This window comes from Pseudorca crassidens, chromosome 5 (genome assembly GCF_039906515.1).
Source record: "Pseudorca crassidens isolate mPseCra1 chromosome 5, mPseCra1.hap1, whole genome shotgun sequence".
Lineage (NCBI taxonomy): Eukaryota > Metazoa > Chordata > Mammalia > Artiodactyla > Delphinidae > Pseudorca > Pseudorca crassidens.
Genome location: NC_090300.1, coordinates 75,739,765 through 75,882,611, shown reverse-complemented (window position 1 = coordinate 75,882,611; position 142,847 = coordinate 75,739,765). Strand labels below are relative to the sequence as shown.

Below are 142,847 nucleotides of genomic sequence, written 5' to 3'. Positions count from 1 at the left end.
AGGGAGTCTTAAAAGACTGGAAGTTCTTGGCTGTATGTTATAGCCAGCCTCGGAACAGAAAGCCCCGGTACCGTCTCAGTCTCTCCCACCCCTTTCCTCCTTCCCCTTCTTCTCTTTCTCTTTCTCCCTTTCCCCCTACACCCATACACAAGATCATTCAGTCAGTGGAGGGACTTTGGGAGAAGAGAGAGGGAGAAGAGAGATAAGCCAGCAGACTTTTAGGTGCCTTTTCCATTCCCCTTTCAGTGAACTGAAGTAAAACAGCTGTCTTCCTCGGCATGTGGCCCAGAGAGTCACCTGCTGATTCTGCGGATCTAGCCGCGGTTCTTTAGTTAATGCCAATTGCGGAGAGGCTACAAGGAGCAGGAAATCTGTATTCCCACAGAGATGGATCACTTGGTAATACACTGAGTTTCCATCTGGAAAACAGAGGAGATGAACACTTAAAACCTGAAGTGTTCTTTTCATAAAATTTTTTCTCTTTATAAAATAATAACAAAACAAAAAATTAAGAGCTATGCCCTAAAAGCATCAGTGAATTTCAAAACAACACAAATCCTTTCAACGTCTTTCAAAAATCCTAAAAGTAACAGTCCACAGATACGTTTACCCCGCCCACCAGCTACCTGGAAATCTTATCAACAAAGAAGCTGAAGTAGGGTCGGTCAAAGAAGATACAGGGGGCCAGTCAGAGGCTAAAACAAACCCCACGGCTACGTGGTACTATCCACGCTGCCATCTCCAATCCCCTCAACACCCACATTCTCCCTGAACTGCTCTCCCTCCCCCACCCAACTCTTTCTTAACTCAGTCGATTATTTAAGCTGATTTCAGTAAGCAAAAAAAAAAGCCTCTCTCTTTCCAAGGTGGAGGGTAAGGGAGACTTGTCCTCACAAATACAGGATTCACTTTGTTAGTTTGTGGTGGTTGTGATAAGACTACGAACATTCCCAGATGAATGATTTAAAGCAACAAGAAAACAACAACAAAAACCTTAATCAAAGGGAGGTATCAATTGGGAAACGAGCATTGCATTTCTTTTGTGCATCTGCGCATCAACTCAGCCAACAAGAACAGAACACCACTACTGTGCAGGCCCACAGTGAAGCCCCAGTTCATTCATTTAATGGTTGCCCTTAGGTAGGTTACTTCATCTTTCTAAACATCTGTCTCCTCATCTGTAAAATGGGGATAATAACAGTTCTTACCTTAAAATGTCACTGGGAGGACTAAATGCAATCATTCATGGCACAATGTAAGTACCTAATACATGTTGATGATTATCATTTATCTTCTTCTTATCTTTGAGCTATCATACAGGATATGGGACAGGAACAGGAAGTGGATGTCTATAAAGATTCTTGCGATAATGAAGACCACGTTCCAGCTCCTTTGAAATGGGTTCAATTAGTTTCTGAACATCAAGCTTCACTGTCCTACGGGCTTCTGGGGAGAGCTAAGGGAGCAAGAGTTCACCCCCTCCGTAGCTTTCAAAGAGAGATGTTCATCCTCACAAGGACTGTCAGCACTCCCTTACAGGGAAAGGGGAGCTACATTAAGCGCATGCCTGTTGAGTTGCCTTCTTTTAGTCACATGGTCCGTGATAGAAAACTGGACTATCTAGACTTGGGAGGAGCCCTAGGGCCTGAGGGAAAGAAAATGTTTCCCTGCACCCGAGTAGCAATAGCTTCATAAGAAGGTGTCCACTCCTCTGTCTCCCAAGGAATTACAAGCAAATCTCCAATCCCACCTCTGCCATGTCCTGTGGAAACGTGAGCGAGGTATTCATCTCCTCTGAGCGCATTTGCCCATCTGAAAAGCAGAGTTGATACTACCCGTCTTGAAGGGTTGTTGTAAGGACTAGAGATAATATATAATTTAAACATATGACACCATGTGCCCAGCACTTTACAGATACTTAATAAACAAGAGTGTTTGTTAGGCAAATTGCAATGGCGTGTGATCATTCCTGGGTCAGAGAGGAGAGTTCCCCCATGTGAATACTAAGAGGTATTTGATTAACACGAGTCTTGATTCATACTGGCCCAGAAATGAGGAGACCTGGGGCAAGTCACACAGCCTGAGTCTCAGGCTTCTCATATGAAAAAGAAGGGGCTGGACAAACCATCTCAGAGGCCATAGACTGCAGAGACTCAGACTGTGTGGTTCCAGGGTCTAGAACTCTGCTCCCTGGGCTTGCTGAGTAACGAGAATATGACCAAAAGCATATATAGCACTTGGATATATGACCCAGCCATCCCACTCTCAGGTAAATATCCAGCAGAAAAGTGTACATGTGTTCAATAATGTGTGCAAGAACATTCATGGCAGGCCTACTTGTAAAAGCTAGAAATGGTCCAAATGTCCAGTAACAGTAGAATGGATCAATAATTGTGGTATATTCAAACAATGGCATACTATACAGCCATGCGAATGAACAATGACTGCTACACACACACAGTGAATGGGTCACAGAAGTAAACTGTTGCGTAAAAGAAGTCTGACATAGAAGAGTACATACTGTTTGATTCCATTTACATGAAGTTCAAAAACAGGTAAAATGAATCCATGATGCTACAAGTCAAGACAGTGGTTACCTTTGAGTAATGAGAAGGTATGAGGGAAGTTTCTGGAGTGCTGGTAAGGCTCTGTTTATTGATGAAGGTATGTCTACTTTGAAAACACATTTGTGTGTGTGTGTGCACACACGTGTGTGTGTGTATATACACACACATATATAATAGTTCAAGAAAAAGTTTACATTAAAAATATGCATAGGGCTTCTCTGGTGGCGCAGTGGTTGAGAGTCCGCCTGCCGATGCAGGGGACACGGGTGCGTGACCCGGTCTGGGAGGATCCCACGTGCCGCGGAGCGGCTGGGCCCGTGAGCCATGGCCGCTGAGCCTGCGCATCCAGAGCCTGTGTTCTGCAACGGGAGAGGCCACAACAGTGAGAGGCCCGCGTACCGCAAAAAAAAAATAATAATAAAATAAAATAAAACAATGACCTCCACACTGCTATACCCGGTGGTCAGTTCTCCAGTCGTCACCTTACTTGGCTCATCAGCAGCGTGTGACCTAGTTAATGATGACTCTTCCTCCTTGAAACCCTTTCTTTACTTGGCTACCAGGGCACTCTGCTGGCTTTCTTCCTACTTTACACCCTGCTCTTTCTCAGAGCAGGAATCTTTGCAGGTTCCTCATCTCTGGACCTCTTTACCTTGAAGTTACCCCAAAGCTCGGTCTTTCTGAACTTATTAGGTTCTGAACTATCTGAACTTCACTATCTGATCTCATTCAGCTCCATGTTTTTAAATTCCATCGATAAGCTGATGACTCCCAGATATATATCTGTGGCCCGCATTTCCCCCTCTGGATTTTCAGACACATCTGTCCAACTGCCCACTTGGATATTTAATAGGCATCCCAAATTTCACCTATCCAGAACTGATCTCATGATCTGTCCCTAAAACCTGCTCCTCCCACAACCATCCTCATCTCCAGAATGGCAACTCCAGTTCCTCAGGTCAGATGTTCATCCTGACTCTTCTCTCATACAGTGAAGTCAAACTGTGAGAATCATGGTGCTGAATGGTGGGAAATAAGAGGGGATGGGGTAGTAATGTCACGTGCAGCTTTTTAAAGGACTGCTGAGTACAAGCCTGAACATCAAGGTTGGACATTGACCATTGTTCTTTGAAGCAGAGTGTGGCCTCTTGCACTATATTCTTAAACACCTCACAAACAGCAAAGTTCTTTTTTAATGAATGAATGAAAATAGAATAAGTGGTAGTAGAGAGCAATTGTTCAGCCTTAAATGGAAAGCACTGTGCAGACCTTAGTTGGTCTCAAACAAAATGCTTCACCTTATTAGGGAACTTCTCAACTGGGACTCTTAGCCAAAGTTCACCCAGCTTTACACCACACACTGAATTTCCAATGTGGGCATATAGTTGCTTAGAAAATAAGGAGGACTTCCTGTGGCTGGTGTAAGGCCTATTTGCTCTTGTCTTTCCAAAAAAGGGTCTAAGATAATCATAGCAAATGCTTGGCATTCATGCTTCCTCTCCCCCCTCTTGCATTCTCTAAGACATTGCTAATCAGTCTTGGTACTCTTTCCCTCTGACCGTGGATTTGGCTTCAGAACAATTTTTAACCCAGTAGCCCAAGCAGTCACTACCAATGGATCTATCACTTTTGGCAAACAAGTTTAAGCCTAATTGGCCTCTCTTGTCTGGTCCTTGCTAAGTGTTTGTATAGTCACATATACATGCTCAAAACCAAAAAGAGATGACAGCAGTGGTGCTATGCCATGAAAGCTAGATTCAAACCCATCCACCTCCAGGGAGTTGAGTATTTCCACCCCACCATCATCCCTCCCTTAAATATCCACATAGCACCTACTAGTTCATGTGAGGATGGGCAATTCCCACCTTTTACCAAGGTATACTCTTGAAAATCATGTTATAAATGGATTATGTTTTCTTATAACAATAGAATAAATGGAGGTTGTGTTTCTAATTAAGAACTTGGCAGCAAATAAATCACAAAGATGATCAACAATGTCATACAAAATTATCAAACTATAGCCTCCTATGATTGATTCAAGTGTGAAACTTTAAAGTCCCTTAAAATGGGCCTAAGTATGTATGTCGATTAGTCAGTGTTTATAACGTGCTCAAATACCACGTAAGAACACCTAACTCTCCTGAATCATCCGTTTAACCCACCTAAAATGAATATAGAAGCTTCAGTAAATGGTAATTAACTTTTTAACTGAAAGAATTGGGTTTGCCTTCTTAATAATTAAGAAGCCTTTGAGGGGTAATTCGGATGATCTAGATTTCTTTGGAGGAGAAGAGAAGCTACCAAGGGAAATCTGAACCATGGCTTTCTATTTTTCTTAAAGAGACGCCACTGGCCAATGTTTCTTGAAGCCTGCTCTGTGCTAGGTATTGTGCTGAAGGCGCCAATAAACAAAATGATTCAAACTCATTTCATTGACCTCAGAGCTGCACTTGTGGGAGAGACCATTCTTTACAAAATAGCTGCTGCATTGTTTAAATATTTGAGGACCTTACTATAGAGTCTGATTGCATCCTGGATGTTGACTTTTTGTTTATCTTAGTCTCTCTCTTCATTATATATTTTAATGTTTTTACTAATTTTTCTTAATTTACTGTGACCATTGGAAAATGTCACCCAATGGCTGGAATCTACAGGTACTTATGCCACTACTTCTCAACCCTAACTGCACTTCGGAATCATCCAGGGGAACTTTTAGAAATGTTGATGCCCAGTGGCACCCTAGACTAGTTAAATCAGAATCTCTGGGATGAGACCCAGTCATCAGTACTTTTTAAAGTTTCTGGGCTCTTCCAATGTGCCCAGTCAAACACCATGTCAGGCTTTCTTCCCTAAATAGAAGTAGGCAGGTATCCCTCATTGCCACTCAATAAATATGTGTCCATGCCTGAAGCAGGACTCTCAATGCTATTGGATTTAGTCAGCTCAGTGCTCTGGGAAGAGCATTTGTTTCTCTAAAATAAAAGTGGATTCTGGTCTCCAGTTTTCAGTTTTTATGGTGATCAGGTAGCTAGAGAAAAGCCTTCATAAATGTTGCCTATTCTTGACTTCCAGAAACTGTCATACACCGTTTGGGTTTCTTTTTCTCACCACTTGATGAAATGGGAGGGAGACCGTCTGGAGAACACTTAACCCACATCAAGACCTCAATCTAAGGGTCTCTGAGAAAGAAAGTTTGGAATGAATGTCCGTCCAAATTCCATCTCAAATTCCATTATTTATTACGTTTAAAGGGCTGCTGTAACAAAGTACCATAAACTAGGTAGCTTAAACCAACAGAAATTTATTCTTTCACAGTTGTGGAGGTTAGAAGTCCAAAATCAAGGGATCAGCAGGAACATGCTTTCCCTGAAGGCTCTAGGGAAGAATCCTTCTTGCCTCTTCCTCCCTTATGGTTGCTGGCAATCCTTGGCATTCGTTGGCTTACATCTACACAACCCCAGTCTCTGCCTCTGCTATCACATGGCCTTCTCCCTGTGTCTCCGTGTGTCTCTCTCCTTCTAAGGACACCAGCCATTGAATGTATAACCCACCTTCATCCAGTATGACCTCAACTTAACTTGATTACATCTGCAAAGACCCTATTTCCAAATAAGATCACATTCACAGGTTCCAGGAGGACACAAATTGCGGGGGGGGGGGGACATATAGAACCCAGAACAGCTCATATACTACTTGTGGGTATTCTTGTTCTTCATTCTTAAGATGCAGGTGGTAGAAACATTTATCACATTCTACCTGTAAGTCTAGTTAGATACTTAATCTTTCTCTGGAGTTTTAGAAAGAAAGCCATCTGCCCATAGTTAAAGGAAAACAATTTGGCTAATTAGGTTGGCCTTTTACGTGTTATCAATACAGAGGGATGAAAAAGGCAGGTATTATGCTTTTGTTTTTTTAGACTTTATTCCACATTTTTAGCCATTTTTCTGGTTCCATACGTGTTCAAAAATAGGAAATATGTAATATTTAAAGTGTAATGAATTCATTTTTTTTCCTAATGAAGCTTGACAGTCTATATAACAAACACACACAAAGGAACTGAACTGCGAACTCCTTTTATTGTTCAAATTTAATGTAACTATTCAATGAGATGGCCCCAGGAAGCTCAAAGGGGAGCCCAGGCTGATAGTGAGACTGTAGGGATTCCTATGAGATAATCATTTAACACCAGTTGCTTCTACTTCATCAGCAACTTTCTTTTACAAAACCTGAGGCAGGTTTTAGCCAGATCTATTGCTTATATTGCTCTTCAGCCCCACACTCCAGGTGTGTTTGCAAAATTAAACTGTGTTAGACTTTGAGTATGAGAAGAGGCATTTAGAAAACCTCCAAAGTCCCCAAGGTTCCTGGGCTGACGTAGAGGTCTGGGTTTGGGAATTCACTATTCCCTCTCCCATTTCTTCCTGTCATTTGAGCTGTCACCTTGGAGATGTCACAGCCCATACATGCTTCCTTCTGTGCAATGAGGCTCATGATCATTGGCTATGAAACATCAGGGGAGTTGGCAGAGCAGCCAGGAGATGTTAACTTATTTTCACCCACAAGTTGCACCAGCTCTGTGCTCAGAAAGGCAGACACGACAGCAGCTCAGGGTTGGAAACTAGATAGCAGTAAAGAGTAAACGAACAAGGATGCAAGCTCTGGAGTTGGACTGGCTGGGTTCAAGTCTTAGAACCATTGTAGGGGTGGGGGTAAGATACTTAACTTCTCTAAGACTGTTTACTCATCTGTAAAAAGAGGATAATGACAGTGCCTGCTTCCTGGAGTTATACGGAAGTAATGTGATAGTGAATGAAGCATGGTGCCCAGCACATAGTAAGTGCTTATCTACTTCTAGCTCTTATTAACTTGAGTACAAATTCCACTGAATGTTCATGGTTGCCTAGATCAGAATCTTGAGAGGTCATGTTCGGGCTTAATGGGAAGGAATGGCTGATAGATTTGTGATGTCTACCCGGGATGTAGAAAGGAGAGTGGGTCTGCTGGAGCCAAACATCTGCCATTCCTGTAGGGACATATCGAATCCATCTCTGTCTTTCCATGAGCCCTGTCCAGGACCATCCACATGAAAGGTACTCAGCATATATGCAGAGAAATAATTAATTGGCTAGTGCTTCTTGCCATAGTGGTATAAGGCAGGAGGAGAGGGCATGGGAACTAAAAGGGGTTCAGAACATAAGACAAAACCTCTCTCCCCAACACAGTTTTTGATGTCTCCCTTTTGTGAGTCAGATGATCACCTGGACTACATAGAGTCTTACCAGCAGGTAAATCCTTGCTTTGAAATGGACTGGGCTGCTGTGCGATGGTGAAGTAGAAACCTGGAAAGCTGATGGGCTAATGCTGAAAAACGGGAGGAAGAATGCTGTAGAGGAAGGAGCCATGGCCTTTCCCAGCTCCTCTGACAACCCAGCCCACACCTCTCTGCTCCTCAGCTCCCTTATCTGTAAAACAATGATAATCTCAACCAGTGGTGTTGTGAGGCTGAGATGGCGTAAGCCGTCAAATGGCATAAGCATGCAAGTTGTTTTACAGGAGTAGGGGAGTACAGTATGAAATTCCACCTACCCATCAAGAGCCTAACCAAATATCAAAAAATATATAGTCAGGTATATTCAACCTGTTGGTGTTTTCCCCAAATTTCAGCCAACCTTCCTTGGTACTCCTGTCTCTCTCGGTCTAACCGCATCCTGATATGACTGTTAAAGTATAAGTGAGCCTCCCCCTCACCTTTCACAGCAAGTTCTAAGCCAAGGCCTGTGGAACCTCCCAGGGGGTCACCACCTCATTTAGCCAGAAGATAGACTTTAGCCACGCTGCTCATTCAAAGCTAAATGTTGCTGACCTAAGTACGCGGCTCCAGATGCAACATCCCAACACTAGGCCCTGGACGTGAAGGAAGCAAAGCCAAGAAGTCCAAGCACTGGCCCACCAACCACATCATTTTTAGTTGCTGTGGGTAAGCCACTTCTACTCTCCAGGCTTCAGATCCTCCGTTAGCCTGGGTCTGTGCTTGGAGTTGGAGAAGCAGCCTCAGAGAGAACCAGAACCTCCCAGTCTTGCTGTGTCATACACATCTGGGAAGTCTAATAGCTAGGAGGAGCCATAGATGGGAGGACATGGGCTAATGTAGAAGATTTCAGAAGGATCCTCAAGCCCACAATGCCTGCAAGGGCCAAGAACACCAGGGCTGCTCAGAGGTGTCAGCCACGGTGGAACATCTGTGTCTCAGGAGTAGACGAGCCAAAAATAAGCAGGAAACATTACCTGAAGACAGAGTCTTCACAGTGGGCTTGATCTAGCTGGGTTCCATGTTTATTCCAGATCTGTGGCAAAGGAAAAGTGAGCCCTATGTGCAGACTGGTAGCTGGTCCCAGGGCAAGCCAAACAGAAGTACATATCGGCTCTGGAAGGAAAACCCAATTCACCCTTCAGGGCAGCCTGGAGGTTATTTCTGTTCTGTCTACCATACAAGTTATCCAAGGGCAAAGTTAAGGGAAAACTTCAGGAAGAACCTGTAAATTATTAAATGTTTCTCAAAAAAGAGTTCGGGAAATGGAAAAATGAAGATATGGTGGGTTTCCCCATTGTTACGATAATAGGGGAGCATGCCAAGGAGGGAAGGGGCCCAAGAGGAAGTTGTAGTGCTTTCAGGGATAAGAGTCTTCAAATAGACCTGAGGATCACCTGCCCCAGTAGGGGTGGGTAGTAAAAGAAAATACAGTGCCTGCCCCCTACCCCCGCTTCAGACCAAGTGAATCATATTCTCCAGGGGGTGGGGCTGGGGGTTGGATGGGAGACTGTTGTTGTTGTGCTGTTTTGGAGTTTGGTGCTTTAGTAGCTCCTTAGGTGAGTCTAAGGTTCTACAAGGTTGAGAATCACTGTTGGAAAGTCTTATCCAGAGCTGGAGGCTGGGGTTCAGGCTGTTCTATAGGAGCCTGATCACTCAGAGGTAACATAGGGAAAGGGAGATGGGAGAAGAGAGGGGCAGAGGAAGGAAGAGGGGGAAGTAACTTGGTGGGAAGAAAGAAACGATCAGAACCTGAAAGGCCTGCCGACATTAATTGCTAAATTTGTCCCTAGGAAAAGTTAAATTAATGTGTTGTGTCTTGTGCAGGCACTGTGCTTGGAGCCTTGACAAGTGAGACATTATGCAATCATGACATCATGCCAACCTGGTGAGGTCCATGACCCACTTACCAGGGGAAGAAAGGGAGGTCCAGAGAGGAGACACGGTTTGCTGGCTGAGCTGGGATTCCAGAGCAGGTAGGTCTCCAGATTCCAAGACCAGATGAGGAGGCCCAGACTGGATTTTCTTGGAATGTTGGCACTGACCTGGACCCAACCCATTCTTATGAAGAATAAAGAAGATGAGGTAGACAGATTAATAAGTGCCTGAAACCAGGACATCGGAGAACCATGCACTATGTGAGCACCTGGGAAAGCCTGAGGGAAATAAATCAGGATCTCCAAGCCTCCAAGATTCCCCTGTCCTTTGGCAGGAGGTGGATGTGAACTTGTGCTCTTCTTATACAGCCCCAGGAGTGTAAAGGCTGGAGCCAGCCAAGGAGGCGCACGCGGGCAGGCAGTTCACCAGTGCAACAGTAGTCAGGGGCTTGACCTTGGTGCTGAGACGTGCGATTCCCAGCAGACAGCAGATCAGAGAGGAGCCACCAGATCAGACATGAAAACAGGAAGGGGAAAGAGGCACCGCACGTGTTGGTGAGCAGAGCTGAGACTGCACCATGCAGGGAGGCATCCAGGGCCCTCGAGCCTGGTGTTGCCACATCCAGACTTGCACCCCGAGTGCATGCCAGCCCGTCTCTCCCCTGGTCATCTCCACCTGTCTCATGCTCAGAACATCCTGGTTGGTGCCCTACTTTATTTTTGTTACTATATATGTTTTTATTATGAAATACTTCTAAAAGGAAAGAGAATAGAAAATGATATAATTTGTGCACATCACCAGGCTTTGTCAAATCCTAACGTTCTTCTCCATATTTGTTTCAGATATATATTTTTAAAGACAAAACTTCACAGATGCCTTTGACGCCTCCATAGGCTGATTTCTTTTTCTTTTTTCTATTCCCAGGGGAAACCACTCTCTGGAATTTGATGTTTACTATTCCCAGGCATGACTTTACTTTCGCTGTGAGTGGACATCCATAAATAATGTTGTTTTCACATATTTTAACTTAATCTTAATGGAATCATAAATGTAAACCATATAAATTAATATAGTATTAATAAATTATATTTTATATAATATAATAAATAATATACGAAATATGATAAACAAATAAATATGATATTAGTATAGATGGAATCCAGCTGCTACTTGCTCTGTTTTTCACTGATATTCTTGATCAGGGATTCATCTATATTAATGTTAATTCATTTAATTTCATGCTGAGTAGTATTTCATTGTATGAAAATGTATGATTTATATATTCATTCTCCTTTTGATGGAAGGCAATGTGTCCACTTTTTTCCCAGTGTTCCAATTTTTTACTATTGCAAACAATGGCATAATGAGTTTTCATGAATATGCGTGGGTTTGTCCAGGCTGTGTACCCAGGAGTGGAGTTGCTGGGCTGGGGGAATGCATATCCTTCATCTATGCCTCAGTCTCTTTTAAGCCTCTTTGCCCAAACCTTGCTATCATGGGTATTTCAGAGGCACTCCTGGCGCCAAGGGTAAGATCAGGAAACGTTAACCATGGAAACAGAAACCGCTGGACATATGCTCTCAGTACATGCATGAGTGTCCACTCTGAGCTGGGCTGAGTGTGCTTGTCAGTGAATCGGGGCCTCTGGTCCAGATGCTCTCCAGGAACTGAGAAAATCAACCTGCTCAACTGAGACCTGAAGCCTGCAGTGACCTCACCAGCTATGTTTTGGGGCCCAACCTCAAACATACAGCTGCTCTGTCTTTATTTTTTCTTTTTAAATATTTAACTTGATGACTAATAAGAACCTGCAGTATAAACAAACAAACAAAACAACTAATACTAAACTTTCTTTGGGTTATTTGTATGGAAATATGTTAATATAAATGTTTCAGACATTACATGAAATTTCTAAAACTCTTATGTGTTCTGGTATAATGTTATAAGTCATATCTAGTTATTACTTTAAAATGTATATCTCAGAAATAACTAAATTTCCTTGTCAATTGCATTATTATGAACTTTCATCAAATCTTTAACCATGGTCATTTTTAACTCTTCTGTCATTTACAGACAGTTCTGGGTGTACTCTGATGCTTTTGCAAATATGCTCCTATAAAAGGGTTTCTTTCATCTTCAAGGAATTCATGGAAAAGACTCTGACAAGTACAGGTTTCTGGTCACTGACTATACTGCTGAACTGAATGAATAAGCATTTTCAGAACTCTAATGGAAAACTGATGAACTCATAAAACTGCTAACAAAAGATCAAGATGAAAAAAAAATTAATTACATGGGACTGAGTGAACTGATGAGGATGATTTTAATTTTTGTGACTTTCTGTTTGAATAAAAAAAAATTAACTTTATTTCCCCTGACTATCAAAGTAATATGTACTCCTTTTTTTATTTTATTGAGTATAGTTGATTTACAATCTGTAATATGTATTCTTAACAGAAATTTTAGACAAATATGTTTTATGTTAATCATTTAAAATATCACTCCTGGGACTTCCCTGGTGGTGCAATGGTTAGAAATCCGCCTGCCAATGCAGCGGACACAGGTTTGAGCCCTGATCCGGGAAGATCCCACACGCCACGGAGCAACTAAGCCCATGTGCCACATCTACTGAGCCTGCGCTCTAGAGCCTGTGAGCCACAACTACTGAAGCCCACGCACCTAGAGCCCATGCTCCACAACAAGAGAAGCCACCGCAATGAGAAGCCTGCATACCGCAGTGAGGAGTAGCCCCCACTCGCCGCAACTAGAGAAAGCCCACGCACAGCAAAGAAGACCCAACGCAGCCAAAAATAAATAAATAACATGTTTTTTAAAAAAAATAAAATATCACTCCTCAGAAACAGTCACTACTAGCATTTTAGCCTAAATATCTTCAGTCTTTTTTCTTAGCATTTTCCCCTTACATATATATTCTATTGCATTCTGATTTTTAACCTAACATTATATAATTTTCCATATTGTTGGAAACTCTGTAAACATAATTTTAATGGATTCAGATTATTCTTTTACTCATTTTCTATTATCTACTTAATTAGATACTCAGTTATCTACTTAATCCTCCTCAGTAACCATAAGGGATTGGTTCCACGAGCCCCTTCATATACCAAAATCCTGGGATGCTCAAGTCCCTTATGAAAGTCCACCTTATAAAATGGTAGAGTACAATGAATACAGCTGGCCCTCCATATCTGCAGATGCAAAGTCCATGAATAAGGAGATCCAACTGTATATTTATTGAAAAAAATGCAGTCCACAGGTTTGGACCCTGTGTTCATTGTTCAAGGGTCAACTGTGTATTGGATATTTAGGTTATTCTTAATTTCTGTTTTTACAATTACAACGCAGTGGCCATCTTTGGGGATAAATCTTTGATGATCTTTCAGATCCTTAAGAGAGGATCTTAGAAGTATAATTCTCAGAAGGGGAAAGAGCATTTTTAAAGCTTTAGATATTATAAAACTGTTTTAGAAAGACACCCATATTACGAGTCCACCAACAAAGTGTTCAGAATGCCCAGCGGGCCCACCTTCACTGAAGCTAATTGTGAGAGCTTGTTACACTGGGGCTCAGATGTGAAAAGAAAGGGAACCTTTAAATGCCGTTGTGCCCAGTCACAGACTGTCCGGTTTGGTGGCATAGAATGTCTGGTGTCCTCCCAAGCGGTATGTACTAACCTGCTTTCCCTCCATGAGAACTAACAAGACAGCAAAATGGATGAATCATACCGTGGGAAAGTCGGACTCCAGAACCAGGTCTCTTACATATAGTAGACACTTGAAATAAGCCACTGGGACAGTAGAAGATGTGTTATTTAAATTTCCTTAGGTTGAAAGTAACAACAGCAAAAAGACTCTGGCTAATTTAAGTAAAACAAAAAGGAATTTGTTGGAAGGATACTGAGATCAAAGGACTGTGTCAACTGTTGGGCCAGTTGTACACTGTACACCTCAGGCAGGGTGGAATCATTCACGTTGCCACCTATATGATCTGCACTTCCTAGAGTTGTGCAGTGCACTACCTACACAACCGTATATAGCAGCCTTGCTAGAATATCTCATGACCAGTGTTTCTCAAACTATCTGTGCTGAAGGCCCAGGAGTTTTTTTTCTTTATTTTCTTTATTTATTTTTGGCTGCATTGGGTCTTCATTGTTGCATGTGGGCTTTCTCTAGTTGCGGCAAGTGGGGGCTACTCTTTGTTGCCGTGCATGGGCTTCTCATTGTGGCAGCTTCTCTTGTTGCAGAGCACAGGCTCTAGGTGCGCGGGTTTCAGTAGTTGTGGCACGCGGGCTAAGTAGTTGTGGCGCACGGGCTTATTTTCTCCGCAGCATGTGGAATCTTCCCGGACCAGGGCTCGAACCCGCATCCCCTGCCTTGGCAAGCAGGTTCCTAACCACTGCGCCACAAGGGAAGCCCCAAGGCCCAGGTTTTATTATTATTATTATCCATTGTAGATCAGTACTTTGGTAAATTACATCAATATGAATTACTAGAAAAATAAAATGCCTCTTAATTTACTAAACACTCACTTTCTGAATTTACCTCACTACAGACAAATAATGCACAGTTTGGGAAACAGCACTGGTCCACAAACACACCTGAGTACACTTTGAGTAGTACCGACATAGCTTAACCAAACTGCACAAAAGTGGGAATGGAATGAGAAGTCCAGAGCCAGAACCAAGGAGTCAAATACATCTGGTCTCTCCATCTCCCGTGTTTTTCCCTCTGCCTATTAGTACTATTAAACACCATCACAGAACAGCTTTCTCCGGATACAAGAAAACATAACAACTAACAGTTCTTCACATTTTATGTCTTACAGGCTCAGCCACCAGGGAAAGAATCATTGGTCCCAAATCCAAAGATTTCAGAAAAGGGACTGAGTGGCCCAGCCCAGGTCTGGTGCTCACTCCTATGGCTAGGAGGTGTGTTGCTTGTGGTCAAGAAAATGCCAGCTCCCCTGGGGACCACATGAATGCGGCTGGGAACAGTTCTCAAGAGAGGGGTATGGTGTTACCAGAAATAATCGAATGTGGATATGGCACGCAGATGAACCGGTAGGTTTGCAATTATTAGGTCTATGTTTTCCTATATCTATTTTCCGCTGAATACTTTTTCTGAAATATATCCCGCCTCCCAAAATGGTTTACGATCAAATAAATGTAGGAAAAACTTTAGATTGTATCACCCTCATAGAGATTCATAAGGAATATTAGTATATTAAAGGCTCTGAGAAGTCCTGTAAAAAGGAAGCTTGTTTAACTATGTTTAATCCAGTGTTTCCTGACCTCATTTGATCACTGAAACTTTTTTAATGTAACATCCAGTAACACCCCATGGGATTAGTGTTCCAAGAACACGTTTTGGGAAAACCTAGGTGATAGATGTTCTCCAGAAAGATGTGCCTCAAATCCTTTAAAAAAGAAAATAAAAAATATTTAAACAAACCAGAGAGCTGGGTATTTACAGAAACTGGTAAATTATTTGCAAAGAGTCGTTTTATAACATAAGTTATAACACCGTCAAAACTACCAGTTTCTAGACTCAGAGTTTTGTATGTTCAATATTATTAACATGAGATACATCTCTGCAACTGCAAATCTTCCTGCTCTGGAACATTCCTTTCCTAGGGCAATTTTACAGGTTGTTCGGAACCCTTTTCATGTGATGTCTGGTACCCTGCCCCCTTCGAGGTGAGATGTATCTTTATGCCATTATGTAGTTGGCCACTGCGATTTGCAAAACCAACTTAATAGCACGGGGCATCTTCTCTGCCCTGTGTGCTCATGTAATAAAGAGGCCCACTGGGGTGAGCAACACCCTGGAGAGCAGTGTTAGCAGAACCTACATTTGGGGAAGCTTGGAAGTGGGGTCAACATTAACAAGTATAATGAGGGCCTTCTCCTCTCTAACGAAAGATTAGGATCTTATACCAGATCAGCCAACTGGATTACAGGCACAACCAAAGGACAGAGTAAACTGCCTGGACAGTCAGGATCAGAGGCCATAATAGAGGTTGGCCACCAAGTCTAGCAACACAGGCCAATATATAATAAATGGTTTATGAATATCACATTATAACACGTGATAAAATAATATGTAGGGCTTCCCTGGTGGCGCAGTGGTTGGGAGTCCGCCTGCCGATGCAGGGGACACGGGTTAGTGCCCTGGTCTGGGAGGATCCCACGTGCCGCGGAATGGCTGGGCCCGTGAGCCATGGCTGCTGGGCCTGCGCGTCCGGAGCATGTGCTCCGTGGCGGGAGAGGCCACAGCAGTGAGAGGCCCGTGAACCGCAAAAAAAAAAAATAATAATAATAATATAATAATAATATGTATGTTTCCAGACTTTGTGGCCACTCTGGAGCCAAAGCTAGGATTTATATCAAGCAGTCACTGAATGTCAGGAGGCACTGTTCTTAATGTTTCACCTGAATTAGCTAATTTAATTTTCACAACATCCCTATGAAGCAGGTACTGTCATCATTCCCACGGAAATATGTGCAGAGACTGTGGCACAGAGGAATTGAGTATCTGGCCCCGGGTCACACCGTTGGTGAGTGGTGGAGCTGAGTTGTGAGCCCAGGAAGCCTCACTCTAGAGCGCATCCTTGTACCCACCGCACTGCAGCCGCCTCCCCTGGAGGCCTGAATCCCTATGCTTTGCTGAATAGCCATCAATAAGCAAGGACGTAGGGTTCTCTCTCTTGCATTTTTTTTTAAACGAAGGTGGCTTAGGAATAATCACTGGAACTAACATCTGTACTGTTCTTTGCAGTTTGGTCCTCATCACGACTCGTTATGGCAAACCAGGCAGGACCAGTTGTCCCACTTTAGAGGTAAAGGAAGTTGAGTCTTTAACAGGATACCTACCTACCAAATGGCAGACCACGTCCTCTGACGTCAAGAGTCTCCCGGTTTTAACTCACTTGCTGTATTGGGCTCTGTGGTAACCAACGTCCAATCTGGTCCCCAGTGATCCCTGACTCTTGTATTATCCCCTCCCACACTGAGTAAGACTCACTCGTGTGACCACTAGGATATTGTGGAAATGATGATGATGACTTCTGAAGCTAAGTCATAAAAGACTTTGGAGCTTCTGCCTTGATCTCTCTGGATTACTCACTCAGGAGGAAACAGCTGCCCTGCTGTGAGGATGCCAGCAGCCTACAGAGGCCCCTGTGAGGACCTACAGCCTCCTGCCCACACCAGCACGAATATGCCAGCCACGTGGGCGAGCCCCCGTGAGAGCTGATCCTCTAACCCGTCAGATGATGGCGGCCCCAGCAGACGTCCCTACCGCAATTTCACGAGAGACCCCATGATGTTTAATTTCCTGTGTCAATTTGACTGGCCATGGGGTGTCCAGATTAAACATGATTTCTGGGTGTGTCTGTGTGGGTGTTTCTGGATGAGAAACAGTAAAGTTGATGGCCCTCCCCAGTGTGGATGGGCATCATACAATCCGAAGGGCCTGAATAGGACAAATGGTGGAGGAAGGAGGAAGTCATCCCTCTTCTTCCTGCTTCACTGCTTCAGCTGGGACTTCTCATCTCATATTCTCCTGCCCTCAGACTTGGATTTACACCATTGGCTCCCCCAATTCTCAGGCCTTCAGACTCAGACTGAATTACAACACCAGTTTTCCTGGGCATCATGTTGTAGACAACAGATAATGGGGCTTTGTAACATCCACATTGTGTGAGCCAATTTCTCATAATAAATTATATATACATAATATATATATATAGGTTATATATAGTTATATAGGTTATATATAACATATAAATTTTATATAATATACAATAGTTTAGATATTTTATATATATAAAAGCCAAATCCACCCAACTAAGTCACTCTTGAATTCCTGACTCTTGAATTCCTGACTCACAAAAACTCTGAGATAATAAATGTTTATTGTTGTTTTAAGCCAGTTTTTTAACTGTTTTTTTTTAAAGTTGGGAGGAATTGTGCTTTGCAGTTATAGGTAACTATTACAACTTCTACCTCCAAAGTGTTGATCCTGGGGAAGGTCACTAATTAGCTGTGACCCTGAGAAAGTCTTTGGAGCCCTCTCTGGCGCTCCGCTGCTAAAAATAACCTAGGAAAATTTCTGAGTCATTCTTAAGGTAATTAATTAACCATTACAGCTGGATTCAGGGAATGCTCTGTGTAAAGATGAACTCCTGGCACAAATGGACTAGTTCATGGTAAACATGCATCACGTACCTGTAAGTATTTAAAGAACATTTCATTGGTGCATCTGATCTACTTGAAGATTCTGCTAGCAGTAGCCAACGAACGGTCACCAAGAGTCTCTTAAGTTCCATTCTCTGTGCCGAGATACCCCAGAGGAAGGTAGGCCTTTGCTCACACTGAGCGTTCACTAAAAATGTCTTCCCTTACCCCCTACCAACCACAAACTTATCGCTTGCCCAAGGCTCATCTCAAATGCCTCTGAAATCTCCGGAGGCCACTGCCTCTGATGCCTCCGTCTGCACCACCCACAGCAGGAGAAGCTCAGCAAAGGTGTGTTGGTAAATATTTAACAACCGGCTCTCTGAGGAGAAAAGGTCCTGATTTGCAGACTATTTTTAATTTCTGTGGTGTTAATGCTACTCCCACGGCTGCTTTAAAGGCGCCAACATGATGTTCCTGAGTGCAGAGTTAGGAAAAGATGTACACAGTCCGTCTCCCGAGCAGTGCCCGCCGGCTCCAGCACACCCCTGCATTTTGGACACCTCACTCTCCCTTATTCTTGTCCTCCTGATGATTTTGAAATGTCCCTGGGACCTGTCCCCCTTCCCCATGCCCAGCATCTCTCCCTCAGCCCAGGTCTTCATCATCTCCTGCCTGGACTATTGCAAGAGCCTCTTCCCTGTTCTCCCTGCCTCCGGGCCCTCCCTCCTCACTGCCCCCCTCCTCCCCGCCGTCAGGAGTGAGCGTTCCTACACCAGCCGGCCGTCTCACGGCACCATGCTGCCCATCCTTCAAATCCTTCAAACCCACGGTTTTCAACGGAAAGGTCAGAGTTGTCGAGTGTGCAGGCTCTTTATGATCTGACCCCCATCCACCAATCCATCTTCACACACACACGCACACACACGCACTGAGCCCCAAGGCATTTCTCTGATGAACCATGATACTCTTCCTGTCCCCCCTTGACGTTCCTACAGCCTAAAATGCCCTGTCTCCAGTCACAGCCCCACTCCTCCCTCTGGGCTTATCAGTATTGTCCGTTTCCTCCAGCCCCTCTTGTCCCACATTCCCACGCGTTTTATGGAAAACTCTGTGGGGGAACTTGCTACGGGGAACCATGGCTGCTTCTGTGTGCCTCCACCTTTCTCTCCCCCCACCAAAGCCACAAGGTCCTTGAGGGCAGGAGCCTAGAGTGAGTCTCCTACTCTTCAGTGCCCGGCACCGTGTCCTGCGTGATGGGAGAGCCTGTCTGGCTCTGGAGAGGGAGGGTGGCGCTACGAGGTCAATGGGGTGAGGCAGTGGGAATGTGCCCAGCCAAGCACCTCTCCCACCCCAAAGCCTCGGAGCTCCCGGCAGACAGAGGTACAGGTTGCTGAGGGAGGTGGGGGAGTGTGCGGGAGGGGAGTGAGGACCAGGAACCCTTCCAGAATGGTCTATGGTGGCTGAGGCTCCCAGGATCCCTCCCCCAACTGTTTCCTTCTTCTGGGACTGAATGCCCCACTCTGCAGAGTTAAAACCCGTCTCTTACGTTCTATGTCTGTTACATTGCATTAAATTGGTAATTACGGGCTCAAAACAACCACTGGGCCACATGTTAAAGGCTCTGGTCCAGGCTCTGATCCTAAGGCTGGAGGGCAGCCACCCCCCTTTCCCCAAACACATTCAAACTTAAGTCCCAGATCAAATGGACAATGTCTTGGATTTCAGGTACTTTCCTTAAAATAATTGTGAGAAAACACCCTTGGCAAGTTATCTCTGCTCCAATTACTAAGAGACTCGGCAAGTCTCTTCCCTCCAGCTGGTTTTTCCATCTGAAAAAGAAAGTCAGTGACCAGCTGATCACTAATATCTCTGCTGCTACGATTCTAAGCCGGTTCCTGCTCGTCGTGCCTTAATCTCCTCATCTATAAAATGGTCATAATATCTACCCATCTCAGAGGGCTAGTGAAAATCAAAAGAGATAATGGACGTAAAAATACTCTTGTATGCTATAACTATATTAGTTATTATTATTTTTGAAATTTAATGAGGGCACTAAAGTCTTCTATAAACATTCCTGGGTGATTTAAATAGATTTTAACATGATGGTAGTCATCATGGTGACTGTGAATTTAGGAGAAAAGTGAGAGTACATTAAAGGCAAGACTTCCTAAATGGGGACTCTTCACATAATTGGGCAAACTCATAGGTCAGACATCTCCCAGGTGAACTATGGACAGTTACAGGCCAGGCCTGTATCAGTAGTTTTCATTATGGCTTTTCTTATTCCACAGGATCTACACAAAGGACTGGCCATTACAGTCTGTGCATGCCGGGTTATACTAAGGCTTGATTTGAATGTTCAGTCAGTCTTTTAACAGATGAGCTGAAGAGAATTAAAGTAACTCCTGCCTGTTCGCCTTTCCCAGGTGGAGTGTAGCTAGGTCACTATAGTATTTCAAAACGTCTTCATTCCATCTTTTTTATTATCATTATTATGATTCAGCCCTTCAAAACCAAGGTCAAGATTCAGAAGTAAGCCATGTCTTACTCTGATCTTCAAGATCATGGGCACACTCTGCTCAGCAGCCTACATACCCGTGTCTCCAAGCACAGTAAAAGCCTAATTAGGAAATCTTTATATAGTGTCCTTGAGAATTGGGACTCCGGAGGTGATTGAGGCCAGGGACAGCAAGAGGAGTCCACGTCACTCCACAGCTTTTGCTTGAAAATGATGGCTGACCACTCTTCCAAGCCCCCAACCAAAGAATGACACTCTTCTTTTGCTCGGTAGATTAGTAGAGAAGTACTTGTTGGTAAACACCTGTGAGTGAATAGCCATTGACCCAGGCCTCCCTGCGGTCCTCCTGTTTGTGTCACCCTGGCCACCCTGGCCACCCAGGCCCTCCCTCTGTACCCCGCACCACACACGTGATATTGGGAGTGTAGTTTCTGTTCAGTGGTTCCAACTGATGCTTAGAATAAAAGGTTGACTCCTAAGCAACCCACTTTTTCATCAATATACAGTTATCTGATCTACAAAGGTGGACAGATACAGGTGGCCTACCCACAGGTGACCATCTATCTTGCAACAATGTAAATGTATCTTACTGATGGAAGACACTGAGGAAGAAAGAAAAACTTACTCTCCCCACCACCCTAAAAGCAAGAGTTAACCAAGGCTCCCAGTCCACTGACCAGCCAATCAGAAACATCCTCTTGGGACTTCCCTGGTGGCGCAGTGGATAAGAATCCATCAGCCAATGCAGGGGACACAGGTTCGAGCCCTGGTCCGGGAAGATCCCATGTGCCGCGGAGCAACTAAGCCCATGCGCCACAACTACTGAGCCTGTGCTCTAGAGCCCACAAGCCACAACTACTGAGTCCACATGCCACAACTACTGAAGCCCCCGTGCCTAGAACCCGTGCTCCTCCACAAGTGAAGCCACCGCAATGAGAAACCCGTGCACCAAAAAGAAAAGTAGACCCCGCTTATCGCAACTAGAGGAAGAGTGCACGCAACAACAAAGACCCAACACAGCCAAAAATAAATAAATTAGTTAATTTTTTAAAAAAAGAAAGTGAAATTCAAACATAATTATTGTTCTTTATTAAAAAAAAAAAAAGAAAAGAAAAGAAACAACTTCTTGGTATCTGAAAGGCAGCCCATTAGAAAATAGGCATGAAAGCAAAGTCCAATAGTGCTATTATGAAGGGACTAAATGTCATCATTTTATTATTAATAAAATATTATTATTATTATAAAATATTTGATACTCATAAATTACTTTACAGATTAAAAAAGTACTTTTCTCATGATTGATATTCTGCTAGTACAGTCATATTGATTGGTAAAACACTGAATTATTTCCATATCTATTGGTAAATAGCCCCTGACCCAAGCCTCCATGCAGTAGTGTTTCTTGGGTCACCCTGACCACCGGGCCCTTCCTCTGGACCCCCTCCCCCACCCCAACACACACACACACACACACACACACACACACACACACACACCTGTCCAAGATCCAGCAATCAAAGAGTTAGCACCTGGCCAAACAGAGGTCCCTAAGACCCGCACTAGGCCAGTGCTACAGCCAGTGTCCATTCAGTTGGGTAGGTGACCATGCCGCGCTGGTCGTTGCCTATTTTAATTCCTCCCTGCCTAGCTGCACTGAGGACTTTAGGATGGAACACCTGCAGGTTTCCTGTACTCTGCACCCCACACTCTGCTCTCTGGCTCTGTGGCAGCCCCATTGTGGGAACACAAGTCAGGTGGCTTCAGAAAGCCACAGGGCAAACGCTGAGTGCCTAGGCAGGCCCTTCCTTAACTGTGAGGGAGGAGAGAGAAACGTCCTCAGTGACTAGCACTTAAATGTAGCCTCCTTCCCTTTGGCTGTACCCCAGAGCCCCAGGTTAGGTGCCTCTTAAAAACCAGAAATAATAACACATAACAGTCACATGGGCAAGTCCCCAACCTGCCATCTGCATCAATTTCCCTCTGTTCAGTCCAATGGAGAGAGATAATAACCTATCTTAGGCTTAATTAACATCTGGGCTCTGCTGCTGTATCTGCATGTCTCCCTGTAATTGCAAACCTTTATTTATTTGGGCATTTTGATGACAGCCACATAATGGGAACTATGGCCCAGACCCCATCCATAGCCTCATACCTGCCAGCAGCTGCCAACCTCCCCTCCGCACCCCGACCTGCCCCTCTCTATTACTCTCCTGCCTGTCTACCCAGCCATCTCCCAGTATTCCTTGCTCATAATCCCCCTGCCTTGTGCCATTCCGTGCTTGTAGAGCACTTGGAATCTGGAAGCCTGGACCGCAGTACCAGATCTGCCCGTTACTTACTCCACCACCATGAGATGCATGCACTTGAAGCGCCCAGCGCTTTGCCTTGCATACAGTAGGTGCTAAACACTTGCGGTGGCTTTCCTTTCTACTCCATTCCATTCTTTAAACCCCTAGGTCTCTCACCTGAAACCTGAGTTATTTATGCTGCCCAGCCTGCCTCCCTTGAGTGGTTATGAGCATCAGAAGAGAAAATGGCTAAGAGCATCCTTTGTAAAGTATGCTACACAGAAGGGTGGTCTCCTCAGATGGAGGCAGGGTTGGAGTGCCAGAGGGATCACTGACCAGAAGAACCTCCCAGCGGGGAGAGTCCCTTGGACAGACCCCAATCTAGGATCTATCCTTTAGTAATGCAGGTCTCTAGGAAATAGGTATCCATCCTCAAGAAGTTTTCGGGGAAGTGGAACTCCCAGGAAGCAGCTAGAGAAGGATGGAGCAGGCTTGGCCACCACATGGCCAGAATCTCTCCAGGGCATGCTTCCCGATCCGCCTGAGACCCAACTGTCAGCAAGGAAAATTCTCACATTTGTGTCATGCTTTTCCATAAGAGGTGGCTTATATATGTGATTTCCTTTGAATTGCACAATGCCATAAGGAAGCATAATGACCCTGTTTACAAATTTAGCAGACCTAGGAGAAATGCACCTCTTTCTGCAACATCACACAGGGAGCCTTGTAGAATGGGGTGCAAACCCAGGTCTCTGAGTTAGAATCCTGTGCTTCTCCCCCTGTGGTGGTTACCTCTGGAAGAGGCACAGCTTGTTGCCTTTGTTTTCTTTTTTTTCCCCTCCCTTCCTTCCTTTCTTCTTTTTTTTTTTCTCGATAATGATGCATTTATTTAAACTATTTGCTAGTTTATCTCTAAACTTATCAAAGAATAATGATGAATAAAGTAATGCCATATTCCATTAACACCCACACCAGTACATTTCCCAGTTAATCCTGTTAGGTACCCTAAGCCTTTTAAAAAATACTATTCTGAATTAAAATATTTCTAAAATGCACTATACAATGTTTTTTTAAAATTAGATTAGTTTATTATAAATGTAGCATGCTAATAAAATAAAAATTCAGCCAATCTAGTATCATATAAAGTATAAAGTCCCTCTCTCCTGCCCTCCCCCGGGTCAGTATGCAGATTGAGCATTTAGTAGAGGCATTTCTTTTTATATATATATAAATTTATTTATTTTATTTATTTATATTTGGCTGTGTTGGGTCTTCGTTGCTGTGCACGGGCTTTTTCTAGTTGCAGCGAGTGGGGGCTACTCTTTGTTGTGGTGCGCTGGCTTCTCATTGCAATGGCTTCTCTTGTTGCGGAGCACGGGCTCTAGGCGCGCAGGCTTCAGTAGTTGTGGCACGAGGGCTCAGTAGTTGTGGCTCATGGGCTTAGTTAATCCATGGCATGTGGGATCTTCCTGGACCAGCGCTCGAGCCCGTGTCCGCTGCATTGGCAGGCAGATTCTTAACCACTGCACCACGAGAAAAGCCCAGTAGAGGCATTTCTGACATGGGACAGTGGGACCTCTCTCAGACCTCTGGGGGACAGTGCAATTCACTTAGGGCCTTCCCAGAACTTTCAGTGACCACTCACGCATCTATCCAGGTCTCCCTTTCACTGGAAAAGCAGAGCCGTCCTCTCCCCAGGTGTCTGGGTCCCTGGTGGGAGAAGCTGAGGCCTTTCTAGGAGAGAAGAACCCAGGCATCTCCCTGCAGGCGGCTGGGTCTGACCAAGGAAGAAGTCGCTGACTTGTTCTCTGCAGCCTCACAGGGCAGTGTGACAAATCTTAGAAGAACTTTTCAAGAATCAGAACTGTCATCCAGGGGCTGGGTTGTCTCAGGAGAAAGAGAGATCTGCTCCCAAAGGCCGTAGGAATTCACAGAGCCCCCAGAGAGGGGACAGTTTCCCTCAAAAATCCTTCTAGTGTTGGGCTAATGTTTGCAGCAACTGTTTCTGAAAAGTTACTGGAACTCTGGGTCCTGAGCTCTTCAAAGCAGCCCTTAGGACCAAGTGCAGACTGAATGATGACTGTCTTCACAAATTTTTTTTTTTTTTTTTTTTTGCGGTACGTGGGCCTCTCACTGTTGTGGCCTCTCCCGTTGCAGAACACAGGCTCTGGATGCGCAGGCTCAGCGGCCATGGCTCACGGGCTCAGCCGCTCTGCGGCATGTGGGATCTTCCCGGACTGGGGCACGAACCCGTGTCCCCTGCATCGGCAGGAGGACTCTCAACCACTGCGCCACCAGGGAAGCCCCCACAAACTTTTATAAATAACAGTTTTTCTCTGATCCTCCTAAAGTCTCAGCTCATCTAAACCTGGGCCTGTGGTCATAAGATGAAGAGTTTCTGTTGCAGAGACTATGTATCTCTTCCCCAAGTCCATTTCCATTTCCTTATGAGCATACTGTTGGACTACATTTCCCAGCTGGCCTTGCAGTTACATGTAACCACAAACTGAATTCTGGCCAATGGAACATGGTGAGAAGTTGTGTGTGTCACTTCTAAGCCTGCCCATTAAAACCTCCAAATGATCATGCACACTTTTTCTCTGTCCACTGGAAGACATTCTCTGGCTGGAAGCAGGTGACCCAGAGAGAATTTTGAGGTACTAGGATAGAGGTCAACAAATTTTTTCTTTAAAGGACCAGATGGCAAACATTTTAGGCTTGTGGGCTATACAGACTGTTGCAATTACTCAAGTCTGTTGCCATAGTGCAAAGCAGTCATAGACAATGTGTGAATGGATAAGCATGACTGTGTTCCAATTAAACTTCAAATACAAAAAACAACCAGCAAGTCCAACTTGGCCCATGTCTCCTGCTCTAGAAGATGGTGGAGCCACAATGTAGAAGGAACCTGGGTCCCTAAATGACTGCTTGACAACCACAAGTATTCACACTGAATATTGCATAGGTGAGAAATAAGCTCTCCTTATGTTAATCCAGTAAGATTATGGAATTTGTTAAAGCAGTTAACATTCTTTACCCTATTTAATTATACCCAACATATTCTATTCCTTCTGGTTGCCAAGTTCATGGATCAGGAAATGGACCAATGAGGAAGAAAACCCAAATATTCTTCTAAAATGGCCTTTAGAAGTACAGGGCTGGAGAGAGGTTGCAGGTAGGAAATTTTCAAAAGCATCCTCCAATCTCACCCTTTAAAAAAAAAAAAAAATGTTCTGGAGGATTACACTTCCCCCAGAACCTAGATGAGGCAAAGTTTTAACTCAGTCAGAGTCTTTGAGAAGACCATCTTGATGGTTGAAAAGGATAACTATCTCTTTTGTGAAGCCCTCTATGGTCATCCCTCCCTCACTTGGCTGGGTAGCGGTGGGTTGGCTGCTTGTCCTGTGTTCCCTCAATACTTTACACACTGACTGCCCATACTTCTTTTTAGGTTGTACAGGTATTACATGTTTTGGTCTCTTCCACTGGATTACAAGCTCCATTAGGGCAGGGATGTCTTCTTGTTTCCCTAGGTGCACCCCATCCCCCAGCTCAGACTAACCCACCTCACCCCACAGCCAGCACAGTGCTTGGCACACAGTAGGTGCATTATAAATGTTTCTCCAGTGAAGAAGAGAACTGGAATGCATGGATAAAGACATGCACAGATTAAGTCAAAATTGTCTAGGTAATAGGTAGGGAAACATGTAATTTATCATCCAAACTAGGACCCTTTTGAGAGTGAAATGTGGCTCTACTATAATTATGTGAGGACATCAGGCATAAATGGGGACTGTCCTGAGCAAACCAGGATCTGTGGTCATCCTAGCAGAGGCCCCTGTGGATCGTGGTCTCCCACGATATAGAGCATTCCTCAAGGAAATTGGTGATTTCTATTAGTTTCAGGATCCTTTACGATTAAAAACAAGCCAAAAAGAAGACTCAGAGTACAATGGAAAGGAAAGGGTGACGTGATTTGAAGTTTTTCTTGGCCGAAATCTCGGAGGAACAGCATAGCTCTCTCACTGCGCTGTGAGTTTTCACTGATCATTTCACACTAATGCCAAGCACAACATCTTGAGTTTACAGTACAGCTCAGCTGCGTCCTAGAGCACAGTCCCAGGCACACCCACAGGAACCTGCACATGTGTGCGCGCACACACACAAGAGCACAGTCCCAGGCACACCCACAGGAACCTGCACATGTGCGCGCGCGCGCACACACACACACACGCACCAGTTCCATCAGAACAAGAGGATCCTAATTATTCCTGTGTGTACTCTACCTACATAGCATGTCTCCAAGGAACACCTCAGAACTTCCACATTTCTAGAAAATAGTCTAAAGAATCACTCTAAGAGAACCGTGTCCATTTCAGGGACATCCATTTGAGAAGTAAATGAAATCATGATTGTGAATATTTGTGGAAAGTTTCGGGAAGTAGTGCGTGTGTGTGTGTGTGTCTGTCAGTCTGAGTGTAGAACAGTAATCACACTAGAAATACTGATCTGGCTGATCATCAAATTACAGAGAACAAATAAAACTCTAGCCAGAGAACACAGGCAGTTGCTCTCCCGCCGCAGCCGATGGAAGAGATTGGGCTGGAGGTGGAGCCGCATAGCTCAGGTGGCTATCTAGAGCTTCAGATGGAAAATTGGCCCATAATCTTTCCACATAAAGCATGCCATTTGAACGCCCACCTACTGTTTCCTATTCTTAATAGATTACTTCCTTGTGTTTGCCTGTTTTCCCTCCTTGGGTCCCTGGAATATGTTTCATGGAAAATGTCCCTGCCCAGCTATACATTCCCTCCGTGGAGGAGCCCCACTGAGGCTCACTCAGCCGACTGTGTTATTTCAATCTGAATATTCCAGCAGCCACCACTCCTTTCCTGGACTACTCTTTACCGAGAGCACTGACTTATCCAACGTTTAGATTTTGAGCCTCAAAGCAACCTGAGCGATCGTTTGGTTAGCTATTACTACCTCCATTTCACAAAAAGAAACTTGCCCAAGGTCAAAGAGCTGATATACGGGAAAACCAAGGCTAGAACCAGGTCTCAAGTCCAATTCTCTTTTGGCTCTACCCACAGTCTCATCCCCCACCCCACCCCAGCCCCCCAGTTATTTCAGTTGTCAGTTAATATTGGACATTTGCTAAGACCTGCGTCCAAGAAATGAAGTGGCAGAGATATTACGTAACTAAAACCTCTTTGGACTTCATCAACGTGAACACCTCCTAAAGGGTGTGACCAGCCATGGGCTCTGTGAGCTTCCTTCATCAGCAACAACTGCTACAGATATGAGAGGAAGGGTCCCACACACCTTGGTGTGGCTCCGCATCCCCTTCGGGTAAGTAGTGTGGTTTGGTGTGGGCACAAACAGGACCACCTGATCTCATGGTGCTCCTTTAAAGAGATGAGCTTCTCTACTGGAAATCAGGTAGTGTGAGCATTTTCCCTGGGAATTGAGGACATAGAGGATGAGTTAGCCTGCAAAGGCTAAGACAGGTTTACCTGCAGAGGAAGCCTTGGTGGAGGACAGACAGCAGCTGTGGACAAGGAACTGCTGATGGTTTTGTAGATCTTTAGATGGTGCCTGGGAATCATTTGCAAGCCCTGATCTGGCACACAGAACTGATAGTAGGACCCAGTGGCCCTACCCACCCTCCCTCCTTGAACTCACGAGACCTTGGAAACATCACTTTCTCTGTGTATGAGTTCAGCTGCAAGAGTGTGACCTTTAGGAACGTGGCTTATGACGCTAGAACATCGGTAATGTTAGGAGAGGTATTCCTTGCACTAAAACATTTTTTCCTGCCTACTCTGGCCGCCTACATCATGGCGCCTGAAATTCTCTTATTATGGGGTTTTATATCTCAAAGGCTTTTAATATCCAAGAATACCCTATTAAAATGTCAGTTCCCTGAAAAGACCACTTAGGTAAGAGTTTGGGACGCACTGTAGGCTTTAGGAACAATAGCTTGAGGATGCAAAAGTGTGAACATTACCACTTAGGGAAGGGAGGGAGGCAGGCCCTGTGCTTCACACACACACACTTGGCACATGTCACCAAGGCAGGGAGGCGAGAAATGAGAAGCCTGAGTTCTAATCGTTGCTCCACTGTAAGCTCCCTGCAACACCTGAACGAGTCCTTTCCCTTCTCTGAGCTTAGTGTCCTCATCTAGAAAAGGAAGGGACTGGTCTGGAAGTGCGCTGAGGTTCTGTCTGGCTCTCAGGCTCTCAGGGAGAGTAGATGATCTTGGAGTGAGCTGGTGACCTCTTGAGCCATTCATTGTTGGCCAATCCTGGAACAGAGGGGAGGGAGAATCCCTGACAGGCAGCAAAGACTAAATTCCCCTAGGAGAGGGATCCAGGATTGAGATGGGTTCTGGAGTAGGGAGGAGCAAGAGGGTGGGGAAGATGCCCCGGGATGCCTACTCCCTCTTTTTTTTGCAGTACGCGGGCCTCTCACCGTTGCGGCCTCTCCCGTTGCGGAGCACAGGCTCCGGACGCGCAGGCTCAGCGGCCATGGCTCACGGGCCCAGCCGCTCCGCGGCATGTGGGATCTTCCCAGACCGGGGCACGAACCCGTGTCCCCTGCATCGGCAGGCAGACTCTCAACCACTGCGCCACCAGGGAAGCCCCCTGCTCCCTCTTACTCCCAGACTTGTTGCCGGTGGGTCCTGGTCTCCCTTATTAGGAAAACAAAACACCGTGCTACCAGGTGCCCTTATGGTCTTTGATCAGATGCCTGGGCTCTGCCAAGTCTCCTTGGAGAGTGGCTGGGTTGCTTTCAAACTACCTTATCCCAACCAAAAAAATACAGAGAAAAAGAGGGTAGGACTTGGAGTTAGGAGACCTGACTTCGAGCCCCAACTTTCCGAGTGATCTTAGGGCAAGTTATTTAATGTTTCCTAACCTGGCCCTTAGATACAGTATCAGTCTGCATTTTAGGACACAGCATGGCCTCCAGGTTTTGAGGTAGTGAAAGGGATGTCTAGCAGGCAACTCCTGCTCTGGCTTGGCCAAGAGAATATCACCTCCAAATTAGACTCTGGTGAGGGTCCAGGCCACAGTGAGTCCTAAAGATGTCCCCAGAGCCCCAGACAGTTTCTAGCCACAGTCAGAGGTTTCTTCTATTCTCATCCACTAGGGGATGGAGGAAGGCAGAAACACACTTGACCTTAACCTTTGCTCCTTCTTTGATTCAGAACTCTAGTTTTGCTATTATCTAATGCAACCCATCCATTTTACCTATGAGGATCCCAAGGGTAGAGAGGGGAAGTGACTTGACTGGGTCAGTGCAGACAGAGTCCGGATCACTTCAAGGCCTGGATTCAAGGCTCTTCCTTCAGGCTTCTGCCATGCCACATTTTGTGAGCCTTCATTTGGCTCAAATTACAGGGAGGGATATGGGCAATAACTTTGGTGACTACAATTCCATTAAAGCTAATTCCAAGTAAACCATCCTTCTCCAAACCAGAACCATCCCTTCCCTAAGAAGGTCGGGGAAGTTCCAAGGAAAATCTTGAGAACTGAATCTACCTGATGTGGAGTGGAGGAGTCAATTGAATCCCAGTCTTCCCTCCCTTCCAAACATAATATCCTTAAAACCTTGGCTCCTCCATCTGGGTGATGACCTTGAACTTTGTCAGCCCTATTCTCATAGCATGAAGTGGAATCACCCCCTTTACTTACTCCCTCCTTAGCATTTCCTGAGCACCTACTAGGTGTTGGGCTCTATGCTAAGTTTGGTGAATCAGAGATGCCTAAAGTCACATGCCTGTCCTGGGAGAACTCAGCCAACCAGGAGGGATACCGATGATTAATAAATATGGTGCAAGGGAAAGAGCTCCCCCACGCTCAAACTACACCTGCTCTTCTAGGGCAAGAACTTGCCAGACCAGACCTCAGGGGTGGGAATAAGAGGAGACCAAGTTTCTCTGGGGGTGGCCACCCCACCCACCAGCAGCATCCTTGCCAGGAAGACAGACACCTGGCCCCTCTACCTGTGGCATCATGCAGCTAGTAGACACTCATGTGCACTTGTTGGTGGGAGTGGCACGTTGAAGAATGGCACACAAGTTTATCATCCAGCATCTACCATGTGTAAAATGTAGGGGTACATAAGAAAGGGGGAAACAGGGCTTCCCTGGTGGCGCAGTGCTTGAGAGTCCGCCTGCCGATGCAGGGGACATGGGTTCGTGCCCCGGTCTGGGAGGATCCCACGTGCGGTGGAGCGGCTGGGCCCGTGAGCCATGGCCACTGAGCCTGCGCGTCCGGAGCCTGTGCTCCGCAACAGGAGAGGCCACAACAGTGAGAGGCCCACGTACCGGAAAAAAAAAAAAAAAAAAAAAAAGGAGGGAAACAAAGAACAATTCAACTGCCAGGTTCTGCCATCCCAAAGCTAAACATCTAGTTATAAGCCATAAAAACTTGAGGAATATGAAAAGAGCATGGGTTTAGGAGTTTGAACCCCTGGGTCTTGGTGTCTCCTTGTATAACTTTGGGCAGGACATCACCCCTCTGTACCTCATTTGTTCATTGCTAAGTGGGGGGTGGGCAGGGCCAAAGCATGCCCTGGAGTTGCAGGATTGGTGCTGATGGATGACTGTGTGCTTGGTTTGTTTTTCCTTTAAAGTTTGGGCTTTCTTTTCTTCCATGTGATTAAAGTCTGAACTAGGTTTGTGGGAAGAAGGAAAAATGAAGCCAGGATCAGGTGGGAAGCTGGGTAATAGGAGAAGCCCAAGGGGAACGATGTGTTACAGGAGGAAGTGGGGTGGGAGATAGATGAAGAAGAGAACCAGGAAAGGAGGTGGTTGGAAGGGCTGCTCTCCCTCGGAGTTAGAAATAAGGGCCTTTGCTGGTGCCACTGAACAGCCCTAGAGCGGTGAAGGAATTAGTGTCAAGCTGCAGGGCCACCTAGCCATTCAAACCACCAAAATGGTGGTTAGTCAAGGCTGTTCAGATTGGGTCACTCCAGAGCTGGTGGGGGGGGGGGGGCGAGGGCCGGAAGTGGGGCTGGGCCCAGGCACATTGTGAACATGGATGAGCTAGCAGGAGCAGGAAAGGCCCCAGCTAACCATAAAGCCAGATCCAGATGGGGCCGAGCACATGGAACATTCTCCAGGGTAGATCACATGCTGGGTCACAAAGCAAGCCTCAGTAGATTTCAGAAAACTGAAATCATAACAAGCATCTTTTGCAACTACAACACTATGAGGCTAGAAATCAACTATAAGAAAAAAACTGAAAGAAACACAAACATGTGGAAGCTAAACAATATGCTACTAAACAACCAATGGATCACAAAAAATACCTAGAGACAGATGTGGCCAAGTACAGAAAAACCTGGTGGCAAGAGTATAGAGCGCCCTGGCCCTAGGGGTCTCCTGCCCGCCTGGAGCCCTGAATAGTTTCCCACGTGTTAGGCGAGGCTCCTAGCACCAACAGTCTACGCACATTGCTAGCTCTGTCACGCATCACTTACCAGCAGATGCTCAGGCTACGGTTGCATACCACACAGAGAAAGAGTTCTTCTTATTACATTACTAAACCCTTTAGAAATGAGGGCAACGAGCTCCTAATAGAATTGTTACGTTTCTCATGGTTCTTGGTGACTCCCATGCGGTTTTCTAATCTCCAGTGTGGTGCTAGGGGTGGACTTCACCAGCCATTTCTTTCTCCTTTCACAAGCAGAACCCTTAAAAGCAACTCTGTCCCTGGGAGAGCATTGTGCTTTCTCAGTATAACAGAGCCTTTCTAATTTGTTTAAAATCTACTCTTCTGCTGACTGCGGGGCACTGAGGGGGAAGGTTTTCTTTAGGAGGGGAGCATGTGTGTGTGCAGAGTGGGTGTTGTCTGACACCCACTGACTGTAATAGTTGAGAGGCTATGTAATACCATTGTTTATTTTACTCTGCCCTACTCCTCTCTCCTTCTGCCTCAACACACACAAAAATTGTACAAACAGGGGATGTTTGTGCCCAGAGAGGTGGAGAAACACCTCCTCCGTGGACGCATGCGGCCACCCCTGCAACCATCTCTCTTTCAGCCGTAAGTCACTCCGTGTTTCGTGCAGTCAAGGCTGCAGTGCTGGACACCGAGGATTACTTAGGCTGGGGAAGACTGTGGCAAGAGTCTCACTGCATTTAAAGTACCATCGGGTAGTAAAGGAGAAACGTGAGCCTCACCTTGCGAGACGGAAAAGCTAAATTTGATGAATAAACCAGACCTCAGGTGCTTTCTGGAACGTGTATTTCCACTACTTCGCTGTGCTTTTGTCACACCACGCTTTTCCTTCTGAGCGTCAAGAGTAAATCGGTTTTCCGGTTTTATTTTGTTTTTTCATTTAAAACATCTCTCCTTACGCTAGTGATGTCATCCCTGGAAGACTGAGATGTAAGAAGAGGTGAATCATGTATCACCTTCGCATCTCTTCTAGAATTACATCAGCCAGAGCCCTGGGGTGCAGTGGGGATAAAAGCCAAAAAGTAGAGGGGAGGAAAGAGGGAAAGGGAGGGTGCCGGTGGGGGGAGGGAAAGAGAGAGCCGGTTCTTTTGCAGTCTGCTTATTTTCTTCTTTCTCCTTCCTCAACCCCTAAACACCCCTTCCCTATTTATAAATCAGATAACAGGAAAAATCAGACTTTAAAGAGACAGTTGCCTTATATTTATTGATGGTGTTGGTGTAAATGTCACTTGTCTGAACTTTCTGACCAATCACCATACCCCCATCAGTCACAGATGAAAGCCACCTTGGCATTCTCATTGGACACATCAATTGGATTAAGAAGGAAGACATGAAGACCCTGCCCCACCCCCAAGTATTCATCAAATGATCTTCACGGTGATTAATGTTCTCATCAGTTTCAAACAGCAAAGAAACTGGCAGTGCATGGAAATAACCTGAAATATGAAATTACTGAAATGTGAAATCTAACCATGCAAACTAGCGATGACCCACAGCTGACCTTCCTGCCCTCTCTCTACCTGAGGGTTTGAAAACATCATCCAATAATGTGTAGCTGAGGTATTCAGCAAAAGGGATAGGGACTCTCAACCAAACCAAAATATAACAGAAGAGAAATATAAGCTAGGCCTTGTTCTAATGCCCTCAGAAAGTGACTCTGAATATTTTTCAATTTCCCACCCACCCACCCACCCTTTGCTTTTCTAAAGATCATCTTATGCCTGAACCACTCCTGTTAATTAGGGAGAAAATCTACCACCCCCCTTCCTCTATGGCTCCAGTGAATTCCAGACTCCCTAGGATCACTGGGTCTAGCTGCTCCGAACACATTTATGATGCAAACAAAACCAAGGGCCTCAGGACTCTACACGAGGGAAGGCCAGGAGAGCGATCAATTTCTGCAACATAGGAAAAGGGGCCCATAGGGGCAAAGGGAAAAAATAGTTTGCAGAATGCACAGTTTGGGCAGAATCTTATTACAGCTTCCAGCTGATCGGGTGTAGCCAAACTAGAGACATCTGTTTGGAGTTTACAACAGAAACAAACACACGGAAAGCATGAAAACGCTAAGACACACACACAGACCAAGCTCTAGCAGTTCTTCTCCGCCTTGACCTCCAAACCATTCTCCCACTGGGTCATGCTGGGTTGCAGAAGGAAAGGAAATAGGCTCTTCCACCTGCCCCTGCCGCGACCCCACCCCACGTGCACCATGACTCATTCAAGCCATGACTGGAACCTCTCCACTTTCCTCTCTCCTTGACTTTCCTCCCAGGAAAAACAGAGATGCTCCCACTCCTGAGAGCATCGTGGGGACTTTCCTTAGTTCTCTAATTCACACCTTTAAAGCTCCTTGAGCTGTCTGGAAAGGAAAAGGTGAACCACAGAAGAAGGTGGTAAAACCTCAGAAGACCTTGAAAGTCACCCCTCCCTAAATAACCTCACAGGTCTGGCAATGAGGAACAGAACTCAACCGGCATCTCCAAGAACTGCCTCAAAGAAGTCAGAAAAATCCTACGCTCACACAACTAATAATAAGTGAAGAACACGGCCCTAGCTGCAGCACACAGAGTTGCAGAGGACCAGAAAGGCCCCAGGCTACGCATAAAGTGGGTTCCCCTTCCCTAATTACCTCCAAGCCCCGCAAAGGACAATGACTGTCCTCCCACTCCATCCCAGCCATGGTCACACCCTCTGCCGGCCAGCCCCACGGCCAAGCATTTTCTGAAGCAGGTCTAGACACTCACCTGTTCTGTTAAATTTTCCTCTTTATTCTCTCCCCACTGGCGGGCAAACAGAACCAGAGCAGTGCTACTCTTTAAAAATAACAAAATGTTTTATACACATTTCTGTATATACAACTGAACAACATTTTACATGTCCCTTTTGCACAGCAAAAGATATAAACATTGGACTCTGACAACAGTTATGTACAAAAAAAAATGTCAAAAATACTTCACAACAGTGCAAAAATATTTTACACAGTATCATGGAGTGAGATCTTTTGAGCAGAAGCAAGGTGTGTGTGTTTCTAAAGGAAAACTCCTTTTTTAGATATTAGATGTCTTTAACTGTAAACAAAATGCAACTTTCTTTCTCCCCCCCTCCCTTCCCCACCAGTTATTTGAGGAATTTGGCAGAATTTCAAGGGTCTGAGTCTGAGGTAAACAACCCAAGCTCTCGCACCAAAAAGACTGGGGGCAAGGAGGTGGCACTAAAGCCTCAAACGTTGAGAGCAAATCTTTTTTTTTTTTTAATGACATGTCAGTGACAGCGCCAGGCCGCTCCCAGCTGGGGGCTGGTGGAGGAAGTTAACCCCTCCTCCTCAGGCCCCAGCTGCCCACAAACAGGAAACTGGCCAGCAGGCACCTCACGCCTGCGGGGCTTTGCTAACACCAGCTGCCCTTCCCCTCCCCAGACCCCAGAGGGCTGCCTCTCTCCCCTTCCTTGTAGGGTTTCCCTCCCCCATATCTCCACGTGCAATCTGAGCCCTGCTTCAAACAGAGCCAAACGTATGGGGGTGGGGGAGGGTCTGGGCCTCAAGTGTCCCCTTTCCCCTTTCTTGGGGGGGGGGTCGGGAAGGTAAGCAAGTGGTGGAGAGACGGGGGTGGGGTGTCACGATGCGGCAACAGGGGCGCGCACAGGACATTGCTGGGAGCTCAGCCCGAGTGGGGCTCGTCTGGTCTGGCGCAGTCGGCGGGGTCCGACTGGTCCCCGGCGGTGGTAGTGGTAGCTTCCGTGCCCCCTCCTTCGATGGAGCTCTCGCTACCCGTGCTCTCACCCGACAGCAGGCGCGTCACCCGCAAGTCGGCCTGCAGGCTGCGCACGTCGTTGCCGAAGCTGAGCTCTCCCAGATCATTAATAAGCTGGGACAGCTCGGCCTTCATGTCGGAGGTGCTGCCCAGCAGCAGAGACGGCGACCCAGCCTCAGGGCCCGGCGAGACCCCGCCGCCCCCCAGCACCTCTTCGCGGCCACTCTCCAGCGTGTCCAGCAAGTCCCCGCATTCGAAGTGCATGGCCACCACCAGCGCCCGCTGCGCCTCGGCCTCTTGCTCTGCCGGGTCGCCCTCCCCGGCTCGGTCCTCCTCCTCATCCCCCTCCTCCTCCTCCTCCGGGCAGCCCTCCGTGTGCACCCCTCTCTCTTCCTCCTGCAGCTCCTGCTCCTGCTGTTCGCCGAGCAGATCCTCGGTGATGGAGCCGAGCTTGGGCGCGCTGCGGCTGCGCTCCACCGGCGGCTTGTAGCAGCAGGGTCCGTGCAGGAGCAGCTTGCGCAGGGGCACCAGCGGGATGGTGTGCGCGCCCACCAGCTCCTGCTGTTGGTGACGCGCGTCGTCCCGCCGCTTGAGCCGTTTAAATTCCGCCAGAGCGTTGGCTGACGTCTGGTAGAGCAGCAGGGCCATGGCCTGCGCCTTCTCGGGCTTGGACACCAGCACCGCGTGGCAGCGCAGCATTACCGCCTTGTGTTTGAGCTCGTGCCGGTAAACCCAGGCGAAGACCTTGGGCAGTCGCGCGTCCGCCACGCAGTAGGTAACGCGGTGCAGCAAGTAGAGGTGGCCCGGGCGGCGCAGCGCACGCTCCTCGGCGTGCACCATGCGGATACCCTGCGCACTCACAGTCAGCTTCATCTTGGTGCCCTGACGGCCCGCCTCGCTCTTGCTCCAGATCTTGCCCACCGCTAGGTCGGTGCAGCCGTCGCCGCGCGCCTGGATGGTGGTGGCATTGCCCAAGTAGAGCACGGTGTAAGTTGGGTCCTCGCTGGTGATGTGCAGCTTCTTGCGCTTGGAGCGGAACATGCTGCCCACCCGGCTGAGCGCGCCTTCGGGGCACGCCCGTGCCAGAGAGCTGAGCGCCGAGTAGTGCAGGCTCACCGCGTAGCCCTTGGGTTTGGACGCCTGCCGTGGCGGCGCCTCGGCCAGCAGCTCGAACTTGTGCTTCTTCCACGGCAGCATCTCCGGAGGGCGCCCCAGCGCAGCTGGGCGGCGGCGGCGGCGGAGCGCCGATTGAGAGCCCGGCTGAGCCACCCGCCCCGGCCGGGCTCGGCCGGGGCAAGACCGAAAAATAAAACTCTGCTGGGAGTGGCCCAGTCGGAGGGAGTGGGGGCGGGGGAGATGTTCGAGAACCCCGCCGAAAGAGGTAGGGGTAGAATTTTTTAAAGAGGATTTAACTGCAAGGAGAGGGAGTGGGTAGGAGCACACAGATTTACCCCAGCCTGGGCAGGACCAGGGCAAAGAGTCTTGGGCAAGCAAAATGAGAGAAAGCACGAGAGTGGAGCAGAAAATGTCTTTAGAAAAAAGGGATGCGTGCGTGCAGCAAAAGCAGCCGGGATGGTGCGAGAATACGCAGGAACTCCTCGGCGAAGGTGAAAAGGGGCCCCCTCGCACACACACACAATCCGCAGGGCTAGGTCCAGAAACCGCGGAAACTCAACCGCGAGTGTGCCCAGGGGTCGGTGCTCCCCACCCCCAAGGGGTGCTGTAGGCAGAGAGCCCCTCGATTGAGCGGGTCCCAGAATCAGCTGCTTGCCCCGAGTGCGCTCAGATGGTGGGTCCAGCTGGCCGCGGCGGGCCCAGCGCAGCAGTCCCGCCGTGGCTCACTGCATTTTCTCTCCCGCAGGACGCCGGGGACTCTGGCTTCGCCGGCTCACTGTCCGGGCTGGCTCCGCCAGGGCAGCGCCGGCCTCCGAGGGCGGGGCGTGCGCATGGTCGGCTCCGGGGATGGTCGCTACCTCATTTCTTCTCTCCGGAGGGTGTCCGACTGCGCTCCCGGGATCCCCTGGCTCGGCTGCCCGCCTTTGCAGCGCGCCCCCTCCGGTGTCGCGAGCCGTAGCTGCCTCGCCAGCCTCATATCCTTGCCGTCTGGGAGGAAGATCTCGGGTAAATATAGGCCGGCGCGAACCATTCGTCGCGCGGGGACAGGGGAGGAGCAGAGAAGAGGATCTGTTTCGGGCTTGGAAGGCCGGCGGGTTCCTGGTCTCTTAAAGGGACCTGGTTGCAGCCATTGGTTGAGGGAAAGGGGAGAACGGTCCAACCTGGCAATTAAATCCCAAGTTTACCAGCAGAAATTCTGTAGAATTTATCTACAAAAATCGCCAAGACCTTTGGTTACCCCGCAAGAAAAGCAACTTGAATTCTGACACTCCACCCCCCAGCCTGAATTGCAACTCACTGATGTGTGTCTCCATCGGAACTTCTGGGGGAGGTGGTGGAGGGTGGGATTTACACTATAAAATACAAAAAGGTTGGGGAAATAGTGATTCTTTCCGTGTGTAATAGCTTTCTGAAATTGACTGGGTGCTGTTTAATTTTTTTTTTCCAAAATTTTATTCTATTAAAGAAAATAAAGAGGGGCAAAGAAAACGCTGAGACTTATCTTTCACTATCTTGGAGCCCTTTCTCCACAGGCAAAGAGCAGATAGTGAAAAGAGAGATGAGTGGTAATGGGATGATTAGCGTGAACACTATAGTATGTGTTTGGTAAATAAGGTGCTTCCAGCTTCTAACCCCCAGCAGTGCCCCCTCCTTCTGTCAGGCCTCAGAGTAGAGCAGTTTTCTGAGATATATTCAATTTCTAAGTGATGCTTGTGTGTGGTTAGAACTCAGTTTATAATTTGGCAGGCCAGTCATTCAGTTTTATTACATCATTGTCACATTATGGATGAGAATTCCTAGTAAAAATTCAAATGATGTTTTTTATTTGTGTCAAATAATGCCCGGCCACCCTCCACAGAGAATGATTAACATTAATCATTCTTTTCTCTTGTGCCAGCTGGATAATGTCACTTTAATCATCTGGCCGGCTTGACCCTTGGCTAGTAACTCATTTCTGGGCCCTCGAAACAACGGGCTTGCCTCTACGGTCTGCTCAATCAAAGCAAAACCACTTCTAGCTGGAATGTGCACGTGACCCTGCGTCAAACTCCCAAGCTCATCCCAGAGGAGGAGAGTAGGCCCTCCCACTCCCCAGGCCCAGTCTACTGGGGATCTAGATGTCTCTGGCTTCCATACCAGGTTCTGATTTCAAAACAACTGTAACTTCTCATGGAAATTCTCTGACCCTCTACCTTTACTAACTTTTAACCTTTCTTTGAACTCTAACCCAATTTTCTAGAGTCACTGGCGCTGCGCTTCAATTTAACTAACTTTCCTGAGTACCTTTTGGTACCAGGCCCTGAGCTGGGAACAGACCTAATTCCTGTCTCCAAGAAGCTCCCAGTCCAATGAAGGATGTAAACTTCACCCACCTCTGGGCTTCTTCTGGAATGTAAGTTCTGTGAGAGCACCCTATCTCCCTCCAGTGCCTGACACTACTTAATTGTTGAATGAATGAATGACGTATGCATGTAAACAAGAAGACAGAGGGAACTAAATGCCCTGAGACAAGACCCGAAGTACTCTGAGAAGCTGGAAGAAAAGGTTCTTTGTGACTAGGAAAATCAGAAAAGGTTCCATGGAGGTGGTGAAGTGTGAAATATGGACAGGATTTTGCCACGGAGGGAAGAATTAAAGGGCTTTCCAGATATAGAGAACAGCAAAATTATAGAACATAAAAATGCGTGCACATGTGTAGTTGAGGATGGCATTTGACAATTGTGACAATGAAAGAAGAAAATTTCCCGATCAAACAAGGATGTCTCCTGATCATGCCCTCCTAGTCTCTGAGGGAAGGAATGGCATTTTCATGGCTGGCTGGTCCCAGAATGTCATTAGACCAAAGCTCTAATGCCTTACTCCTCAGCTGCACTGATGGGTTAATGGAGCTACGGTGTTGGAATGAGCTGGTTAGGACTATAAGAAGCCATTTAAACCGAGGTTAATTCCTCTTCTGCTCACGTTTCTGGAATATCTTGCAGTGGCAATGGAGTAGATGGTATGTGCTCCCAACAAAAAATTCCGATAAAAAACCCACCAAATTAACCTGTGCTAAGTGACCTTTAGCTGGTCCATAATCTCGAAGTCTAGACTCTACAAAAGCAGGCATCATATTCAAGCAGTTAACATTTCCAAATTACTCAGAGGTCCAGGGACCAGAAGTGTTTGAGCAGGAAGAGAAGGGACCAGTGGTGGGAGCTAAGGCTGGTCTCAGCCTCCGCGAGAGGCACCTCTTTGGGCTTCATGCGGTGGCAGGGAAACCAGTGGACCACAGCAGCAGGGAGGACTCCACTGGCGGGCCAGGCTTTCCAGTGGAGCCAGAGTGTCAGACCCAGATGCACAGGCCCACAGAGCTGCTCCTGGGCTGTCTTCTTAATAAGCCTGTTTTCAACCTGGGGAGGACAGAGAAATTCTAGGCAAATGTCAACACTCTGACATGTGAGTCCCGCTCTGTGCAGATTTGAGACACAGAGCAGTTCCAGAAGAGACCTCAGCAAAGTCAGCCGGAAACGGCTTAGAAACTGCATAGGACCGCAGACCGCACTTGTTTTTTATGACACTGCCCCATCTACTGGTGCCAGGCAGAAGTGACACTTGATGAGATGGTTTCTCACAGAACTGGATAAGCCAGTGGTTGAATCAATACACAGCCAAGTCACAGCTGGAAAGAAACCCAGCCTCTAACGTAACATGTAAGAGTCAGCCTTTTAGCGCGCAGGAAGCTTTCAGGCTGGTTTTCTCCCACCTTATTTCTTGCATAACGCTCCTGCCTCTTGGTCCCCCTCCCGCTACACCCCACTGAATGAACACCCCGCTTCAGAGACGATAAATGACGTACCTGGGATCTTCAAAGTCATTCAACAAATATTTGTGGATGTGATTTGTGGATATACTGTGGATGTGATGTTGTTGCTGGGGATACTGCCCCAAAGCAGACAGACGGGTCTCTGCCCTCATGGGATTTATATCCTATGGGGAGGCAGATAATCAGCAAACAAATAACTAATAAAGTATCAGTTAGTGATAAGTTTCCGAGGAAAAGAAAACAGTGTTAGGAGTAGGAAGTAGCTGGCTTAGACAGCAGAGCCAGGGAAGGCATCTCTGGGCAGAGACCTGATGGGATAGAGCCAGCCAGGCAAAGATATGGAGGGAGAACATTCCAACCCGTGTTGGCCAAAGTGGTAGTCACTGGCCACGTGTGGCTAATGAACACTTGACATGTACTTGGTCCAAATTGAGATGTGATGCCAACATGAAATACACTCTGGATTTTAAAGACTTAGTAAGATAAGAAGGATGTAAATTATCTCAATAATTTGATAGTAATTATATATCGAATGATAAAATTTTGGCTATTTTGAGTTAATAGAATATACTATTAAAGTTAATTTTGCTGTTTCCTTTTACTTCTTTAATGTGGCTGCTAGAACATTTAAAACTATACATATGGACAGCTTTGTGCTAGGCAAAGGGCACACCCAGTACGAAGTCCCCAAGGTGGGAATGATTCCAGTGGGTTCAAGGACTCTCTGGCTTCAAAATCCCACTGTGTGATCACAGCCTCTTACCCTTCCAGCCCTCTTCATTCCTCACTCTATCACATCAGTTCTTTAACCTTCTCAGGACCTCCAGGGTCTACATCGGCATGCCTCACAAGTAGACTCACCCACTGGCTGCATCAGAATTCCCTGGGACAAGTCCTGGATCCCACCCTTAAATGGGAATTTCTGGAGTTAGGGGCCTGTATTAAACTCCTCCACGATAGAACAGTTACTCAAGTTTAGTGAGCCCTGTCCTAGCCCACTTCATTTTTCCCACTATCAACTCCTTCCTAACCTCTTATCCTTGCCTTCCTCCCCATCCAAGACCTTCCGGATGAGCATCGGGTCCACAGTTTCTGTGCACTGCATCCACCCCATCCCTGGACCACTGCCACAATCTCTATGCTCTGCTTCTGGAGCTATAATGCTGAGTAGAATCCCTCAGCTGTTTGGGCAGTGCCTCAAGCCATTCTGACCCCTCCTATGGTAGGCAGAATAATGACCCCCCCCCAAAGATGTCTATGTCCTAATCTCCAGAACTTGTGAATATGTTACAGTACATGGCAAAGGGGAAGGAAGATTCTACAATTAAGGTAGAATAGGTAGGTAGAAAGGTAGATAGAATTAAGGTTGCTAACTAGCTGACCTTAAAAAGGGAGAATAATCTGAATTATGCAGATGGGCTCAATGTAATCACCAGGGTCCTTAAAAGTGAAAGTGGAGACCTCAAAAACATTATGCTAAAGTGAAAGAAGACACAAAAGGTCACATACTGGGCTTCCCTGGTGGCGCAGTGGTTGAGAGTCCACCTGTCGATGCAGGGGATGCGGGTTCGTGCCCCGGTCCGGGAAGATCCCGCGTGCCGCAGAGCGGCTGGGCCCGTGAGCCATGGCCGCTGAGCCTGCACGTCCGGAGCCTGTGCTCCGCAACGGGAGAGGCCACAACAGTGAGAGGCCCGCGTACTGAAAAAAAAAAAAAAGAGAGAGATAAGGACATACTGTATAGCACAGGGAATTACAACCATTATCTTGTAATAACCTAAAATGGAGTATAATCTACAAAAACACTGAATCACTAGGCTGTACACCTGAAATTAATGTAATATTGTAAATCAACTATACTTGAATTAAAAAAAAAAGAAAAGAAACCTGCCAAAGATTTCCAAAGCCTATGCTCTTTTTATTTTAAAATTTATTTTATTCTAGTAGAGTTGATTTACAATGTCGTGTTAGTTTCTGCTGTACAGCAAAGTGATTCAGTTATACATATATATATATGCATTCTTTTTTATATTTTTTCCATTACGGTTTATCACAGGATATTGAATATAGTTCCCTGTGCCATATAGTAGGACTTTGTTGTTTATACATTCTATATATACTAGTTTGCATCTGCTAATCCCAAACTCCCAAGCCATCCCTCCTCCATCCCTCCTCCCCCTTGGCAACCACGTCTGTTCTCTATATCTTTGAGTCTGTTTCTGTTTCATAGATAAGTTTATTTGTGTCATATTTTAGATTCCACATACAAGGGATGTCATATGATATTTGTCTTTCTCTTTCTGACTTACTTCACTTAGTATGATAATCTCTAGGTCCATCCATGTTGCTGCAAATGGCATTATTTCATTCTTTTTCATGACTGAGTAGTATTCCATTGTATATATGTACCACATCTTCTTTATCCATTCATCTGTTGATTGTTTCCATGTCTTGGCTATTGTGAATAGTGATGCTATGAACATAAGAGTACGTGTATCTTTCGGAATTATAGTTTTGTCTGGATATACGCACAGGAGTAGGATTGCTGGATCATATGGTAATTCTATTTTTAGTTTTTTGAGGCTCCTCCATACTGTTTTCCAGAGTGGCTGCACCAATTTACATTCCCACCAACAGTGTAGGAGGGTTCCCTTTTCTCCACACCCTCTCCAGCATTTGTTATTTGTAAACTTTTTAATGACGGACATTCTGACCAGTGTGAGGTGGTACCTCATTATAGTTTTTTTTTTTTTTTTTCCGGTATGCAGGCCTCTCACTGTTGTGGCCTCTCCCGCTGCGGAGCACAGGCTCCGGACGCGCAGGCTCAGTGGCCATGGCTCACGGGCCCAGCCGCTCCGCGGCATGTGGGATCCTCCCAAACCGGGACACGAACCCGTGTCCCCCGCATTGGCAGGCGGACTCTCAACCACTGCGCCACCAGGGAAGCCCTCATTGTAGTTTTGATTTGCATTTCTCTAATAATTAGCTATGTTGAGCATCTTCTCATGTGCCTGTTGGCCATCTGTATGTCTTCTTTGGAGAAATGTCTATTTAGGTCTTCTGTCCATTTTTCAATTGGGTTGTTTGGTTTTTTGTTATTGAGTTTTATGAGCTGCTTGTATATTTTGGAAATTAAGCTCTTGTCAGTTACATCATTTGCAAGTCTTTTCTCCCAGTCCATACAAAGCCTATGCTCTTTGTGTTGAGTCAAGTCAGGCCTGACTCTGGAGGACCTTGAATAGCAGGTGGAGGTATCTCACAAACTGGGTGAGTCATTGGAGGCATTTGAGTAGGGACGTGCCTTGATCAGAGCCGGAGCTCAGACACCCACATCCCAGCTCCCACTCAGTGAGGGTTCCAGAGTAAGATGTTGCCCCTTTCTGGCCCTCACCTTCCTGCTTGTGAGCTGAGCGAACTCCCCTCTGGTTCTAAGATCATAGGAGGCTGTGTTGGTTTTCTAGGGCTGCCATAACAAATTACCATAAACAGGGTGGCTTCAGACAATAGACGTTTTTTCTCTCCCAGGTCCTGAGGCTGGAAGAGGAAAGCATCCTTCCTTGCCTCTTCCTGTTTCCACAATCCTTGGCGTTCCTTGGCTTGTAGACATATCGTTCCAATCTCTATCTCCATCCTCTGATGGTCTTCACCCCCTGTGTCTTTTCTGTGTGTGCCCAAATTTGTGTCTTCTTATAAGGACATCATTACAGTAGGGCCCACTCTAATCACATATGACCTCGTCTTCACTTGATTACATCTACAAAGATCTTATTTCCAAATAACATCACATCCAGGTTAAGAGTGGAAGCTCTCTTTTTTTTTTTTTTTTTTTGGAACCTCTGTTTTTGAGAGACACCATTCAACTCAAAGCAGAGGCCATGATAGGAAATTGAAGGGGTGAGAGAAGAAAATAGACAAGTTAGATGTCTATAAACTCTGAAGGTCACCCTGTGTCTGAAGCCCCCAGAGATGTTCTCACCATGACCTTGTTTGCCCTGAAGCCCCTCCTTTCATGCGCTGCTTGCTTGGAATATTTACCACCTGGACAAGAGCCAGGCAGAAATGCAAAGGCATAAGGAGGCAATCGAGAAGAACGATGAGCCTTGCAAGTGAGCCTTTCTCATCAGTGCCACCAGAGGCGAGGAAGGCCAAGTTTGTCCCCTCCAAAAGCAGAGGGCAGCGAAATTGCTATGCCTGCCTGGTTCCCTTTAAAACTGAAACCTTGTATCTTCACTTTTCCGTTTGTGCTAACAGTACTTTAACTAATGATGACCGCATTTGCTAGATGGTTGGTTCATGGTGCCCTCAACCCTCACATGACAAAGAGGGTGCAATGTTGTCTTTTCCCTGGGTTATATGGTGAAGGAACCGCCCTGCTATTGACAGACTGGGCACCTTTTCTGAGACCATCATTGTGCCCCTGTTATTTCAGAGACTGGGGTGAAACAAAGGGTAGCGTGAAGCAGAAGGGAACCCATTGAGGTAAGGAGTCTGTTAAGCACCTTAGTGATTATGTATTCCAACACCCACTTTGAAGTATGAACCTACTTGAGAACATCCTGATGCCTGGTTATTTAGCCTTTGCTTAAACACCTCCAGTGGCAGAGAGCTCACTCCCTTTCAAAGCTATCCATTCCATCTTTGAACCATTCCAGTTGTAAGTAGGTGGAAACAGATGGCAGTGGCAACTCTGTAGCTTCGCCCTATTTGTTCTAGTTCTGCTTGCCTCATGTCTACTCAGAGCACTCTTCTCTCCTGTCCTAGGGTAGTCCTTCACATAAATAGAAATAGCCCATTATACCTTCTCCTGAGACTAGCCATACTTCCTCCACCTTTTCCTCATTCCCTCACCATGCAAGTGTACCTGCTAACGTTATCAATGTATCTATTAACCTGTTAAAGTGACTTAGGGGAGGGCCCACAGTTAGACACAAAAAGTAAAATCCCAGTAGTCAGAAGACTTTCCCAGTGGATTAGGGTCTACCTGGTGGTATAGTTCGTGGCTCCACCAGCGACTTGAGCTATTTAACCTTGGATGAGTCCCTCTGTCAGGCTGATCACCACTAAAATACAAGCTCATAGGGGCAAGGAGTTTGTCCAATGCTGAATCCCCAGAGCCTAGAGATGAATGAATGAATGAATGAACAAGAGAAACCTGGCACTTTCCATCTGCAGATTTTAGAGTTGGTGATTCTTTTTCTTTCTTTTTTTTTCTTTTTTTTTTTGCGGTACGTGGGCCTCTCACTGTTGTGGCCTCTCCCGTTAAGGAGCACAGGCTCCGGACGCGCAGGCTCAGCGGCCATGGCTCACGGGCCCAGCCGCTCCGCGGCATGCAGGATCTTGCCTGACCGGGACACGAACCCGTGTCCCCTGCATCGGCAGGCGGGCTCTTAACCACTGCACCACCAGGGAAGCCCTAGAGTTGGTGATTATTCATTCTACTTGGAGCCTTCTTTACTTTGTATTACTTCACTGAACTTTACTGGGTCTCAATTTCTACAACTAAAAGTTCAGAAAAACAACAGTGCCCTTTCTCACCTGACTGTTGTGAGGGAAAAAAGAATGACAAAGTCATCTGTGAATAAAAGACCCCAGAAATTCCACATGTAACTACAAAGTTGGGAAAAAAATCCACAGGTTCAAATACAGTACACGTAGTATCTTGTAGCCTGCACACCAAAACAAGAGGTCATTTACACGTTTCGTTGCACACACAATGACTTGCACAAGCAGGAAATCGATGTTTGAAGTGACTCAAATTAATCATTTATAATAACCACAAAGGGTTGCTGAACTACTGAAACTTGATAATGTGTAAGAATCCACTCATTTTCAACAGGGATAAATTGAGAATCGCAGATAACCGAAGGGAGTTTCCCTACTGATTCAGTGACTCTGCAGAGACTGCCAGACTTCTATTTTCACAACTCTCAGCCTTATGCAAACTGCTTTAATGTCCTTGTGGAAGTAGTTGGTGTAGAGAATGGGAGAGAGGGAGGGGCAGGGTTGCAAGCTTGCCTGGGAACAATTTTTCTACCAGTGACACATTGTTGGCCAAGGGGTGAAAAGAAAACCAAAACAGAAACCCACCTACTCACCCCTCCATTCCCAGAGAGAGGTGGAGCCCAGAGGCAGAACAGTGCAGAGTTGGAGAGCAGAAAGCTACTCCCAAGGTTTGTTCCTGGGTGTGGGTTTGCGGGGTTTGGAACTACATTTGTTGAATCACAGTAAATCAAGTAGTATGCAACATCATGAATGAGGAACACTCCGTATTGCTATTTGGAAAATGGATACGAGGCTTCCAGTCTCAAAATCAATGCAACTTTCTCCAAGGGTCAGCTATTCAGAAAGTCTTGGCTTCAACGGAAAGTCTAAGCTATATGGGCATTCAGGAGGATCTGACCAGTCTTCCAGACAGAAACATTTCCACTGTCGTGACAAAGGGATGAGGGCAGTTTGGCTGGGTTGTGTTGTTCCCTGAAGTGTGTGGGTGGAATGGCTTCTGTAGTTAGAGGGCAGGGACCGGGCTGATTCATCTTTGCAACCCCCACACTCGGAAGCAGCAGCCAACACCTTCCCCACCCTTCACCACCACCATCATCACTCTCTCCTCATCTCACTTGGTTTCTCTGAATCTGGATCCCATAATCATGTCTCATCAGCATCCTCAGGTCCCCTCCCTCCTTGCCCTTCTCACTGAACTAGCCTCATAATCCCACAACATGGACCAATTATACATCTGGATTCTCACCTGCATTGTCCACTTCTGGGGAAAAAGTTGTTCAGTTGTGAAAATGGGTACCCCACAAAATACCAGGCAATGAACCTGCAGCATTATCTCATTTGCTACCTCTGCCGGACAGGAATTATTATTATCCCCATGAACCACATAAGAAAACTGAGGCTCGGTTAGTTCTTTTTCAATGGTAGATTTGAGGAGCATCTTGGGGCGATAGAATTATTTTTATTTTTGACTTACTTATTGGTCAGCCAGGAATAGTTGCTGCTGTTTTAATTTGATAATGTCAGTGTCTTTTTGATGCCCCACCCATCTTGATTAAATTATCACTTTATTTGGTCAAGATTTTTTGGAGCCCATAAGAGGAATGACAATAGAAACCAAAAGTGTTTGTTTTCCTTAAATCTCTGAAGGTGACAAAATCTGGAAGAGGAAATGAGGGTGAAGTCCCAAGTTTCTGATTGAACTCTAGGAATGAGGTGGCAGGTTTCTTTATATCGTCTATTATTATTTTTAATATCTTTATTAGAGTATAATTGCTTTACAATGGTGTGTCAGTTTCTGCTTTATAACAAAGTGAATCGGTTATACATATGTTCCCGTATCTCTTCCCTCTTGCGTCTCCCTCCCTCCCACCCTCCCTATCCCACCCCTCTAGGTGGTCACAAAGCACTGAGCTGATCTCCCTGCGCTATGTGGCTGCTTCCCACTAGCTATCTATTTTACGTTTGGTATGTATATATGTCATATATTATTATTATTGTCACTAGAACATAAAGTTCATTGAATCTTACTGTATGAGTTAGTTTTATCTTTAACCACTCAGCTCCAAGAGAATGCCAGAAACTGCTAATTCTCTTCCATGGGTCTTCTCCATATCTTACTTCTGGAAATGATGTTCAGGTTTTTTAAAGATACACTGTTTCTAAGTTGAGAAATGGGAGAAACCATGTTCTAATGTATTCCTTTACTGATCTGTGAGCACTGCCTTCCCAAAGCCTTGCCAGCTACTACATAGCTTGTCAGCAGCCCTTTGGGTATTTCCCAAAGTTCACTCCAATTCAGTAAGAGTCAGCAGTGAGGTGTAGCACACAACAGTCAGGGTCCCAGCTTTTCCTGACCCAAACTTGCTGTGACTGACTTTTAGCCAGTCCACTTCAGTATCTTCACTAGCAGGGAGTGGACTTCTCTTGCTACTCAGAGTGGCCTGTGGCCCAGACCAGCATCATCAGCATCTCCTGGAAGTACAGAGTGCCGGCCCCTCCAGACCTTATCAATCAGAATCTGCACGTTAACAAGATTCCCAGGGGGTTCACATGCACATCAAAGTTTGAGAACTGGATTCTGAAATATACACTAACAACCGTCATTCTCCCCTTGCCCCAGGAACGAATAAAATAGTGAGGAGACCTGGGTTTGATGCCTGACTCCGAATATATTTCATCTCTGACTTGGGCAAGCTGCTTCCTCTCCGGAGCATCACAACATTGAGGTGTTTCTCCTGATTAAGGAGAATGGAGCTTAAACGCCCAACACCCACACAACTCTGACCCGACTTTTCTAACGATAAAGTGAGAAACAAAATCCAGGCTGAAAAGAGTGGAGCGGGGTCACTGTTTTTCACTTCATTTTAATTTATAGGAAAATTTAAATACAATTCTAGGTGGAACTTTTAAACGTTTTTTAAAAAATTATTTGAAAACAAAAGCATTTAAGTCAGATCCATTTGGCTTTCCTTGCAACCTTGCCAAGCTCTTTCCATTCCCAACTACCATCAAGGCTGGGACTCTTCTCACCAATTCACAGCTCCAGAAGAACAAGTATACAAAAAGCTGTTTAGTTGCCGGGCGTGACAGCAGCGAGGCCACACCTTAGAACACCGGCCGAAAACTAGCGCCAGGAAGCAACGCCACCTAGCGCTGCAGGAACACCCTTCACCCGGGTCTCCGCCTCCTTCTGACGAAAGTAGCCGGGAGGCGGGGCTAGTATCCCTAATATGAACGGCCACGTTTTCCACGTCTCCTAGTTCTACACCGGACGCTAAAGACCGACGCACAAGTTTGGAAGGTACCATTCTTTTAATTTAATCAACTTATCAAAATTTGAGATATTCATAGGAAATATATTGAAAATTAAGTCCTCAGACCACTTTACATTTATTTCCCATCATAGTGGCAAATATGAGATATATAAGTGGTGATTTGAAACAATTATTGTGTTTCCCTTCAACTTCGGACCTTAACTACTTGGGCTAGCTCATACGTCACTTCCGGAGATCAATGGCCTAACTATCCAAAAAACAGGAGCGGGTACGGCAAGGAAGATTCGTGTGCAGACGGGGCAGATATGGGTCGGAGGAGAGCGCCGGAGGCTGGGACCCTCGGTCGGGCTCTTATCCGCCAGCAAGTTCAGCGGAGCCGTAGCCATCGTCACACCGACTCCTGGGTAAGACCTTGTCATCTTTCCCAGTCTGTCTAGTTATGAGAGTCTGAAAGCTGCGAAGCTTGGGGTAAGAGGTCACAGGGAAATTTTCCAGAGGAAATGATGTCAAAATAGGGTTTCTAAGGATGAGTACAGTCGTCCCCCGTTAACCGCGGGGATCGATTTGGGACCCCCCCAACTCCCCGCGGATACCACAATGCGCAAATGTTCAAGTCCCTTAGAGCCTACCAGGCAGATAAACAGGCCCTCCTTCTAGCAAGGCACAGGGCCCAGAGGTGGAGGCTAATGTGGTGATGAGGTTGCAGTGAGATCTTGAATGCCAGGATAAAAGTTTGGTCTTTGCCCTGTAAGCTGTGGAAGCGTTTGGAAGTTTCTGCACAGGAAAGACATAAAAACGACTTTTCGTATTCATTTGTTCAAAGAATTGACCCTCCAAGAGCCGCTGGTTGGTTCCAGAAGTACAAAATAACTCAGATTCCTGCTTCACCCTTTTTATTCCCTAGTGGTTTCACTCAAAGATGAACAACTCATCTCCAAAGTTTGGCGGGCCTAATAGTTCCCTGGGCCTGGGAACGATCATAATTTTTAGGATCCTTGAAAAGCGGATGAAGTAGTTTTGACTTGTTTGTCATTTTGACATTCATTCCCTCATGTATTTGAGAACTCACGAAGTTCTCTGTAAGAATCTGTGCAAAGTCAAAGGTGTCTCTAATTATCCATGTGCACTTTACACCATCTAACTTCCATCTGTGTAATCTGCAGAGTAAACAGCATACAGAGCTCATCAATATTCATCAGGTCAGAGTTACTCTGGACATTAGATTACCAGTAATTTTAATTGATTTTGAAGCAACCTGTTTTTAATGTACCCATTAGGAAGTAGTGGGAAGATTCGATTATGAATTCTAAAGAACTGGATTCTAATCCTTATGCTGATTTTTGCTGATTCTGTGGCCTTGGGCAAACCACCTAGCCTTTTAACCTTTAATTTTTTCATTTACTTGCCCCTGTACAGAGTGAAGAGCTTAGGATGGTGTTTATCTTATCAAACTGTGGGTTGTGTCTGGAAATCAGTTGAGTAACCCTCAACTAGCCAGGTTTTTCACCCTACAGAATAGAATTCAAGAAAATACCAGTCTGTGTGGCATGTAATAAAGTAACTTTGTTTCAGGATTCTTTTGTTTCCATTTTACTATACTGAATGGTACACAGTTGTATCACTAAGTTTCTCACAGCATTTGGGTCACTATGTGAAGTGTATTTCTTACTGTGGGTCTCCGTCAAAAAAATTTGACCTACAGTGGTTGCCAGGACCAGAGTATATGGTATATGGGTTCAGGTTCTTACCTCTACCACATATTGGCTTGCCACTATAGGCAAGTTGTTTTATCTAATTTAATCCTGTTTCCTCATCAGTAAAATAGAGATACAATAAAATTTACCTTAAAAGATTTTGAAAATAAAATGAGAAAATAAATGGAGAGTAACTATCCATCTGTAAGATGGATGAGAAAGTGAGGTAGGAAAGTGCTCATTTAAATGTTAACTGTTGTTAATATTGACTCTAAAGGGGCTGATACCACTCTCAAGACCATAGAATAGTTACTTGGGAGTTAGTTTGGATGTTAAGAACAGAAGAGAGCAGCTGTATTACCACCTTGTGTTTTATTCATAGTTGCACACAAGTGAACTCAATGATGGCTATGATTGGGGTCGTCTTAATCTTCAGTCCGTGACTGAACAGAGCTCCCTGGATGACTTCCTTGCCACTGCAGAACTTGCAGGAACAGAGTTTGTAGCTGGTAAGTTGTTGCTGAGTGCCTACAGCACATTTGTGTCTTTGCTGACTGTATACAAATAAGTCTGCTCGGACATGTTTTGCCAATCCTACCAAACTCATAAAGGAGCTGTCTTTAATCCAAAGGCAGATATCCCAGAAGCAGTGTAGGAAGGTCAAGATGAACTCAACTGGGAGGTACAGAATGTGCCACAGGTTTCAAATTCAGCTCTAAAAAACACTTCAGGTTATCCATCATCATATCAAATTCAAGAACCTCAGTCTCTCATAAGGAAAGAGACCAGTCAACATTACAGTGGACAATACCAGCATTTTCCAGAAAATGTTTTCTGATACCATGGTTAGAAGCAAAATCCTGGGCCTGCTGCTGTAACGTAGGCAATTTGAATTGTATTTTAAAGCACTTGTTAACACATTATAGTGAATTTTTCCATGCATGTAATTTGTTTTAGTCACTGCTTTCCCTTTTTCTGTTTTTGTTTTTTCTAAGCACTTAGAAAACTACCTGGCACAGAGACAGCATTATAAACTACCATTTCTATTGCTCTTCACTTACTATAAGTGTTATTATGTTGTTTAGCAAATTCATTCATTTGTTCAAAATGCTTTTATTGAGCCCTAACTACTCTCAGGTATTGTACTGGCTCCTGAAAATATGGTGTTGACTAAGACAAATTTTGTTTCTGCAGAATTTTGTCTAAGGTGCTATAAAAGAATTCTGTAGCAGAGATTAGGGTCATAAAAGATGGAGTTGGTGTTCATTTCTATCTGAAGGAAAACTAGGGCCAGTCAGGGCAAGCTTTACCCTGGGGCTGAGTCTTAAAAGATGAGTAGATGTTAGCAGGACAGGTGAGATGACACAGGACATTATACACAGGCAGGCAGAGCACTTCAAGCTAATATCTGAGCAGCAGTCTACTTTGTTCAGAAAACGGACTGAGTGAACTGATGATGATTATAATTTTTGTGACTTTCTGTTTGATTAAAAACAAAATCCCACCCAAAAAAACAAAACAAAACAAAACAAAAATAATAATGTGCAAATAAAATAATGTGCAAAAAGAAAAAAGAAAATGGTTAGGAGCTTCGCCCTGTTGGTGCTTAAAGTACATGGGGACAGGATGTGATGCACAAACACTAGGGAGGAGGGCCAGGGCCAGGAGAGAATAAGGGCTTGAAAGGAGTCTTTAGAGGGATGTAAGCAAGTAGGAAACATTTTTTGAAAGATCACTGATGGATTTTGAGGAAGAAAGAGTACTTAGGAAACTATTGCTTTAGTACAGCAAAAGAATCAGGCTAGAACTGAAATAGTAGTAGTAGAAGAATGGAGAAAAGAATAGGAACAAGATTTTTAGTGAGCTAGAATAAACCAGACTTTATAGAGGGGGTGGAGTAAGTGAAGAGTGAGGAGTGTCTTTTTGCATTTTAATGAGGACCCCTAAATAGCTTCAGGATGGGGGTTGGTCTTGTGAGCAATGTAAGGATAATTAGAAGGTTGGAATTTTTAGCCCCACTGGGGAGAGGAGAGGAGCTGGAGATTAATCACTAATGACCAATGACTTGAGCAGTCATACCTACATAATGAAGTTCCCATAAGCCTTTCAAAATTCGGTAAGAATTCCTCATTGAAATTAATTTCATGCCTTTTTCCCTTTTCCTTAATAATGTAGAAGTGATAGAATTTTATCTCAACTCTCTATGGCCTTCAGACAGCACTTGTCTCCTGGACACACAGGGACAGGGATTTAACCTGGAGGCTACAAGTTTCAGCTGTGAGCCCCTCAGGTTGCAGGCAAAATTGTACGTCTGTGTGTGTGTACATAGTGCGTTTTGAATCAGATTAGGTCCATGGTTTTTAAGCCAGTTCTCACATGGATCCCTGACCTTGCAAAGGAGAGCAAAACAATGAGAAATGCTAAGTGTTCACTGGGAACTCTTTACCTTTAAAAGATGGCACAGGCCGTACTCACTTCTTATGTTCAGCAAGTAAGAGGAAGATGTGATATTGTGATATAATAAGAAATACATTTATATTTGGTCTTCATCTCTGGTTCCTTGATACAAGAGCTTCTAAAACCCTTGTAATTTCTTGAGTGGTAGGGGTGAGAGGAGTGTCTTTTGTTGTTCATAATAAGCCACAGAAACCAACCCTGGGATTTGAGGGTTGGGACTTTCAGAAACTCCTCCCTCAACCACTGGGGAGCGGAGTCATCCTGGAGATTGAGTTAATCACCAGGGGCCAATGATTTAATCTATGGGGCCTCCATAAAAATACATTCAGAGATTTGGCATCTGAAGTGGGGAAGTCACTTGATAATTAGTGTCAGAATAGAATTGAATTGTAGGACACCCAGTTGATGTCTGGAGAGTTGGAGAACTGGTTGTTGGTGTGGGAAAACCCACACATTTCGGTCAGAAGTTTTGGTAGTAAAAGCAGTTCAGAGACGGGTGGCTGCATTATTGTGTGATTACCTCCAGCAGAACTCAGCATCGTTACTGAAATGAGAACGAGAATGGATAGTTGGCTCGGTGCAGTGGGCTAAGGAATTTGATGTTTGGTCGGAGAGTGGTGGAGTGGATGGACTATATGGTTTTAGCCAAATAGGGAAAGAAGTGAAGCTACAAGCTGGGTGGTACACTGGGAGAAGAGGAAAGAATCAAGGGGCTGGAGACGTTTACAGAGGTTGGCCCAAGCAAAGTGGGAACACTGGGTGGGAGATCACCATTGGAAGGAGGAATTAATGTGAAAGAATTATCCAGTATGGGGCTAAAGGGATGTGTATTCTGACTGTTGGTTGAGGATGACATGAATGAGAATGGTGACTGAACTGGCTGTACTCTAGGTCAGGGGTCCCCAACCTAGGTACCAGTCCACGGCCTGTTAGGAACCGGGCCGCACAGCAGGAGGTGAACGGTGGGCCAGCGAGCTAAGCTTCATCTGCCGCTCCCCATGGCTCGCATTACTGCCTGAAGCATCCCACCCCACCCCCCGCCAGTCCGTGGAAGAATTGTCTTCCATGAAACTGGTCCCTGGCGCCAGAAAGGCTGGGGACTGCTGCTCTAGGTGACTGGACCGTGCAGTATTGGTGGTCCAATGAGGGTAGCAGATTGCGGTCTTTGCTTAAAGGTTAAGAGGAACATTGCTGAAGATGTCCTGTTATCCTTGGATAGGACCTCCCCTTGGCATTTTGGTAAGAAGCTTAGCTGGCTTCTCAGGTGCTTATCTCAGTGGAGTCACCTGCCCAGGAGACCAGGTGGCCATGTGTGGTACAGTAGAGGGGCCTGGAGCAACTTGAGGGGGATAGAGCCCTAGAGCAGAGGTCTCTGGTTCATACATAGACTGGGTGTTTTTTTATTCCTTTGAATTCTTATATAGCTTAATTGTGGATGTTCATAAATATTTCATATAAATTATAGCTGTGTAGTAATTTACCAGTTCTAACTGGAGTGAGTCTCCTTGCTGAATCTTTGCTTCCCCCCCTCACTCCCATTGGCTTACAATTATTCTCCACTTGTAAAATGAGGAGATTGGTTGTAATGAATGTTTACAATCCCTTCCCACTCTTATTGCTTCTGTTTCCATGAAAGGCATTTAGCATGTGGAGTTTTATAAAATCAGTACTCGAAAAAGTGGTTGACCTTTTGAAAGTTTTAGTAAAGATCTGTTCTTGTATTCTTTTTTGTGGAATGGCTAGAAAACTTCCTTTAGAAATTATAATTAATTCAAGGCTAGGGGAATCTATCTAAATCGAGAAAGCTTAAATTCTGTTTTAGGTTCTCCTATTTTTAGTTTTCTAAGTAATGACCAACATTCACTCTCTATACTTCCTCTTAAATAACAGTACTTTTGTTTTCCTACAGAGAAGCTTAATATTAAATTTGTGCCTCCTGAGGCTAGAACTGGACTACTGTCTTTTGAGGAGAACCAGAGAATTAAGAAACTCCATGAAGAAAACAAACAGTTCTTGTGTATCCCAAGGAGGTGAGTTGAATAAAGATATAGGACATTAAAAGGCGTAACAAGGCAACTAAATATAAAATTTTTTATTTGGTGTTCACGTTTTTCTGCTTTCTTTTCTCAGCTGCTCTTATTAAATCCCAGTCTCCTATATTATTTTGGTAACTCATGTGGAATTTTTTTTTCCTTTATGATTGTTGCAGACCAAAGTGGGACCAAAACACTAGTGCAGAAGAACTCAAACAGGCAGAGAAAGATAACTTTCTAGAATGGAGACGTCAACTTGTCCGGTGAGTGTTAGTCTACAGGAAGATTTGCCTTGAAATTCTGAGTTAGGCATTTTAGTGTGCTTGCATTGCTATTTGCATTTTGAAGGCTTTGTTCTTTTAAAAGGGAAATGGTAGATTTCATCTTATAAGTGCAAATTGGTGTGTGTGCAAACCGCATTGCTTTGTGCACGTGTGTCCTTGCACCAAGATGGTGAGTTGATTCCTCCATTCCTGGCCTTTTCTCCTTTTCATACCCTTCTCTAACCATTAGTAACCCCGGAGTTGATCACTGCTCTCTGGAGCATTCTTCCAAGAAGAGATGTCTGGGGGAAATGTCACTTTGTGTGTTAAATAAACTTTCAGGGCTTAAAAAGCTTAAGTATAAAATTTGCATTTGATTTGCATATTGACTCAGCAGAAAGTATATAAAAATCATTTGACAGTTAATAGTTGTGTACTTATTTTTTTTAATGCAGTGAATTTGGGTGTTATACTACTTGAGCCCTACTATTGTAATCTGGCAGAGGTATAAACTTCTCATTCTAAAATCAGGTTGGAAGAGGAACAAAACCTGATATTGACTCCATTTGAAAGAAATTTGGATTTTTGGCGCCAGCTCTGGAGGGTGATTGAAAGAAGGTAGGTTACCGTTTTCTTTTTGTGTAAGGAGTATGTGGTGGTGGCGGTATATTAGATTGGGAAGTTATATATGTTTGTGAGCCCAGGGAGGGGCTGAGGGGACAGGATCAAATTAGGTACAGTGCTACTGAGAATTATTATAAAACCTGAAAGTAGGGTACTATATTTCTTTTTAAATATAAGGGGTTTTTGTTATTAGATAAACACATTGATAAACTTGCAAGAGTGGTGACTATTTTCTGTAAGATGAGTTCTGAAGCACCTGTAGTTATTTCAGCAAATGTATATGAGTTCCTACCGGTAAAACAGAAAATATGGCTGGGAAAGGGGTGTCTGCTTGCAAAGAGCAAATATGTTATGGGGGAGGCCAAGCAAAGGGCCAAGCACCAGGGGCACACAGATGGATGAAACGCGATCGTTGCACTAAGGTATTAGTAAAATAAAAACTGGAGTGTGATTCCTGTTGTATTAGAGAGAGGGTAGTGGGCTGAGTCAGAGCAGAGGAAGGAGCAGTTAGTAGTATTGAGGGAAATTAAGGAGTGATTTGTTTTAATTGGACTTTGAAAAGAAGAGAATGCCTTTGATAAGTTGAGACTGGGAGATTTTTTAAGTCTTTTCCATATCCTGATAGCTAAAAGGTTTTTACTTTTGTCAAAGAGTGGATGAATTATTTATAAGGATTCCATAAATAAACCTTTTTTTTTAACATCTTTATTGGAGTATAATTGCTTTACAATGGTGTGTTAGTTTCTGCTTATAACAAAGTGAATCAGTTATACATATACACATATCCCTATATTTCCTCCCTCTTGCTTCTCCCTCCCACCCTCCCTATCCCACCCCTCTAGGTGGTCACAAGGCACCAAGCTGATCTCCGTGTGCTATGCGGCTGCTTCCCACTAGCTATCTGTTTTACATTTGGTAGTGTATATATGTCCATGCCACTCTCTCACTTTGTCCCAGCTTACCCTTCCCCCTCCCTGTGTCCTCAAGTCCATTCTCTAGTAGGTCTGCGTCTTTATTCCCATCCTGCCCCTAGGTTCTTCATGACCATTTTTTTTTTTTTTTTTTTTTTTTTTTTAGATTCCATGTATGTGTATTAGCATACGGTGTTTGTTTTTCTCTTTCTGAATTCACTCTGTATGACAGACTCTAGGTCCATCTACCTCACTACAAACAACTCAATTTCGTTTCTTTTTATGGCTGAGTAATATTCCATTGTATATATGTGCCACATCTTCTTTATCCATTCGTCTGTTGATGGACACTTACGTGGCTTCCATGTCCTGGCTATTGTAAATAGAGCTGCAATGAACATTGTGGTACATGACTCTTTTTGAATTATGGTTTTCTCAGTGTATATGCCCAGTAGTGGGATTGCTGGGTCATATGGTAGTTCTATTTTTAGTTTTTTAAGGAACCTCCATACTGTTCTCCATAGTATCTGTATCAATTTACATTCTCACCAACAGTGCAAGAGGGTTCCCTTTTCTCCACACCCTCTCCAGCATTTATTGTTTGTAGATGTTTTGATGATGGCCATTCTGACCGGTGTGAGGTGATACCTCATTGTAGTTTTGATTTGCATTTCTCTAATGATTAGTGATGTTGAGCATCCTATCATGTGCTTGTTGGCAATCTGTATATCTTCTTTGGAGGAATGTCTTTTTAGGTCTTCTGCCCATTTTTGGATTGGGTTGTTTGTTTTTTTGATATTGAGCTGTATGAGCAGCTTGTAAATTTTGGAGATCATAAATGAACCTTATATTTGAAATGATGCTTTTAACAAGGGGCCCTTAGGATGTGGGTTTGTTTGTTTAGTCCATAGAATATACCCAATAAGAACATTAGGAAACAGGGTGCTTTAACTGGGATTCTCAGGAAAGAATATTAGCACATTTAGCACCGTTACTGAGAAAAAGGACTTGGATTAAATTTGTACAAGTTATTTACATTTCTTTTTAGAGTGATGAAAATGATCTGGAATTAGATAGTGGTGATGGTTGCATCACTTGTGAATATACAAAAAACCACTGAGCTGTACATTTTTTAAAAGATAGAACTTATGATATGTGAATTATCTCTCTCTCTCTTTCTTTTAAGTCACTTATATACTCCCCTCCACCCCCCGCCCGCATCTTGCTCCCTCAGGGGCAGAGAAGGCTGTTGGCCTGGGATGTGAGGAGGCCAGAGTAGCTAGGCAAATCTCTAAGCCTGAAGAAAGGGGAAGCTTGCTCCTGATCGCGGGCTTGAATGAGGCTTGGGAAGACCCAGTATGGTTCTCCCAGGGAACAGAGTGAGCTAATTTCTCCATCAGGGCCTCATTAGCATTTGGGATGTATACTGCTGAAAATGTCTGTTTTCTTATTTCCAAAGATAAATGGTAACAATGTGAAATATTGAAACCTCACCCTTGAGGGAATGCCCCCATTTGCACGCTTATAGTTTACTATTTAATTCTAGATTTTCTCCTACTTCCTTTATTGTCTGTCTTCCCTCTGCATTCTTTTTTTTTTTCCTACTTATTCTGGTTTCTGACTTTTATGTAAGAGGCCTTCCTCCAGTGTCAAATGATGTTTGTTGTCTGTTCATATTTAAGAACAAAGCATTACAAAGCTGATTGACAGGATTTTGTTTGGGTGGAATTTGCCCACTGGTGAACTTCACTGTACAGTAGCTGAGCAGGGATCGATTTTATTTTACAGTATCTATGGGTGTTTTCCCTAGGATCGGTCAGTTTCTTAAAGGGGAGGACTATCTCCTGCCAGGAGCAGGGCTAAAGGTGGTGGTGTAATACAAGGGAGCTGGGCATTTCCATCGTTTGGGGTGTAGACTTATGTTTAATCCTCCTTTCTTCAGTATAGCACCTCTTTCCCACCTTCTCCTGTGCTTGAGGTCCCAGTTCAGGAGCCTCTCAGGTTCATTTTCTCCACAGGGGCTGTGGGGTGACGTGTGGCTGCCTGGCTGAATGGAACAGGGGCGTGGACCTAATTGCTCCCTGCTGAGAATGATTTCAGTCCTATACCTCACTCTTGCCATGAGAGCTAGACGTGATGCTTCTAATCCTGAGCTTTCTCGGAGCTCTGGGGCATGAACAGGCTCACTTCTCATTGGGCTGACATTTCTTAGTTGCTGTTCTTTCTTTCTCTTTGTTCTGAGTTCCAGTCTTTGCTTTCATGTTTTGCAGGCTTTGAGAGGGAACAGAGGTAGCCATATGTGTTCTTCCAGGTTCAGCAACAGCAAGGCCCTTCCCTTGCTTTTCATGCCCCTAAATAAGCAATTTGTTTCCCCAGAGTGAGCCTGTACTATTGAAACTTCTAGCTTCTATTGCATTACAGCATTACTTGCTCTTTTACTTTTCTGTGATATTTCTCTGTGTTTTTACAAGAGAGAACATGTTCCTGACTCAGGGAATATAGTTTATATCGCACAGAAGTGGATCTGAGTCACATAGAAACATCAATAAAGTGACTACTGCTGTGTCTTTTAATAGGAAATATTTATTGATATGTTCTGTACAGCAGATGTCTCCTGTTTGGTAACAGGCTAGCTACGCCATCTGCCTCTTTAATTTCAAGAGTAGTTATTAGAAAAGATTTGATGTATAATATGTCATTGAAATGGCGGAAACTGCCGAGGCATGGAGGGCAGAACGCCGTATTCCAGGAAGACAAGGCGCTTCCATTGTGTTGCATCAGCCTTCCAAGTACATAGCTGGCACTTTTCTAGGCATCCTAATTCAGCACACGAAGCAAGCTGCCTTAAACTTTTCTTCTTTTCTTACTGGTGTGTCTAAGCTGGTTATTCTTTCTACCTGTTTGGTAGGTAGACATAATGTGTGTGGACCTTGTAATTTTAGTTCATTAGGCTTTGTCCATTTTTTGCAGTCATTTTTGCATTTACTGTTAAATCCTCACAGTTGGAAAGTGGTAGATATTACCTTAAAGAAGGAAATACTAGGACCCACTTAACTAGAGAACTTAAAAGCAATTTGTCATAAATTAGCAGGTCTGTGAGTTTCTTTGACTCAAAAGATCATGCTGGAAATTTAACTCTTCTGAAGGAAAATGCACTTTGTCAAAAGCTCTGCCCTAAATGGTAACCTTGATTTAATACATCTCCTTCAGTTGCATAGGAGTTACCTGAGGAAAAGCTGACCAGATACGGATTTGTTTCCCTCCAGTGGCAGTCACAGCTGGCCCTTAAAGCAGCTTTCCTAGCCACAGGGTCTGAAGGGAGGGAGGATTCTGCCGGAGAAGTGCAGTATTTATTCTTACAGTGCTCAGCTGCTGTCGTCCCCACTACATTTGTGAGGGATTCGAGGGGCTTGCTGTCAGCCGCGGAAAGTTTTCATATTGCTACATCATCTTTCATGTGATGGAAGGCGTTGGACTCATCATTCCTGCTTCATTATGGCGACTTAAGTTGATATTTTGCTGTTTTGTATTTTTGCCATTTAAACACATTCTTGGAACTGGTGGGTGATGATTTGCTACATGTACACATGTCAGCCCTAGGTTTAAATAAGATATAGCCTTTGACGGTGGCAGCTGTGAGCAGGTGATATATTAGGGGGGTTTTGAGGCCTTACTTAACACAAGTGTAAACTAGGCACTGAGTATACAGTAGACCTCACCTTGGATTGAAGTCTTCGGAATACTCTTTGATCTCTCCAGGAGAGTTTACTAGAAGATACAGGTAAAAGTTTTAACAATGAAACATCATCAGAGACTACAAGCTCTGGTCCAGAGTGCTTGCGTTCTCATTCCAGCTCCCTCACTTAGTAGCTGGTGACCTTGAACAAGCCACTTAGCTGTTCTAAACTTCAGTCTCTTCGTATATAAACTGGGGATAATTGCACCTTAAAAAGTTAAATATACCAGTGCTTAATATGTCGAAAGTGTTTGCTACTATTTCCTTTCACTTCACAGTGATTGGTGTATCTCACATTTGTTTTTCAGTGATATCGTGGTCCAGATAGTAGATGCTCGAAATCCACTCCTATTTAGGTGTGAGGATTTGGTAAGTAAAATGTGACATGATTCGAACTTTAAGTCCTTGGGCAGCAGTGGGAGGACAGCATCACCGATAGCAGTGAGCCTAGGCAGGCCTTTGCACCCTCCTCTAGCTTTGTTTAATCTGGCCTCCTGCTCCTCCCAAGGTCAGGAGTTTGCATTTGGGGACTGTTTAGATAGGTGTTTTCTTCAAACAGTTGTTTCCATCTGCAGGAAGGCACAAACACTTGAACTTCCTACTTTTAGTTTCGAAGCTACTTTGTTAATAGGCATTTGCCAGTGTTTCTCATTTTTTAAGAGACTCTAGTTGAAATAGCATTTTGCTTACTTTAGCATATGCCTAGTCCCTTCACTTACCCATCCCACTAAGCTTTCTCTTCTCACACCGTACTTATTACCTCCTGTGGTATTTTACAAATGAACTAAGTTTGTAAAACACCACAGGGGGTAATCATTAAGGTGTGAGGATCACAAGAAATAATGTGATACAGGCTTTCAATTAATAAGACACTGAACACACATGAAGTATTCCTATTTTTGTTTGAGGACCAGAGTAGGAATAGTACTGATTATTTTAAAAGCCACTGGTGAATAACAATCTTAATGGGGAAACTCTTATTAATTCAGCTTTCATACTTCTGGTCTGTTTCCTAATGGAGAGCTATGCTTGGGAATTAATTTAATCACTGGGTCTTGTTTTCCTTTTAGCCTTCAAAAATATTTTTTTATATTAATAGGTAAGATTATTATTAGCTGTCGTCACTTGGCTTGAAGATAGTCCCTGCTGGCCGACAAATCTAGTTATACAGTTCTTTAACTTTGCTTAAAAGAAAGAATTCAAGATTATTAAAGAGAGGAACTATATAATTTAAAGAAATAAGAACCTGTTTTACTTAAACTGGGCAGGAAAGCATTTCTTTTTACCCTTTCCAGTTTCTCATGTGAAGAGTATTTTTTCTAAGTATAGATGACCTAACTTCTTTTCAGAGCTTGCTGAAAGGATCCATAGAATGTATCACGATTAAAAATCTTTAAATTAGGAATGATTTAAAACTGGGGGCGGTAAAAACTTTTAGTCATAGCTGGGGATCTTCAGTATAATTAGCCTAATTTTCCCCCTTTTGGAGAAATATCTAAATATATTTATCTTGCATAGGAATGTTATGTGAAAACAGTTGATGACAACAAGGAGAATGTTATTCTAATAAATAAGGCTGACTTGATGACTGCCGAGCAGCGGAGTGCCTGGGCCGAGTTCTTCGAAAAGGAAAATGTGAAGGTCATTTTCTGGTCGGCTTTGTCTGAAGCCATTCAACTGATTGATGACTCTAAGGTAACCTGGGGGACTTTTTCAGGTTGGGTTTCAAGGAGGAGGATTTTGGCTTCTGTTAAGTATGCTCTGTTTTTGTTTGTTTGTTTGTTTGTTTATTGTTGATGTGTGGGGTTTTATTTGTTTCTTTTTTCCCTAAGTGCTGAGATAGTCGGGTGATCTGTAGAAAAGTAAGCCACAAGGTTGCTTTCTCTGGTTTTTAAATAGTCTGCTATCCCAGGGGTCTATGATGCACACTGATAGTAGCTATAATTTTTAATTTTTAAAAATTTTAGGCAGAAAATTGTATAGGAAGTTTCATACTGCCCTTGTATGTAATTGCTTTTAAGAGAAGTCGGAACAAAAATCAGATACAACTGAATGTAGTAACTTCTCTGGACTTGATTAGACTCTCTTTTGACTTTGTTTTGAAAACAAAGAAATGAAGTAGTCCTAAATTAAGATACACCATGTTATTTTCTGTATCTTTTAGTCCACTTTTTACAGAAACAGTTTAGGAGTTATTTTCTAGTAAAAATTAATGGTAACCAACTATGAAAAGAAATTAGTAATAGAATCTTAGAGCTGGAAGAGACTTAAAGTCATATCTTTTCCTATCCACCTCCTTTCCTCTCGCCTCTATTTATCAACTACTTGCTGACTGGTTAGGGTGCTATGAATACAACACCCTCCCTTGGTGAGCTCACAAGTTAGTGAGCTCTAACTCTGTGAAGGAGTTCTTCCCTTCACCTCCCTGGCAGTCACATGCTGTCTCTGTGACTCCTTTAAATGGCAGACACCAGGTGTCTCATTCCTTTTTATCTCCAAGGTTAGAAAGTTGTTTAGTCCAGTGAAGCTAAGTCAGCTTCCCTACCTTTGATCTGAGGCCTCTTCCTCTCTCCCCGTGTTCCCTCTTCTGCAGAAGAGACGTTGTCTGCTTTCCTGCTCCTTATATTGACATGACCTCCAGAGCACTCCTCACCCTGAGCGCCTGTCTGCCTGTGTCAGACGCCTAAAGTGGGTGGCAGCTGGTTGAGTACAGTATTCCAGGTGTGGTTTGCCCAGGACATGTACTCTTGTTTCTTGTGATCAGGATACTCCCAGTAATTCAGAGTTTTTGTTAATTCACCCCCTTTCAAAGGAGCTTATGCTCTTGGCTCATTGAACCTGTGAACAGCCACATCCCTCACATGTTTAAAAGACAAGACTTACTAAGCAGATCTCATCCTGTCTTTACACATGGGAAAAGGTTTTCATTTTGGTTTTAGCTCAGCTTAGGATCATGCTGTTCCTCTTAAATATTAGTGATTTGGGAACAAGGTAGAATTCATTTTGCATGTGTCATTTGCTTTTCTCTTCTTCCAGCTTTGAGTCATCTGCAGCTTTTGTATTGGCCCTTCTATATATTCTTTCTGGTCATTGATAACGCTGTTGAGTAGACCGGAGCCAAGGATAGAGCTCTGTGAACTTTTGTGGACTTAATAAGCGCTCAGTACCAAGCATTTTAGTGTGATGCATACAGATGTATTTGAAAGGCTATAACAATAGTTATTCTGTTATTACTGTTAATAAAAACTAACCCATAGAAAACTTATTCTTAGCCAGGCACTGCTATTCTGAGTACTTTATGTGTTTCATTTCATCTTTTGCATCTGTGGTATTCCCTGACCTATCAACCAAGGAGTAGATTGCAAAGGGAAGTGGGATTTGTTTGCACCATCTGTTCTCAGGGAACCGTTGTTGCCTCCCATTACTGTCAGGGGAGGAATTGTTTGGAGGAATTTCCTAACTTGAGGAATTGCTTCCCTGTCAGACTCTGGATTAACAGTGCATGATTTATGGAAGATATTCTTTCTTCCTTTTTAAAAGTTGAACCCTATTTATTCCTTCCAGGTCTTCTGAAATCTGTTATTCATGATTTTCCAAGTTAAGTAGCCAGCTACCATTGTGATATATCTAATCACATCTGTCATTTGAGTGTCAAACATGAACTTACTAAAAATAGATATTCACTGTTTTCTCACCTATCTGAAGTTTGGTTCTTTCTCTATGGTTGCTTAACCTTTCTTATTTTAAAAAAATAGGACATTTTTTTGAATTGAGTACTTTGGTTTTCTCTTGGCCATCTCTTAAATTGCACTGTGTTCCCCCAAAAGACTGACTTTTCTCTTCTTTCTCTCTATTTTTGATGTAACTACTGCAAAGTCCTTTTGTTGCCTTTATCATTTTTCCTGAACCAAAACTGCTCCTAGCCTTAGTTTTCCTAATGCACATTCATGCTCAGTTGACATTCTTGTGTCTGCAGAAGAGCACACAGTGACTTCTTTACATTTATTGCTCATTTATCATAGAAATTGCTTCCAATTCCATATTTCTTTTTGAGTTGCCAGGAATGACAATGAAATCATGCCTTTTTTCCCTGACATTTTTTTTTAATATCTCTCTCCTAAAATGTAGGATGCCTGTTTAACTGAGTTCATCATGCCCTCTCCTGCGGTGGCTACTCATTGTAATGCTAGACTGTTTGGAAATGATAGGTTTCCATCACTTCTGAATCTGAATCAGTTCTCCCTTGTTGATACTGCTTGGTAATACTATAAATCTGCCATATTTCTGCTTTGCTACCCATAGGAATTCAGAAGGATTAACACACCCATGAATCGTAGATGACTTTTACCTTTCTCTTTCCAGAGGAAATCGTTGGTTGGTGAATAATTTCCATGTGCAGCGTTGAGTTTTGTTGCTCTCATACTTCACACACAGGGACCTATGCTCCATGGTGCTATGATTTATTAAAGGCAGTTATAAAAGAATAGCAGTTTCCTTAACTATGCAAACCAGTCTTTGAAAATGCAAATATACAGTGAAGCTCAGATTACAAATTATATGCCCTTCTTGCTTTGTGCAGAGAAGAGAATGTTAAATGTTTCATCGTTCATGAGAAATGCTTTGTTTTATTCTACAGACCATTGCCAAAAAAAGTGTATTGCCGAGGAGTTCAGCTTGATACAGGTTTTTCTAAACCCTTGCTTTCTTTTAATAGGTAAAAGAGTTATCTACTAGAAAAGTAATACATGTTATTTGTAAAGAGTTCAAATAATACAAAACTGTGTAAAGTGAAGGTCCACCACTCCAGAGGACACCACTGTTGATAGTTTGGTTATATCCTCATGCTGTCTTCTCCCTCTGTTCACCTTTCTCTTTCTCCTTCGTAACTTTCCTTGTCCTGTGTTCATCTTAGGTAACCAACTCTGAATGTTGTTCACCAGAGTGAAGAGTGCAGTTGTTACACACTTCTGAACTTTGGTGGTTTCTGTTATTTCATCAGGAAGAAGTAAATGGAGACAGTGCAGAAGCCATCACAGCTGAGTTTGAAAACTCCAGTTGTGACGAAGCTGAAACTCTACACAAAGAGACTGAACATCTTTCAGTTAATGAAGTTGCCAGGAGTGATGAAGATGACAGTGAGTATGAGGACTGCTGGCAGGAGGAGGAGGACTGGCAGACGTGTTCGGAAGAGGGCAGCGGCCCCGACGAGCAGGCCTGCGGCCAGGATTGGAAGGAGCGCTGTACTGTGCGTTCTGAGGCGCAAGGAAGGAAGACCCCCCAGCAGAGGCAGATACACAATTTTAGCCACCTGGTATCAAAGCAGGAATTACTGGAGATCTTTAAACAGCTACACTCTGGAAAGAAGGTGAAGAATGGACAACTTACTGTTGGACTGGTAAGATGAAATATATCATAAAATTGTTCCGTGAGGGTCTGTATTCCCCATCCTTTGGTAGCTACACTGGTACTCTAGAGCTCAGGCCCTGGCGTCATAGGGAACATTGATGCCCTCTTGTTGCCCACGGGCATCCTGGGAGCAGACTGGGTGACAGGCAAAGCCCAACTCAAAGAATGAACTTTCTCAAGGCTTGTATTGGTTACACCACTGTTCATATTAATTATCTTCTACAGTCTCCCAGTTCATCCCTACCTGTCACGTCACTTACAAGAGATACTAGAATGAGAGCTTTCAGGGTTGTCTTCAGACTTCCAGTCCAATGTTCTTAGCTTTAGATAGGCTTTTTACATAGGGTAGGCTTTCGGCATCCTGTGATCCTTGCCAACTTATACTGTAAACATTCCTTCTGACACCCTTCTAGGTGGGCTACCCAAACGTTGGTAAGAGTTCAACAATCAACACCATCATGGGCAACAAGAAGGTGTCTGTGTCTGCCACGCCCGGTCACACCAAGCATTTTCAGGTATTTCTACAGCATCGGCCTCTGTATTTCCTTCTCCGCCAGTTCCTCCCTCTGGGTGTTTTCTGAAGTTCTTTGCCACTCGTGTGCTGCTGCCCTCCTTTCCCTTCCTTTGCTGTATGCCCAGCATAAACCTCTTACGTGTCTTTCAGACTCTCTATGTGGAACCTGGCCTCTGCTTATGTGACTGCCCAGGCCTGGTGATGCCGTCCTTTGTCTCTACCAAAGCTGAGATGATTTGCAGTGGAATCCTCCCGATTGACCAGATGAGAGATCACCTCCCACCTATATCACTAATATCCTCTATGCTGTGCCAAAATTTTGGTTGTTATGTATATATTAGGGCTTAAGAAAAATCTGGGCAATAGACAGGGGAGGAAAAAATAATCACTCCTTACATAGTTGTAAGGATTAGAAACAAAGACTCGGTGCTTTATATCTGAATTAGGCTCATCTCACAAATCTATAGTGTATTTACATAAAAATGTGTCATCTTTAAGGTCTGTTTTCAGAGATAATATTTTTAAAGGATACATTTGGAAGTGATCATTGTGCATAAGGCTTTGTTTAAAAGAGGGGAGAGGGGATTCCCTGGTGGCGCAGTGGTTGAGAGTCCGCCTGCCGATGCAGGGGACACGGGTTCGTGCTCCGGTCCGGGAAGATCCCACATGCCGCGGAGCAGCTGGGCCCGTGAGCCATGGCCGCTGAGCCTGCGCGTCCGGAGCCTGTGCTCCGCAACAAGAAAGGCCACAACAGTGAGAGGCCCGTGTACCGCAAAAAAAAAATAATAATAACACAAAATAAAAGAGGGAAGAAAAGTCTTTTAAATTAACGAATACTCGTACTTCTTCTTTGGAGAGGTGAAAAGTTTTTTTGTCACAGAGGTGCTGAAATACTATGTTCTTAGAAGACACCATGGGGAGGAGGAAGGGGTCAGTTCAAAGAAACAGATTCCTTGACAATCTTACATTTGCCAGAATATTCCAAGACATGTTTTAGAAGCTACGTATGGCATTGACATCATAAAACCTAGAGAAGATGAAGATCCCCAGCGACCTCCAACGTCAGAAGAGCTGTTGACGGCTTATGGATGTGAGTTGTGATTTATTTTAAAACATGAACAAAAAATAATAGTATAGCTACTAAGAGGAATACTCTGCAAAGGTACAAGTTCAGAAGTTTTCCTTAGCATTTGTCATGTCACCTTTCAGGCTTGATATTTTTGTTGTCCTGTTGGTCTTGCCCACTAGGTGGCCTCCAGGTAGCTGACTTGGTCCAGCAGTAAAGGAGGGAGAGCCGGCCACTGCCTGAGTGGTATTTTACTTCAGTGTTAAGTGCTTTTTAGAGTTAGAGAAGGAGCTGCTCTGTATCCTTTGCCTCTTCCCCAGATCTTCATCATAGAAATCAAGTGCCTGGGAGACACATCTTCCCAGCCTCTCTCAGGCCCTTTCCTATGGGAGGCCTAGGACCCAAGTGTAGACACAGGGCTTCTGATCTAAGGCTATGTTGGCTTTTTCCTTTTCTGCATGGGAATTATCTTTGTCTGTCATTTCTCCAATTCATTGTGATTTATTTACCTTAAACACAAGCTTTAAAGGTAATCTGGAAAGACGCGTATCTACCTAAAGAAAAAGCGGTGTTAAAAAAATTTCCATGCATGTGTGGCTTGCCTTGTAAGGAATTGCCCCCAGCCGGGAAGGAGTTCAGGTTATTTGAGTATTTACTGGCAGAGAAAGGTGATTTGATATAAACCACACTTATATGGTTAAAATCAGACCTTGAATTTACTTTAGTTGAGCGACTTTAAAGAGGATGAATACTAAGCACTTGTTGCAAGACTGCCATTGTCACAACATCATAGGACAAGAAGGGGCCTTAAAGATTCCCCCACCTCTCATCCCCCTTTTCTTAAGTAATCTGAAATCAGATTTTCCTAAGTAATCTGAAATCAGAGCATGAAATGACTTGCCCAAGGTGGTGTCTGGTCAGTGGCATAGCCTCAGTGAGAACCCAGATTTCCTAATCTAGACCTCTCCAGTGTGCTAACCTGAAAGATGGGGAAAGGTAGACTTTGCACTAAACTTTGCATCTGGTTTGATTTCCAGATAAAACTGAAAGAAATGTGAGTCTTTTAAGATTTTTCATCTGATTCTCTCTGATGAAATCAAAGAGAGTGAGGACAAAACCAGTTTGTAAAAACAGATGACTGAACATTCTTAAAATATTAGTGAAATTCAACATCTGTCCATATATTTGTTAGCCATTTTGTCTTCTGAGAATCACTTTTTTCTATGCATCATTTGTTTTTGTCGTAATGATTTGTAGGAGTTCTTTGCTACCTGTGCTGCAAATGTTTTTCCCAGTGTCTATTTATGGTTTTTTTAGCCCTGTAGAAGTTAACGGCTTTAATAAACAATGTGGGATTTTTTTGTTTTTTGGGGGCGTGTTTTTGGCTGCATTGGGTCTTTGCTGCTGCGCGCAGGCTTTTCTGTCGTTGAGGCGAGCGGGGGCTACTCTTCTTTGCAGTGCGCGGGCTTCTCGTTGCGGTGGCTTCTCTTGTGGAACACGGGCTCTAGGTGCATGGTCTTCAGTAGTTGCAGCGCGCGGGCTCAGTAGTTGTGGCTCGTGGGCTCTAGAGCGCAGGCTCAGTAGTTGTGGCGCACAGGCATAGTTGCTCTGCGGCATGTGGGATCTTCTGGGACCAGGGCTCAAACCCATGTACCCTGCATTGGCAGGTGGATTCTTAACCACTGTGCCACCAGGGAAGCCCAACAATGTTTTTCCTTCTTAGTTTTGTTGGGTTTCGTGTTTTACTTGGGAAAAACTATTTTACTGTAATCCTTTTTTTTTTTTAATCTTTAGATTTTTTTTTCCTTTTCCTAAATGTTTTTTTGTGTACGGTTCTAAGTATTGATACTTTCTTCTAAACTGAAGGAGCCAACATACAGCTAGTATGGGAGGGAACTGAGTTTTGAACCTGTCAGCTAAAGCTGTGTTCTCACCTGCTGTGCTCTGCTACTCCCTTCTAATTGAATTAGTATTAAAGGGATCTTCGTTGCATGTTTGGGAAACTGAAAAAGGTGTAGACATATCATTAAATAAGAAAACTTGCTCTGTTGCTTTGGGGTTTGCTAATAATATTGACAACATAGCATTGTACAAGTAGCCTCCTTGAATCAATAATTAAAATCAGAGAGATAGAAATGACTGGAGTAGAGAGAGGTTGAATGTGTCACAGCATGTTGCTAGGTGGTTGTCAGAAGATCAGATGTAACAATATAGTCTGTTCTCCTGGATTATCAGATGTTTTTGTAATGCTAACCAAAATATTTTCTACATTATTAATTGATTTGGTTTTTTTTAAGGTTAAGTAAGAATGCACAGTGTAATAACAGAAAAGGCTAGATTTCCATCACCTCAGTTGTGTTTGTTGTGATGTTTTCTAACTTAGGTTTTGCAAAATTCATTTCTCCTCACAGGTATGCGAGGATTCATGACAGCACATGGACAGCCAGACCAACCTCGATCTGCACGCTACATCCTGAAGGATTATGTCAATGTAAGTGAATCCTGCTTCTCGTTCCTCTGGAATAAGTAGGTCTTCTTTCTCCACAGCGTATGTTTAGGGTAATGGCAACCAGCTGGGTTATAAAGGAGATATCTTCTCATTGATATTGTGCCATAACTGGAATTATATTCTTGATCCAGGAGAGCTAGCATCATATAAATCATAGAAGTGACTGACATAATATGAAAGAGACGAAGATCTCTGAATACCTATTTGCAGTGAAGGTGATAAATTTATGTCTCCAGTTTTTCCATCTCCTCCAGCCCTTGGGTGTTTCTACTGCAGCTATATCACGGTATTCCTTGTAGTGTAGCTGTTTATATACCTGTCTTCCAACACTTGTCCAGTAAAAATAATAATCATAGCTAACATTTATTCAAAGCTAGCCCTGCTAGGAATAGTTCTAAATGTTTTACGTTTGTCATCTCATTAAAAATATGTAAGGGGCTTCCCTGGTGGCGCAGTGGTTGAGAGTCCGCCTGCCGATGCAGGGGACACGGGTTCGTGCCCCAGTCCGGGAAGATCCCACATGCCGCAGAGCGGCTGGGCCCGTGAGCCCAGAGCCTGTGCTGTGCAACGGGAGAGGCCACAACAGTGAGAGGCCCACGTACTGAAAAACAAAAAAAAAAAAAAAAAAGTAAGTCTGTGAGGTATTATTCTCCAATTACAAGTGAGGACATGCTAAGTTTTGGGTTTTCTTCATCAGTAAAATAGGAATTAATAGTACCTATCCCATGAGATTATTATGGGAAATAAATGAGAACAGTGTATGTATGTGGAGACATACACACACACACACACACACACGCACGCACGCACGCACACACGCACATCACTAAGCTCAGTGCCTGGCACTTAATTAGACCCAATAGTTTTTATTTATTAAGCTACTTCTTTCTACAAAAAAGCATTCCAGGGGCTTAATTGGTTGTGAGGATTTCACTTTATTCCCTCCTCTTCTCAATACACCATCAGCGGAGCTTGGAGCATAGAAATAAAAGAGGGCAGCCATATTCTCTTTTTTTTTAATTCGGTAGGAAAACAGTTAATAGAATATTTGTATAGATGAATTATTCATTCATTTACCATTTGTAAAACTATGGAGGGTGGGGGAGATGAGTTAAAAACAACCACAGTTTTTAGAGTGTTTATGGTGGAAAGAGGAAACTTGGCACCCAGTGGACAACAGCAGCAGGCCCAGTGTCCCCATCAGTACAGCCACACTGTCCAACTACGTCCTGGCTTTTGTTTTGGAAAATATTCTCTTAAGTATAATCGTATACATGTACTGAAGAGTACGGTAAACAAGGTGAAAGGGGGCACAGGGAAGATTTCGTTCTTGTGTGGGAGCTGTGGGAAGAGGTAGGCCTCTAGAGCACTAAGGATCATCATCAGGGTGTAAGTTGGGACTCTCCAGTTGCAGTGACCAAAACTCAGCTCAGCTGTCAAATGGCCGAAAGTTCCATCAGAGTGTGCACCGTGGAGAGGCCTCCTCTGTGGACTCTCACACAGATGGTCCTGAGGATGTGCTGTTACCATGCATGTTGTCTTTGCAGGGTAAACTCCTGTACTGTCATCCTCCTCCTGGAAGAGATCCTCTGACCTTTCAGTATCAACACCAGCGACTCCCAGAGAAAAAAGCGAATAGTGGGGAAATAAAAATGCAGCCACGCAGAAATAAAAAAGCAAATCAGATTGAAAATGTAGTGGACAAAACTTTTTTCCATCAGGTAAGTTTCAAAGTTTTTTTTTAACTTCTGATCCAGTACATTTTGTATAACAGCTTTATTGAAATAACATTCACATACCATAAAATGCACACTTCTAAAATATACGGTTCAGTAGGTTATAGGATATTTGCAGAGTTATGTAACCATCACCACTCACTCCGAAAAGAAACCCTGTACCCATTAGCATTCACTCTCCACTCCCTTCTTCCCCCCAGCCCCTGCCAACCGCTAAGCTACTTTCTCTATATAAAGATTTGTCTATTCTGGACATTTCATGTAAATGGAATCATATGCTCTGTGGTCCTTTGTGACTGGCTTCTTTAGCCTAATGGCTGCAAGGTTCACCCATGTATCAGTACTGTATTCCTTTTTACTGCCAAATAATATTCCATTGAATGGATAGACCACATTTTGTTTATGCATTTATCAGTTGTTGGACATTTGGGTTGTTTCCACTTTTTGTCTATTATGAATAATGCTGCTGTGAACATTCATGTGCAAGTGTTTGTGTGGACATATATTTCATTTCTCTTGGGTATATACATTAGGAGTGGGATTGCTGGGTCACGTGGAAACTCTAAGTTTAACAGTTGAGGTACTGCCGAACTTCCCAAAAGTGGCTGCACCATCTTACATCCCCAGCAGCGATGTATGAGGTTGCTAATTTCTCCACATCCTTGCTAAACTACAGAAAAGAAGTGATATTTAAGCTGGACTTTGAGGAACAAATAAAAATGTGTCAGTTGGAAGAAGCAGTGAGGGCCAGATTTCCAGGAGTAGCATGGGCCAGATAGAAGGAGTAGCATGAACAAAGGCAAAAAGATGTGAGACTGTGGATATTTTCAGTAAAGAGCCTATGTTGTAGGTGGCCTTGTGTGCCACTTGAGGGAATATGAACTTGATTCCCCAGGCCACAGGCGGCCATCAGAGATCTGTGAGGACAGGACTAGAGAGATACAGAATAGAGCACTCTGATAGAAATGTGCACACTGCATTTGAGGAGTCTTGCAGTGAAAGTGAAAGTTCAGTGAAAGCTGATGAACACCTGGGTTAGAGCAGTGGGGATGGAGAAGAGGGGGAAAGATGAACAGAGTTCTTGAGAGTGGAATCCACAGAGCTTAGTGCCTGGCTGTGTGTGATAGATAAGGAAGACAGAGTGTGCGCCATCTTCAGGGCTGGGCAGATTCTTATACCACTGGCCGAAATGAAGAATGGAGAGTCAGCTTCTAACTAACTATGGGTTGCGGCCGGTTGAAGTTTGGTATCAAGATAGAGATTTCCAGAAAATAGCTGGTACTGAGCCTAGTTATAGATGTTGTTTGAAGCCGTGGACTAAACAAAGTTGAAGACAAAGAGAATGGAGTGAAGACAAAACACTGAGAAACTTATTTAAGGAATGGGGAGAGAAAGAGGACCAGTGAGAGATGGAAGTCCACTTTCTTGGAGTTCTCCATAAGCAATCCTGTGCATATCCTGTAAAGGAGACTGCTGACATCGCCAATAATATTTTCTCTTATTTCCTAGGAAAATTTGAGAGCTTTGACCAAAGGAGTCCAGGCTGTCATGGGCTACAAGCCTGGGAGTGGCCTGGTGACGGCAGCTACTGTGAGCAGGTCTGAGACGGGGGCTGGGAAGCCCTGGAAAAAACATGGCAACAGAAATAAAAAAGAGAAAAGTCGTAGACTCTATAAGCACCTGGATACGTGAACTTGGGCTGCAACAGAAGTAGCATCTGCACTGTGCATCTGTGGTGCTATAGGGTGGACCCTGCCCTTGTGATTCACACCCAACAGCTGATATCAAGACCGAGGGGCTCCTCAGAGCACCAACTCCAATTAACAGGGTCGTCTTGGAGCCCCAGAAACCTGTTCCTGTAGGAGGCTGAATCTGAGATGGGGGAATGAATGATGTATGTTTATTTGTGTAAACATATATACAGATGCATAGTAATTTGTAATCTGGGAATTTTTTGAAGAGATATTAAAATTAAATTGCCACATGGATTTTTTATTTGTTCGTGTAGCTACACTGCAATTTGGACATTTCACATTATTTAAACAATTTTAATCTGCTAAAACATGCTGGGATTTTAGATGGATTTTTGAGTACATTATGAGATTTGTGATTCTCCGTCTCACACACATACCCAATACACACCCCTAATATGGCAGAAGGCATATCACGTCTTGGAATAGGGGCTAGCACGGGTGATTTTTAAAAGCCCTTGAAGAGCATAATCCTCTGTTGAAAGTCGCCGTGAGTCTCTTCCCCAGAGGGGAGCGTGGGTTTTTCTATAGCCAGACCCACAGCGAGTGAGGAAAGTGGCAGCTAAGCAGCTGGTTCTTGTTTTAGGTGTAGGGATCCTTGACGTCCTTAGCACTTAGGACCATCAGGAGTAGTTGACCAACAAGGGCAGTTGACCTTTTACAATCACCTTTGTAATACACTATGGCTGCTTCAGCCTCTCACTTCTTTACTTTTGTCTCTCTTTTTCTCTGAGCCTCATTAGTCCCTTAATTCAGATCCTTACCTTGTTCTGTGTCATAGATATTTTTGGAAATCTAATGGAAGTTATAAATGCTTTCTCCAGAAAAATGCACATTCTCACCTACACAATTTTGCAAAATGTATCAGAACATTCACAGGTCCCCAAAGTTCATGAATTCACTGTTAAGAAGCCTTGCCTTGGGAATTCCCTGGTGGTCCAGTGGTTAGGACTCTGCTTTCACTGCCAAGGGCCTGGGTTCTATCCCTGGTGGGGGAACTAAGATCCCGCAAGCCATGAGGTGTGGCCAAAAAAAAAGGTGTTAAAAAAAATATTTTTTATTTAAAAAAAATTTTTTTTAAAAGAAGGCTTGCCTTTAACTGACCATAATGTATTTGGTATATTTGAAAATTGTTATATATGGGAAATTAAAAATTTTTGTTCATTAATAAGTATTCATTGACCAAATTTTAATTTTCATGAAGTCCAAATTTATCTTTTTTTGCTGTGGTTGCTTGTGCTTTTGGTATTATAATTAAGAAAGTATGGCAAATAAAAGGTTACTAAGATTTACTCCTGTGTTTTTTCCCAAGAGTTTTAGGGTTTTAGGTCTTAAATTTAGGTCTTTGGGCCAGAGTTGATTTTTGTATATGGTGTGAGGTAGGGGACAAGCCAACTTCATTCTTTTGCATGTGGATATCCAGTAGTCCCAACACCATTTGTTGAAAAGACTAGCCTTTCCCCATTGAATTATTTTGATACCCCTGTCAAAAGTCGAACGTAAATGTGAGGGCTTATTTCTTGATGTATGCCTTTGATATTTAACATTCATGGGTGTGTAACAATTGTGAAGAGTATCTGACTCAATTTCCTAGCATGTACTGCTGGTAAGAGATGATGTCTGTGCAGATGCCCCACCCACTCCACATCCCTTAGCCTAATTGGAGTTCGCCTGCAGCCCAATACACGGTTCCTGTGCAGGCTCACAGCTTTCCACAAGCCCTGTGTTTTCTGCTTTCCCACCTGAGGACTTTTCCTGCACCCCAGGAGCTTGCTCAGCCTGCACACAGGGCAGTCTAGAAGGGCTGGGGGCTCAACATTCCTGGGGTAACCCCCAACCAGTAAGGAATGGGGGCCAGTTGGTAAGCACCCCAGCTTCCCTTTCACCCAGTGTGTACATTCTACATGTTCTTCCTCAGTGGAACTGAGCCCCACTTGCCCACGGCTAAAACCGTCTCATGAACTCACCTTACCTTTTCTCCCTTCCCGGTCTCACTCTCCTCTTCCTCATTTCTGCTTCACGGAAGTACCACCCAGATAAACTAACTGAACCTAAGTCTTTGCTTACAGTCTGAGGAACCCAAACTAGGACACCACGAAGAGGGAATTTCTAGTTTCACCTTTGCTTCTGCCCAGAACATGTCTCGTTAAGCATCCTCGCAATTTTTATTTTTAAGTATTCTCACCCTTGTTTTACAGGTTAGTACTTAAATTTACGAAGTGCAGTCATTATCACACTATCAAATTTTTTGTTTCGAAATGTTTTTCCAATATTTAATTACAAGGACTATGCCACCCTTTTCAAGTAGAACCTGCTATACATCTGTCATCTGTTTACTTTTCAGGACATTAGTAGGAAGTGTGGTTTCTCTCAAGAAACCAATAGCAGCATATGTTTTCTTGGTGGGGAACCAGGAAAAATTTGGCAGCAAGCCAGAAATCTACTTAACTCCGACCTTGTTTTACCAGCCTTTTCCCATCTTCGGTCTTTGTGGAGAAGTGAGGAAAATCGTTTTAAATTTCCACGCCTAACAACCATTTGTCGTCTGTTGTGTTCAACGTACTGTAAACCAGGTGAAGGCGAGAGGCCCTACAGAAAGGAAAAATGGTGCTTTCAAAAGTTTCCAGTATAGGGACTTCCCTGGTGGTCCAGTGGTTAAGAATCCGCCTTCCAATGCAGGGGACACAGGTTCGATCCCTGTTCGGGGAACGAAGATCCCACATGCATGCCGCAGCTAAGCTTGCGTGCTCTAGGGCCCATGCGCTGCAACGATGCGGCCAAATAAATATATTTTTTAAAAAGTCTCCAGTATAAAGAGGAAACAATAACCATTCTGAGCAATTTAAAAACAAAAGGCATTATGTTAGCAAAAAGTAGACCCTCAATAAAATTTTTAAATGTTTTATTGAAGTGCAATACGTATACAGAAAGTGCACAATCATAAGTGTACAGATAGCTGAATTTCCACAAGCAACACACTGACGCAGCCAGCACCCTGATGCAGGCACAGAGCATGACCAGCGCACACCTAACCGCTGTTCTAACCTTTCCGCCTCCCTTTATATTATATAGAAACAGAATCAACGGTGTGTACCCTTACGTATCTCACTTTTTTAATCAGGGTTTGTGAGATTCGTCCATATTCTCACGTGTAATCGTAAATCGTTCATTCTCATTGCCAAATAGTATTCTATGGTGTGAATATATCACAATTTATCAGTTTTATTATTGGTGGGCTTGTAGAGGTTTCTCAGGTTTGGGTTTTTTTTAATTTTTCAATTAATAAACTTTATTATTTAGACCAGTTTTAGGCTCACAGCAAAATTATGCAGAAAGTACAGAGAGTTCCCATTTATCCCCAGTCCCCCCACACACAGAGCCTCCCCTACTGTCAACATCCCATACCACAGTGGCTCGTTCGTTACAATGGATGAAGCTACAGTAACACATCCTTATCACCCAATGGGTTTTGGTTTTTTAAAATAGTGCTGCCATGGATGTGGTAATACAGTGCTCTTCAACAGAACTTTCTGCTATAATGGAAATGTTCTATAATCGGTGCTGTCCAGTACGTAACTACAGCCATATGTGACTATTAAGCCCTTAGAATGTGGCTAGTGACATCTTCAGAAGTTAACTGCTAAAGGTAATGACTGTTAACTCCTGCCTGACCCAACAATCAAAGGTCAGTATGATGAGATTTTTTTCAGAGTTGGAGGAGAATAGGGGTAAATTTCACATTTATAATTTATACATCTTGTCTACCTCTAAAGTAGGCAACACACAGTATTAAAACACTTATAATCTTTTGGATTATAAACCATTGAGTTTTTTTAAAAAGGATTTTTGAATCCATAGTAATATTCAAAAAAGGGAGAGGAAGGGAACCTTTTTTACAAAAGAACCCCAGGGAGAAAACGTAGAAGGAATGATAGGATCATCATTTTGTAACCATCAACGAAATCAAGGATTCAGGCAAGATCACCAACGGATGCTGAAAGCACTGAGTGAAAGGTCGTCGTGGAACTGGATAGTCACACCCCTCTAAGTATCACCCACCCTTACTTATTAAATTCAAAGGGAAAGTGCTTTCTACAATGGAGCAACCTGGCAGCCACTACGTTAAACAAGTGATCAAACTCAGCATCACCCGTGGAACGCCACCCTGGCATTCTGCACCCCCGATGCAGTGTATTAGGGAGTACACGACATCACCTTGTACTGCTTTTGCAAAAGCACTTAACCTCAATATAATCACGAGGAAACAACTAGATGAATCCCACATTTGGGACAATCTATAAAACAAGGGACCTGGGCTAAAGAGACACACAGCTAAATGAGTCAATCCTAAATTGAAAAAAAAAAAAATCAACTACATTACTGGACATTATTGGAACAACTGAGCAAATTTTAATAGGGATTACATTTTTTTCTTCCAGTTTTACTGAGATATAATTGACATGCAGCACTATGTAAGTTTAAGGTGTACAGCATAATGATCTGATTTACATGCATCATGAAGTGGTTCTCACAGTAAGTTTAGTGAACATCCATCACCTCATATAGGTATAAAATTAAAGAAATAGAAAAAATTGTTTTCCTTGTGATGAGAATTCTTATGATTTACTCTTAACAATTTTCATATATAACATAGAGCAGTGTTCATTATATTCATCATGTTGTACGTCACACCCCTAGTAATTATGTATCTTATAACAGGAAGTTGGTACTTTGCGACCACCTTCATCCACTTCCCCTCCCCCACCCCATCCCCGGATTGCATATTAGATAAGATTATTGTATCAGTGCAATAGAAGTGTGGTTCTGAGGAGACTATCCTTGGAGAAACATGCTGATGCATATTAAGGGTAAAATGTCATGATACCTGCAATTTCAAATGTTTCCGAGTGGAGACAGAGAGACAAAACAAATGTGGCAAAATGTTAACAGTTGGTGAATCTAGGTAGGTATTCTTTCACCTTTCTGTAGTCTTGAAATTTTTCAAAATAAAAAATCGGGGAGTGAGGTGTTGTAAGAATTGACAGTTAAATGCCATAAGGGCTCAGGAGCCATTCAGATGCACAGACAAAATTGTACCAGAAGACTACAGAATCAAACAGTTACCACGATTAACAGATACACACAGAGCTTCTGTCTTTACTCTTTGCCTTTGCTGACTTTTAGGCAGGGTGGTTATCCAGCTCCCATACTGGCATGTAGGAACTTAGCAGGATGCTGGTTGCTTTCTGAATTGCAAACGGCAGTGAGAACTTACATTTCTTTTAAATAATTATCTCAATGCAAATATTCAAGTGCTCAATTCGCTTTAAGAGGTGAGTTGCCGGACTTCCCTTGTGGCGCAGTGGTTAAGAAGCCACCTGCCAGTGCAGGGGACACGGGTTCGAGCCCTGGCCCGGGAAGATCCCACATGCCGCTGAGCAGCTAAGCCTGTGCGCCACAACTACTGAGCCCGTGCCCCTAGAGCCCACATTCTGCAGAAAGAGAAGCCACTGCAGTGAGAAGCCAGCACACCGCAACAAAGTGTAGGCCCTGCTCGCTGCAACTAGAGAAAGCCCTTGCAGCAACGAAGACCCAACGCAGCCAAAAATAAATACATTAATTAATTAATTTTTTTTAAAAAGGTGAGTTGCCTTGCTTTAAAGTCCCTTTAAAAAAGGACTTTCCTTGATGTAACATCTCAACATCTGTCCGTTCCATTAGCCCTTGCCTAGCTTCTGAGTGACATGCAGGAAGTGACTTTCAGTAATCAGATGTTACAAGGAGCTTGAGGGGAAAAAGGTAAAGAAACCCTCACAAGATCTTACAGTGTGTTGATGACAGAGTTTTAAATAGAACCCAGGACCCCAACAGTCCTACCACCTGCTTCAGTCACAACACTCCAACTTGTCCACAACGGGACTGATTAAGATTTGGAAAGGCCAGGATAAACAACAAGGTCCTACTGGCTAGCACAGGGAACTAGATTCAATATCCTGTGAAACCACAACGGAAAAGAATATGAAAAAGAATATATATGTATAACTGAATCACTTTGCTGTACAGCAGAAATTAACACAACGTTGTAAATCAACTCTATTTCAATAAAAATTTTTTAAAAGATTTGGAAGGGTCAGTATTGCATTCTCTTAGAATTAACTTCTCTGTATTTATAGCAGGTAAAACACACCGATGCAGAACTTTTTTTAAATGTTGTTTGAGGAGTAGCCCCAAGCCCTTCCTCTCAATAATGCATTTTAAAGAACACTGGCAGGAGGCAATGTGTCCTCAGAAGAGAAAAGCTGTTGAGCGGCTAGCCTGTCCCACCCACCACCACAAGTGGCTGGGATTTACGGCCTGATTGGCCCCCCATTCCTCAGAAATGCTCAGCCCACTGCAGCCCTTCCTGCATCAGGATAATGCCGAGGGGCGCAGTACCTCTACCAACAGGACAAGTTTACGAGCTGTGAGGGAGGACGTGTGCTATGGTCCTCTTGTTAGTTTTTCTTTCTGACAAACTCTGGACCATGGCCAAAAAAAACATTCGCTTCTGGGCCTTGGAGGAGCCTGGTAAAGGAACTGAGACACTTCCTGAGGGCGGATCAAGTGGAGAGCCCTATGGAAGGTACTGGAAGAATTTGGGAGGGGTCCTAATGGCAGGGAGGGAGTTGGTTAGAATGCATCATCCTAAGTGTTCCCTACAAGATGAAGTCCTGGCTCCTTCAGGACCGGACCATCTGCCCCTCTCGCCCATCTCCCCTCACTGCAGAACCTCTGCTGTTTCCTGTGCCCATAGACAAGCTCTTACCACCTCCAGGAGCACATTTGCAGGACTGGTGCTATGGCCTTGCCACCAAAAGCAAACATTCTCCAGAGCCCAGCTCATGCGTTTCTTGAAAGCCTTCCCCAATGTACCCACACATGCAATGTTAGGTATCACCTAAGCATTTTCTTTCTTTTTTTTTTTTAACATCTTTATTGGAGTATAATTGCTTTACAATGGTGTGTTAGTTTCTGCTTTATAACAAAATGAATCAGTTATATATATATACATATGTTCCCATTATCTCATCCCTCTTGCGTCTCCCTCCCTCCCACCCTCCCACCCTCCCTATTCCACGCCTCTAGGTGGTCACAAAGCACCGAGCTGATTTCCCTGTGCTATGCGGCTGCTTCCCACTAGCTATCTATTTTACATTTGGTAGAGTATATATGTCCATGCCACTCTCTCACTTCAGCCCAGCTTACCCTTCTCTCTCCCCGTGTCCTCAAGTCCATTCTCTACATCTGTGTCTTTATTCCTGTCCTGCCCCTAGGTTCATTAGAACCATTTTGGATTGGAAGAATCAACATTGTGAAAGTGACTATACTACCCAAAGCATTTTCAATATGTTCTTAAGTACATATCACATTTCTCTGGCCTGTTTAAAAATCAATATTTTCATTCCGTAAATATTTTTCTAACTATATTCCAGGCACTGAGCTGGGGAGACAGGTAGGAACTAACCAACCCCAGCTGCAAGGTGCTCACAGCCTGGTAGAAGGACAACACTCATCGTGCTTGAGAGGCACCCTAACAGAGGAGGAGAGCAGGCACCTCCCCCCTCAGGACCAGGACGCCCAATCACCTTTGTAGGGAAGACCACCGGTGGAGCAGCTTTGGGAAGGAAAACCACCCAGTTTGGTTTTAGATGCGCTCAATTAAGACATGCAAGACATGTCACGCATAGGCAGTTGCATATGTGAGTCTAAAGTTTGGGAGTTCTGAGCTGCAGATAACTCACTTGGGATGCACAAGCACAGAAGACAGATGCTCCTGGAACGTGGTGGGGAAGGGAAGAGAGCTAAGAACTGAGCTCTGTGTCTCCCTCCATTGTTGATCTTCCTTTTCACATATTCTTTATACCTCTTTTTTTTTTTTTTTTTGGCAGTACACGGGCCTCTCACTGTTGTGGCCTCTCCCGTTGCAGAGCACAGGCTCCAGACGCGCAGGCTCAGCAGCCATGGCTCACGGGTCCAGCCACTCCGCAGCATGTGGGATCTTCCTGGACCGGGGCACGAACCCCTGTCCCCTGCATCGGCAGGCGGACTCTCAACCACTGAGCCACAAGGGAAGCCCTATACCTCTTTTTTTTAGTGGATCTGAGGTTCTTCCTAGGAAGGACAATAACAATAATAATTGCCACTGTTGACATGTGCCAGATGCTTTATCTGCAGGATGTCTAATAATCACAGTAACTCTATGATAGGTACTCCTATTCTCAGTTTACAGGTAAAAATACTCCTGTGCAGAGAGAATCAGTGCTTCACCCCAATCACACCTGCAAGGACGCAGAGTGAGAATTCCAGTCAAGATTCTCCAAAGCCCACGTCTTCCCACTGCATCATCCAATGAGCCAAGATATCCAGAGACTGGGAACAGCTCCCCGCAGCTTCTCCAGCTCCACTGAGGGCCATCTCATAACCTAGTGTGTCTCATAAGAATCTCCTAAGAAGAGACTTCCGTGGTGGCACAGTGGTTAAGAATCTGCCTGCTAATGTAGGGGACATGGGTTCGAGCCCTGGTCCGGGAAGATCCCACATGCCGTGGAGCAACTAAGCCCGTGCACCACAACTACTGAGCCTACGCCCTAGAGCCCGCGAGCCACAACTTCTGAGCCCGCATGCCACAACTACTGAAGCCCGTGCACCTAGAGCCTGTGCTCCGCAACAAGAGAAGCCACCGCAATAAGAAGCCCGCACGCTGCAACGAAGAGTAGCCACCGCTCGCCACAACTAGAGAAAGCCTGCATGCAGCAATGAAGACCCAACGCAGCCAAAAATAAATAAATTAAAAAAAAAAAAAGAATCTCCTAAGAAGCTTGTGCAAAGCAGTGTAGTTGACTAAATAATGGTCCCCAAAGATTTCAAGTCCTAATCCTTGGAACCTGTAAATGTTACCTTATGTGGAAAATGGGTCTTTGCAGACGTGATTAAGTTAAAGAACTTGAGACAAGAAGATTATCGTGGATTACCTGAGTAGGCCACAAATGCAATCACAGTGTCTTTATAAGAGAAAGGCAGAGGGAGATTTAACACACAGAAGAGGAGAAGGCAATATAGCCATGGAGGCAGGAGGCAGAGACTGATCAGAGGAATGCAACCATAAGGCAAGGAACGCTGGCAACCACCAGAAGCTGGAAGAGGCAGGACAAGAAACAGCTTCTCCCCCAGAGCTGCCATGGAGAGGCAGCCCAGCCAACACCTTGATTTTGGTCCAGTGAAAACTGATTTCAGACTTTTGGCCTCCAGAACTGAGGGAATACATTTTTGTTTCTTTAAACCACTGCATTTGTGGTGATTTGTTTCAGCAACTCCAGGAAACTAATCCATGCAGATTCCAAGGACACATGCCCAGGGAGTTGCAGTTAGTAGGTCTGCTTTTTGACAGGCAGCCAGAGTGATTCTGATACCGACAATCTGTGGGCCACACTGCCTCAACTGCTCAGGCAGGGTACCTGTAGGACTTAAACCCTTAAACTAGGGATTTTTAGTCTGGGTCTATTCTGCTATGGAATCCATAGTTGAATTTCAGGCGTTCCATAAATTCCTTAAGATTATACGAGAAACTGTGTGTGGGTGTGCACACAAGTTCGTATTTTTCAGGGATGAGGTTTTCTTCAGATTCTCAGAGGAGTCACAGAAAAGGTGGAGAATTAACTACTAATTTAAGAAAAAGACGTTAATGTGTGTAAACCTGGTCCAAGGTGGGTGAGGAGGATTGGCCAAGCAGGGTTCTTAGTTCCCCGACCAGGGATCGAACCGGGGCCACAGCAGTGAAGGCGCCGAGTTCTAACCACTGGACCACCAGGGAATTCCCTGAAGCAACTTTTATTTTTTATTTTTATTTTTTGGCCGCACCATGCAGCTTGTGGGATCTCAGTTCCCCGACCAGGGATTGAACCCGTGCCCCCAGCATTGGAAGCACGGGGCCTTAACCACTGGACAGCCAGGGAAGTCCCCGCAACTTTTAAATTAGGCCCACCTCCCCAGGGTCTATGCTGAGCCTGAGAGAGAAGGAAACCGTAACAAAGATTGAATCAAATTAAATAGTGGTATCTTCAAGTCAAAACAAAACTGAGCATAAGGCAACCTTAGGGCCTGGTGAGAGAGTGACACAAAACTGTGGGCTGTGTCCTCACTTCAGTGAGATAATTAGTGGAATAGATTATCTTTGGATAGATCTGCCTTTGGGAGCAGTAAGTAGACAGCATCACTAGAGGAACCCAGGATCTAGGCAGTCACTGGTCAGCACCCACAGGAGAGCAAGGTAGAGATGACCATTTGTAAGCACAGAGAACAAACACCGGAAGAGCCCGAAAAGAACAAGAAGGCAAAAACAAAGAAGAAAAAAAAGATGAAGAAGAAGAAAAAAAAAGAATCAGAAGGCAGAGGTTTCAGACTAGGAGCATTTTTTGTTTATACACTATGAGAAACTTGGGTTACATATATTTTTAATTTAACCCTTTAATCTTGTCTTAGTTGGCATGAATTTTATATCAATTCATCTTAATCATGTTACTATTTGAATTTTGGCCCCTTTTGCTTAATAACATATTTTAATTTTATCTTTATTTGCTCGATTGCCTGTTTAATATCTCTCTCTTTTCTACTGGACTGTAAATTCCACTGAAGTAGAAAAACATCTGTTTTTCTCAACAATGTGTCCCCCGCTCCTAGCACAATGCCTGACAGATAGTGTTTTATTTCTCCCGTGTGTGGTCATAACTTTTTTTAAATGAGTGAACCAATAAAATAGTGTAGCCACTTTGGAAAACAGTCCAGTAGTTCCTCGAAACTTGAAACACAGAGTTACCATGGGACCAGCAATTCTACTCCTAGGTATGTGACCAAGAGGACTGAAAACCTATGTCCACACAAAAACTCGTAGACAAAGGTTCACAGCGCATTATTCATAACAGCCAAAAAGTGGAAACAACCCAAATGTCCATCAACCGATGAAAAGATAAATAAATCTGGTACAACCATACAATGGATTATTTTTCAGCCATAAAAAGAAATAACATACGGATACATGCTACAACACGGATGACGCTTAAAAACATTATGCTCAGTCAGTCACAAAAAGGTCACTATTGGATGATTCCATTTATAAGGAATGTCCAGCATAGGCAGCTCCATAGAGACAGAGGTAGATGTGTGGTTGCCTAGGGCTGGGAGTGCTTGAGAGGGGTGGAGAGTAACTGCTAGTAGGCACTAGGGTTTTTGGCAGGTAATGAAAATGTTCTAAAATTAGATAACGGTGGTGGTTGCACAGCTCTGTGGATATATTAAAAACCACTGAATCGTACACTTTAAATGGGTGAATTTTATGATATATGAATGGGATCTCAGTAAAGCTATTTTTAAAAATAAAAAAAAGAAATGATATAGTCATGTCCTTTAAGAAAAGTTATTAAAATCAACAATGAAAATTTTAAATCATAATAATAGTTTGTTTTCAAGAACAATAGCCCTGTGTACTTGAACTGACGGCAGTGTGGCTGGATGGGAGGGGACAGATTGCAAAAATCACGGGGCTCCCTGGCTGCGGGGGTCGCGGGGTAAGAGGACGTCGCCTCCAGAGCCCCTCTTGGGCAACGGAACAGGGACACAGGGTGCAGCTCCAGCCTCAGAAAAGAGTGAGGGAGGATGCAGAGGGGCGCGTTTGATTCCTCCTTCTTGGCCTCCCACAGCACCCTTTGTATTGTGCCATTTTAACGATCTGGACCAAGCCCCACTCATCGCGGGATCCCCAGCGCCCAAGCAAGCTCCCCAGGCGCCAAGTATGTATTGTTTGACTCAGGAAACATGGTGGGTTAATGAACGGACGAGGTGCCTCACAGTGCGCCGGCAGGTCACTGTATTCCGCTCTGGCCGCCGGGTTTGGGGGTGCGTGACAGCGAAGGGGTCCGCGGGAGCCGTGCTGCCGCTGTCTGGGGGGCGTGGGGCGCAGCCTTTGTGCAGAGGCTGCTCCCGGCTTCCGCCACTGGGGGGCGGCCTCCCGCCCGCCGACCCCCGACAATAGCGCGAGGGGTGGGGAGCCGCGCGTTCCCGGAAACTTTTCCCTCGAGTCTTGACCGCCGCCGCCCGCCCCCGGGAGCGCGGAGCTGGGCGCGCCCATCTCCGGCCTGCGGTCGGTGCGCTCGGCTGGGGCCGCCGCGAAGGAACAGAACCGGAGAAGGAGACGCGCGGGGAGGCAGCGCCCGGGGCGGCGGGCAGCGGGGGGAGGCTGCGCGTGGGTCCCCGGCCAGGCGGAGGCGCGGGCACCGGGCCAGGCGGAGCCGAGACAGCCATGGGGGAGGTGCCCAGCCCCGCGCCCGCGCTCTGGGACTGGGACTACCTGGACCACTGCTTCGCCCGCCACCGTGTCTGCATCTCCTTCGGCCTGTGGATCTGCGCCTTTTCCTGCTGGATCGCCGTCCACGCGCTGTAATGGGGACTGGGGCCGGGCGGCGCCAGGGCGGGGACCGGGGCGGCCGCGGGGGGAAATGGGGCGCTGCTCCCTGCCAACTCGCGCTTGGAAACCTAGAGGGAAGGGGGCAGAAAGGGAGGATGCAGGAGGCAGCACAATTGCAGGATCGAGAGGAACATTTTGCTGTAGACTGAAATCAGATACTTCTTTCCGGATTCCACGCACAGGAGGCTGGGCTGGGAGCCAGCAGGAGGAGGCTGGGTGGTGCAGTGGACGGGGCCGTGGACTGGAAGCAGCCAGTCCTGGGTTCTAGTGTCAGCCTTTCCCCGTTTACTGGCCGTGTGAGCTGGGCGAGCTATAAGATCCCTGGGGCCCGTTTTACTCACGTAAATGGGCATGATAGCACATAGGACGGCTGGGAGGATCAAATAGTACTGGTAAAGCTCTTACTAAATGCTCATTAAACAGCATTATTATTGCTCCAACACTGCCATCAACCCTTGGCGGAGGGCAAGGGCCTTGGACAAGTCTCTCAATGTTTCTGGCCTCAATTTACTGGCCCTCTTAGCTGAGAAGAGGGGAGGCTAGTACCCGACTCTGGCCACAGACTTTGCCCTGGTCTGTCCGACACCTGGAGTGTTTTGGCCAAGTGGTCCCCATAACCTGGGTTCTAAGGGTGAAGTGTGGCTAAAGATGGTCTCCAGATCTTCTGCCACCCTGTCCCAAGCTCTGGAGGATGGTGCCACCCACGTATTCCCTGGCAGGGGAGAAGGACCACCCCTGAGGGAGGCTGACACCGGCTGCCTTTGGCAGGCAATCCCGCTCCCCCTCAGGCGTTTGACGCTGGTGGAGAGATTCTGCAGCCCCACGGCCCAGTCCCTGGAATAGGAATAAGAAGACGCTTAGGACAGTTACTGAGGGCCTAGTGCGGCGTTAACTCACTGATCCCTGCCACAGCCCCATGGGGTAGGGACTGTCATTGACCCCGCTTAGATGAGAAGCCTGAGCTGCTGAGAGGTTAACTAACTTGCCTGAGTAAATGGGGAGAACCGAAATCCCAGAACCTACTAGAAAGGGGCAGGCTTGTGAGGTAAACTACCCAGATCAGAGGATGGGAACTAACAAGGCACTTTATGTGCATTATCTCGCTTGTCCCTCACCGCCACCCTCTAAAGCCAGTATTATTAGACGTCTTACCCTCCAGGAACTAAGGCTTGGAGAGGTTAAGGAGCTCCCTCGAGAATGCCCAGTGGCCAGGCTGAGAGCACAGCCTCTGCCTTTTCGCCTTGCCTCAGCTGTGTGGGGACTGGGTCAGAGTCAGCCCGGGATCCCTGACCCCTAAGGGCTGGGGAAGTGGCCGGAGAGCCGCAGGGCACACGCAGAGCCGCCACACGTGAAGCAGAGGCCTGCCGTTAACTCACCTTTCACCATAGGCCTCAGTGTTCTCCTTTCTCAAATGGGAGGGTTGAAATGAATTATTTCTTTTTTTAAATCTATTTATTTATTTATTTGTTTTATTTTTTTGGCTGTGTTGGGTCTTGGTTGCCACGCACGGGCTTTCTCTGGTTGTGGTGAGCGGGGGCTACTCTTCGTTGTTGTGGTGCGCGGGCTTCTCATGGCGGTGGCTTCTCTTGTTGCAGAGCACGGACTCCAGGCGCGCAGGCCTCAGTAGTTGTGGCACACGGGCTCAGGAGTTGTGACTCGCGGGCTCTAGAGCGCTGGCTCAGTAGTTGTGGCGCACGGGCTTAGTGGCTCCACGGCATGTGGGATCTTCCCAGACCAGGGCTCGAGCCCATGTCCCCTGCATTGGCAGGCGGATTCTTAACCACTGCGCCCCCAGGGAAGCCCTAAATGAATTATTTCTAATTTGGGTCCAACTCAGAGAGTCTCTAATGTAGGAGTCTTCACTCCTGGGCCTTGAAACAGTTTCAGGACCCAAATTAACAGTTGGTATTCCCACTGTGAGCTTTGGGCTTCGGCTGGCTGGTCGGGGAATGTTTGGGAGCCCAATGGCCTTCTGTCCTCATTCATTAGTCCCAAGGGCTGAGCCCAGAACCAGCCATATGGTCCTAATGATGTAGAGTGAGTACCACCCTGTGGTTAAATGAAGTGAAACCAGAGCTGCAATCGTGCCTCAGTTTCTCCATAGAAATGGAGCAGAGAAACATCTAGAATAAAGTATTTCCAAGCTCCGATCAATGATGCTGACAGAGAGACATCTGGCCCCTTCCAGTCTGTCCTGCCTTCCTGCGCTTGTTCCTGGGGGTGGAAAGCGGGCAGTAAGGGAGAGAAGCCAGCAGTGGGGCCCCTAGGGGGAGGTCAGCCCAGAGTGCCATCGCAGCTTAGCGGAGTCTCCCCCGGTATGTGAGGAACATGCACCCAAAATGAAATCAGTTTGGATGCAGCTGGCAGAAGCCAGGCCATTTCACTGCACAGATGGATTAGAAGGATTGCATTTTAATTTCAAAGAAGCCAGTTGCCTTTTTAATCCAGGCAATTAACTCTGCTCTGCAGTTAAACTGCAATGATTGGGTTACTTTTATAACCCTCCTGTTGCCTTTCAAAACATAACAGCTGACAGCTCATTTGTCAGCACTGAGTGGTGGGTCACGAACTTGAGGCAGCCAGATCTGTAGGAGGAATTTCTTTCATCCTTTCACGAGGTCTGCCTCCTGCCATGGGCTTGTTGGTCAGAGGCTCAGAGGCTTTCCATCCTTTCTTTAACCACCTGTAAACTAAGGTCAAAACCACCTGCTGAATATCGGGAAGAAGGTGATTCTGAGGGACCTAAAGTCACAATTGCCCTTTTCAGACACCTGCTTTGGGAACCCAAACTCACGTCTCTGTGTTCTGCCCACACGCCTGTCTGTCCCCGCAGGCTTCTCTATCTGAGGTGTGGGAAGAAATCCGGACGGGACCAGTCGGCGCTGTGTGCTGCCTGCTGCCTCCTGACCAGCCTGTGTGACACCATCGGGGCAATTCTGGCCAAACAGCTCACCATCCAGGTGTGTTGGGCCTACAGGTGACAGTGGTTTCTGTCTTGTTCCTTCCCCATGCGAGGCAGTTTCACCTCAGGGCTTGTGCCCCTGCTGGTCTTCCTGCTCCTCCAATACCCACGTGGCTCACTGCTCACCTCCTTTAAGTCTTTGCTCAGATATCTCCTTCTCAATAAGGCCTCCCTGATCACCTGTTTAAAAGTGTGCCCTGCCTCTACCACAGGTGCTCCAGACAACCTCATCTTGCTCTAGTTTTCCCTAATATACCATCGACTTTACTTATTCATTATGTTTATGGCTTATTGTATGTTAACCCCTACTAGAATGTCAGCTCCATAAGGGCAAAAATTTTTATTCGCTACCATATCCCCATCACTTAAAACACCAGCTGACACATAGTAGATATCCAGTAAAAAGGGATTGTTGCTGTTACTGGTTTTAGAGCCCAGGGCCCAGCCGCAGCTCAGGCAGGGGTGTCTGAATCCTTTCCCAGGTGGTGATGTGGGCTTTGGAGCAAGTGAGAAGCAGTTTCAAGTTTTTCCAAAGTCTGGACCCTCAAACAAATCTGTGTAGAAGGGGCTTATCCCAAAACACATATCCCAAGGAGGACCTATGGGCCCCACTTCAGGGGGCTGGTCCTGGCCTTTTGCCATCCAGGTAGATGTGAAGGAGGGGAGCCTAGTGGTTGGACACAGATTTGGAGAGTTCTAGACCCTGCTGTGAGCAGCGTTCTATCGGAAACAAATCACCTTTCCTTCTGGGAGCCCGTTGTCATTAGCTGATAGACTATAATGAGGCCTAGCTCAAGTCCAATAATAACAGCTGATATTTATTAAATACTTAACTATGTACTTGACATTAAGGGCTTTTCATGTATTAACTCATTTAATCCTCAAGTCGACCTATGACGTGGGTGCTCTCATTATCCCTGTTTTATACATGTGGAAACTGAGGCATAGCGAGGTTAAATAACCTTGCTAAAGTCACCCTCTAGTAAGTACAGAGTCAGGATTCAAACCCCAGAACGCATGCTATTAAGCACTAAGTTCAGTGGACCCTTGAACAACATGGCTTTGAACTGTGTGTGTCCACTTATACATGGATTTTTTTCAATAAATACACACTACGGCACTACAGGGTCCACAGCTGGTTGAACCATGGATGCAGAACCTCGGATACAAAGGGCTGACTGTAAAGTTATACTTGGAATTTCCACTGCAGAGGAGTCGGTGCCCCAACCCCTGAGTTGTTCAAGCGTCAACTGTACCGTCAGTAGCTAGTGCACGCATGGGTGGGTGCATTTTACGTTCGTCCAGTCGCTGGCCTAAGCAACTTCCCGCGCATCGGCCCATACAATCTACTTAGCGATGAGGGAGGCACTGTTATTATCCCTGCTTTCTAGATGAGGAAACCGAGGCCCAGGGAAGTTCAGTGGCTGGGCCAAAGTTGCACAGCAGAGACCATGCTGTCCAGTGGAAAGTGGGGCGGGCTGAGTTCTTATCCCATCTCTCTGATGGGCGTCTGCATAATGGGATTGGTTACTTAAGCACCCCATCTCCTCGTTAGTCAAATGGAGGTGATAACCAACCTTTCCTGGGGTTGGAGGTGTCCCTGGAAGCCCTACATCAGTGGAACGCACGTGGTAGAGGAGAGCCAGAATGAGCGGTGCTACAGTTGCTGAAAGGTGTTTGAACACCAAGACCCTCTTTCCTTTGCTCCCAGGTCTTCACTGGTGTCTACCTAGCAGCTGTTGACCTGGTGAGCTTTGTGTCCATTCTCTTCCCAGTCTGCAGCTCCAAAGTCAAGTCCAGTTCAGGTAAGTGTGCTGCCATCTGTTCCTGTCTTCACCCATCCACTCATTTCATCCATCAGTGTGCTGAGTGCCTCTCCCTGTCACACCGGAGCCTGGACCCTGCCAAGCACAGACGAATGGGCGAGCTTCCTGGTTCCACCCAGAGCGGGGAGTCAGGGGCCTAAAAGTTAGTTAGCGCTGCTAGTAAGGGGGTGTGGGCTCACGATGGGCAACCAGAGGAGGGGAGGGGCTGCAGGTGTCAGAGAAGGATGTGACGTCGGAACTGGGACCGCAAGGAAGGGCATTCCAGGTGAAAGGGCAGCATGGGCAGAGGTCAGGAAGGGGAGGGGGCGGGGCTTTGGGGATGGACAGTGATACTCAGTGTGCAAGTCCAGGGGCTCCAAGCGAACCACCTGGGCTGCCTCAGGCCGAGCGGGCGCTGGAAGTGACTGAGATGGGATGAGTAGCCTTAAGTATGTGGGACTGGGACTTTCCTGAGAAGGGGCAGCAGTGTACTCGGACCCTTGTCCCAAAGGGAAATGTTTGCATCAGGGGTGATGTAAGGTGCTCTCAGCTGCTCGAGGCTGCCCAGAGGAGGAATGTTCTTTTTGGAATTGTTCAGAGGCGGATCTGTCTTCTATTTCAAGGAGACTTTCAAAGACGATGCTTATTCTACTCACAGCTTTGGTGCCTTGGCACCAGTGTGCCCACTTATAATACATTCACCAAGCTTGTGCCGGTTCCACTCCGTGCTGGGCTCTGTGCAGATTCTAGAACTGGCCGGGCACAGTGCCTGCCTTCAGCGGTCTCCAGTCTAGGACGGGCGACTCTGTGTGCGTGCAGATGCATATGAAAAAGGATCACGTTGCCCTGCCTTGAAACATAAAACACTATGAGAGGCTGAGGAAGGGGAAGAGTGCCAGTCATGGGGGGGTGGGGGGATAAGGGGAAGGGGGGAAAACCCAACCACAGGCCCTTGAAGGGGGGTGAGGGGCTGGCCTGTGGAACAGTGTGGGAGCCCATCCTGGCCTCGGGTCTGGGGTCGACACCAGTTCTTCCCACGCAGCTGTCTGTTGAGTTCCAGATCCCGGGAGCCCTGTGGGACCTTGGTGTCTGTTGCAGGTCGGGGCTCCCGGGAGAGAAAGAGGAGGCGGCAGCTCAGGGCCAGCATATTTGCCCTGGTCCTGCCGCTGAGCCTGGGCCCAGGCTGGGCTCTGTGGGCCGCTGTCCCGAAGGCTTCAGGCCCCATCCGAGGGCCGCAGCGGAGGCTGCTGGGAAGCCTAGTACAGGTGAGGTCGAGCCTGCTCAGGGGGACCTGACGGCGGGGGGGGGGGGGGGGGGGGGAGGGGGGAGGGGCAATGCGGGCCCCTCCCCTTCTCCTAGTTCCAACAAATGCCCTGGGGGTGGGCGTCAGGGTTAGGCCTCATTGGGAAGAACCTCCTAAAAGCAGAAAAGGACGGGCCTGGGGTGCATGGGCATATCCTCAGGGTGCTGAGTGTATCACTGTTCCCGCAGGACAATACTGAAATCCTTGGCTTCCTGCTGGGCGGCATCGCAGCCTTGGGCGCCTGGGCTTCCCGGATCCCCCCACTCTCCAGAATCGTGAGTCTGGGGCCGGGACTGTGGGTCACCCTGGCAGGTCTTAGGGCATCTGGGAGCATCCTCCCAGCTCCAGGTCACCGGGGTGGAGAGGTGGTGTCTCCGTTCACATGTGCGCGTGTGGGTGTGTACGTGGGTGTGTGTGCGTGTATACACATGTGTGTGGGCAGCGAACAGCCGCCCCCAGGCCTCGGAGGGTCCTGAGACTCACAGGGAGAGGGCACCGTGTTCTCTCCATTTCTCGTAGCAAATGAAAATCAGGCTCTCCGGAAGGAGCCCCTGAGTTTGGATGGATAAACACCCCATTAAGGAGCGAGGAGATCTGAGCTTTTAGAGAACAGGGTCATGCAGCTCCTGGGGTCTGTGTATTCGAGAGTGTCTTGTTGGCAGTATTTTTCAGGCATCTGGGGTTAGGGAAGTCATGTGATGGCCAGTCCCTTGGGGGAACAGACGTGCCTTGAGATGCCCTGCTTGCCCTTGGGGAGCTCACAGTCTCCCCAAGGAAGACACAGAAATGGGAAGCAGGATGTTTGAATGCTCTAAGAAAGAATCGAATGTTTGGGGTTCTGGAAGAAAGAGAGAAGCCTCCTGCATTATCAAATGAGCGAGGGTGAAAACTGTTCACACTGCCAGGCACTGGGTGCTGGCGCGGCCCCAGGTTGGCAGCGAAGGCCAGGTGGGGTCTAAGGAGGCAGAGGCGAAGGGAAGGCACTCAGGGCAGAGCAGAGTGTGCGGGAAAGGCCACCGAGGCAGGAGAGCGCCTGCTGAAGAGCCCCATATTACGGACGCGTGAAAATGGTGGGGCCTGACGCCAGAAATGTGACGGCCCATCATTTAGTCTTGCCCAAGAGCACTGTGGTTTAACAGCAATCCCAGGAGAACAGGATTTGAGGAGGCGGTGCTTAGTTGACCGCTCGTGGGAGCTGCAGCCTGAAACCTCCCGGGGCACAGGGCCTCATCAGCAAAGATGCTGTCTCCAGGGCAAGGGAGGGGAGCGTGGGGAACACTGTACGCAGTTCAACCACTGCTGGGATGGGCCTCCAGGGTGTGGTCAGGGCTGGGAAGCCGTGTCACATGCGGGCCTTTGAAGGAACAGTTGCAGTGCCCTGACCACCTGTATTAGTTTCCTGCTGCTGCCATGACAAAGTATCCCAGACTCTGAACAACAGAAACATACTGTCTTTAAGTCCTGGAGGCCAGAGATCCGACACCAAAGTGTCAGCAGGGCCACACTCTTTCTGAAGGCCCTAGAGAGGGATCCGTTCCAGGCCTTTCTCTAAGCTTCTGGTAGTCCCTTGGCTGGTGGCAGCACAACCCCAGGATTTGTGTGGAGTTCTCCCTGTGTGTGTGTGTGTGTGTGTGTGTGTGTGTGGTCGCATGGCTTCCCTCCGTATGTTTCTGTGTCTGACTTTCCTCTTTTCACAAGGACACAGTCCTCTTGGATTAGAGCCCACCGTAATAACCTCAGCTTACCTTGATCATCTGCAAAAACTCTATTTCCAGATGAGGCCACATTCACTACCTCTGGCGGTTGGGACTCCAACATCTTTTTGGGGGGACACAATTCAACCCATAACACCATCCCACCTAAAATAGCCCCAGGCCAGTCCCACCGCTGTGTCCCTCCCTCTGCTTAATTTTCTTCATCGCATTTATCACAGCCTGAATGAGCTCCTTTAGTTACTTACCAGGTTGCTGCCTGGTCCCCTAGCAGAGCATCAGCAGTGTGAGAGCAGTGCCCTTGTCTGTTTCATTTCTCACTGTGTTCCAGGTGCTTGGGGTCTGCCCAGGGTAGCTTCCAGCAGACACTTCTTAATGAGTCACTGCATTTGGCCTAGAGAAAAGGAAGCTCATGGATACAGGAAACAGAGGGCTATCCTGGGGCAGAAAGAGCAGCCTTGTTCTTTGCAGTCTCGGAGAACAGGACCAAGACCAGAATCAATAAGCAAGAGGTTACTGGGAGGGCCGCTTCCCATTCGGTTAAAGGAAGAATTCCATGGGTTAGACACTTTCCCCAGTGCCTGGCATGTTGAGAACAGCTGGTGTTATTCCTGCTTTAGGAGGTAGTAGGCTTCTCATCACTAGAGGCATTCAAACCTGATGGCCCCTTGGCAAGAAGATAGAGGGAGATTGCAAGGGGACTGAGCTGGGCAATCTCGGAGGGGCTGCCATCCCTGAGTGTCTCTGGTCCCATGAATAACCCAGAGCTAGGGTTCCCTCGTTAGGGAGAAAGCCAGCAGGGTTGCAGTGCTGTGGGAAGCCAAGCCAGCCTGGACTTGGACCCTGGATCCCCCAGAAGCTGCTTCTAATTTACCCCTGCAGGGGGCGCTGAGGAGCAGCCTGGCTGGGTGGCTTTGGTGGGAAAAGTTCCCATTTTTCCAGGAGCAAGTCCTTGAACAGGACAAAGGGTGCGAAACACGCACTGATCAGTAAAGCATTGTGCTGACAACGCCGGGAATCATTGCTGCCGTAAGAGTGTCTGAGGCACAGCCCGCTTCCAGTCCCCAGCGCGGATTTGCCGGGAAGCCACCAGGCAGGTCGTCCTCCCAGCCGTCTGTCCTGACCTGCTAGACAGGCCTGTATGTGCTGGAGAAATTCATACCACATCTCGAGTCACCAAACCAGTTCCAGTCTTCAAGCAGTGATGCTTGAAGCACAGCTGTGTGTTCAGCGCCGCAGGCGGAGCCCTCTAGACCCTAGTACCGACCCTGAGAAGAGCTTGAGTTCTGAGTCAGTGGGCGCTGGGCGTGGGTTGGCACGGGAGTGAGAGCAGAGGGCTCCCCCAGCTTGGCCTCATCCAGCTCAGGGCCTAGCCCGGCTCTGCAAGTCACCTTCCCCTCTGCCCATCAATGTCCTCTGTAAAATGGGGGTGGGTGGGCTGGAGGACCCCAAAGTCTTCCCGCCATAGCAGTGCTGCTGGGCCGTGTGAGGTGGGATGGGCTGATGGGAAGGGGTGACACTCCACCCGCAACCTCTGGGGCCAGTGGGCCAGGGGCCACCGTCCCCGGCTGCGTGCCGTCTGCTCAGGGGGTGGCAGGCCAGAAACAGGGAGGCCTGGGAACAAAACTGGAAGAGATGCAGAGGTAGATATAACACTCCTGAGGAATCTATTTCTTTTTCTTCCCCTTCCCTTGGCCGTGGCACGTGGCTTGTGGGATCCTAGTTCCCCAACCAGGGATTGAACCCAAGCCCTTGGCAGTGAGAGCGTGGAGACCCAACCACTGGACCGCCGGGGAATCCCCAGGAATCTTTTTTTATTTTATTTTATTTTATTTATTTATTTTTGGCTGTGTTGGGTCTTTGTTGCTGCGCGCGGACTTTCTCTAGTTGCGGCGAGCAGGGGCTACTCTTCGTTGCAGTGCGCGGGCTTCTCATTGTGGTGGCGGAGCACGGGCTCTAGGCGCGTGGGCTTCAGTAGTTGTGGCACATGGGCTCAGTAGTTGTGGCTCGTGGGCTCTAGAGTGCAGGCTCAGTAGCTGTGGCACACGGGCTTAGTTGCTCCGTGGCATGTGGGATCTTCCCAGACCAGGGCTCAAACCCATGTCCCCTGCACTGGCAGGCAGATTCTTATCCACTGCGCCACCAGGCAAGTCCCAGGAATCTTTTTGAGGGTTAAATTAAAATGGAGAAAATCGGCTAAAACATGCTTTTTCTCTTGAATATTTTCCGTTCCTTAACCAAGGTCTGTATGTCTCTAAGTACAGTCATCTAATGAGCAAACTAAGTTTTATATATATATATATATATATAAAAAATATAATTTATATTTATGTATTGATTTAAATACCTATGTAATTGTATATAATTGGAAATACATAATATTTGTATATATACTTAATGTGTATATAAAGTGATGTTATACCTGTAAAGGATACTTACATATAAATATTGTATGTTTCCTTTTTTAAAAACCAATATTTCCATTGCTCATTCTCCAGAAATATCCCCTTGGCTTCAAAATTTCCAGAATGTTATCTCTAATTTTCCTGACTTTCCCGTCCCGCCTGGTTCAGAGTTGGTGGCCCCGAGACGAGAAGAGTGGGCCCTTGGTTCTCCATAATTCAGTCTCTGTCCTGCTCTCCCCACTGACATTCACGAGCCCCTGCCCAGTGCTGGGTTCCAGGGCACCGAGATGGTGAGGACCTCAGCCCTGCTCTCAGGAGCCCTCTGTCTGTTGGACAGACAGATGTGTAAGGAGCTAAGTCATGATCAGGGTGAAAGGCACTCCAATAGAGGGATATGTCAGAGGTGTGAGGGACCCTGAAGAGGGAATAACTTGCTCCCCTTAGGGTGGAGGTGTTAAGGGATGGTTTCCCAGAGTTGGGTTTAAGCCAGGTTCTGAGGGATGAATAGGAGTTCACCAGACAAAGAAAACAGCTTTCTTTTTTTTTGGCCACGCCGCGCGGCTTGCAGGATCTTAGTTCGCCAACCAGGGATCGAACCCATGCCCTCTGCAGTGGAAACGAGGAGCCCTAACCACTGGACTGCCAGGGAATTCCTGGAAGCAGCTTGAAGCCCAACAGAAGTGGCACCTCTGGGGACTGGCCATGGGCAGAGGGCTTGCCCTCCAACCTCTTACATCACCAGGGGCCTGGGTCTTAGAATCAGCTTTAAGGGAGCTGAGGGAGGTGGCAGTGTTCCTCCCAGCCCAGCCCCCTTCTCTCTCTGCCCAGTGCTGGGGTAGGACATTTCCCTCCATCTACCTGTGGACCCGGCTCCTGTCGGCCCTGGCTGGCCTCCTCTACGCCTCGGCCATCGTGGCCCATGACCGGCGGCCTGAATACCTGCTACGGGCCACACCCTGGTTCCTGACCTCCCTCGGCCGTGCAGCGCTGGACCTCACCGTATCCACCCCAGGCCCGGGGGCTTGGCTGCTGTGTCTCATCTGCCCTCCTACCCTCTTGCTAGAAAGAATTCTTTCCCAGTAGCCAGGGTGGTGGTTTGAATTCTGGGGGAGGCAGACACAATTGCAATGTGCAGTTTTGTGCTTTGTGTCCTTTTAAAATGTTATTTATTTATTCATTTATTTGGTTGCACCGGGTCTTAGTTGTGGCAGGCTGGCTCCTTAGTTGCAGCTCGCTGGATTCCTAGTTGCGGCATGCGTGTGGGATCTAGTTCCCTGACAAGGGATCGAACCTGGGCGGCCTGCATTGGGAGTGCAAAGTCTTACCCACTGCGCCACCAGGGAAGTCCCTCCTCCTTTTTATTTTTTTTTTAATAAGAAGAAATATCTCTTGACTGGAGCTTTGTGAAACAGCAGAGGGGAGTATGAAGCTTCCTGGCCTTGGGATCACAGAAGAGCCAGGCTCCTGTCTCGGTGCTGCTCCCCACCTGGATTGGTCCCTGTCCTCTGTGAACCTGTTTTCCTCACCTTTGCCTTGTCTTCTCACAGGCTGGGAAGGGCTTTGCAAGTTGACCTGCCCTACACGGGTGATCATCTGCTTTCTGTCCTCTTCGGTGCTGGAAGCCTGGGGTGGGGAAGCAGAGAGAAAAGCTGTCAGTGATCGCTGAGCCCGTTTCTGATCCCCAAGCAGGTGTTGCCTGATGTGCTGACACCCCAGTGACCTTGGTGTGAGGGCCTCAAGGGCAAGCTAAGCTCAAACAGTGGCGAGTGGAGATGCTGGGTGGGGTTGGGGGAGGGGTGGAAAACCTGTGGATTTAGCATAAATAGTTTAGAAATGGATTTTCTCACATACTATTTGAGTCTGCGAGGGCTGCCGTAACACATAACCACAAACGTGATGGCTTAAACCACAGGAATTTATTCTCTCAGCTTTGGAAGCCAGAAGTCCGAAATCCAGGTGGAGTCACACTCTCTCCAGAGGTTGTAGCGGAGAGTCTTTCCCTGACTGTTCCAGCTTCTGGTGGCTTCTGGGGTTCCCTGGCTTCTGGCAGCATAATTTTTTTTTATTTTTTTAACATCTTTATTGGAGTATAATTGCTTTACAATGGTGTGTTAATTTCTGCCTTATAACAAAGTGAATCAGCTATACACATACATATATCCCCATATCTCCTCCCTCTTGCATCTCCCTCCCACCCTCCCTATCCCACCCCTCTAGGTGGTCACAAAGCACCGAGCTGATCTCCCTGTGCTATGCGGCTGCTTCCCACATGTAATCCATTTTACATTTGGTAGTGTATATATGCCACTCTCTCACTTCATCCCAGCTTACCCTTCCCCCTCCCCGTGTCCTCAAGTCCATTCTCTACGTCTGCGTCTTTATTCCTGTCCTGCCCCTAGGTTCGTTAGAACAATTTTTTTTTTTTTAGATTCCATATATATGTGTTAGCATATGGTATTTGCTTTTCTCTTTCTGACTTACTTCACTCTGTATGACAGTCTCTAGGTCCATCCACCTCACTACAAATAACTCAATTTTGTTTCTTTTTATGGCTGAGTAATATTCCATTGTATATATGTGTCACATCTTTATCCATTCATCTGTCGATGGACGTTTAGGTTGCTTCCATGTCCTGGCTATTGTAAATAGAGCTGCAATGAACATTGTGGTACGTGACTCTTTTTTTTTTTTTTTTAGATTGGAGTCACCTTTATTATTTTTTTTTACATCTTTATTGGAGTATAATTGCTTTACAATGGTGTGTTAGTTTCTGCTTTATAACAAAGTGAATCAGTTATACATATACATATGTTCCCATATCTCTTCCCTCTTGCGTCTCCCTCCCACCCTCCCTATCCCACCCCTCCAGGCGATCACAAAGCACCGAGCTGATCTCCCTGTGCTATGCGGCTGCTTCCCACTGGCTGCTTCCCACTAGCTATCTACCTTATGTTTGGTAGTGTATATATGTCCATGCCTCTCTCTCGCTTTGTCACAGCTTACCCTTCCCACTCCCCATATCCTCAAGTCCATACTCTAGTAGGTCTGTGTCTTTGTTCCTGTCTTACCCCTAGGTTCTTCGTGACATTTTTTTTTCTTAAATTCCATATATATGTGTTAGCATACAGTATTTGTCTTTCTCTTTCTGACTTACTTCACTCTGTATGACAGACTCTAGGTGTATCCACCTCATTACAAATAGCTCAATTTCGTTTTTTTTTATGGCTGAGTGATATTCTATTGTATATATGTGCCACATCTTCTTTATCCATTCATCCGATGATGGACACTTAGGTTGTTTCCATCTCCGGGCGAGCTGGCAGCATAATTTTAATTTCTGCCTCCATCTTCACCTGGCCTTTTTCCCTTTGTGTATCTCTGCATTACTTCTCTTCTTCCTGTGAGGTTCCTGCCACAGGACTTACCTTATCCACCCTAATCCACTACCACCTCATCTTAACTAATTATATCAGCAAAGACCCTGTTTCCAAATAAGATCACATTGTGAGGTTCCGAGTGGATATGAATTTTGGGAGGACACTCTTCAACCCACTACGTGTACTGTCCTTGTAAGCCAGGGAAAATGGTTTTCAAAATCTTTTTGTGTAACAAGTATCTATTAAGTGCTTGTTAGAGGCAGCGTCTGGCTGGGTACTGGGCCCTCAGGGGGACAGCAGCTAGGGGGTGTTGGACCTGGCTCTGTCCTCAGATGAGCTGTGTCTGTTCTGGGGCCGACCCGACAGGATGATCCCGGGGAGGTAAGGAACCAGCCCAGGATGGAGCCCTCAGGGTGCAGAGGTGAAGGCAGCACCGGTGGCTGAAGTCCTCCGCCTCCGTGGACCTTAACTTCACTTCTCAGATCATTTTCCTTTCCTGGGTGATGAAGAGCAAGCTGAGACATGCTTTGGGATTTGCCTCTGAAGCCAGAGAGAATGCCGACACCCAAGCCCTTTTGACCTGTGCAGAGAAGGAGGAAGAAAACCAGGAGGCAAGGACCGAGGCAAGGTCTCACAGCTGGACGGGGCCCCCCGGTGTTTGTGCACAGCATGGGCAGAGGCAGCGAGCCTCACCGGGGCCGGGCCTGGGAATCCTGGGGGTCCCCACGAGCTTGGCCAGTTGGTCACTTTAAAAAACTACTGTTACGCGCAATGCTGAGTGCCCTGAATAAGTAGGATCCTCTGCTTTCCCAAGGACAAAATATTTTTTAAGTTTGCTATTACGCTATTTGGTAATTTACATATATATATTTAAGTTCACATACTATATAAATTAATACGTTAGTTTAGAAGTAATGTGCTTTTTGCCCTCATTTCGTAAAAACTTAAGTTCCCACTTGTGCATGCATCTGACATCCACATACTAACACGGCTTTTGTTTTAAGTTGGTATCACTAAAAAGCTGATTTTTAAAAGTGCTGCTTACAAATAACTTCCACCCTTTACAATGATGTCATACCAGTAAATGCGTCTGTCTCTGCCTTTTGCTGATTTAATCAGGTGACCCCTCTAAGTAAGCAGAGCTACGCTAACTGAGGCAATTTTTCTTTGTCAAAAGTCCTTGTTGCAAATAGTTGAGAAAGTGCCTCATAATAATAAGAGAGCTGGTAAAGAGTTGAACATACAGCAGCTCCCCCTTTTCTAAGATCATTTTTTGAGGAAAAAAAGTCTCGCCTACTACCTGGACTCCTCACTACCTTCATTTCTTTCAGAGTAGAAATGAGGCTCCGTGTGAGTGAACCGAGTCCCCTCCTCCGAATTTTCTAGGTTTAACAGTGTAATCTGACTGAGTTAATGAAGTAGAAGGTAGTGTGGGTGTGACCAAGGTAAAAGGGGAGATACAGGTGCTTAGACCAAAGATCCAAGTTCCCAAGGAGGCTCTAGTGGGAAGTTATTTTCATTCCATTCTAGAAACTGTTACAAAATTATATCCCAATGGGGAGCTAAGGTATTTCAAGAGAGCCCTGTGTGTTTAGTATTTTGAAGACAGGAAGTGGAGCCTTTGTAATCTCTTCAGCAGTCTTTCCATCAGTGGTTCTCAAAGTGTGGTCCCCAGACCAGCACTGCCTGGAAACTTGTTAGAAATGCAGATCTTAGGGCTCCACCCAGCTCTACCAAATCCAAAACTCGGGGTGTTTTTATAAGTCCTCTGGGTGCTTCTGGTACGCAGTAAAGTTCAAGAACCACACTGCTTTACAAAAACACTTATTTAGCACCCATTTCAGTGATTCCCAAACCTTGCCATACTTCAGAATTATCTGGGGGGCTTTTAAACTCTGCAAGTCACATCCATACCAATTAAATCAGAATGTCTGGTGTGGGGCGGGGTGGGGGGTGAGAGCTAAACTTCAGTTGTTTGGTGTTTTAAGAAGCCCAGGTGATTCCACGGTGCAGCCAAGTTTGGGACCCACCCACCTACTGTGACCTCAAAGAGACAGATGAGATACATCTCACAGGAAGCAGAAAGTGAGATGTGCCATAAAAGAACAGAAAAAAATACTGTAGGGGTTCTTTTGAAGAAACTGGGATCCTGTTTTGAGAAAAGGTCTCCTGACTTTAAGAATCCCCCTTTCTGTCTCCCCATCCCCGCTTGAAAGAATTCGGACTGGGTGCCTCTCACCACGCTTCCTTACTGCAAGCCCCTCAAGAGGATGGCAGCTGTCAGCCGCTACCTGGAGCTGACCATCGAGCCCGTGCAGCAGGTAAGTGGCTGTGGGCCACAGCCGGGTGTCCAGAAGGGTGGGAGGTAGTCCTGGAAGGCTTCCTGGAGGAAGTGACACTTTAGCTGCAGGAGGGGCGGAATGAGGCAGGAAAGCCTGTAAAAAGAGGAAGGAACTCTCAGAGGCCTTGGTGGGGGGCAGGCGGTGGCGGTCAGATGAAGGGGAGCTCGGAGATGAAAGGGTGGAGGCGGGGTAGGTGTGAGATCGCAGAGGGTGATGGGAGTTCAGGAGGCTTCAGGACTAGAGGCTCAGGGTCAGACGTGCATTTTAGAGCCGTCACTCAGGCATTGTTGGGGGGCAGACTAGGGAGTGGAGACTAGAAGCAAGGGGGTCAGTGAGGGACAGTTGTAAGTCCAGGAAAGACATGGTGTGGCCTGAACCAAGGCTGCAGCCGATGGAGAAGCAGAGCTGCAGTGGAGTCGGCAGGTAGAGCAGTGGGGGCAGTGAGGATGTGGTGGTGAAGAGGACAGCATGCTCCAGATGACTCCCAGGGTTCTGCACGGGGGGCCTTCAGGAGGAAGAGGGTTGGAGGGAAAGAGGCGACAAGAAGCCCACTCCATGTCCCACACCCCACTAAGTCGTTCCTGTCGAGGCTACAGCGACCTCCCAGTTGCTAAATCCCGGGATCATTTCTGTCCAGCTGAGGTTCAACTCGTTTGGCCGCCTGCTTCTTCTGATTTCTGGGCCCCTCCCTGTCCCTGTTTTTCTGCCACCCTCACCTCTGCGGGCTCCTCCTGGTGAGCGGACTTCAAGGTTGCAGTACCGCAGCTCCGCCTCAGGAGGGCTCCCTTCTCTGGGTACACTCTTCCAGTCCCATAGCCCTACCTGCCAGCTCTGGCTGATTTCCCTGGCCTGTGTCGTCATCCCTTTCCTCTCCTTCAGTTCCAGTCTCGGCTGCCCCACTACCTCTTCATCCTCCCTCTTCATCGTCCCCATGTGGCATCTCACACGTGCCGTGTCCAATACAGAATTCTGGATTTCCATGTCCAGACCGGCTCCTCTCCCCATCTTCCTCATGTCAGGAAGCGACACCACTGTCCGTGCAGTGGGTCAAACTCAGATTCCTCTCTTTCCCTCACTATATGCCCGTGCCCATATCACCCATCTGTGAGTCTCGCAAATACTTCTTTTAAAGTAGATCCAACCTAGAGATTATCATACTGAGGGAAGTAAGTGAGACAGACAAAGACAAATATCATATGATATCACTTATATGTGGAATCTAAAAAATATTACCCCCCCAAATTACAAATGAACTTATTTACAAAACAGAAACAGACTCACAGACGTAGAAGACAAACTTACGGTTACCGAAGTGGAAGGGTAGGGGGAGGGATAAATTGGAAGTATGGGATTAACAGATGCACACAACCATATATAAAATAGGTAAACGACAAGGTTTTACTGTATGGCACAGGGAACTGTATTCAATATCTTGTAATAAGCTGTAATAGAAAAGAATTGGAAAAAAAGAATCTAGGTATATTCATATAAACGTGTAGAAATGAATCACTTTTCTGTACACCTGAAACTAACACAATATTGTAAATCAACTATACTTCAATAAAGAAAGGAAAAAACAAGTAGATCCAGGAGCCTCCTAACTGGTTTTCCTCTCACTGCTATTCTTGTCCCACCCCCTCCATTTACAACCAGTAACCAGAAGGGTCTCTTACAAATGTAAATGACATCTTGTTCGTCTTTGGTTTAAAACACTCCTCTGGCTTCCCATTTCACGCAGAATAAAATCTAATCTCCTGACACAGCCCCGCGCTTTCCCCCTCCCTCACTGCCTCCTATTCTCCCCTCTTCTCTCTGCGCAGAATTTCTCTCCGTTCCTCTGCCTACATGCTCTTCCTCCTGATTTTTTGCATGGATGCTTCTTTCTCGTCTTTCCGATTTCAGTAAAAATGTCACCTTCTCCTTCCCCCACCACTCATTCTGTGGAAAAGTTGCTTCCACCCCTCTGCTGTTTATTTTATTACCTTTTAAAATGCTCTGCAAAGCACTTATCGTGATCTTTTACTTTTGTTTGTTTTCTGTTTCCTGCTGGGATATAAACTTTGTCTCCTTCTGTCTTGTTTGCCAAAACCCTGGTGCGTCAGGTCACGGGCTCTCTGTACAGGTGTGTTTGGAACCCAGAGTGCAGTGATAGCCGCCCCGCTGGGCTGCCCCTGGGACGTGCTGACGCTCAGACTTTGTGCCTGAGAGAAAGGTTTTACTCTTTGCTGTTGTTCCTTGGAAAGTGGGTGTAAAGAACCTGTATGTGACGTAAGTGAAGTTCTGGGAGGTTTGGAGCACGCTCACGATTAAGAGTCCACTTCGGCCATTAAGCTGTTCTTCTGTCCAGAGGGTGGGTGGGTGGGTGGGTGATGGGAAGCCCTGGGGAAAGCACAGGGAGCCCTGGCAGCATCTGGCCAACGCTTTGCACTAGAAATTTTTAAATCGTGGAACTTGTGAAAAATAATAGTGCAAAAGTTGCATTCACTTGAACCCTTCCAGTACCTGAATCTTGAGTGGATGCCCACTGGAGAGCAGACTCCTTGAGAGAAGACTGTGTTCCTCTTCTGTTCTCCTCCACTGAGGCCAGCCAACACATTTTTGAGCAAATACTTCCATTCGGCCTCTTCCTTCTGTGTCCACCAGAGGGCGAGAGTTGCCTCCAAGACAGCTCCCAGCAGGGAGCCAGGAGCCCCACCCTCTAGCCTGGGCAGAAGCCGCCTCCCTGGGCTCTAGGGTCATCATTCGCATGGTGGTCTGTTTACTGAGGGCTAACTACTTGCCAGGCTCTGAGTAAATAATAACAGCCAACCCTTCCATGATGCTTATTGTACTCACTGGTCACAGTGCTTGGAGTACTGGTCTAAGTGCTTTACATAGATGAACTCATTTAATCCAACAGCCAACCCTTGAGGTATTATGCTCATTTTACAGAAAAGGAAAATGGGGCCCAGAGAGGTTAAGCAACTTGCTCAAGGTCACACGGTTTGTTGGTGGTAGAACCAGAATTCAGACCTGTCTCTGCCGAGTCTGTGCCTTTGACCAAAATGCTGTGCTGCTTCTTACTGGGCATGATGGCTGACACCGAGTAAGCGCTTGATAAATGTTTTTTACAATTATTAGCAACGCAGAGTCTTAGAACAACCTGAGGTAGATACTAGTATTATTTCTATTGTCATTTATTAATACTTAATCATTTTATTATTCTTTTTGTTTGTTTGTTTGCGGTATGCGGGCCTCTCACTGTTGTGGCCTCTCCTGTTGCGGAGCATAGGCTCCGGACGCGCAGGCTCAGCGGCCATGGCTCACGGGCCCAGCCGCTCCGCGGCATGTGGGATCTTCCCGGACGGAGGCACGAACCCGTGTCCCCTGCATCGGCAGGCGGACTCTCAACTACTGTACCACCAGGGAAGCCCTTCTTCTTCTTCTTCTTCTTCTTTTTTTTTTTCAATATTTATTTATTTATTTTTGGCTGTGTTGGGTCTTCGTTGCTGCCCACGGGCTTTCTTTACTTGCGGTGCACAGGATTCTCATTGCGGTGGCTTCTCTGTTGCGGAGCACGGGCTCTAGGCGTGCAGGCTTCAGTAGTTGTGGCACTCAGGCTCAGTAGCTGTGGCTCGCGGGCTTTAGAGCGCAGGCTCAGTAGTTGTGGCGCATGGGCTTAGTTGCTCCGCGGCATGTGGGATCTTCCCGGACCAGGGCTTGAACCCATGTCCCTTGCATTGGCAGGCGGATTCTTAACCACTGCTCCACCAGAAAAGCCCCCCTTATTATTCTTTTAAAATGAGGCACAGGGAGGATTAACTCACTTGCCCAAGATCCCATAGTTAGAAAATCACAGGAATAGGTTTCAGACTAATCCTGTCTGACTCTGGCACCTGAGCTTTTATACAGAGGACATGCTTTTTATGCCGCCGTTTCATGCCACGATTTCATGCCTGCTGCATTAGCAAATTATTTTCTTTTTTTCATGAGGCTGTCCCGATGGGCATGTTGTGGTGATATCGGTACCCTGTCGCCATGTGCCTTGATATACGTCCTGTTTGAACTACCATCAGGAAGTGGGCAAAAGAGCCAGAGTGGTGCTCACTCTTGCCAGCATCACCTCCCGAGCGCTGGTCAAGGAGAGATTTTCCAAGAGATGCAGCTGGGGTCAGGCTGAGCCTAGGAGGCCGAGGGTGTGGGGTCCTAGGAGTCAACAGCTGGCAGCATTTGAAAACTCCATTTTCTCTGTTGACTCAGGTGTGGTCAGACCTGAGGAATTTATAGATTATTTCCTTTGTTGTGCCTGGGAGGCCTCTGCTGCCCCGCCTCCCCCCCCTCCCACCCAGAAAGCTGTCTTTGTCTCCTTTGTGGACTTTCCTCCCTTCCAGCCGACTCTCACAGGGAACTGTGCCCTTGACCCATCCAGGGCTGGAGCCCTGCGTGATTTGGGGACCCGTATGAGCAGCTGTTCTTCTCGTGTGTCCAGGACGTTTACTAAACCTGAGCCCGTGACACCAGTTCAGAGGAAGCAAGGCAGGGGTTACCAGCCCCTTCTACAGATTAGGAAACTGAGGCTCAGGAGGATAAGTGTTTTGCCGAGGCCATATGGTTAGTTGGTGGAAGATACGGTCCAGAAGGTGGGTTATTCCCGCTGTGCTGTGTCCGTGGGATGACTGCCCGGCTCCGAGCCCAGCCGGGAGCCTTGAGGATCTCTGGGGAAACCCCTGTGAGGCCTGTGGGAGGAAGCTGTCTTCTGAGATAGATGGGCAGACAGACAGACAGGTAATCTCACAAGTTTCTTCCTCCCTTAACCCTTCCCAGCTCACTCTCATAGGCTGCTGGCGGGTGCGTTGGTTAAGCCTCTAGGGAGCACACTTTTGGCAAGAGCTATCCAAATTACAAGCGCTCATACCCTCTGATCCAGCAATTCCACTTCTAAGAATTTATCCTTTATATCCTGAAATTTTTAATGTACGGTATAATTTACTGCAGCCAGGGTTGATTGTAAAAGCAAGAGACTGGGGATATCCTAAACGTCCATTAGCAGGGGACTGGTTTAAATAGCTTGTGAACATCTGTACAATGCTACCAAAAAAAAAAACTGCTATAAAACTACTTCTAAGGCATGTTGTTAAGTGAAATAAAGCAAGATGCATAAGAGAGTATAGAGTGTACTACCGTTAGTGGAAATGGGGGAAACGTGTACATGCATTTGCTCTCGTGTGCACAGACTATTGGGAAGGACACACAAAGGAGGGCCGGCTGCCTCTGAGGAGGAGCTGAGTGGCCGCAGGAGGAGGGTGGAGGCGGCTGCGTCCTTTCGTGCCTTTTGAACGCTGAAGCACGTGGATGCTCTGACAGTGCGAAAAACAAAGATGCCAACCAAGTCTCCTGCCTGCCCTTCCCCGCACACCTTGCAGGCGAGCTGCAGTGCCACCAGGCTGCCTGGAGATGGACAGACAAGCACGAGAGCCACATCCCTGCAGGAGCCCCCCTCGTACCCTCCGGTTCAGGTCATCCAGGCGTGCGTGTCCTCCAGTAGCTCCTCCCAGGTCTCCTCCATCAACTCTGACCTCGAGGTAGGTGCTGTGTCCGCCGGCAGGTGCACGGGGCCTCCTTCACGCGTGCTTGCTGGTGCCTCTGAGGTGCCTGCACTGCTCTGTTCTCCTCGGCCCACGCCAGCCTCATGCCCACTCAGTAGTGAATAAGCATCTGCGCGAGAACTTTCCCACGCTGTCCGTGCTGAGGAGGACTTTCTGCAGTCAAATGAGTCATGGAAACACTGCACGCTGAATCATGGGGCACATTCAAGTCTTGCAGAAATAAATGCTGACTAACAAACTTCTTTTTTTTTTTTGCGGTACGCGGGCCTCTCACTGTTGTGGCCTCTCCCGTTGCGGAGCACAGGCTCCGGACACGCAGGCTCAGCGGCCATGGCTCACGGGCCCAGCCGCTCTGCGGGATGTGGGATCTTCCCAGACCGGGGCACAAACCCGCGTCCCCTGCATTGGCAGGCGGACCCTCAACCACTGCACCACCAGGGAAGCCCCTAACAAACTTTTTAAAGAGTCTTGGTGTTTCCCAAACCCATTTGACCATGGAAGGCTTTCTTCCCCTGCAAGGAGCGCCAGGCTGTCCCCTGTGGTGCTGTCAGGGTCATACACAGGGGCCCTCAATGGGCATTGTGCCTGGCACTTTCATAAGCTTTGCCTCATTTTGAATTTTTGGATCTTTGAACAAAACACATCACATTTTGGATACCGGAAATGGGTCAAACTCTCAGGTCTACGGTCCTGTCACTCTCAGCCCCACAGCTGTGGCTCCCAGCCCTGGTCAGGAGGAAGTTTCCCTTTGTCTGTGGCAAGTGAGAACAAGGACAGCATAGTGGACAGGTGGTACCAGCAGGGGGAGGGACCGTCCTTCATTCTGGGTTTGCTGGGGTCTCCCACTCTTTTGATATTTAAATGCCCTTTTATGAATTGACGGTAACAGGAAGTGCTAAGTTGGTGTTGAGGGTTTGGTGTTGGTCTTAATGGCCTTATTTGGCAAAGTAATCAATCATCTGTCCTGAGTCAGTCCCCCAGATTCGTTCAACTCGTAGTGGACCCTGAAATCCGAAAGACTTAGAGCCCCTGATCTGCGGGGTAGAGTCCAGATCCCTTAGTGTGGGGTTCAGGCCTTGCACACCTGCCCCAGCCTCGTGCCCCTCCCCTGCCCTCACCTACATGTCCTCCTTGGCCGTGGACTCTTCCCTCATCCCCAGGGCTCTGGGCCTTTCTTCCTGGGATTTCCTCTGGCCCAACTGCCGTGTGTCAGAATCCTACCCAGATGCCACCTGCTGTGTGAACTCCCCTCCCCTCCACGTACACACCAGAGATTAAAGCCTCCTTCCCTTGGGTGCTCAGAGCATACACCTCTCTTCCATCCCTGGTATTGTTTGCCCTGTAGCCTGAGGGCTGCAGGGACCTGTCTCCCCGGCCAGGCTGTGCACAGGCTTTTAGGTCTAGGGGCCTGGGCTGCCCTCATCTTTATCTCTTGATCCTGGAACACACACAGCTGGTCATTGAGAGGTGGGTTTTGAGGGAGAAATTCTGCTCCAGACCAAGGACCATTTGGGCTCCGTGTATCCCTGAGTCCTTCATTTGGTGCTGTTTATTTCTTGGATCTGGTCTCAGAATGTGTCAGACAACCCAAGGCGCATGTCTTGGCAGCCCGGAGCCAGCAGTCCGGGCAGAGTCTAAGGCTAAGGGGAGAGAGGGAGAGTGTGTTCAGTGAGGGGAAGGGACAGTTGAGTTGGTGAGATGGGGGGAGGGGGCTTGGGGAGGGTGGGAAGCAAGCTCACTCTGTGGGAACCCTCAACTGAGCTAAGGATTGGACAGTGACCTTGAACAATTCAGAAATTTGTCTCTGTGGCTGTTTCGGGCAGTTTCTGTGTTTTGCAGTCCTTTTTCTCCCTCTCCTCTATTCGCTCTTTCCTTTTAAATTCCAAGGGCACAGGGTCGCGCTCATACATGAGGCAAATGGAGATGAATGCTTTTGCCCTTGTTAAACAAGGGGTATATTTTTAGAAGCCCTGGTGCCCCCATCTACCCCACCCACCCCCTCCAGAACCCCCAGCACAGCCTCCTACTTCATTCCCCCAAACACCCACGCGCTCCACATGACAAAGCGCCGAGTCCCGATCGGAAGTTACTTAGAATCTCACTAAACACAGGCACTGAGGACATGCGAGCAGGGGACAGTGTAGCTTGTCAGGCTTGTGGCCCATCCGGCCTTCTGGTAATCTATACATTCTCTCTCTATATTCTCTCTCTAATCTATATATTCTCTCTTAAAAGTAATACATGTTTATTGTAGAAATGTTGGAAGATGTAAAGAAGAAAATGAGAGTTAAGCCACAAGCCCATCAACCAGCAGCTGCCTCAGGGCGGTGGGACTGATTGGGTGGGCTCCCCAGCTTTTCAGAGCAATATTCCTTCAAAGTTCTGGCTCCCTGATGGCTGAAGGGGAGGAAGAGGGTGTCTTTTAGCCGATGAGTGTGACACTGCATTTCATCCACCTGTTTGGGTCACTCATTTAGCAAACATGTTCTTGGGGAGGCATTTGAAAGAAAAATGCATGAGGGCAGGGGGGCTGGCCTGACCCACCACACGCGGTGGGAGGTACTTGGTAGGTTGGTCACAGTCTGATCATGACTTTGCTCCTCCAGACCACACCACACCCAAGGGACTGAAGCCGGGCCCCAGGTCATCACCTCTTCTGGTTTGCGACTTCTCTTGCTCCCAAGATGGATTGCACAGTTGAGATATTTCCTAACACTGGGCTGAGACACCCAGGGCATCTGTTTGTACTCTCTGGCTACAGTCGTCTGTGTCTTTTGCCAGCCAGCTGGGCTTCTGCTTGACCCGCGGGTCCATAGGTGAACGCTTGCGCCCCCCACTCTGGAGGCCTGGGGCCACTCTTTGTCGCTAAGGTGTTGTGTTTGTCACTCTGTGGTCCTTTCCGACTTTGTGACTTAACTCTCAGAGGGTGCTTTTGTGTCCATGTCCTTGGGGCACATGCCCGCAGGTTTGAAGACCTACCTCCTGCCGTGCTGGGGGAGGTGGAGAGAAGAGAGGTCCCTCCACACGACATACACTGTATTCACAGCACGCAGCTCACTGCGCGTTTTTAAATTCATTGCTCACAGTGACCGTGTGTGTGTCATGAGGCAGGCGTGGTATGTTCTATACTTTACAAGCACTGTTTGATATAGTCCTCCTAAGAGCCCTGAGGCAAGTACCTTTAAATATTCTTGTTTCCCAGAAGAGGAGGCTGGGATTCATTGAGTTTTAGTAACCTGCCCAAGAAAACATCATCATCGTCATCGTTATAATTAGCAGACCTGGGGATTTGAACACAGCTCTGTCTGGCTCTGAAACCCTGTTGTTACCCACTACACCCCACTGCCTCAGCAGTAACTACCCAGGGCCGAGTTTCTTATCTATCATTCCCATTTTACAGATGAGAAAACTCTCTCCACAGGACTCTCTCCACTTACCTATGCGCTACTTGTGTTCTCAGGCAGGGTCCTGTCTAATAGGCAGGATAAAACATTGGGATTTACAAGGAATTCCAGTGATGCAGAACACCCATGAAAAGAGGTGAAGTAGAGACAGATAAGGCATGGGAGCTTGCGTGGAGGGAGAACTGGGTCATTTTCACCTTTTCTCAAGTGTCCATTGGATGGGCTGGTCAGGGCACCAGACTAATGGCAGTGGAGCCTGAATGGGACTCATAACCCTGTAGACAGGCCGTTTGTGTGGGCTGTGCGGATTTCTGGACGTCTCCACAAGTCAGGGCACACTCCGCGGAGACTGTGTACCTACTCACTCAGCTACTCGACACCAGGCAGCCTGTCTCCCGACACAGCCGTCGGAGGGCGTTCTGAACACATGTGGAGGAAGGGTCACTGGCTCATGGTCTGTGGGTGAGGGACCAGGGCCCAGAGGGAGCAGGGCTTTCCGGAGCGGCCCGCTCACTTGCCGGGGCAGCCAGCACCTGTTTTATGAGTGCAGGGTCGACATTCCCTCAGTGTTGAGACTGCTCCTGTGCCTTTTAAAGGTTTTTTTCCTCCTAGCCTCTGGGATGCAAGAAAAGATTGAGTCCAGCTTTGTGTTTAGTCATTTTTTTCCTTCTGTGCTTCCTAGCAATGCCATTGAAGCTTTGTAGGAATTCTGCAAGGAGGCTGTTTCTGTCAACAGAAGAAAGTCTGCATGTTGAGAATGACTGTGCCTGGAGCTGGCTCAGTGTGTGTGTGTGTGTGTGTGTGTGTGTGTGTGTGCGCGCGCGCGCATAGAGCCAAACACCACACACCAGATTGCTGTCTGAAGAGGCTCGCGTCCCAGACCCCGTGTCCTGCTAATTCTGTGCCTAAGGCTCTTGACAGCCAGGACTGCTTGTTCCCTCTCCAGACCCTGCTTCCAGCACCAGCAGACCAGGACACAGTCCCTTGGATGTTTGTCATTCTTAAAGCCAAATCATTCTTTCAAGGAAAAAACAATTAATTAGTTAATAAAAAGAATACACACCCACACGCTGACTCTAAAAGTGCTAATTTTAGAAGTAAATACATATAAGTATGAAGAAAGAGGCCAGAAATTTCTAATAGGTCCCAAAGACCAGAAATTAAGTTCAGGGCATGGTATCTGCCCTGCACAGATCTGTGTGCCCCTATGTGCTCGGCAGCAGTGAGAGATGGTGCGTCCGGAAATGTGTGGACAGTCAGCTAGTTCCCCTGGGGGTAAGGAAAGACGGTACTGGGCCCCCCCAGGGCAACGGGACTGAGCAGGAGAGAGAGGGCTGACCAGGGGTCAGGTGGACACTGGCTTGTCCAGGCTCTCGCTGACCTGCCAGGCAGCCTTGGTTCTGCCCTGGACTTCTTCGGTTTTAGTTTCTCCCTCTGTAAGTGGGAATCAGGAGACCTGCCCTACTTACATTACGGAGTGATTCTGAGGATCAAATGGGGGTGCTGCTGGGGCCCTGCAAGCCTGCCGATGGTGCTAGATGCAGTGCAGTGGACAACGGGCTGCAAGTGGGCTCCGACACCTACGCTGGCCCTGAGAGCCTTTGAACCAGGTGACGCCGTTCATTTCTCTGGACTTGCTCAGTAAGTGGAGATAACGAACTCGGGGAGCCGGTGAGGCTCTGACAGAGCACTGTTCCCGCAGATGATGAGCTTTGAACTGGGCCATCTTTCAGGTCCCATTTAGCAAGTGACCTTAAGTGAGCAAGTGTACTGGGGGAGTTAGGCGGAGGTGAATTACACTGAGTCGGTTCTTAGAAGTGGAAAGGCTTCCATCAGGAAAACAGCGGGGCCAACCACCAGCAAAATGGGCTGCTGTGTCTGCCTGGGTGCCACTCAGAAAACCTCTTCTGGCCTCCGCAGTCTCTAGAAGCATTTCCATTACGCTGCCTGAAATCCAGGGAAGAGCTCCTGACTGAGCTCCTGCCTCCGTCCCTCCTCCTTTCAGTGCTGTCCTACCCAAGATCTTCCCAACACTCCATCAGCCCCATGGCCTTCCTGCTCTAAGGCCCTTACTGCTTACAGTTTATGTCCAGACCCCTTAGCCTGACCTCTAGGACATTTCGTTGTCTGGTTCAGGGCTAACTCTCCAGGTTTTCCTCTGCACATCCAGCCAGCTTTCCCTTCTCTGGGTTCCTTTGCTCATCTGTCTTCTGCCCTTCAAGGCCCTGGCTAAATCCTGCTTCCTCCGGGAAGCCTTCCCTGTGTTCCTGAGTAGGGTTGCTAGATTTAACAGGCAAAAAATACAAGAGGCCAGTGAACTTGAATTTCAGATAAACACACCTATACTAAAACATTATTTGTTATCTGAAATTCACATTTCACGGTGTATCCTGTGTTTTATCTGCAGCAGCCCTGCTCCTGAATCCAACTTGATCATGGCCATTTCCCGCCCTTCCCTGGGCCACTTCTTCGGTTCTGAGCAGCATATGAATAGCAAAACTTCTTCCAAAAAAATCAGGAACATACAATGTTTTATGTCAATTATATCTCCTGTTTTAATGGGAAAAAATAATTTTAAAAAAATCAGGAACAGGAGCCAGGGTTGCCAAGGCCTTTCCCACTGGTGGTCTTGGAGTTTGGCCTAAATACAGTATTTGCATCTCCTTGTCAGTGGAGTTCAGAGGTGCTCGCTCCCAACCCTTGCTGCCCACCGTTGTAATACATAGGCCTTCATCTCGGCTTCCCCTTCATCCCAACCGTGGGATGTCCCTGCAGTGAAACTGTCATCTTTATAAGGGAAACCGGCCCAGTGTGGGTCAGAACTTCTCTCTTACTGATCCAGTTCACCATGGGCTTTGCATACAGCACTCCACGGCCTGTGATCCATTTTTCCTCACATCCCATTTTCCTCACGACAGCCCAGGAAGGAAGAGCTGAGTGGGGAGTTTGGGCTGGTAGAGAGGAGGAAAGAAAGTATGGGAGGTGAGACAGTGCTTGATCCGGAGTAAGTGCTATAGAACTGCTTAATTAACTAACTAAAGAAATTGAAAGGATGAGATTTTTGAAGCGTACGGTGTTAAGGTTTAAAAGCCTGTAAGGTACTAGGAAAATCAAAAAGGAAATCTACTTGATGAAATCTAAGACGGAACTGTAGCTGGCGTGTATCTGGCCAGTCTCAAAACTTTATGATCAGGGCTTCCCTGGTGGTGCAGTGGTTGAGAGTCCGCCTGCCAATGCAGGGGACACGGGTTCGTGTCCCAGTCCGGGAAGATCCCACATGCCGCAGAGTGGCTGGGCCCGTGAGCCATGGCCGCTGAGCCTGCGCGTCCGGAGCCTGTGCTCTGCAACGGGAGAGGCCACAACAGTGAGAGGCCCGAATACCGCAAAAAAAAAAAAAAAAAAAAAAAACTTTATGATCAGAAAAAACAAAAAACCTTTATAATGGGTCCTGAGTCCAACACCATTTCACCTCCCCCATCTTGGGGAAGTCACTTCTCCCCAGATGTAAGAGGAGGGAGTTGAACAAATGGTCTCTGAGGGCCCATCCAGCTCCCAGTCCTAGAAAGTGACCCTGTTTCCTCAGTGGCTGAGACACACCTCAGAGTCTTCAGGAGCAAAGGAGAGCTTACCACATGCCCTGTGGACAGCGCCTATAGGTTGCTTCTTGGTTTCAGAAGCACGAAAAAGTGTTCTTTTAGAAATGAGGTGAATTGAAACCCTACATGCGGTGGTTCATGGAGATGATGGAATTGTGATCCTAAAGACAATTCAAGGATATGTGGAAATGCTCATTATATTTTAAGAGGGAAAAGCCATTTGCATAATTTGGGGTGTGTGTGTGTGTGTGTGTGTGTGTGTGTGTGTGTTTGTATTTCAGAGGGCTATTCAATAACTGTTCATAGACGCCCTCTTTTAGGGATAGAATTCTGGGCAATCTTTTTTTTTTTTTTTTTTTTTGCGATACGCGGGTCTCTCACTGTTGTGGTCTCTCCTGTTGCGGAGCACAGGGTCCGGACGCGCAGGCTCAGTGGCCATGGCTCATGGGCCCAGCCGCTCCACGGCATGTGGGATCCTCCCAGACCGGGGCACGAACCTGTGTCCCCTGCATTGGCAGGCGGACTCTCAACCACTGCATCACCAGGGAAGCCCTGGGCAATCTTTATTTTGGGTTTTGAAAAAATTTCTATACAAAAATGAACAAATTTTGCTCTTGAAACAGGGAAGACTACACAAATGTTTATTTATTTTTACTTCTTTGTGGGGGGTGGAGAGAGACCTCAGTTACAAAGATTTGAGTTAATTGTATTCCCTAGGCACATTATCATTAGTTTAGAAAGTGACTTAAAAAAGAAATCCTGGCTACGACTTCCACTAGAGGGTACTCTTCTGAAATTTTAGATTGCTTGTGATGCTGAAGATTTTGAAAAGGAGGTTTCAAGGTTTCATTTCAAATTCAGTTGGAGGACTCTTAAACTGTTTTATTTGTTTGCTTGTCTTTAAATACACTCTTTCTTTTGGAGTAATTTTAGACTTACAGAAAAGTTGCAAAGGTAGGACAGAGAGTTCCTGTATACCTTCACCCAATTCCCTCTGATGTTAACATCTCGCACCACCGTGCTGCGTTTGTCAACACAGAGAAATTAACATCAGTACATTACTGTTAACTGAAGTACAGACTTTATTTGGGTTTCACCAGTTTTTCTATTAATGTTCTTATTCTTAGCATATTTTCTTTCATCTCTCTTTTTATTTCTATTACATTTGCAGAAGTTATGTAACTTTTTCCACCTGTGTTGTCATCAACATTTCCGTCTTTTGCAGTGTGTGTGGAAACATCATTTTTCCTAAGTTTGTGTGTTCTCCATTTAATCTTTTTTTTAGTTTATGTTTTCCCCAGCAGGATGTCATTAAAAGATGAATGCTGTGGAATTATCACGGTTTTGTTAGGTATTAATGGCATTGTGCTTAGGAGTTTTTTTTTTTTTTGCGGGCCTCTCACTGTTGTGGCCCCACCCCCACCCCCGCCGCGGAGCACAGGCTCCGGACGCACAGGCTCAGTGGCCATGGTTCATGGGCCCAGTCGCTCCACGGCATGTGGAATCTTCCCGGACTGGGGCACGAACCCGCGTCCCCTGTATCGGCAGGCGAACTCTCAACCACTGCGCCACCAGGGAAGTCCTGTGCTTAGGAGTTTTTAAGTCCTTATCTATGAGATACATACTGAAGTATTTACAGATGAAATTATTTACTTTAAAATACTTCAGCAAATAAAAAATTGGGGGAGCTAGAGCAAATGAAAGAGGATATGTCCACAGGTGTTCATTAGATTTAGCTTTTGTGTATGACTGAAAATCTTATAATTAAAAAGTTGTTCAAAAGAAAAAGGTGTGGTACAGCTGAAGTCAGTGGTGACTCAAGTTTTCTAGGTCCGTTCTGTCCTCCCGTGGAACAGGGGGAAGTAGTTCATAGGTACCATGCTGGAAGCATGTGACCTGGAAGGGGTGGGTGGGAGAGGGAGGGAAGAGGGAGAAACTGGGGAGACGACTCTCAAGCTTCATTTCTGTCACCCACATCCCCATATCCTGCCCTCCCTCCTGCAGTGGCCACCTCATCCTACCCAGCAGGGGGCAAGGCATTCTTGTGGGGGGCACTGACCAAGGACCCAGCTTTGGTGCCCCTTCCCTGCCCTCCTCAGTCTCAAGGTGGAACCTCTGCCCTTCGCCTCCAGTCTGCCAGGTGCCCTGCCACTGAGCTTGGGGCACAGCTCTGCCAGCACAGCCTGGGTCAGACCTCTCTGCCTGACTCCACCGCTACCTCCAGCTCTGACCCAGAATGGGACTTGTGCAGGCCCCAGAGCAGAGCCCCATCTCTGGTCTAGCAGTTATCAGTGGACAAATAGAGGTGTTCAATAAAGTTTTTATAATCCTAACAGATACACAGCTGCACGCACGCAGGCACGTACAGATTCACGTAACAGACTTGGGTGAGTGCATTCCGCCAGCCCTGCCGGTCCTGAAGACTCAAAGTTGAGTCAGACTGCAGCCCTCAAGGAGCTCAGAGAAACCAAACAAAAGCAAACAAACAGAAGTTGTTCAAAATGGAAATTTTAAAAGAATTGAACAGTAGGGGCTTTGTTTCAATGTGACAATAAAGCCAAATCCTGTGTACTGGGCAGATTGGCAGCAGATCAGTATAACAGACATTTGCAGATTCATAGCTTATGAATACACACACACACACACACACACACACACACACGTGTCCTGGGCACTACAGGAGGTGCTGGACGAATGAGAGCAGACAGCGACACTACCCTTCAAGAAGCTGAGCCAGACATATTTGAGGCTTGGGGTGGAACCAACCGTGCGGTAAAGGCTGATTAAATATGAATCTTGGCTGGTAGCAAATACCCCATAGTTTCAAGATGAGGGTTTTATTTGCATCTCTCTTTCTTAGTTTTATGGGTTTGTGTTGACTCATCTCAGCCATGTGGTTAATAAATGGAATCTTTATGATTATGCCTAATAATAATTTCTAATAGTAATTTTTAAATCTGCATAGATGATAATTTTTTCAAGGACCTGTAGCCCTTCATAATTATCACAATTATCCTACTGACCATTTAACTAAGTTGTAGCCACTAGTAGCTGCTGCCTTTTTGCTTGCTGAAGTCAGTTGTTCCTTTGCCTCCGGACCGGCGGAGGGCCTTTCTCCTGGCTCACTGAGCAGACAGGGGCTGGCGCTGATCTCTGCTCTGTGATGGTGGCAAAACCTAGTCAACACTTTTTTTTTAATCTCTCTTTTTATTCTGCAGCAGAACTATTGGGAAGCCCTAAACTCGGAGCAGGTATGGACAATCGTGCTCTCTCTTTATTCTGCAAGGGACTTCCTGTGGCTTGATTTCAGTTCCTGCTTTTGTGAGCCCCCCCTTGGATGGCTGGGCCCGTGCCAAATTCCTCTAGGAAAAGAAAGAATTTGAAAATGAGTGGAGAGTCTGAAAGTCGAGGGTTTTTTCCAGGCTCTCCATTTCAGAGTTCTTTCTGCTTTGTCCAAACCATCTAGTAGGGGCTCAGAGAAGATGCATAACCCAAGGAAGAAACCTGCTTGGAACAAAAGTTTTTGAACAAGAGGAAACCCAGCAGGTCACTAATGGTAGTGGTGCCGGGAGTGGCTGCAGGAGTCGAGATCAACGTTCCCCTATGTTGTCATTGTGAGACGTTGGGCAGCTGGCTGCTGTCTCTATGCCCTCCTCGCCTCCAAGTGACAAATAAGCACATGATTCATGACAGCCACCTGTGCCTGTCACCTCCCAGGATTTTTTTTCTGATAAGAGAGTAGATTATCTTTTGCTCAAATTCTCTGAATGCCTGGATTCCAGTGATGTTTTTATTACTTAAAATGACATTTTAAAACACAATATTCTGGGAATTCAGAAGGAAGAGATTTAAATTGTTTTCGAAGGCTTAATCCACTTTAAAGAGTGCACCTGACCAGAGTGGTGGGCTGTTTCTGTTTGCCGGCAGTGGAATTGGTCAGGAGTAGCAAGCATAACTCTTAAGAAGGCATTTTAGGAACTGGAGCTGTGGTTTTGACACATCAGGGCGGCTAAGAACCACCCTAAGAGCTTGTTCAAATGCCAAGCCTTAGGTCCCAACCCACAGATAGGGTCTAGGGTGGGTCCCCAGCATCAGTCTTTTTTTTTTTTTTTTTTTTTTTCTGTACGAGGGCCTCTCACTGTTGTGGCCTCTCCCGTTGTGGAGCACAGGCTCCAGACGCACAGGATCAGCGGCCATGGCTCATGGGCCCAGCCGCTCTGTGGCATGTGGGATCCTCCCAGACTGGGGCATGAACCCGTGTCCCCTGCATCAGCAGGCGGACTCTCAACCACTGCGCCACCAGGGAAGCCCAGCATCACTCTTTTTAATGAGCACCCTGGGCGCTCCTGGTGAGACTGGTCCAGAACTGAGATCTAGAACGTGGGTCTCCACTTGAAAACAGAATTCATCAAAAAGCACACTGTCCATTCTCAGAGAATGGAACAGGCCCCCACTTCCACTGCTAGGCAACTGGGTCTCAGAGGCTGAGGGGCCAGGGAGCTCTTTTACTTGGGATCTCTGATAACGTCTGGAAGGAATTTGCTTATAGGTGTCCGCCCAAGTCTGCATCCACAGGTAGATGAGAAATTAGCATATGTGTGCCTGACACAGTCCCAGACACGTACAAGGGGCTGAACTGCACCAATGAAATCAGCTCAGTCCCTGGCCTGCATGGTTACTGGGGATGAGGTGGTCTTTTTAACATGATACTGTTTTTCATGACCAAGTAGTAGAACTCAGTTCAGTTATGAGCAGTAAATCAGTAATTGAACGGGACTCTCTTTCTGTTGGAAACAAAGCTACAATTTGTGTTTTATAACTAATGGGGTGTGGGCATTATCTTTCAGTGGCTCAGGGAGCCTTGAGGACCTTGTCCTGACCCTCTGAGGACTGGACTGTTTGATTCTGCTCAGGTTTGAGTAGCTGGTGGAACACTTTTCTTGGAGTGCATGTCCGTGCCTGGCTCTATTTTCTTGCCCAAATAAGATTGTCTGGCCCGGGCTGACACATCCTATGTGGCCTTTGCTTGTTGTTTCCTGGGTCTTTTGCTACTGTCAAATGCAACCTTATGACTCAGAATCACCAGTCATAGAAACTCAGAAATGAGAGATCGTATTATCTAGCTGCTGATTCAGCCTCCCAGTTTACACATGGAGAAATCAAGATCCAGAGAAGAGAAAGCAAGTTAGTGGCAGAAAGAGGACCCGAGCCCGACCCCTACTTGCCTCTGTGGCTGGAATCACTAAAGATGATGCCCTTGCTCTTGGCCCACATGAAAAGCTCTCTCTTTTATCTGTTGTTTTAGAACAACAGGAGGATTTTGCAAACAGCTTCATCAGTTCTTGTGTGCTCACCTATTTTTTTTTTCCTTTTAACCTTTTTTTTTTTAACCCCTACACATTTCAATTTCCCATACTTGTCTGAGTCAGAGTGATGAAATACTCACAGGCAGTGACCACCACTCTGGATTAGGTTTTAAATGTTTGTTTTTGACAAGTCTGCTGACCTCAAGTTTAGAGGAAACACCATGTGGGGGGGCAAGGGCAGACCAGTACCCTGCTCCTAAGAAGCTCTGTCATCTACCTGAGAGGACAAGGTGGACACACAGGGCAGGGCTGCCCATGCTCAGCTGCAAACCAGTGGTACAGGCAGTATAGAGAAGCTGGGGAGAGCTCAATGGGTGTCAGGATAGGCTTCTAAGAAGAGGAGGAACTTACCTGGGCCATAAAGAATGGGTTGAGTTTGCCTGGTCTTTTCCAGGAATGAGTTAGGCAGGGAGGTGGGAATTATCAGGATAAAGGGAGCATGACTGAGTCTCACTAGAGAAGGACTTGGTGAAGAGGGGGGAACAGAAAGTAGGAGGGGGAAGTAGGGTTGGTCTGTTCAGGGTGGCTGTCCATTAATTCCTTGATTTAAAGTTATACTTGCCCTGTTAGGTTCTAGAAACACAGACCTGGTTAACTTGTCCTTACCTGTTTGTTCTTGTCTGTGCCTGGGCCATGAGGACCAAGATTGGAGCTGTCATTGGGGAAATTGTAAGAGATGGGAAGGGCCTATTCCACCAAGGTACCTCTTGTGTCTTTTCTCCACAGTGGGATCCTGAAGACGTAAACCTTGGAGGGAACAAAGACAACATGGAGATATTCAGACCCCGAGTGCACAGGTGGTCTATGAAGCCAGTGGACTTGACCTCTGATAAGTAACACTTTCTGGAGCCAGCTCAGCAGCTCAGAACCCAAGGTCAAGGTTTGGTCAGGAACTGAGCAGGGATCAACCTGCAGAGACAGCCATGGCAGGAATTTAAGCTTCTGCCAAGGCCACCCATGAAAGTGAGGAACCAGGAGCTGTCACGGAGCTTGGCTGGTCTGCACCATGGCTCAGAATGGAGCTAAGACCTTGGGCCCTGTGGACAGACCTGGACACACCCAGAGTTTGTTCTGAAAATTCAAAGTTCACAAACCAATCTCGCTTTGAAATATAATCTAAAATAGTTTGGTCTCTCTTTTCCCTTTCCCTTTGGATTCAACCCTACTCTGAATATCTGCTACAAACGAGCTCATCTAACAAACAGCTAATATGTTTGGATCTCAGTAAAGCCCCACTCTGTAAGACCTGGCTAAGCCTAGAGAGGGGTGGGCCCGCGTTTGGGGGGTTTGGGACACAGTCACAGGTTCTGATGGGACCTGGCTCCTGCCCTCCAGTCACCCACTTGAGTTTTCTGCTGGAAGTTGAGAGAGGACTGTTTGATCAACCAAGTGTTTGCAAGGTCACTGGTATTGCAAGGGTGAGCAAAGCAAAGTGCTCTAGGTACCAGGACTTGCTGCAGCCTGGCCCAGTGTGTGCTGGGCTAGGGTCTGCAGGTGCAGGGAACTGTCTGCTTCAGGAGGTAACAGAAAGCATGCAAAGGGTAAGAGGCACGGTGGGAGGGGCTCGAAATCCCCTCTCAGGATTATTTTGGAGCTACGGTGGGAGGAACGCTAGAATGAATAAGTCCTGATCGAGTGCACTGAAGCATCTCACCATGGAGCACAGAGATACGTCTGAATCCCAGCACAGCCACAGAAGTTGGCCACCAGGGGACCTGGGAGAAATGCCAAGAAACACAGCTCTGCTTCTGGCTGGCCCCTGGCAGCCTGTGTGACTCAGCTGCAGCTGTCCAGTTGCTCCTGAGGGGTAGTGCAAGTCCCAGCAGCATGAAAGAGGGGGTGCCTCAGGGAAGCAGGTTGTTCCACAGGTCTCTGCACAGATTCCAATCCCCTGCATGATCTCTGAACTAGAAGTGAACCTAAAGCCACCCTATTTATCCAACTGCTTTGGACCCTGTTTGTCTTTTAATGGAGTTTGCTAAAGTCAATTTTGCTTTGTGATCTTAATCACTGAAGCTATACTTTGAGGGAAGATGAAACTTTTAACTGGGGACAAGGGGAGGTTGGGAGAACAATCCAGCAGATGAAACCACACAGAGGATTGGAAGCAGGGAAGGGGGGAATCTAGCTAAGGAAAGAGGACTCTGATGTGGCCAGAATGGATGTAGGGGGTGGGTGAAGAGGCTGGAAAGGACCCTGGGAGTTGGTGCTTAATTCTGTGGCTGGCTGGTAGCTATTGCAAGATACAGAGGGGAAGCTGACTGACATGCCTCAGGTGGGCCACAGCTGATTGGTGAGTTTTACATCCCTGCAGCCACAACTTTTCAAGAAGCAGAAATGTACAGTCATGGTTACAGCACCAACTTGGGGAACGTGTTTAATTTGATTAGTAACAGCAGGGCAGGAGGAGGGCTCATCTTTGAAAAGGCAGAAGGCCTGGGGACAGGATGACATCCCTGGAGTTTGTCTTTAACACATCGCCCCTCCCAACGGGAGGCTGGCTCATGTCCCTGGGGCACCAGAAATTGGTTGGATCCTAATGGAAATGGCCATTCACTGAAGAATATCAAATGATCTTGCTGACTTTGCGCAGCACAAACTACTTGAGCTCCAGATGTTAACCATCTCCCTAGATCCCATCGTCCCTGCCTCTTCCTTCACAAACCAGTCCAAGCTGGTCTCAAAATGGAATCCCAGAGCGAACCTTTACACTGACAATTTTGGCAGCAAAGTTTGGCCTCATTGTTCAATGAGAATCTGCCTGTTATGCAACGCTCTGGAGCCTTTGGGAAGAGATGCCAACCCAAATGCCTTCCTCCTAGCAGGAGTGTTCCTACCCTGGGCCTCCGCTGCAGCTTCATGCCCTAGCCGTTAGTCAGACCAGGAGGATAACGGGAGTTACTTGCCCTGAAGACCCACTGAGCAGTGCAAGGGGGTTACCTACACTAGGGAGAAGCTAGGGAACCAACTGTGTAATCATCCTCTCCTGCCCACTCATCTGGAGGTGAGAGATGGTATAATAGTTGTAGTTGTACTGCCTATTATCTGCATGGCTTGGAACTTGTTACCTAACCTTTGTGAACTCCTGGGGTAGACTGAGAATAATACCTATCTAGAAAGCTTGTTGTGAAGATTAAATAACGTATATGAAATGCATAACACTACGTGACTCAAAGTAGACACTGAAGAGGGATTAGTTTCCTTCCTCCCTATAATTCCTGGCCACATATGACCTGCAAGCCAGTTGGTAACCAAAGAATCAGACCCACAGATGGAAGGGACTTCAGAGGATTGAATTGCCTTGACAACAACCCCAATAAGTGATTAAAGTGATTACCCACCCCCTTCATAAGCTACTCAAAAAAAAAAAAAAAGGATTTCACCCATTTTAATCTCCCAAGGAAAGAAGTCTGTGTGATTTAGGGAGAGCTCTATCCCTAAGGTTTTCTTAAAACCCTTTCTAGATCCTGAAGAACCAATCCCCTTATCTCCCCCAGTACTTCAGTATGATGAAGAGATTTATGAGCAGTCATCTGATGCCACACTCACATCTGATTGTTACAACTGGGTATGAGCTCCTCCAGAGCGAGGAGAGGCACTGGGCCAAGGAGCCTGGCTGGGCTCCAGTTCCTATGTCTGATTCAGCGTGATCCTTGTTAAGTCATTTCCCTTTCTGATCACAGTTTCATCATCTGTAAAATGAAAGGACAGATTTCTTTCCTTTTTTTTTTTTAACCTTTTATGAATATGCCAGTGAATTTTTTTTTTTTTTTTTGGTACGCGGGCCTCTCACTGCCGTGGCCTCTCCCGTTGCGGAGCACAGGCTCCAGACGCGCAGGCTCAGCAGCCATGGCTCACAGGCCGAGCCACTCCGTGGCATGTGGGATCTTCCCGGACCGGGGCACGAACCCGTGTCCCCTGCATCGGCAGGCGGACTCCCAACCACTGTGCCACCAGGGACGCCCGCCAGTGAATTTTTTTTTTCCTACAGAAGACTGACATCTTCATAAACTCTCAAGAAAGAGACAATATCAAGAGAAATTTCAGATATATTTTAAAAATAGGTTTCATTATATAATACACACTTCTCTCTGTTTGGATTTTACTATCCATTTAAGATAAAATTCCCCTTTTATGAAGAACCGAGGCTTTGCTGAAACAAGAAGAGATCACAGCATTTGATGTTTAAAATTTTTGCAGTTTCCTTCCAGTACTGAAAATTTTAAAATATGATATATGAATATTTTCCAGTGACAGAAAAAGAATTCTGTATCGATCATTAAGAAAAAGAAGAGGGCTTCCCTGGTGGCGCAGTGGTTGAGAGTCCACCTGCCGATGCAGGGGACACGGGTTCGTGCCCCGGTCCGGGAAGCTCCCACGTGCTGTGGAGTAGCTGGGCCCATGAGCTGTGGCCGCTGAGCCTGCACATCCGGAGCCTGTGCTCTGCAACAGGAGAGGCCACAACAGTGAGAGGCCTGCGTACCGCAAAAAAAAGAGCAGTGTCTTAGTGTTTCAAGGCTAATTTTGCAACATTTCCAAGATTCTCTCCACTTCTTTTGCTGTCCTTTCTTGATCATCCCCCTCCACAGTTTCCAACTATGAGGGCATTGCTCTACTCTCGTCCACTTTTCATTGTTTTTTTCTGACATTCAAGTCGATGTTTTGACAGAGGAGGCTCTACTTTGAATGAACCCAAGATTTGGTGTAATGGTGACGAACATCTCTTCAAGAAGTTTACACGTGCCTGTGTAGTATTATTCTAAAGGTCATCATCGCGTGAGAGAGACAGCCTTAGATCAGGGAATGGTGCTAAATCAAGTGACTTAGAGCACAGCTGATTTGTTGTTTCCTTACCCAACTCTGAAAGCCAAACAAGGTACCAGGCATCCAGCACCGCTGCTTCTGGACTGGACACTTCATCGACAGTGTTAACTTCCAGTGTCTCAGTTCATCTGTCGCCCAGAGAACTCAGCATACCCTCCCAATTCCATTGGAAATTTTCCACGGGCAGTCGATATTGGCGGCAGAGGGCCAGGCTCTTCTCTTCCTGGTCCTCGGGGTCTTGCAGCTGTGATTGCAAGAGGGCTTAGTCCCTGTCGTAGGTCAGGAGCGCTCGCCCCCTCTTCACCGTCCACTGGGCTCCTCCACGACCGTCCTGGCGGAGCAGTAAGTGGTCTCCTCAAACTGCGACGGCGAAGGAGGCCACTGTTGGCACCGTCAGAAGTGAATCCCGACCTCCTACTGGCTACTTCTCCCTCAGAGAAGCGGCCTAACCCCGGCAGCCTGCTTCCCGTTCAAACCTCTGTCCTGGGTCTTCGGGGAGGAAAAGAAATGCCCGGGCCCGCGAGTGAGTGCGCACTAAGCAGCTGCCGCCTCACGCGAGTACCCCACGCCGCCTCCGGGGCCCCAGACCGGCACGGGGTCCTGTTTCGCCGCCTCCGGGGAGCTGCTGAGGGCGGCTCCTGGGGTGCATTTCACACCGCTGGTTTTGTAAGGGGATGATAACAAGATTACTGTTCCGAAATTATTGACAGCATTCAGCATCCTTTATGGTGTACTGGAAAACATCCTATTTGTTTTTAAATACATTTAAAATGTTTTTTGAAATATAGTGCAGGTACACAGTTTTTAAAAAGAGAATCAGATTGTAACAAAAGGCTTATGAAGGAAGACAGCAGTGCCCTGCTCCTCCGACCCCAAAGGTCCTGCTTCTCGTCCGTCCACTTTTTTTTTTTAACTTCTTTATTGGAGTATAATTGCTTTACAGTGGTGTGTTACTTTCTGCTGTATAACAAAGTGAATCCGCTATACGTATACTTATATCCCCATATCTCCTTCTTCTTGGTCTCCCTCCCACCCTCCCTATCCCACTCCTCTAAGTGGTCACAAAGCACCCAGCTGATCTCCCTGTGCTATGCGGCTGCTTCCCACTAGCTATCTATTTTACATTTGGTAGTGTATATATGTCCATGCCACTCTCTCACTTCATCCCAGCTTACCCTTCCCCCTCCCCGTGTCCTCAAGTCCATTCTCTACGTCGGCGTCTTTATTCCTGTCATGCCCCTAGGTTCATCAGAACCTTTTATTTATTTTTTAGATTCCATATATATGTGTTAGCATACGGTATTTGTTTTTCTCTTTCTGACTTACTTCACTCTGTGTGACACCCTCTAGGTCCATCCACCTCACTACAAATAACTCAATTTTGTTTCGTTTTATGGCTGAGTGATATTCCATTGTATATATGTGCCACACCTTCTTTATCCATTCATCTGTCGATGAACACTTAGGTTGCTTCCATGTCCTGGGTATTGTAAATAAGGTTGCAATGGACATTGTGGTACATGACTCCTTTTGAATTATGGTTTTCTCAGTGTATATGCCCCGTAGTGGGATTGCTGGGTGGTATGATAGTTCTATTTTTAGTGTTTTAAGGAACCTCCATACTGTTCTCCACAGTGGCTGTATCAATTTACATTCCCACCAACAGTGCAAGAGGGTTCCCTTTTCTCCATACCCTCTCCAGCATTTATTGTTTCTAGATTTTTTGATGATGGCCATTCTGACCAGTGTGAGATGATATCTCATTGTAGTTTTGATTTGCATTTCTCTAATGATTAGTGATGTTGAGCATTCTTTCATGTGTTTGTTGGCAGTCTGTATATCTTCTTTGGAGAAATGTCTATTTATGTCTTCTGCCCATTTTTGGATTGAGTTGTTTGTTTTTCTGGTATTGAGCTGCATGAGCTGCTTGTAAATTTGGGAGATTAATCCTTTGTCAGTTTCTTTGTTGGCAAATATTTTCTCCCATTCTGAGGGTTGTCTTTTTGTCTTATGGTTTCCTTTGCTGTGCAAAAGCTTTTAAGTTTCATTAGGTCCAATTTGTTTATTTTTGTTTTTATTTTCATTTCTCTAGGAGGTGGGTTAAAAAGTATCTTGCTGTGATTTATGTCATAGAGTGTTCTGCCTATGTTTTCTTCTAAGAGTTTGATAGTGTCTGGCCTTATATTTAGGTCTTTAATCCATTTTGAGTTTATTTTTGTGTGTGGTGTTAGGGAGTGTTCTAATTTCATTCTTTTACATGTAACTGTCCAGTTTTCCAAGCACCATTTTTTGAAGAGGCTGTCTTTTCTCCATGGTGTATTCTTGCCTCCTTTATCAAAGATAAGTTGACCATATGTGCGTGGGTTTATCTCTGGGCTCTCTATCCTGTTCCATTAATCTATATTTCTGTTTTTGTGCCAGTACCATACTGTCTTCATTACTGTAGCTTTGTAGTATAGTCTGAAGTTAGGGAGCCTGATTCCTCCAGCTCCATTTTTCTTTCTCAATATTGCTTTGGCTATTCAGGGTCTTTTGTGTTTCCATACAAATTGTGAAATTTTTTGTTCTAGTTCTGTGAAAACTGCCATTGGTAGTTTGGTAGGGATTGTATTGAATCTGTAGATTGCTTTGGGTAGTATAGTCATTTTCACAATGTTGATTATTCCAATCTAAGAACATGGTATATCTCTCCATCTGTTTGTATCATCTTTAATTTCTTCCATCAGTGTCTTATAGTTTTCTGCATACAGGTCTTTTGTCTCCTTAGGTAGGTTTATTCCTAGGTAGCTTATTCTTTTTGTTGCAATGGTAAATGGGAGTGTTTCCTTAATTTCTCTTTTAGATTTTTCATAATTAGTGTATAGGAATGCTAGAGATTTCTGTGCATTAATTTTGTATCCTGCTACTTTACCAAATTCATTGATTAGCTCTAGTAATTTTGTGGTAGCTTCTTTAGGATTCTCTATGTATAATATCTTGTCATTTGCAAGCAGTGACAGTTTTACTTCTTCTTTTCTGATTTGGATTCCTTTTATTTCTTTTTCTTCTCTGACTGCTGTGGCTAAAACTTCCAAAACTATGTTGAATAATAGTGGTGAGAGTGGACAACCTTGTCTTGTTCCTGATCTTAGAGGAAATGCTTTCAGTTTTTCACCATTGAGAGCAATGTTGGCTGTGGGTTTGTCATATATGGCCTTTATTGTGTTGAGGTAAGTTCCCTCTATGCCTACTTTTTGGAGGGTTTTTATCATAAACAGGTGCTGAATTTTGTCAAAAGCTTTTTATGCATCTATTGAGATGATCGTATAGTTTTTATCCTTCAGTTTGTTAATATGGTTTATCACATTGATTGATTTGCATATATTGAAGAATCCTTTCATTCCTGGGATAAACCCCACTTGATCATGGTGTATGATCCTTTTAATGTGCTGTTGTATTCCGTTTGCTAGTATTTTGTTGAGGATTTTTGCATCGATGTTCATCAGTGATATTGGCCTGTAGTTTTCTTTTTATGTGGTATCTTTGTCTGGTTTTGGTATCAGGGTGATGGTGGCCTCGTAGAATGAGTTTGGGAGTGTTCCTCCCTCTGCTATATTTTGGAAGAGTTTGAGAAAGATAGATGTTAGTTCTTCTCTAAATGTTTGACAGAATTTGCCTGTGAAGCTATCTGGTCCTGGACTTATGTTTGTTGGAATACTTTTAGTCACAGTTTCAATTTCAGTGCTTGTGTTTGGTCTGTTTATATTTTCTATTTCTTCCTGGTTCAGTCTTGGAGGGTTGTGCTTTTCTAAGAATTTGTCCATTTCTTCCAGGTTGTCCATTTTATTGGCATATAGTTGCATGTAGTAATCTCTCATGATCCTTTGTATTTCTGCAGTGTCTGTTGTAACTTCTCTCTTTTCATTTCTAATTTTATTGACTTGAGTCCTCTCCCTCTTTTTCTTGATAAGTCTGGCTAATGATTTATCAATTTTTGTTTATCTTCTCAAAGAACCAGGATTTAGTTTTATTGATCTTTGCTATTGTGTTGTTTCTATTTAATTTATTTCTGCTCTGATCTTTATGATTTCTTTCCTTCTGCTAACTTTGGGTTTTGTTTGTTCTTCTTTCTCTAGTTCCTTTAGGTGTAATGTTAGATTGTTTATTTGAGATTTTTCTTGTTTCTTGCGGTAGGCTTGTATAGCTATAAACTTCCCTCTTAGAACTGCTTTTCCTGCATCCTATTTGTTTTGGATCATCGTGTTTTCATTGTCATTTGTCTCTAGGTGTTTTTTGATTTCCTCTTTGACTTCTTCAGTGATCTCTAGGTTATTTAGTAATGTTTTGTTTAGCCTCCATGTGTTTATGTTTTTTATGTTTTTTTCCCCTGTAATTGATTTCTAATCTCATAGCACTGTGGTCAGAAAAGATGCTTGATATGATTTCAATTTTTTTAAATTTACTGAGGCTTTATTTGTGACCCAAGACATGATATATCCTAGAGAATGTTCTGTGTGCACTTGAGAAAAAAATGTATACTGCCACTTTTGGGTGGAATGTTCTATAAATACCAATTAAATCTATCTGGTCTATTGTGTCATTTAAAGCTTTTGTTTCCTTGTTTATTTTGTTTGGATGATCTGTCCATTGGTGCAAGTGGGGTGTTAAAGTCCCCTACTATGATTGTGTTACTGTGGATTTCCCCTTTTATGGCTGTTAGCATTTGCCTTATGTATTGAGGTGCTCCTATGTAGGGTGCATAAATATTTACAATTGTTATATCTCCTTCTTGGATTGGTCCCTTGATTCTTTTTTTTTTTTCTTTTAAATGCCTCTCCCCTTACCAGGCTTCTTTTATTCATTTATTTATTTATTATTTTTGGCTGTCTTGGGTCTTCATTTCTGTGCGAGGGCTTTCTCTAGTTGTGTCAAGTGGGGGCCACTCTTCATCACGGTGCATGGGCCTTTCACTGTTGCGGCCTCTCTTGTTGTGAGGCAGAGGCTCCAGATGCCCAAGCTCAGTATTTGTGGCTCATGGGACCAGTTGCTCCACGGCATGTGGGATCTTCCCAGACCAGGGCTCGAACCCGTGTCCCCTGCATTGGCAGGCAGATTCTCAACCACTGCGCCACCAGGGAAGCCCGATCCCTTGATTTATATGTAGTGTCCTTCTTTGTCTCTTGTAATAGTCTTTATTTTAAAGTCTAGTTTTTCTGATATGAGAATTGCTACTCCACTTTTCTTTCGATTTCCAGTTACATGGAATATCTTTTTCCATCCCCTTACTTTCAGTCTGTATGTGTACCTAGGTCTGAAATGGGTCTCTTATAGACAGCATATATATGGGTCTTGTTTTTGTATCCATTCAGCCAGTCTATGTCTTTTGGTTGGAGCATTTAATCCATTTACATTTAAGGTAGTTATTGATATGTATGTTCCAATTACCATTTTCTTAATTGTTTCGGGTTTGTTATTGTAGGTCTTTTCCTCCTCTTGTGTTTCCTGCCTAGAGAAGTTCCTTTAGCATTTGTTGTAAAGCTGGTTTGGTGGTGTGAACTCTCTTAGCTTTTGCTTGTCTGTAAAGGTTTTAATTTCTCCGTTGAATCTGAGTGAGATCCTTGCTGGGTAGAGTAATCTTGGTTGTAGGTTTTTCCCTTTCATCACTTTAAATATGTCCTGCCACTCTCTTCTGGCTTGCAGAGTTTCTGCTGAAAGATCAGCTGTTAACCTTATGGGGATTCCCTTGTATGTTATTTGTTGCTTTTGCCTTGCTGCTTTTAATATTTTTTCTTTGTACTTAATTTTTGATTGTTTGATTAATATGTGTCTTGCTGTGTTTCTTCTTGGATTTATCCTGTATGGGACTCTCTGCGCTTCCTGGACTTGATTGACTATCTCCTTTCCTATATTAGGGAAGTTTTCAACTATAATCTCTTCAAGTATTTTCTCAGTTCCTTTTTTTTTCTCTTCTTCTTCTCGGACCCCTATAATTCAAATGTTGGTGTGTTTAATGTTGTTCCAGAGGTCTCTGAGACTGTCCTCAATTCTTTTCTTTCTTTTTTCTTTATTCTGCTCTGCAGTAATTATTTCCACTATTTTATCCTGCAGGTCACTTATCTGTTCTTCTGCCTCAGTTATTCTGCTATCAATTACATGTAGAGAATTTAGAATTTCATTTATTGTGTTGTTCATCATTTTTTGTTTGCTCTTTAGCTTTTCTAGGTCCTTGTTAAATGCTGCTTGTATTTTCACCATTCTATTTCCAAGATTTTGAATCATGTTTACTCTCATTACTTTGAATTCTTTTTCAGGTAGACTGCCTATTTCCTCTTCATTTGTTTGGTCTGGTGAACTTTTACCTTGCTCCTTCATCTGCTGCGTATTTCTCTGTCTTCTCATTTTGCTTAACTTACTGTGTTTGGGGTCTCCTTTTCGCAGGCTGCAGATTTGAAGTTCCCGTTGTTTTTGGTGTCTTTCCCCAGTGGCTAAGGCTGGTTCAGTGGTTTGGGTAGACTTCCCAGTGGAGGGGACTGGTGCCTGTGTTCTGGTCGATGAGGCTGCATCTTGTCTTTCTGGTGGGCAAGACCATGTCCGGTGGTGTGGTCTGGGGTGTCTGTGATGTTATTATGATTTTAGGCAGCCTCTCTTCTAATGGTTGTGTTCCTGTCTTTCTAGTTGTTTGGCATAGGGTGTCCAGCACTGTAGCTTGCTGGTTGTTGAGTGAAGCTGGGTCTTAGTGTTGAGATTGAGATCTCTGGGAGAGCTTTCACCGTTTGATATTACGTGGAGCCGGGAGGTCTCTGGTGGACCAATGTCCTGAACTCGGCTCTCCGACCTCAGTGGCTCAGGCCTGACACCCAGCCAGAGCACCAAGACCCTGTCAGCCTCATGGCTCAGAAGAAAAGGGAGAAAAAGAAAGAAAGAAAGAAAAATAAAATAAAGTTATTAAAATAAAAAAATTATTAAAAATTAAAAAGTAATGTAAAGAAATTTAAAAAGAAAGAAAGAAGAGAGCAGCCAAACCAAAAAACAAATACACCAATGATAACAAGTGCTAAAAACTATATTAACAAAACAAACAAAAATACAAACAAAAGCAAACAGGCAGAACCCTAGGACAAATGGTAAAAGCAAAGCTATACAGACAAAATCACATAAAGAAGTATACACATACACACTCACAAAAAGAGAAAAAGGAAAAAAATATATATATATGTATATTAAAAAATGAAGAGAGCAACCAAATCTATAAACAAATCTACCAGTGATAATAAGCTCTAAATACTAAATTAAGATAAACTTAAAATCAGAAACAAATTAGATGCAGAAAGCAAACCCCAAGTCTACAGCTGCTCCCAAAATCCAGTGCCTCCATTTTGGGATGGTTCGTTGTCTATTCCTGTATTCCACAGATGCAGGTACATCAGGTTGACTGTGGAGATTTAATCCGCTGCTCCTGAGGCTGCTGGGAGAAATTTCCCCTTCTCTTCTTTGTTCGCACAGCTCCCGGGGTTCAGCTTTGGATTTGGCCCTGCCTCTGCGTGTACGTCGCCTGAGGGCGTCTGTTCCTGCCCAGGCAGAAGGGGGTTAAAGGAGCAGCTGATTCGGGGGCTCTGGCTCACTCAGGCTCGGGGTGAGGGAGGGGTACAGAATGTGGGGCAAGCCTGCGGCAGCAGAGGCCGGCGTGATGTTGCACCAGCTTGAGGCGTGCCGTGTGTTCTCCCGGGGAAGTTGTCCCTGGATCACGGGACCCTGGCAGTGGCGGGCTGCACAGCCTCCCGGGATGGGAGGTGTGGATAGTGACCTGTGCTTGCACACAGGCTTCCTGGTGGCTGCAGCAGCAGCCTTAGCGTCTCATGCATGTTTCTGGGGTCTGCTCATAGGCACGGCTTGCGCCTGTCTCTGGAGCTCGTCTAGGCGGTGCTCTGAATCCCCTCTCCTCACGCACCCTTTTGGGGAGTCTGAGGTCTTCTGCCAGCGTTCAGTAGGTGTTCTGTAGGAATTTTTCCACCTGTAGGTGTCTTTCTGATGTATTTGTGGGGAGGAAGGTGATTTCCGTGTCTTATTCTTCCGCCATCTTGAAGGAACCTCTCTGGAGTTAATTCTTGAGAGGAATTTATTTCATATATCTGCCTTCTGCCTCTGGTCTCTCGTTGCTGCTTGTCTTGTCATTGGCTGAACCCCAGTTAAAGCCGGAGGGCAAAGCGATCCATTGATTTTGTTTATAGAGGCACCTCCTGTAAGCTGGGGTTTTTATGAATGTGACGTGGCTCCTCCACTGTCTCTTTCCCTTTCTGCCAACTGAAGCAGAAGACTCTGAGGCTAGAACAGGGCAGTGCTCCTCAGCATTGTCGAGGTCATCAAAAATGAGGAAAGTATGAGAAATTGTCACAGCCAAGAGGAGCCTATGGAGACATGAAGACTAAATGTAACGCTGTATCAAGTCAGCAATGTTGAGGAAATTTTCTGAACTTTCCCAGAATGCTAGTCCGCATCGCAGAGAGTTATTTAATAAGGCTAATTATTGGCGATGTTCTGAAAAGGTAACAACACCAATAAACTTTTCTGGGTTTGCAAAAAAAAAAGAAAAAACAGCTGGTTCTGCTGGCTGTCCAGTCTCCAGGGCTAATTGACGTGCCATCTGCTTGCAGCATAGAGTGGGAACCATGGTTCACGTGTCACACCCTAGGCCACCAGTTTTTTAATTGTTTTGTTTGTTCTAGCAGTTTTCTCCTTTAGGTTTGATATCAAACATGCTTTCCAGCTGTAAGGTTCTAAGATTATACTGTATGTTTTTGTTTGTTTGTTTTCAGGAGATTACCTCCAACTTCCATTAAGTTCAGGCTAATGAGACACTGCAGCTAGGACAGGACCACCAGTGTATTGAGAACGTTTGCCACAGCTGTCTTCACATCCTGCAGGTTGCTGTGGAATCCTTCATGCGAGGGCCCCTTCCCCACGCCGTTATTCCTGAGCTAGTTTCCAGCTTCTGAGTCCAGACTGCACCAACTCAAATGTGCTTTCAGAGCAACCTGTCAAGTCCCATGCCTCTGCTCTGAACTTGACCTTGACCTTCCTCCTTTTGTCTTTCCTGCAGGTGTCCTAGTATTTGGGGCGTCTCCAGTGCAAGTGTGAGAAATTTTCTAAACCCACAGCTGGAACAAGGGCTCTCGTACTCTCCAGCCGCCACAGTCTTTCCCAAGGGCAGCCTGACCACGTGTGAGAAGAGCTATCCCATAGGCCTTTCCTCGGACCAGCAATTGCACTTTGGAATATGTAGGTCTTAAAGCTCTGATGTGTGTGATATCTGTTCAAATATAGGCTCTTAGTCTCCACTCCAGGGATTTCCTAGATCTGGGCAGGGTCTGGGAATCTTTAACAAGCTCCTCAGATGATTCTTTGAGAACACTGCCCTCAGGAAGTTACTTTTAAAGTGATCTATTTGTATGAGGTGTTCTCATAAAACTATTTAGAATAGGGGGGAAAAGAACTGATAAAGCCCCAAAACTCCACTTGTTCGGAAAGATTAAACATTACAGTTTCATGAAGAAATGCTATTTTGGCATTAAACCTAAAAGATCACAGACCCGTAGACTGAGGAACAGACTTGAATTACCTTGAAATCATCTAGTTCAGTGCCTGAGCGGCCTGCTCATTCTCACAACATGAATTCCCAGTTCTAACATGGTAAGAAAAATCTGCAGAAGACAATGTCAGGTGATAAAGTAGAATCCAAGAGAGTGTGTGCCACTATCAGCAATTATTTTCAAAACACTGTGTACTGACGATATCAGATGAGTCTTATTATGAGACTTTCCATAAGGGACTATGTGGATTCTTGTACTAGTGGTTTCTGACTGTGGAAGCAGTTGAATACATCCCCCAATTAAAAAATAGCTCCCCCTAAATTCCCTTTCTTTTCAAGTTTGCAGCATAAAACTTTGTTTCCAAAGGAAACCACTTGGCTCAAGAAGCTGTTGTAGTTCCAGTTCATTGCCAATCACATCCCCCAAGACCAAAGAATGGTAAAGGGAGACCAGATAGCATCGACTCCCAAACCAGGGAAAACAGGCAGGAGAGAGCCCCTGAGAAAATGTAACAACCTAGTTACTATTTAAAAGCAAGGCAGGGGCTTCCCTGGTGGCGCAGTGGTTGAGAGTCCGCCTGCCGATGCAGGGGACAGGGTTCGTGCCCCGGTCCGGGAAGATCCCACATGCCGCGGAGCGGCTGCGCCCGTGAGCTATGGCCGCTGAGCCTGCGCGTCCGGAGCCTGTTGCTCCGCAACGGGAGAGGCCACAACAGTGGGAGGCCCGCGTACCGCAAAAAAAAAAAAAAAAAAAAAAAAGCAAGGCAGGACTTCCCTGGTGGTGCAGTTGTTAAGAGTCTGCCTGCCAATGCGGGGGACACGGGTTCGATCCCTGGTCCGGGAAGATCCCACAGAGCAGCTAGGCCCGTGCATCACAACTGCTGAACCTGCAGTCTAGAGCCCACAAGCTACAACTACTGAGCGTGAGTGCCACAACTACTGAAGCCGGTGTGCCTAGAGCCCGTGCTCTGCAACAAGAGAAGCCACCGATCACTGCAACTAGAGGAAGCCCACAAGCAGCAATGAAGACCCAATGTAGCCAAAAAAATAAATAAAATTAAAACAAAAACAAAATACAGTACTTATACTATTTCATTAAAAAAAATAAAAGCAAGACAGGAAAATTAGAAGGACAGAATTTTTTTGAGTTCTTAGTGTGAATAAGAAAAGAGGCATATGACAAAGTATGTATTATATAAGTAACTTTGTCATGGATACATTTATGAATGTTATGCTTTTTAATACTTTTTGGTGCTTCATAAACTTTATAAAAACTTTTTATTGGAGTATAGTTGATTTACAATGCTGTGTTCATTTCAGATGTACAGCAAAGTGAATCAGATATATATATGTATATTTATATATATATATCTCCATCCATTCCTTTTCAGATTCTTTTCCCATGTAGGTTGTTACAGAATATTATAAACTTTTTCAATTAGTATATGTCTATTATATAATCAGACAAAATAAACTGAAGAAAGTTATAAATACATATATGGTCCCCCAAATAACATTCACAGAAACATTAGAAGAGGGGAAGTTTATAAGTAACTATACTGTGTATTGTGCATGTATTTTTATCTTGCTCTCTGTGTGTATGTAGAAATTATATTTCCATTATACTTTTCATTATTCTATACCTTTTCCATAATGAGTATTTCTTTTCTAGGTTAAAAACAATGTGATCCACCATAATAATATTTGACAGACAAGGACCTCAATAATTGCTAAAAACACGTGAAAGGTTATTGGGAGTAGGATACTCACAGGGTCTCAACGTACCACCTGTTGATGAAAATTCAATTAACAATCAAGCTAAGAAGAAAAAAAAGGGAATTTTATTTGAGCCATACTGAGGATTATAACCCAGGAAACAGACTCTGAGAAAGCTCTGAGAACTGTTCCGCCTGTTAGAAGTCAAAGGCACAGTCATATCATTCTCAAAACAAAGGATCATACATCAAATGATGTTTTACATAAGGTTCACCAAGGTTACTTAGTCCAGGGAAGCACGTACAAAGTGGGCTGCAAGTCAGCACAGCCCCCTACAGAGTTTGGAAAGAATGCTGTTCTTCAAAGAAGTTACATTACTAGTGTCAGAAGAAAGGGGGAAAAAGTTATCTTTTTTTTTTTTTAAACAGGATTTATGTATTTATTTGTTAAATCTTATTATTTATTTATATTTGGGCTGCATTGGGTCTTTGTTGCTGTGCGCGGGCTTTCTCTAGTTGTGGCGAGCGGGGTCTACTCTTCATTGCGGTGCGCGGGCTTCTCATTGCGGTGGCTTCTCTTGTTACAAAGCACGGGCTCTAGGCACACCGGCTTCAGTAGTTGCGGCACGTGGGCTCAGTAGTTGTCGCTCGCGGGCTCTAGAGCGCAGGCTCAGTAGTTGTGGCGCACGGGCTTAGTTGCTCCGTGGCACGTGGGATCTTCCCGGACCAGGGCTCGAACCCGTGTCCCCTGCCTTGGCAGGCGGCTTCTTAACCACTGTGCCACCAGGGAAGTCCTGAAAAAACGTTATCTTTATGGTGAAGGCACTGCCGTCTTTGAGAAGTTCTGGTTAACGTGTAATGCAGATGCACGCTGCACATTAGGGAGAGAAGGAGGAGGCACAAACGGACGCAGAGAGAGGATTTTATGTTTAAATTTTCTTGATCTGCCTTAAAAGATAAATTTGGTTTCATCACACCCTGCAGAGTAGTTTATGAATTACAAATGGAAATGGGTTTGTTTACAATGGGGAAATCTGGATATCACCATGGGGGTGATATGAGGATATCACCTTAACCAAGTCATCAAGTTCACATTACCAAGACGGGACAAATTGACACCATGTGCCTCCTGTTGTAATATCCTGATCAGGACACAGCATCACCTGTGAAATATTCTTGCCAAATATTTTCATCGGAAATCCATTTTTGAGGAAATAATCCGACAAATCCAAATTGTGGGCCATTCTGTAAAGCAACTACCTTGGATTTTTTTTTAATGTCAATGTCCTAAAAAACAAAGAAAAAGACTAGAGAACTGTTCTAGTTTAAAGGAGCCTAAAGGTGGGGGATGGGAAGCTACATGGGATTATTGGGACAATTGAGGACCTTGGACTATGTACAGTATATTAGCTCACATTATTATTTCATTTTCTTGAGAATGATAATAGTATTATGTTTGTATAGGAGAACGCCCTGTTCTTCAGATAGACATGCCAACTGTTTAGGAGAGAAGCATCATGATTTGGCATGTTTCAAATGTTCAGACCAAAAAAGTATACGTGTTTCAGGTATTTATGTATATGGAGAGAAAGAGGTAAACGAGACAAAATGGGATCAACCGATGAATCCAGGTGAATAATATAAGCACGTTCATTGTATTCTTGTTGCGACTTTTCTGTAGGTTTGAAGTTTTTCAGAGTAAAATTTGAGGGAGGAATTACAGGAGTGAAGACTCTCACAGTCAGCTTCACCACGAGGTCGCTCTCCATCACCCTTGCCGGTAGAGGACCCTGAAATCCTAGGGCTTTGTGGAGGAAGCAGCTGGATTACTGGTGACTGCAGCTTCTCCACGCAGCTGGCTTCCGAGCCCGCTAATTGTGGGATGATGTCAGGCCACAAAGGGTAGACAGATTCCAGTTTGTCTGGTACTGAGAAAAAAATAGTCCCTGTATCTTAGACAGCCCTGATAAGGCGCCTCCGTGGATATGAGTAATGGTCAGACCCAGGGGATGAACCGGGGCTGAGAAAGCTGGACAATGGAAAGCCGGGAGCACCATGACAAGGAAATTCTTCCCTTGAATTGCCTTTTCCTATTGAGATAAGATAGTACGTAATAAAGCACCAGACTCAGAAGTGCTGTCACCAGCGGTAGCAGCTGGCGTGGGGCCTGAGTTGCAGCACGTGAGTGCCTGGCGTTGTCAAGCATCTAGGGGGTCTCTCGAGGGCTCGCTCTGCCCTGCCGCACAAGGGGCAAAGTCAGTGACCTCAGACCCAGAAGACCTGGGGGCAAGTCCTGATCCCACTACTCGCCAGCTCGGAGACTGATTCTTTTTTCTTGTTCACAAAATAAATGTCTACTTCTCTCCTACCTGCCGTACTGATGGGTTGCAAAAACTGAAAACAAACAATGAAAGTGTTTTTCAACCCAAAGGCCATCGAGATGTCAGTATTATCATGACTTCCTAGGCATGAAGCAATTCATTTTGTAGCTTCCCCCTCCTCGGGCCCAACTCACCTGAAGTCTTTTAGGCTCTGAGCACGTTTTTAATATGAGGTTGTATGAGTAAAACCTTTCAAACTTCCGAGGAAGCAGGATGGAGATGCTTTGAGATGCTCTAGTTTCTCCTGAATAGGCAGAGTGTGGCAGCGAATGTTACCCCTTCGTTACACCTTAACTGGGAAGTAGATCCCCATAGACAAGCAGTGACTCACCCACACTGTCCCGAGTGAATCAGTGTCCTGGCTGAGCGAGCATGGGTGGCCCTGGGCCAGAGTACCACAAGGGAGGGGAATCTGGGACTCAACTCAGTCCAGGATGTGGGCCTTGGCATCTCAGGGGCAGTAGAGCAGAGCCGACAGAGTGAAAAGGGAGCAAGCCTTAGGCTGGTCTTCAGGAGAGGACTGAGCTAGTGGGTATATGCTACAGAGAAGGAGTTTAACTCAATGCAAGGGAGAACTTCCCTTTGGCCCTGTCCCAGCTGCAGTGGTAGCCAGGAGCTCCCCTCCTCTAAGATGTTTTGGGAAGGTGCACCACTGACCAGAGATGGAGCAGATGGTATTCCAGGGCTCTTCCAACCCTAAGAATCTGAGCCCCTTGTGTCCAGCAGTGAATTTGCATTAACCCATCCTCTGCTTACTAGTCATGTGACCTTGGACATGTTTATTAGTTTTCTGATCCCTAGTTTTCTCAGATGTAAAATGAGATTATTAACATCTACCCTACTTATTGGGTTGTTAGAAACATCAACACAGATGAGAAGTGATTCCTGGTGAAATCATAAACGTTCTCCCCACTCCCCCAGGCCTCTGCCCACAGTTTCTGGGTGACCAGGAGAGTGCCTGGACTGGCATGTCCCATGGGTCAGAGCGCAGGTCACAAATGCTCAAGGGATCGGCACTAAATCCGATTTCACTAGCCATCCTCCGTCCCTGCTTCGCACTTTGCCCTGTCTGGCTTCCCCGTCCCTCTATTTTCACCCTTCCCATCTTCCTTCCCCTCATGCTCAGTCAGCTAGCACTTTCTGAGGGGGTACTATGTCTCAGACACCCTCCTGGGCTGGGGAGCATGTAAAAAGTACCAGTCCTGCGAGGGCGTCTTGCCTAGTTGTGGGGAGAACACAGAGAACAGATGAGGTGGGCAGTGCTCTGAGGGAGGGCTGTGCTGGGGCTCACAGGGGCAAGCCTTTGTAGGGGTGAGGCCGGTGCGCAGGCTGGACGGGAGGAGTATCCACCAAGAATAAGACGTTTGAGCCTGTCTTTCAACAGAGCTCTTTGCAAGTAGAGAAGGCAAGCGGAGGGCATGAACGAAGAGCATGTGGACGTGAGTCTTGGGCCCCGCGGGCTTGGCTTCTCTGCTGGTCCTTAGCCAGCTCCTTCCCACTGGTCAGCTTCCACAGGGAGCTTCCTTCTGTGCAGGAGGATTTGGAAACTCGAAACGGTTCCTGGAAACACTGCTGCCTGGTCACTGGGGGCTGTGAAATGTTACTATGGAATAAAGGCAGTAATTCTCAACCTTGGCTGGACACCAGCATCACCTGTGGTTTGTTCTCGGTTTGTTTTAAATTCACATTTACCGGCCCCACCCTTCGTGTACCCTCATTCAGTAACTCTGGGGCGGGACCTCTGAGACTGGTGTGATCTGCTTTCATAAAATTGGAGGTAGAAATATTGCCCCACTTTTGTTTTTCCAGTTCCTCACTAAGGACTGCACAGGTTTTATTGCGGGAAGTCCAGTATCCCCTAGTCAAGATTCCCAGCTAGCTTCGGTTTTCTGAGAATCCTAAAGGCTTCGAAGTTCCAAAAAGCGGTGGAACTGTGGTGGGATTAGATGGGATTAGTCTGGCCTCCATTCCCGGAGGGGAGAGAACGATAGCGAGCAGTCCACTACTTATATCTTCTCTGAGCCTCACTTTCCTCATCTGTGAAATGGGAATATGAACAGTTCCCACCTCATAGGATAGTGGTGAGGACTAAAAGAGCACAGAGAACACAATATATAGCACGTAATAAGCGCTCAGTCAACAATGGTTAATGTTATGGAGGCAACAAGACCTGCCTGGCAGTTAGAGGGGTGGGCTCTGGAGCCAGACCGCCTGGTTCACAGTCTGCCAGCTACTCACCCTATAACCTCCATGCCTCAATTTCCTTTTCTGTACAAAAGGGGTGATAATACCTCCCTCACAGAACTGTTATTAAATGAATGAATAAGTGCCAAGCACTTAAATCAGTGCTGGCAAACCACACCAAAGAAACCTCAGCAGGGAATCATGATTTCTGCTGTGACCTCTAGCTGCCTCGTGGTGTCACTGTTGGACACTGCTCCTACCCCCTCCTCAGCTGGTGTCCGCTGACGCTCGCAGCAGCCTTTCAGGCCCAGCTGTGGCCCTGCGAGAAGGAACCACTGCCTCCCCCTTTACTAACCGTGGCCAGGGGAGACATGATCTCCTAATACAGCAGTTCACCTACACAGCCTCCTCCCAGGACACCAGCCGGCCTCGCAACGCTGAGTCAGGCCCAGTTTCAGCCCCACCAGCTGGCAGAGCCAGAATCTCGTCTCCCACCTTCTTCCCCACGAAGATCTACCCCAGGGTCCAAGGTCTCTTCGACCGTCTTGGAGCATAAAGCATCTGAGTACATCCCTTTCCCCAGGGAGGTTACTCTTTCAAAGGAAGTTATTGGGGTAAGTCTTGGGTCCCCAAGCCCCTCTTTGTTCAGAAGGCTGTCTGTCCTCCTTGGCGCCAAGCAATTGGCCCTCGTTAGGGAGATTGCCCAAGAGATTAGCAGGTGCCAACACATACCCTCTGCCAGGGATTCTAAAGTGCTTTTGTGGCATGTTAGAGAAGAGAGGAGAAACCCCACCTCTGTTTGGAAATCATATTATATGTAATTTTTAAAAAAACACCATGCATGCCGCCAGGGTAAGAATCACTAAAGTAAGAAGACGAGACCTAATGGTTATTAAAACTTACCTGTACCAATGGGAGGCTGTGGGCTTACACCCTGGAGGCTGCCGTCCTCAGAACATTTTGATCCGAGAATACAGGAGCTAAATCTGTCCCTAGAGGGCGGCTGGCTCAATGATTCCCAAATTCAGTGCAGCAGAATCACGGGGTCTGCCTATAGCACAGATTCTCAAGTCTTGCTGATTCAGGAGGTCTGGGGGTGGAGGAGTGGGGAGGAGTCCCAAATCCCAGTGAGGTGCTACGGAAGAGCCCCGTGGGGAGCGGGGGAGGCAAAGCGGGTGGAGGGCTGCCCACAGAGTGCCGCCTAAGCAGGGGCTCATGAGAGGCAAGGGGGCTTCTGAGGGAGTCTCAGACGGGAGGGGGTTGTCATCTGTGCAGTTCTCAAAGTTAAAGCTCAAATCTCTTGCTAAGTAATATATCTCCTCTCTGGCTATTGGGACATATTTTCAGATGGAAGAAAGTATATGTCCAAAGCAGGAATCCCAGTATCAGAACCCTCCGTGGGAGCGGAGGTGAACCCCTGGGAATGCAAGCCAGGAAGACAATTGC

The 142,847-nt window shown here is 45.9% G+C and overlaps 3 protein-coding genes and 1 long non-coding RNA gene across 11 annotated transcripts; 2 read left to right on the top strand and 2 right to left on the bottom strand.

Moving 5' to 3' along the window:
- Positions 1–33,417: 33,417 nt before the first annotated feature.
- On the bottom strand, positions 33,418–38,151 carry FAM43A (family with sequence similarity 43 member A). The gene has a single exon (XM_067738475.1). The coding sequence runs from the start codon at positions 37,179–37,181 to the stop codon at positions 35,892–35,894; it is 1,290 nt and encodes a 429-aa protein (XP_067594576.1). The 5' UTR covers positions 37,182–38,151; the 3' UTR covers positions 33,418–35,891.
- An 11,726-nt stretch (positions 38,152–49,877) lies between these two features.
- LSG1 (large 60S subunit nuclear export GTPase 1) lies at positions 49,878–74,610 on the top strand. The gene is made up of 14 exons (XM_067738466.1): positions 49,878–50,083; positions 51,756–51,882; positions 55,740–55,860; positions 56,040–56,126; positions 56,658–56,744; positions 61,706–61,766; positions 62,916–63,092; positions 66,397–66,792; positions 67,217–67,318; positions 67,468–67,613; positions 68,286–68,407; positions 70,795–70,874; positions 72,440–72,613; positions 74,138–74,610. Exons 1-14 carry the CDS (start codon positions 49,985–49,987, stop codon positions 74,318–74,320), a joined length of 1,962 nt encoding a protein of 653 aa, XP_067594567.1. The 5' UTR covers positions 49,878–49,984; the 3' UTR covers positions 74,321–74,610.
- Positions 71,808–87,009, bottom strand: LOC137225057 (uncharacterized). The gene is made up of 2 exons (XR_010943669.1): positions 86,756–87,009; positions 71,808–72,508 (listed from the first exon to the last, which is right to left on the bottom strand). It is a non-coding gene; the product is annotated as an uncharacterized lncRNA (long non-coding RNA).
- TMEM44 (transmembrane protein 44) lies at positions 86,420–138,494 on the top strand. Of its 8 annotated transcripts, none has more exons than XR_010943668.1 (11): positions 86,420–86,847; positions 89,709–89,835; positions 91,549–91,642; positions 92,741–92,907; positions 93,134–93,220; positions 97,891–98,061; positions 100,922–101,050; positions 102,656–102,756; positions 108,184–108,342; positions 134,633–135,660; positions 135,886–138,494. XR_010943668.1 is itself a non-coding variant. In XM_067738467.1 (11 exons), exons 1-11 carry the CDS (start codon positions 86,711–86,713, stop codon positions 121,567–121,569), a joined length of 1,329 nt encoding a protein of 442 aa, XP_067594568.1. In that variant the 5' UTR covers positions 86,460–86,710; the 3' UTR covers positions 121,570–121,857. The 8 variants fall into 8 exon arrangements, 7 of the variants coding, with proteins under 7 accessions (XP_067594573.1, XP_067594571.1, XP_067594568.1 ...); XM_067738467.1 differs by lacking the exons at positions 134,633–135,660; positions 135,886–138,494 and adding exons at positions 118,588–118,617; positions 121,459–121,857 and having other exon boundaries at positions 86,460–86,847; positions 100,922–101,062; positions 102,656–102,760; XM_067738468.1 differs by lacking the exons at positions 134,633–135,660; positions 135,886–138,494 and adding exons at positions 118,585–118,617; positions 121,459–121,857 and having other exon boundaries at positions 86,462–86,847; positions 102,656–102,760.
- The last annotated feature ends 4,353 nt before the right edge of the window (positions 138,495–142,847 follow it).

Bases quoted from the DNA above. Each gene is read 5' to 3' on its own strand.
- TMEM44 (XM_067738474.1), top strand. From the start codon at position 86,711: ATGGGGGAGGTGCCCAGCCCCGCGCCCGCGCTCTGGGACTGGGACTAC. The intron at 91,643-92,740 runs GTAAGTGTGCTG...TGTCTGTTGCAG, and splicing joins CAAAGTCAAGTCCAGTTCAG to GTCGGGGCTCCCGGGAGAGA. The intron at 98,062-100,921 runs GTATCCACCCCA...TTCACTTCTCAG, and splicing joins GTGCAGCGCTGGACCTCACC to ATCATTTTCCTTTCCTGGGT.
- FAM43A (XM_067738475.1), bottom strand. From the start codon at position 37,181: ATGCTGCCGTGGAAGAAGCACAAGTTCGAGCTGCTGGCCGAGGCGCCG.
- LSG1 (XM_067738466.1), top strand. From the start codon at position 49,985: ATGGGTCGGAGGAGAGCGCCGGAGGCTGGGACCCTCGGTCGGGCTCTT. The intron at 56,127-56,657 runs GTGAGTGTTAGT...TTCTAAAATCAG, and splicing joins TGGAGACGTCAACTTGTCCG to GTTGGAAGAGGAACAAAACC. The intron at 67,319-67,467 runs GTATTTCTACAG...CGTGTCTTTCAG, and splicing joins GTCACACCAAGCATTTTCAG to ACTCTCTATGTGGAACCTGG.